Here is a 144,179-nt window from a genome sequence, read left to right on the forward strand (position 1 = left end):
TTTCTAAGACACTGCGGCCCCTGAAACAACAATTCCACTGGGCAGGCTGCAGGCAGGACACTGAGCTATTCATCCACTGTTGTGACGACTGCACTACATGCAAAGGTTCCGACCCCCTGATCACATGCACCTCTCCAACCTCTACAAGCAGGAGCCCCGATAGAGAAAGTGGCTGTGAACATCCTCTGCCACGTCCTTATCACAGACGCTGGAAATCGCTGTGCTCTTATAGCTATGGACATAGTGGCCCTAGGGATACCGGATTTCAGAGTGCAACTACCTGTGCTAAAAGTCTCCCGGAGGAGAGGATTTGCACAGTGACCACTGTTGAACCTTCGAGTCTGATCTAATGAAGGAAGTATGTCAGCTACTCTTAATCCACAAGACTTTATCCACTTCACTGCACCCTCAAAGCGACAGGCTTGTTGAAAGATTTAATCAAACCCTGGGCACACAACGCTCTGTTTTAACAGCAGAACATCAGAGAGACTGGGTTCAACATCTTCCTTTTGTGCTGTGGGATTATCATTCTGTTGTCCAGGGGTGCACTGGATTTACACCTGTCATGCTAATATTTGGGGGGAGCTGCAAACCCCTGTAATACTTGCCTTTGGTATGCCCCCTGAACCTGATATCAACACTACTTCAGGGCCTCAGTATGTGCAGGACTTGGAGGATAGTCTGGAGATTGCCCATTTGCTAGCTCAGAACCATCAGTAGGATGCTAGTAATGGCCAGAAAAGGGCATATGACAGTTGATGCCAAGGGAGCCCACTGCTCCCTAGTGACCTGGTCTGGCTGTACAACCCCTGGCAAAAATGAGGTCTCTGCTCTAAACTGGCCAACCGCTGACACAGCCCATGTACAATCCTAGCCCGGTTGTCGTAAGTAGTGTACTGGGTAAAAGCAGACAGCCTGCCAGTTGGGGGTGCACCGCAACCGGTTGGCCTCTTGACTTCACAAGGGTGAATTGAATCCACAGACTACCCGAATGACAGCACAGCACGTAACATCCTGGCTGTGCCATTCGCCAGTGCAGCACGCAATATCCCTGCTGCGCCATCTGACAACACAGCGCTTCAACACCGGCTGCACGACAGAAGCGGGAGAGAAGACCACCCTACTGTCTTAACAACTTTGCGCGCCATTGGAAGGGGTTGGAAGAGATCGCTGGGGCCAGCGACTTTGAAGGGAGAGCTATGCGACAGCGCTGGACAAGTTACATCAGTCAGGGATGAATCACTAATAGAGCTGACGTCATCATCAATACCAGGTGCGCCTGTAAAACGGCAACTCTGCACAGTCGCACATTCTTTCAATCTTTATGTGGCTTAAAACTAGTAGTTCTTTTAAGGACAGCAATCTACAAAATGAACAGAAAATGATATGAAATCCATTGGGTCAGTGCTGACAGACACCGCACAGCGTTACAATCTAATACTCGCCCTTCCTTCGCCGCTTTTGGTCAGCGGGATTGACGCGCCATCTTTTCCTTTTCTTCCATTTAACGTCAGTAATAGCAGGCACATCTCTTCTTCTATCAGCTGAGTCTTACATCCTCTCCTGTGACAATATTAGCTATGCGTCAGTGACCAAAAACTGTCACTTAATGACTAGGAGAATATCAACTCGCCAAACGAACCGGCCGCAATAAGTATAAATATATTTTGGTAACGGTCTACGCGCTGATTTTAAACGTAAACCAGGCTGAAGGGTGCAAGGCGTCAAGTACCGGGTTTGCTTCCACCATGCGACTGTTGCTCTTTCGCCCAAAGTACCTATGCCAGAAAAGGCGGCTTCATCGCATGTATTGTAACGCACCTCGAGGCACTCACTCAGCCAGGCCAGCAGAAATGGGGAACACAAACGATTGAGCAATACGCAAACGCAGTTCTTTCTTTTCCCTATTTTCTGTGGACTGCCTCAGGTGCCAAAACTAGGACGACTGAGATTTAACTTATGACAACGTGAACAAAAACTAAAGCGTCCGTAACCCTTCCGTGATTGGAGGAGACGACCAAGCCTCCGCCCACGACGTAGCCAATCAACACTTGAAACAAAGAATGTTCTCTGCGTAGCTATTGGTTCCGCCTCCTCTGTACCAGAATAAATACTGTTGCATCAGTAGCTGCGTGTGGTTCAAACTTTTTAAGGTGCTTATAGTTTGATTGTATCGTGGTCTTGCGACAATCTGGTAAGTAGTGGTAAAGAAATATACAGCTTCTCTTTCCATTTTTATTTTTAGGCACAATCTGTACGCGGCATTTCGTTCTAGGGAGTGGGCGGGTTACTGCAATGTCATACTGTCTTTGTTTTTTTTTCTTTTCTGCTAGCGTGCTTACCTTACATGTGTTCGGATATCTTAACGTGTGATGGAACCACAGATAAAACTCGACTAAACAAGCGCATTTGACATAAGAGTCGCCGTTATGCTGCAAGCATCTTGCACAGAACAAAAAAACTGACATCTTCCATACGCAAAATTATTCAGTTTTCATCAGACATGTCCGGGTGATTTAATATGTTCGTGAGGCACACCTTTCTAAACGGCGTGCTGTGCTCTTTTCTCTGCCCGCGGGGATGAACACACAAAAATTAAACTCGCAGGCTTTCAGAACCCAAAATCTCGTCACCCCTGGAAGCCTAGCAGTTGTAAATATGATTTGGAAATTGCATTTGAATCGTGGTGGCTGTTGTTGGAACTCATGATGTAAACGTGATTCTGGTTATAGTTTTGTTTACTCTGAACATTTATTTTAAAATGCTCTTTTCAGATGTGTCCGGTTATTTCCGATTCCTGTTCTCGAATTGCTGCGTACTTAAGCAAACTCTACACTTGTATTTAGAAACGTCACTGGAGGTGTGATCATGTCCAAGAGTTGGGGGTGGGGTTGCGGGATCGGATAGCAAACTTTTTTCTGACAGAGTTCGCTTCTTTTTAAGGGTTAATGCATACCAGTAAATCTGATATCCATTAACCATGGAATTCAGCCGACGTGCAGTGTATATTCACTGTTTATCTAAGTTTACAGGTCTTAAATAGGAAAGGTGCATAATTTAATAACGCGCAGCTTTTAGAAAATCAGATGTTGTATAGGCAGTTGACAGATGTGACTGATCTGATCACCGACCCAGGTCTGAGAAATGGGTCGTCTTGACGGCAGGATTTGGGTTCATATCCCTTCTATTAAATAAGTTCATAGCTGGACTATTGCGTACCAGAAGCCTGCATGTCCTCGGGGATACCCTTTTCTTTGAATTATTTCTTTTGGATACAATGAGGAGTGTCCGTGGTCGGTGCTGCTTTTCTAACCTGGTGGGTGTGGCGTTTGTCTGTATGGGTTTTTGTATCACAAATCTCGATTACGTTGATTGGCGCGTCTGAATAGTTGTCCTATTGAGGAGCTGTGCTGAACAGACCAGGCACCAATTTTCACCCATGTCCGTTGGGCTCCTTTAGTGTGTCTTGCTTTGGCCCTCCGACAATGCCCGCTGCTCACCTTTAAAACTGGAGCACAGGCGTTAGCCAGATTGTCAAGCTGAGCACTATATTAAACCACAGTAACCTCTAGCTGGCAAATTGAAGAGATTATCTTGCTGTTTTAGCCATAATATTTGAGCTATGATCTGAGGTGAGAATAACAATCTCGTAGACTGACAGTTTATTTAGTGTGTTCTTGAAAAATTCTTACACAAAAATGTTTATACTGAATTACTGAGGCCTCTGTTTGAAGTTGCCTGTTTTTGCCTCTGAAAACTTAAGTAGAATCACCCACATTTTATGTTGATTTTTAAAGATTGCACTACAATAAAAACTTAAACTGTTAAGACATTGAATAGTCCATCTTATTGAAATACGCTCTGATCCCTCATCATTATTCTAAATGTGCATTATGTAATGCTTATGCAGGTTTTTGTCTTTTTTTTTTTTTTTCCTTATGCAGTTGATGTGTAGTGCACATGAATTTCGATTCATGACAAATGATTTCTTAAGGTTGTGCCCACAGTTTTCTATTCACCCTAAAATGTTCTATTAGAAGTTTTGTGGTTATTTGTGTAGAATTTTACAAGTCACTCTTATTTGAAATAAATCTTTAAATTTCTTAATGGTGACATATAATGCTTTTGTGCCTATATTTTTCTGAGAATTTGTTACTCCGTATTGCAATGGTCACCTTTGGTTTTGTATCACAAGATGGTATTGAACGCTGCAGTGGAGGGAAGATGTAATAAATGACCATCTGCACTCAATGTCGGTATCATATACTAAACTTCAATTTATAAGTCTACCAATAAAAAAAAAAAAAAAGTTCACTGAGTAAAAAATGTGAGGTACGGTGGAGTTCTGCCAAGACCATATGGAGTCCTGCTGTTGCATGTTGGGAGCTGATGAAGTAGTTGTTGAAGTTATGGCCAGTTGTTGGATAATCTGTTAGGTGTTAAAGTGGAAAGTGAGAGGTTGTTTGTCTAATCATCTTTAATGGAGTTTTTAGGAGCCTACTTTGGGTGGAATGCTGGTCCCCTGCTGGGCGCGTTCATGCCCATGCTTGTTAAGTCTCACTGCGTTAATTTAGAGTTCACCAGGAATCTCAACATGAACAAATTTGAAAATGGAGATAGCCCAAGAGGGCATGGGGAGAACAAGCATACTTCACACATTTAGGCAATCTGTCACTGCATTATTGTATCCTCCATATTTTATCAAGTTTGAAGAAAAAGTACTAGTGGGTCTTAATATGCTGACTATAACCTAAAGGGAAAGATCAGCACTCAAATTCCGATACACATTAGACAAGTAGCAGCTTCTCTGACATGTCAATGAGAAATATGCAGATCTACCTGAATTGTATTCTGAAACATTTGCAAGCAACTTTTCCCTTTCAAGTGGCTTTAAGCCCCATACTGTAGTCCCTTTTAGCGCGGCACCAAAATCGCTTCCAGGGTTACTGCCTGCCCCTTTTTGTTTTTTTTTGAATGGTAAGCTGGTGTCCCTGCACCTTTGTGCTTTCAGTAGCCCTGATCTCTTGGACATCCTTTCTTGTGCCCATTCCCTGTGGTCTTCTGTTCCTAACCAGCTGGGTAGGAGAGTGCTGCCCTCGTGTAAGGCCTTCCTGAATTCGGTAAATAATCTGGTCCCATCTTGGGGTCATGTGCTGCTGTCTACAGTATCTTTGGTAAAGGAAAGTGTTGGCAGGAACTGGCATAGTTATCTGTATGACCATTTCAAGCTTCCACCCAGGCTGCCAGTGTGACACTCTGCCCTGTGCCCTCCTGGTGTTGCTCTTGCCCAGGCAGCCTCTTCACAGCATTTTGCAAGATGTGCTTTACAGCTTCTTTCACATTGACTTGCCAACCTAGATTCTAAAGTGCAATCGGATCCTGAAAGAGGCTACGCTTCGGTTGTTCACCCACTTTGTGTGTTGACCCAAGCAGCAGTGCAGAGCAGAAATCGCATGACTGACAATGCAAATTTTAACCAATGTATACCTTCATTTTATACATAGCTTTCAGGTACAGTTAGTCCAATAGCCATTAGATGCCAGATACCGTGAAAGCATTTTGAAAACTAGCTGACGACATCTTCATGTGTATATTAACCGTGTCCAGAATTCTTTTTGTTGGTTTAAGCATGCAGAGTCAGTGCTGTGTGCTCTTGTTACTTTGAGTGGCTTAACCCAATATTACAGTGTTGGAAGAAACTGAACACTGACCTTCACCAGTATCTACGAAAAAGATGGGGGCCATATAACTCAATTTATTCATGTTTATCAAACCACATAGCCTTTGGGTAAAGCCATTTGCAGATTTCTAGTGATTTATGTTATGCAGAATTTAATATAAACTGGTAAAACTAGCCAGAATGCTGCACAGTAATGCAAAGTTAGTAGATTACATTTTGTTTCTACTTTTAATATTTAGTATTGGAAACATGCCAGGAACTGACCCTACAATGGATGAGAGTGTGCATTAACTTGTCTCAGGCCATTTCAGCCATATTTATCCTAATCTGCATGTCTTTGGGATGTAGCCAGAAAGTGGAGAAAACCATTTGGACATTAGGAGAATGCGTAAATCCCACGCAGTGGAGAGACTCCTTTTCCAGGTAGGTGTGGGCATGCAATGTGTTGAAAAATGGGGTCAATATAATACACAAAACAGAACACAAGTAATAGATGAGCTAGAGCTAGATGGCCAGTCTGTCATTGCAACCTCAGGAGTACAACAGTACAAACTACAAGGCAAAATGCAAGAATAGATTATATCCTTCACTAAATACAATAAACTATCACATATGAGGATACAGATTTGTCCAGAGTCCTGAAGACCTTGGCCAACAAGTTGCCTCCCCACTACTGGCCGTTCCATAGCTGAGTTAGTGCCGAGTCTGCTAATCAGATGAAGTGACAGTTTTACCCAATTCCTCCTTTATCAGAGATGACCTTTTTCCATAATCAGGCAAGCAACTTGGCAGTAGAGTAGTGCCACCAAGTGCCAAATGTGAGTACCGAGATGCAGTATGCACAGCTAATCAGCAGCTCTAGTCAGGGTATGCTAAACTGAAGTTTTGAGTCTTCTGCCTGGATTTATAGGCTGAGACTGAAGGGGCACCTCTTATAGTAAGCACACCATTCCACAGCTTTGGGGACTTAAGAACTGGAGTTATGTATTCATATTTTCTTGTAATAATTCTTGCAGCAGCATTTTGAATTCACTAAAGCTCTATAAAGAACAATTTGATCAGCCAGTTAAAACCAAATTGCAGTAGTCAGTCCTACTTGAAATAAATACATAAATTAATTTCTCAGTGTTGCATTGTTGCTCAGGGTACCGTATTAAAAAAAAAAAAAAGTATTTTTTAATATTTGTCGATCAAATTGTGGCCTGAAGGGGGCATTCCAGCTGCCCTAACCAGATGCAAAACAGGCACAGGATTTTACACAGCACACAGGGTTTTGTTTTGTGGGAAACACTTCCTTAATTGTTTCCCACCATCCTTCATGGTACAACAAGCACGAAATTCTGTAGCAAAGCTTTTTCTTCCTTTCCTTCTCTCTCTCTCTCTCTCTACACTATAGAAAGCTTCGTCATATTCCTCCTGACTCTGGCTCTTGGAATTGCAGCAGCGAGCTTGTTTTATGTGACACCCAGGTGTACTTCTGGTGGCCTGGAAGCACTTTGGGGTGAGGCAGGAGCTTGACAAAGTAGGGATCCCTAGTCCCTGCAACACCCCATGGTGACACCTATGGGACCCAACAGGGTTGAGTAGCAGGACTCCATCTCCCATGAAGCCCTGAGGGAACCCGTGGGACTGCAGCCCCCAATGGGGGCTGCCATCTAGCATTCTTGGGGAGATTAATGCCCTATGCATGCTCTTCTCCCTAGTCCTTTCAGTACACAGGAATCCCAGCTGGGTAAGGGTACTGGCCATCCACCACAAAATATATTCTCACTCATTGATTCAGTTAATTGATATTGTCAGTTAAATCCTGCTTAAATTAAAGTATATGTACACTTACAGGTTTTAGTCATTTTTAATCCTCAATTACACTGCAGCTTTTTTACTTTTGGAATACAGTACACCCCGAAAATTCGCGGGGGTTACGTTCCTAGAGCACCCACGAATTGTGAAAAACGGCGAATTTTGGATGTGGTTATAAAAATGCCTATTTTTATAGTTTAAACCAGCGTTTCTCAACCTTTTAAGTATTTGCAACCCGAGCTTTCATAACAGTTTTAATCGCGCCCCCTAACGTTTTTTTGAAAGGAGCCCACTAATACCAATTTGTTCTTTTTTAATTAATGATATATCATAGATGCATATTTTATTATACCTACTTAACTTTTATCGACATTTATCTAACTATATTTATTTTTCTAGTATCAGAATGTAGTTTAAGGTAATTTGTTTTGGTTTCAATAGGTGTATTTTTCATATTTTTGATTCTTGTTTTCTTTTTTTTCACATCTTCGTGCCCCCCTTTTTGTTACTGGTTTAAACCCTAAATATGCCCCCAAAACACTAATTTAATTTCAACCTTGGCTTAATACATTACCTGAAAAAAGGAATGTAACGGTAAACCTGTATACTGTACTGCTACATCTCCCACAGTGCTAGAATGTAAAATACCGATGTTATCGCTATATGTACTGTAATTCATGCAAGCACATTTTCATTGCCAGAATCCTTAGAAGGTGCCAGGCGTTTCGACAGCATCTTGGGGCTTTAACCCTTAAACTGCCACATACTTGGGGGTTAATGTACCCCTGGACGCCAAATACTTTTTTGCTACACTTTAAGTAAACATCACAATTCACAAAGGAAAAAGTGAAATTTTAATAGAACACATTTTTTTCCATGCAAAGAACATCACAATTACTGCAGCACTAATCATTTTACATACTGCTAATGAACTATAAAAACTATTTAAAAAAAACTAAAAAAAACTACTGGAACAATATGTAGATAGATAGATAGATAGATAGATACAAGGTGTAACTGACGCCATGGATGAAATCACCGAGCCAATTGCGCGTGAACTGGCTGCACGCAAGCGCACAGAGGTAAACACAATCCTCAATCCCAGGGACAGTGAGGCTGCAGGGTGTCATGCTTGGGTCACAGAATTGCACAGAAATACAGGAGATTGTAGAGACAGGAACTTTATTCAAACACTTCAAACAAACATGTCTCTTTCAGAAGTAAAACGAGCTCAGTATGCAGTTAGTTATCGATTTAAAGAATAGATAAACATGATAGGGGAGCGTAACGTAAACGTAGCATTGTGTGAGAAGCATATCACACAACAGAGCAGCCACAAGTAAGCCCGAGAAGACAGCGGTTTATTTATTTTTATGGTGGAGATTCCAGGGACGCACTCACAGAGACAAAAACAAAGCAATCTGGTAATCAAACAGCAAATAAAGAATGTAATGAAAACAAATTAAATAAATGAATATGATACCACCCCTGTTCCCCTTACAGCGATTACACATTAAATGCAACAAAGCACCAACAAAACACAGTAAATCATTAAAAACGGCAACAGATGAAATGTAATGATGAAAAGAGTCCAGAGATCCACACATTGAATGGGAATGTAAAGATAGTCCTACCGCTAGTTCCTGAAATGGTGAAGACAGGAGGACGGGTTCAGGAGCGCTTCTTTCTTTGCAGGATGGCCATGAATCCACTTACAGTCCCCATGTACACAGGCAGACGGCAGACAATGCAGATGCTAAACACGAAACGATCCAGGACAAAACGAATAAGTACAGGTAACCCAACAGAAGGCAGGCAGAGAAACAGGAACTCGAAACACAAATTACAAAAACTTTTTTTTTTTTGCTTTTGGTCACCCGGCCCCCTTTGTAAAAGCCGCACGGACATCCTTTGATCCCAATAGCCCCAGCACCCTCAGCAGAAGACCAATGCTGGGAGTCGCAGTTTCAAATTCTGTTGGCTACTTTCACCATCCCAAGCCACATTTCTTCTACAGTTGCTTCCTGTTCTCTTTACAGTACAGTATTTCCATGAAAAAAAACATAAAAATTGTGGAGGATATTTGCGATTTCCGCTAATAATTATTAGATAGGTTCTAAGGAAAAATCCGCAAATGACTGAGGCCGCAAACTCTGAACCACGACTTCACGGGGGTCTACTGTATGTATATTTATTTTTTTACTTACAGTACTTGCCTATTTATTTATTTATGTATTTATTTATTTAAAGAGCTTCTGTAAAAAGCCAAAGTTCCAAATAAAGTTCTATCTATCTAACTCTGTAGGATCGTTTGTCATGTCTATTCCTTGAAAAGCAAATGTTTGCGGTCAGATTGTCTAATTGCTATATGATTGCAAAAACAAAAAACTTTCTATGCAATTAGATGAAGGCACAAATTGCAATGCAAAGTCGTCTCCCTGCAGCAGAATCCTGACCAGTGTGCAAACCGTTACCAAGAATTTGACTTTTTTGTGGTAAGTGAATCTCTGTAAAATGCATTTATTCAAAGCTGCGTCAGTGGCACAAGATGTAAATAACATCTTTAAGATGTTATTTAAGCTTCCCAAATGTCATAGACACAATAGACCACACCACAATATGTAAAATACAAATAATTTATAGCATCAGTGCACAGGTCAGGCCTTTTGAAGGACATTGACATCAATGTTCAGTTGTATTGTACAGTCAGACATTTTGATGAGGGCAGACTCCTTTAGCAGGAGTTACACTGGAGCACAAGCTGTAGCTTCCTTTGGTTGCTAAATGCACAGTATGTTTGCATATAAATGTATATTCTAGTAATTCTAAAAGATGTTGTGTATAATTTTCAATTGCTGTTAGATGTGCTTCATATTGTTACTGAATACTTAGCTTTTCAAATATTGCATTTATAAACAAATACTTTCACATTTTTTAATGTGAATAATGCCTTTAATACGTAATTATGCAATGCACAATTTCAGAACCATGATTTACTTACTGTAGGTGTTGGTCTGCTACAGACCACGACTTTCTCTGGTACATGTTCATCTATTTTATGAAAATTAAACTCTAAAACTTTTCCAGACTGTCACATAGTACACCATGCATTGAATCTGTTTCACGCTTTAGTCACAGGTACTCAACCTGTACATTTTGCCAGCTCCTCTGTTCTTTTTGAGCTTTGTTACAGCTGCTTGAATCGCATGAGTGTGTAGGTAATTGTGAATTGCTGGTTAAGCGAGGTTTACTGTGCTAAGTCAGCTTCATAAGAAGGCTTCATGGAATACAATTCCCCAGTTTGTTCTCTTAGTAACGGAAAGCATGAGCAGTGATTGTACCGTCTTTAGATAGGACTGCTGTGGCAACTAGTAACATGTCAATAGAGTAAAACTATCCTAAGTGCAAAAGGAACTGTAGGTTAACACACTTGGTGTATGTGCTGTAGTCTGCCATATCCAGCAGTCATGTGAGCATATACAGGTGCTGCAGATGACGCACAGTTTTATTTGCAAATGTTTTTATAACACTTCTGATTTGCATATAAAATTTAATGCTTGAAAACTTTTATATTCTTCTCACTAAAATATAAACAAGTATGAAAATCTACAGTTTCTGTTTACTCTGCTGATTTTATGTGTCAGAAGGCAATTGTGGTAACTTGCTGATGAGCGAAACTGAGCTGAATTAAACTTGTGATGTAAGTGCTGCATAAACCAGGAGCCTAGAAAGTAATATGCAAGATTATTTCTATTGACTTGGACAGATCACTAATGACTTCCATTAATTTAAAATCTGTACAGCATCACTTACTGTCTTTCTCTGACACTTGTCTAAACTGGTAAGAGATGCTGATTGCAGACATGGTGACACTTCACTGGTAAAAGTGCATTTTGGAAAATGTATGGATAGATGTAACTTTGTCAGAGTCCAGACTATGTCCAGCAAAAATGAGGCCTCTGATCAAATGCTCAAAAGTATGCCTTTGCAAAATGGAAGTTGACACGCTTTGAAAAGTCTTACCTGCATGATTAAGATAAAATGTAATGTTTATAAAGTGTAGATGGAAGTATTAACACATTGCATTGTATGGAGGAGCAGGGTTACTCAACTTTGCCCTTCGAGGCTGTAGCTTGGTTATTGTGGTCTCTGGTAGATTCTTGGTTATAGTTGTGTTACATTGTTGGTGTGACAACTTGTTCTTCTTTTGCTAGACTTGATCTGTAAATATAAAATGATTGGCTGTAATAGGTTGGCCCACAACTGTGTTTACTCTCTGCCATGTTCATTAATATTTGACCTTTTTTTAATGGCAGGTGATTTGCTTTGAACAGGAATAGGTGTGGCTCGTCTGCAGAGCTTGGTACACATGGCTATACAACTTTATTGAAAGTAAGGGCTCCATCTTTTTTTTTTTTAATTGTGCAGACTGGGCATAACTGATGCATAACAGAATGGTATTTAACTCTGGATGTAAGTTTCTGAATTCAAACTCTGTTACTAAATATTACAGAATCAAAATCATTAACTCCATTCAAAATCCTCACTCTGAATTTGACCTAAAAAGTCTTTGAGAAGAGTTTGTGAGTGACTATGCACCACTGTAACTTGAATTGGGGAGGCTTAAAATGATCCATACCAATAATCTATCCATCAGTTAATTTTCTAAACCTGCTTATTCAAAGCAGTTTCATGGAGAAAGCTGGAGCCTATCCTACAGGCATTGGGCACAAGGCCATTGTGTGTACACACACACCTTCACACACCAGAGGGGAGTTTCACATTGCCAGGCCACCTGCATGTTTTTGGACTGTGGGAGAAAAGTTATGCTGACATGGGGAGAACATGCAAACTCCATGCAGGGAACACCCAGCACTCTAATAGTCCTTTATAATACACCACTTAATAATGGAAGCCAAATATTTTATGTGTGAAGGACACTACTGCACTGTTACTCAAAAGTGGTCCTAGGCAAAATATAAGTGGTTTGTTTCCCATAAACAGAAGAGGATCTGGGTTAGGGGTGATTAGCATATGGCTGACCCTTCTCAAAGAAATCAAATGAAGACTAAACAGTAAATGCTGCTTTAAAGAATGTTACCTTTGTGTGGTGCTCTCCAACCTTTGTTAGCCAGTTTCATAAAAATCCTAGCTGGCAAATGCTGATAAAGCTTTCTTTTCCCCATCATTCATGTAACTGTGGAATTGCAGCCCTGCACTGTGCAGACTGCTGAAGCACAACATATGCCATTTGTGCCTTGGTTTGGCATCCTTATGTTTTTGAGTTGAAGATCAATGGACATGATGGTGTTAGCTGGCATTTAGGGCTGACACCTGGCTTTTGTGCTTGGCTCAATCATTCACTGACTGACTGACTGCCTGTCTGTCTGAAGGTTTGCTGTTCTTACTGTATCCAAAAAGGTTTATTATGGCTTGTACTTTGGCTTCCGCCCATATCCTAAAGAGGTAAATATTAGGTTGATTGGCAGCACCGAAATAACTCGGTATGTACGAGTGTGGTTGTTTGCTTGCAAAATGGATTAGTGGCTCACCTTGCATACTTTATAATCTACTTGGGCTGGCTTTCAGTCCCTATTGTCCTAAAATCGAAAAAGGTTAATACATTTAAGATAACTTCAACCATTTTCAAAATAACATGGGCTGTTTAAACTGCTCCCCAAAAGCAGGGTCCTGTTTATCATTTTGTTGGGATAACAGCCGTAACTTTATTTGAACTGTAAACATGGCGTGCACACATTGGCAAAGTGAGTTCAATATACTGCAGCATATCAGTCACTCTTCCTTGTGTGTGTGTGTGTGGTGTGTTTTGTTTATTTTCAAGTTACTTTGGATAAAGTTGTCTGTTACAAGAATAATAAAATATATACTGTAGTACTTTTATTTGTTCCAAGTTAAATTTAGCTTTACAGAATTTCAAGAAATATAGATGTATTTCAATAAACAGCAACAATCCCCTCAAACACACACACACAAGAACTGCAAAAAAAAAAAAAGGTGTAACTTGGCAGAAAAAGAGCATTCAAAGTGCGGCATTAAGAGCGGTATCCATATTACTAACCGAGAATGCTAAACCGGATGGACGCAGGGACATCCGGCCATGGGCCGTAGCCGCAATCCATATTATCCATATTACTAACCGAGAATGCTAAACCGGATGGACGCAGGGACATCCGGCCATGGGCCGTAGCCGCAAAAAGACGTACTGCGCAGGCGCAAAAAGAGTCCGCGAGAGGCGGATGAGGAGCCGCGAGAGGGGGACAAAAGAGGCCGCGAGAGGCGGATGAGGGGCCGCGAGAGGCGGACAAGACCACCGAAAAAAGGAGTGAGCACAGAAAAAAGAGAAAAAAGGAGTCAAAGTAATGAAGCGCAACGAGCACCGAAAAAAGGAAAAGGCACATAAAGTAGTCAAACGCAGGCAAAGCACGAAACACATTGCACACGAAACTAGACCCAAAAAAAAAAAAAAAAAAAAAAAAAAAGAGCCCCCCCCCCCCTTCAGGCACCGGACGGGACACACACCAAGAGGGGGATTCAACAAGCCCATGGAACACAAAAAAAAAGAACACAAAACCACCCCACAGACCCTACAAGCAAGGGACGGGACACACACAAAGAGGGGGATTCAACAAGACACAGGAACACAAAAAGAAAGAAGACGCTCGCGCAACAACAATCCTCACCCCCCCACACATCCATAAGAAGTGACACCCAAAGCCACATATTCTAAAGTGAACGTCAACACCTTCACACTAGACAGCATGGGTGTCCGCATAGGTGGATCTCCTTACAATAAAGCACTATTAACCGTTCAACTGCAGAAAAGGAAACATATTAACAGTGAGTGCGATCCTCCTTATTACTTATCCATATTTCGCATGCTGAGAAAGAAACAAGTCATGAATACACGGTCACGGGTACAAAACGAAAAGGAAAGGATAACAGGAACAAACACACGAACACGAAAGAAACAACAAAATAGACAGCTATGCAGCATAGGTGGATCTCATTACAATAAGGCACGATTAACCGTTCAACCGCAGAAAAGGCTCCATATTAACAGTAAGTGCAATACTCCTTATTACTTATCCATATTTCTAAAAGAAAAAATGTCTCGACTCCAAAAATGCAAAGCTCAACTAAAGCTTCTAACTAACGATGTACCTAAAAGTAAAAACTTTATGAACTGCATTAGATCCTACAATAGTTCATTTGCTTTTGCATCTACCGGAGTAAATATCAGGCCACCAAAAGGCAATGGCCCATACTGCTTTCGCATATGTGCACAAATACTGCATCGCATTGGAACAGTGCACCCTGAAACAAATCAACAACGCAAATATGCACAAATCTACATCCTAGATCCACATGACGCAATCTATCAATCAAGTGCTGCATCGCAACAGGCACGGATTCAAAACGAAACACCTCCCGTCTCGGACATACGTTAACGGCAAGGAAGGCTACAACGGGCTTCTCACACAGCACAGGCAAATCGATTACAGCTCCAAAACAACACGTCCCAAATACTACACATGCAACAACGCGCCTCTCAAACGGCACAAGCAAAACATACACCAGGAAAATTCATTCGGATTAATGAATGTCATTTGCAATCACTGTCATTCAGTTCACTTCCCTGAAGAAACAACTGGCAATACAAGTGATACATGTACACGTTGTTGTCAAAAGGGTCAAATTAGACTGCCTTCTTTACATTCATATACTGAATATCTACAGGAGCTTCTAACTAACGATGTACCTGAAAGTGAAATCTTTATCAACTGCATTAGATCCTACAAATCGGTATCCACTATGAACATTAACGGTGGCACTGCACGTGACATCCGTCTTGAAAAAATGTTAATTATTGATGAATGTACAATGGCATGAAGTCACTTACTCAACACCATTCATAAACTTCTATAAACGTTTATGAATAATAATATTCGCTTTGGAGGAAAGGTACTTTTATGAGGAGGAGATTTAAGACAGTGCTTAGCTATTCTTCCACATGCCATGCGCTCAGCTATTGTTCAGTGCACCTTAAAATACGCAGACAATTGGCATTGCTTTCAAAAGATACAGTTAGTAAAAAAGATACGATGTCCAGAACCAGATCATAACAATTGCTTATTACAACTGAGAGATGGTACACTCACCAATACAGATGGACTTCAGCCACATATTATTACAATTCCTCAAGCCTTTATCTGCGACGACTTAGTTACAGAGAGATTTGGAACAGCAATCTCATTAGACCAAATGCCCCTTTTAACACAACGCACTATATTATGTCCAAAAAATATTAATGTGGAAAACATAAATACCCAAGTCATTCCATTACTTCCTGTAAAGACACAACTCTTTCTAAGCTCTGACAAACTTGACTCTGATCACAACAATAACCATCTTAAATGACCTTACAAGTTCTGAGCTGGAATTACCTTTTACACTTAAACGGCGTGTACAAAGAAATTTTCAAATAAACCTTTACACTGTGCCACACACTTTATTGTTTGCTTTCTATTTGCATCATCTACACCGTCACACTATTCTATATCTCATTCATTCATCATTAGATACAAAGGAGTACAAGTGTCTTGACAGAGCTCTGCTGAGTAATACAGTATCATTCTTTGGCTGAACATACTCAATGCTAGTGTGCAGAGAGAAGATGTGCAGCTTTGTTCGTAATGGCCGTCAGGTCTGTCGTCTTCTCCTCTGCTATGGAGTCCAGCTCATTTCCTGTGACACTCTGCCTTTTTTTTTTTTTTTATATAAATTAGCTTGTTAAATTTGGTGGGCCTCTTTTGAATGACAAAGCATTTTAGCACTATATGTTCATTCCTGGAGGCTAGGCAGTCCTCCCTTGATGCCGCCTAGAGTGTTAAACAAGCACTTTTTGAATACTTGTTTTGAAAACCAAATGGCACCGAAGCAAATCTAGAGAAGAGATGTCTGACCTGTCTCCAGGGAAGTAGTCTAAATGTCTGTCTTAACAAATGGAGATCTAAACATTGTGGGGGTAACCATTACTTTAAAACACATAGAACAAGCCAGGTGAAGGCAGTTTTATTAGTAGTTGCCTTGTATCCAGCCCAGAGGCATTTGGTAACTCTGAAGCCTGCCACAGAAGAGCTCACTCTGGACATTAAGGCTTTTATTTTCAGCTTTCTGTTTAAAATAATATACTTGTACACTGAATCTATTCGGAAAGAAAAATGTTGAGTATTATGAGTTAGATTAAGTTGGCATGGATTTTGGACAAATGGATCCTTAAGGTAAATATATTTGAATAGCATTCACTTCATGCTGCATGTTGGACCTTAGAGGGACTTTCTAGTTTATGTGGATGTCTTCTGTAAAGTAGTGGAGAAACGGAGCCAGTCATGTACTTATAGCAGTAACTGGCAGTGCCATGCTTACCAGGGAACCTTTTCTAATATATTAGACACATTTGTTTCAGAAGCAATAAAAAAAATGTAAACCAAAGCTGCAGGTGGATTTTGGTAGTTATATGCTGGATTGTCTGTTCAGTCCTTATCTCTGGCTCACTCACACCTCAAACTACCTTCAAACAGTAGAAATATAGAAATAGCAGTACACATGTAATACATTTTATGTACATAGAAGTGAAATTAAAAGGGGTTTTTATGAAAGTATATGAGAAGCCCCATTCAGTGGCACCTCTGCACACACTCAAACTCTGGGCATCTGTAACGAACCCGAGCATTCAGTGGTGTAAATTGGAGGCACAAAAATATGTAAATCACTTGGCTACACAACCTATCGAAATGTGCTTCTGAGCATGTGCAGGATACATTTACTCCAAAACAAGTCAAAGAAATTTCTTAAATAAATAAAATTCATTAAAACAGACCCAACTAAAATTATTAAAACATATTCAGTGCCTCAATCCAAATGTTATGTTCATTTCAACGTTTCCACTTTTAAATGTAAATGCCACACAGGCTGGACGAGCATCCCAGCCAGAAGAGGGGATGGTTCCATACCCAGACTGGAGGCTCCTAGCAGGCAGACAGGCATCCCTGCTGGAGTGGAGAAGCGGTTTATACCCAGAAAAGGTGGACAGTCAGCCCACCAGATGTGGAAGATGTCGCTGGGGACTTTTTACTCCCCCGCCCCCAGTACACTAAATGAAAGTGGCCCCGGATATCGGTGCCCAGTAGAGAGCCAGCGGGGCATTCTGGAAAGTGTAGTCTGGCAACACAGCCCTGCTGGGGTCTGTGGGTGCAGCAAGGGGGCACTGCAGGGAGATGCGCACCCTAAAATGGGACTTCGGTATGACCCAGAAGTACTCCTGGGTCCTCAATAAAAGGGATCACACTCCCTTATCCAGGTGAGTTGGAGCTGGGAAGACAGGGAGCAACATTCGTCTGGAGGAGGGCAGTGTGGTGAGAAAAAGAGGTATTGTAGAGGGAGAACCTATGCTTGTGTTACTTTGAGGCTTTGTGAGGGAAAAAAATGGTTAATAAACTATCCTTTATTTGAACCCGGGGATTTTTGTGTGTTTGTTGGGGATTTGGGGCTCGTTGATTGCCCGGTTTCCATCAGAACGTGTAAATATTTGCATGTGTAGCTTATTTTGACAAGGTAGCACAAATTGATAGAACACCGAGATGTCGGCATGCCAGCACTCATGTTTTAATTTGAATGACCGGCCTTCTCACTCACGTAAAAACTGCCAACAAGGTTTCCATCTGTGGCATTCCTCAATACCACTGCCACATATGTTTGCTCCCAAAGCCTTCTCACCTACATTGCAGGTAAGTGCACTTTTTATAACTAACCTATACAAAAATTAAACTGCTTCTCTAGTCAGTTATAACCTTGTTTCTCAATGTCCAGTTATACAACCTATTATAGTATACAACTAAAATAAAATGTGCTGTGGCAGGATGCATTTAATAAATTGATAAGTGACAGTAGTCAATGAAAGCACTACATTTGAGTGATAAATAACAAAAATACTTCTATAAAATTATCCAGGTGAAGATGCCATCTGTTCCTCCCAATACTGAAGCTGATGAACCTGGCACTGAGTGCCCAGAGACTACCAAGCATTTCAGCAAATCAAAAGAGGTGCCAAATCAAAATGGAGAAACCTCTTTAGAAAGAAAGTGGATTCGCCCTGATAAACCTAGCAAGTGTACCTGGAGACTGGGTGTGCCCCAGAAAGACTCTCCACACCATCATCAGCAGCTGTGAGTTGTACTTTCAGCTTTTTGATTGCTATATTTTCTAATTGTTTAAACAAATTCAGAAAGGTAAGTGTAACATAACTTGAATAAAAAGGACTCTGCTGGCCCTGATACAAATGAATGAATTAACCTTTTAAGATCATGCAGCTTAAGAATTCACATTATGTTAGAAATTACTTAAAACTTCAATCACATTTTAAATGAATTCATTAACTTAATTTTAAGCCATTTTGAGATAAGAGGTTATCTTCCTATCACAGAATTAACACCCACTTGTGTTTAAAGTCAGAAAAAAATGCTGTTTGTTGTAATTTACTTGATACAGTGATTTCTTTCCACTGTACATTGTGCTTTTGGAATGATTTATATCTGTAATTGTTTTTCTTTCTCCTAGACCCAAAGTTCCCAGTATCATGCCAAGCATATTAAATAACGTGGGTGATACTCCAATGGTCAGAATTAATAAAATCAACAAAGTGTATAAACTGAAATGTGAAATGTGTAAGTACACTAAAATCAGTTTTTAATGTGTAAAGTTCTAGATGAGTCTTGCCGTCAACATGCAGGTGATGTTCATTTTCAGAATGTTAACTGACGTGAGATTATGTGGGGATTTTAAAGGTCTGGCTCTTGAATACATAATGTCATCAGTATGTGCCAGTCATGTTATTTATTAGACCTGCTGGTTAGCTGAGCCTGCTGACAGGAGACCAAGCATGTTAAGTGTGACCTGACTTGTTATTTCTTGTACACTCCGGGTTAGCCTCTCTGTTGGATGTTAGCCTTAACTGTCTTCTTATTTTAGAAAATAGTTTAACTCTAGTTTCCTGTAGTTTTCCTTATTTACTGATTACATTATTGACATGCTCACATATACTATGCAGCAAAATGTTCCTGATAATTTTTTCTTTTCATAATACTATGTTACTTACCCCACATACTTTGTCCAATAACATTTTGCTTTTCTTGGAGAAAGTACATGAGAGATTCTTATAAAGTAAAAAATAATCTTGCGTTAATGTCGCATAATCCTCTTGACTTTTATATGGTTGCTAGCTCAAAAGATGCAAAACAAATGCTTCTTGCTCAAATCTTGCTAAATATCTACACCCTTTATTATCAGGGCTATGTAAATGGCAAACTCGGACTCGCAGGAGAAGCTTTTTGACTTGAAGACCCGTCTCTCCCCATCATTCATTGGTCAAGTGTCCAGTTTTCAATTCAAAAAGTCCTTCCTGTGAGTCTTTTTTTGAGGTTACTGTTGACATACAGGCTGGTATTTCAAGTAAATATTTAACATTTTAGCAAAAATATGTTTTTACACATTTTGAGCTAGTAATTGTACAAAAGACATGCAGATTATGTGACGAGTAACATGAGATTTTTTTTTGTTTGTTTATTTACAATTTTCATAATGTTTACCACTGTCCAGCGTTGGTCACCTATCAAAGAGAATCTCTTTTGTACTTCATTCAAAAAAACAGAAGATTTTTTTTTTTTTTTTTTCCTCAGTCACCACTGCAAAGTTTGTGGGGTAAGGAATATAAAAAATGCACTTTTAGCTGGAGTAGTCCTTCAAGGTACAGCAGTTTGTTCATGTGTACACTGTGGTGAAAAAAATGCAATCCCTTAAGATTTTTGCCAGAAATTGTATTCTCTTGTATAATGACTACTGACACTAATTGCTTTGTATTCATTCCCCAAATCTGTCCAGGAATTTTGATTCTGATAGCATTCTACAGAAGGCAGGAACTAAAGCTAAATAGATTGACAGTTCATCACAATTTATGATAATTTATGTGTGATAAACCTAATTTTCATGTTTTTGCAATGCTAAAGAAAACCTAAGTGGACACTGAAAGTCCCGACTTAGTTACTATGACCTCCTATGTGGTTTCATTGTAGAAACTGAACTTTATTGTGATTAATTTTTATCTGTCCAAAGAACTCTTATTTTATTAAAGTTTCATTTAATTTACCCAAAAATAAGGTTTTTTTTCTAGTCTTTGTTTAACATCCTATCCCATTAATGTGCCTTTCTCCATTTTGCAGTGGTTAAATGTGAATTCTTCAATGCAGGAGGCAGTGTGAAGGACAGGATAAGTGTGAGAATGGTGGAGGATGCAGAGAGAGCTGGTATTCTGAAACCAGGAGACACCATAATTGAACCCACATCTGGTAACACTGGTATGCAAAACGTTATTGTATTTTCAAATTAGGCTGTCTACCAGTACATTGTACAAGATTAAGACTTTCTAAGTGCCTTTGTGTTTGTTGTGTTGTGTGTAAGAATTACATATGAATGCTTCGCTTTCTTTTCTTTCAACCAGTGCCATGTGACTTACTGGTATGAGAAAACCCCCACATATGAGGTGCTGTTCAACTCATCTAAATGTAAAGTTATTGCAAATGTCAAGCTTTTTGGGGATACCCCGCCCTATTTGTGGCACTCTAGATCAGACAAATCCTCATTTGTAGGCCATTTTGGGCCATGTTTCCTACATGAAATTGCACCCTTGTGGTAAAGAGTAAACCAATGGATGTCTTCATCAAAAATGATTAAAATGATGTGAAGTTGTGCGCACCACAACCAATCCTCGGGGCTCGCCCCATAATGGGATCTGAGTGGTCAAAGTTACTCCTTTTTCACAAAATGTTGTAAAAATGAGAATCCGTAATATAGGCATTTGGAGTGTCATTTTATGCTGTTTCGAGGTTGCTAATCATGAATATGACAATGTTTTTGATATTTGATTGGCCCTAGCCCTCTAAAAGCTATTCCCAGAAGATTTAAAAATGAGAAGTTTCAAACATATCCATGTGGGATATACTGTAGTTTTAGACCATTTCAAGTTCACTGATTATGGTGTTATTTTTATCCTTTTTATGTGTTATCCTTTACTAGGGATCTAACCTTCTATGGCAGGCATGTCAAACATGCGGCCCACAACAGAAATTTGTGCGGCCCGCATGACAGAACCTAGTTAGCACTGAACTTGTACAAAATGATTACTATCGTTTGTGATTGAATCATTCTGCATCTTCAGTGTTACTTATTGACTTTTCTTACTTCTGTCTTCTGACAAAAGCGTGTTTTCCCCATGGCATTACGGTACCGGAAACGTCATCTGCTAGTATAGCCATAAGCCTTGACCAAAGTTAATAGCCGCAGTGTCACAACTGAAGTGCTAGGCTGCAGCAGGGGTGTCCTTAAGCATGTGCAAACTGTGCACCTGCATAGTGCCGCCAAATCCTAGGGGCCGCCATGCCAATATATATTGAATATAAAACAAAGAGAAAATAACGACACAGCTGACGGCAATGTGGCCGAAAAACATTGTTTCTTGTTCATTAGTACGCTGTATTTACAAATGTCGCTAGAATCGTAGCAGTAAGCTATATGTAGTATTATAATGTTTTGCCGTAATGAGAATATCCTGGGTCGCCACTTGGTTTTCAAGTTACGGACACGCATATATAGAAGCGTGTCATGAGCACGAGGCGGCTATGCAGTGTCCGCAATGGATGTGGCCATCCGCCGTGCATAAGATACCGTATTGACATTGCCAGGTGAAGGGGCCACCGATTCTTTCTCTGCCCAGGGCCACCACGAGCCTAGAGCCGCCCCTGCTAAAGCTACACTACTGACTGGGCTGCTGAGACTGGGCAGAACTGACCATCACGAGTAGTAATAGCCCGCATATTTTCACGTTTGTTTGCTCTAGTTTCATGTAATTTTGTGCTAGTATTGTAACGAACAGTTAGTGCAGACTACAGCTGAAGATCTGAAGTGGACGCGAGAAGTTGGTGAGTTGTTTATTAACACATTTTTGTGATTTTGAGTTTGTAAAATTAGTGTAGGTCAGGTGGCTTTTTGCATATCGGCTTATTTTACAATATAAACTTTGAAGAAAACTTAGTAAAGTAAAATTTGGTTTTTGGAGGATTTGTTTTCCAACTTGAATTACTGAGCAATGAATTCAGTGAGCATTTTCGTGATTTCAGTTCGCACAAACATGCAGGGCATTGCGCTGTTCTCTTACAACATTGAGAATGCGCCTGAGAATATCCAAATGGAATTGATTGAAGTGCAGTCAGATTCTATTCTGAAGGCAAAATACAACGCAGTTGGTGTGCCAGGCTTGTATGCTTACCTGCCACCCTCGTATGTGCAGATCCGTAAGTTGGCATCGAGAGTACTGTCAATGTTCGGAAGCACTTACCTTTGTGAGCAATTGTTTTCATTAATGAAAGCTACCAAATCCCCACATCGCTCAAGACTTACTGTCGAGCACCTTTCATCCCTCATAAAAGTTGCAGCTGCACAAGATTTCAAGCCTGATATTGACGAACTGGTTACTAACAAGAGATGCCAAGTGTCGGGACAAAAGAAATGAATCTCACACTGTAAGGCTCCTATATAAGCAATGAATATAATATAATGAATATCAATCATCAAGACACTATATAAAAGCGGTCAGGATTGTCCTTCCGTCCCATGAGTGCAAAGCGTAGCGGTATTCCGCTTATCACAGACTTACTACTTGCGGCTTGCGGTACGAAGCGATGCGATGTGAGCAGAGTTCTGGTGCTCCCATCGTTCCCTTGCTTTTGTGCGCGATGCGCTGGAAAAATAGACAAAATTATGTCTCTGGAAATAATTAATGTTGATGGAGTACAAATGCCTCACCACGTAGTAAATATCAGGGGAGATGGTGCTTGCTTATTCTCATCTATAACTTATTTGGTGCATGAAACTCCGTCTTTAGCGGTACAGATTCGGGCTGACATTGTACGACATGTTTTAAGTAATTGGTCAAGGTTTCAGCCATTTACAATGATGCCGTCAGGAATCTCTTATACAAATGAGCTTCAGTATCTCACTGAAATGTCAAAGTCTCAAACTTATGGTACCATTTCTGAGCTAATGGCAGCGGGAGAATTGTTCCCCTATGAGTTTCAAGTATATTATTGTGGAGTCCTACACTCCAAGTTTGGACAGGCACTCCAGAGGATGTTTTCGGGAGATGTTATGAATGGGCACTTTGATGTTCTCATTCCCTACACTTACATGCCTGATGTACACACTTAAAAGGCGGGTGAGCCTAGTAATATAATAAGGACCTAGCTAAGAGGTTAAGACTCTAATTCTACACTGTTGTATGGAGACTGCATGGAAATAAATTGCTTTTCTTTAATCTTTAAGTGTTACATTTTTTTAAAGTTTTCAGTATTGGAAAGAAAGCTACAGTAACTTTGTATAATAGTATAATAGTATTTGTTACAGTACGGCCCACTGACGCACGTATGGCAGTCGAAGAGGCCCACCAATGGTAGTGAGTTTGACATGCCTGTTCTATGGGCCATTATCAGCAAGTGAAAAATGACAAATTTCTGTTACACTCTAGAATATATATACTTTAAACATTGTTTCAAATATTTAACTCAACTAATCTTCTGCAGTTACCATCTCTTGGAGGCTGTGACTATATGATCAGCCTAATGGTTGGAAAAACTGAAAATACAGTGTGTGCTTAAATAAAGACATAATTCCTATTTGTTTCTATTTATGAAAAAAATGTTAAGCTCACTTAAAAAAAACTTCTAATTTTAGTAAATAATAGAAACACTTATTACAGAATTTAATTTGCATTCTAATGTCTTTCTATTTACATGTGTGAATCAAGCTTGATTTGACTATGTCCTGTAGACTTCAATAAACAAAATTGAGAATGTTGTGTTTGTCTACAAATGGCAATAACCAGTTTATCTTGTTTTCTGCTGCTTTTCTACACAGGTATTGGCCTTGCTTTGGCCGCAGCTGTCAAAGGCTATCGCTGCATCATTGTCATGCCAGAGAAAATGAGCTCGGAGAAGGTCAGAGTCATTGTTAATGATTTTTGCTCAAATGGTGATTTTGCTAGTCTTTAGGCTATTGGTGTGGATGTTACTTTCTTGGATGTTTAAAAGTCTAATACAGAAACTAATCAGATAAGCAAGCACATGTGTTTGTTGTGGTGTTTTTTTTTTTTTTTTGTTTTTTGTTTATGAATTAAATAGATACTAGGATTTCAAAATATTTTCAGGTACCATTCTCCTGCACTCCAGCCAGAATTGACATGGGATGGTTCCAAGTAGTTTAACACAAATTCAAATATTTAACTATGGTGATAGGACTTGGACTCTGGCAGATAAATTTGTATTTGTATGAGGTAACAAGTATAAATAAAGCTAAAAGTGTAAACGCAATTGTTTACTTTTTTTCTGCTCTTTAGCAGTCTGTACATTTATTTTAGCTTAATGGCTGCACAGCAATGTACAGATTACTTTGTATCCTCAGTTTGGGACAGTGTATTCTTAGCTGCCCTGTATAGGCCTTAAGTTGTTTATGATGCTACTTTGGGGTCCTGCAAGAAGAATTTAGTTTTATTTACCAGATCAACCTCAATCCACTTTTATTTGGGTACATCTAGCTGGGGAAGGAAACAGTCCAAAAGCAGCTGTAATGTCATCACAAGACAAATCTTAAAGCTAATAACATTTAAACATGTAGAAGGAATCCTTTTTGTCGTTTTTTATGTCTAAATTCAGTTCCTGCAGTTTTCTTTATTGCAACTGTCAGATGAAAAAAGTAGCCCACCAGCTGCATGTTTGTTTCCCTCGTAATAACATTGAATTAATAATAATAATAATAATACATTTTATTTAATAGGTGCCTTTCTTATCACTCAAGGTCACCTTACAATAAAGTTAAACAATAATTAATAAAATAAAAACAAGAAAATGATAAATCACAAAGCAATAATTAGTAAACAAACAAATATGACAGGCAGTAAGAGTGTAGAATTCACAATTGATATGCCAGCTTGAAAAGATAAGTTTTGAGAGTAGTTTTAAACTGTGCTATTGAATCAAGTTGATGGATATGAGATGGAAGAGAATTCCAGAGTTGAGGAGCACTATGAGAGAATGCCCGAGCTCCCATAGAACGGAGTTTGATGTGTGGTACAGAAAGTAAAGCTGCAGAATTATAATTACTGCAGGTCGTCCCACCTCCCCCAACCCCCAAATTTAAAGGAGTATCCGTGTGATGCCTTATTTGGTGTATTGTATATTGCATGCAGCCCAGAAGTATTCATTGTTAATGTGGTGCAGGTATACTGTTTACAGAGCAGCAAGACCTAACATGATTATCTCCATCCAGTGACCATAGCATGGTAAAGAAGGACCAAAAGCAGATGTGTGTGTATGTGTGTGTGTGTGTATATAATTAATTTTTTGTGTGTGGTTTTTACATGACTCAGGAATTACTATTTTTTTTAAAGAGGCTGAATTCTGGAAAGTATGAAAACCAAAATGGTCTGGAAATCTGCAGTTGTAAAAGCAAATACTCAAAAGAGTGTTACTTTATCGGTTTACTAGCCACATTACAGTAATATCCAATATTTTAAAACTTATTCTATCTCTTGCCCTTCGTGTATCTTCAGCGGTCCTCCTATGTCTTTCATCTGTATCCTTGTGTGTCTGAACCTCTCTTGTCTGGCACTCTGTCTCAAGCACATTCCTATAAAGCTTCTTATTTCAAGGCGTCTTGCATGCCTCTTGACTGCTTTTATGCTTTGGCCTTTTAAAGACGACTGTCTTGTATGCCTTTACTCCTGTTTGTGTGTCTCACACTTCGTCTTTTGATTGCTCACCCAAAGCCAAACTATCCAATCACATTGCTCAGAGAGACTGGCCACAAACAGACCATATTGTTTTATTATATAGTAGATCTGTTTAAGCTCCGATAACCTAACCAGTATGTATATGCTGAAAGGCAATGTTAAATAGGAGCTTGGGACTTGAGACCAAGCTTGCTGTATGAACATTGATTTGAATAGTTCAGATTGTGTGTTTTCCTCTATTTTGACTTCTAGTATTTGATAAGCTTGGTTTCTCTTCAAATAAACAACAGTTTTAAAATAAAAAGGCTGGGTATCCTCTCGCTGAAGCTGCCTTCTTTACTGACATCTGCAGTTATACCCCAAATGATGAGTGTTAAAATAGCAAATTGTGCACATTCAAGTTATTCTTTGAGGTAGTGATCTGGGGTTGAGTGTGTTCTGTAAACTGTCAGAAACTGAAAGATGTAGGGTTTTGGCCTTTGCTAAGGTATTCCTAGGTAACTATTTCAAAGGTAGCGATCTGGGAGCTGAAGGATATAGGTAACCCAGCCGGAGCAGAAGAATTAAGGCTTCTGTCCCTTGTAGAGATTATTTCAATGGTTTATTGTAGGGGTGTGCCATATACTGGTAGAAATGAAACGCCAGTAGAAATTTTTGTCTTATTTTTATCATGGTTGAGAACATCTGGATACTGCCTTTATTATCAGAAGAGAGATGGGGATTGTTGGGGAATGGGAGTTCCATTACCTTCAGAACCAGTCGGTGCTTCTCATTGTGCACATCCACAACTACTGACCCTTCTTTCAGTTTATTTCTCCATCCAGGTGCTCAGAATGATTTGCGTTTGTATCAGAAATTCAACTATTTCTTTAGGGTTTTCTTGTAGTATTTTTCTTGTGGTTTATTATTCACTCTGAAAGGTATATGCACATAGATTATATTCTGATACATACTGTATTCGTGATAATCTGTAAATACTGTGTGTTTTTAATTTTTGGCCACACCACCCACCCCTAGTTGATTGTGGATTTCAGAATTAAATATTGTAGCTTATACACGTGAGACAAAGCTTATATAATTGGCATTTCCAGGAATAACTTGTCCACCAATTTAAAAATTGTCCTTTTTGGAGGTTAAAGTGCCTTTTGACTTTTTTTTACAATAAAATGGCTCAATTAATGACCTGCTAAGGTGCAGTTACTTCACCCACATACTACACAGTTGACAGACTAACTTACACTATTTTAAAATATGTATAATGTTTGCTTTACCATCTGAGGAACATGAGACATTACAACTTTTATTGAAGGCATGATCGCCATGACTTCAGTTTAGAGAATTGCTAACTGCAGTTGGTGTTGCAAGCAGGCTGTGTGGCGTAGTGGTTAAGGCTTTGGATTTACTGTAGATCCTGAGGTTGTGGGTTCAATTCCCACTACTAACATTTTGTGACCCTGTGAAAGTCTGTTCACCTGTCTGTGTCTCAATTGGAAAAACAAAAGAAATATAACCAATTGTTGCTTTTAAATGTAAGTTGACTTGGATAAAGGTGACCGCCAAATAATTGGGGCGGGGGGGGGGGGAAGCAATCCAGGCCAACCTAGAATGAAAGATGTCTTGTTCTTTGCCATTATTAAATATACAGTATAGCTGGTCAGGATCATTTAAAGGCCTGCATATTTTTATGTCCTTTTTTTGTTTAGGTTTGGTGCCTACCTTACACTTGATGTCGTCATCATCCATGGTAGGCTCAAGCCCCAGCCATCCTAAACGTTAATGTTTTAGAGGGGTGATGTATGCCTGATACTGTCTAGGAACAGTGGTGAAAGAAAATTAATTTTAGCCTTACAGATTGATGCTTTAAAAGGCAAGACTCAAGTCATATTTGTTTGTATGTTTTAATATTTATTTAATTGCCTTCACTTGATTTTGCAGGTAGATGTTCTCCGAGCCCTAGGAGCAGAAATTGTAAGAACCCCTACAAGTGCCAGGTTTGATTCTCCAGAGTCTCATGTAGGTGTAGCCTGGCGGCTGAAGCATGAAATTCCAAATTCTCATATCCTGGATCAGGTAGTGGTCAACAAATTTCAGATTTAATAGGAAGTTGTGTGTGTGTGTGTACTCATAAAATTAAATAGTTTTAGAAAAATACATGACATGGTAGTACATGAAAAGCTATCACTTCTCTTGCCTTCTGTAGAGATCTACAGTAGATTCTTATGGTTATTTTGAATAGCAGCAATAATCTGGTCTAAAGAGGCTATGAATATCGAGTTTACGCTGCCATGGACTACTATTTCAGACGGGGCAAATTTCTGCCTCTCATTCGTTTTGGCTATGTTGCCATTTCCCTGAGAATGGAAAAAATAGGATATTTGTAGTTTTAGCTGTCTGTCTGTGTACTTCAATTTTTCACCATTTGTTTTATGTTTGTTCTTTGGTATTAATAGTACCGTAACCCCAGCAACCCTCTGGCTCACTATGACACCACGGCAGAAGAGATTCTCCAACAGTGTGAGGGTAAGTCATTCCACTTTTAAAGTACCTCTTATGAGTTGCAGTGATCTATTTTCCTCCAACATGCACTAGTATTTTGTTTTTAGATAAGGCAACTTGGGGTGGGTAAGCACATTAATTCCTTGTTTGTCTTAATGCTTTTCAGAATGTAAAACTGTTATGGAGGTCCAGTAAAGTAGAGGTGACTTTTACATATGAGCATAAGTTGATTGCAGAAACACAACTCCTATCTGACCTCAAATATGGACTGTTTAGTAGTGTTGTGGATTGCTAGTTTAGAAGGTTATTTTGTAAATCCATAATTTTGTGTAATATGGAACATTGATTTACATTTCACTTTGAATAAAGGCAACATAAATAATGGTTTGTGTATTAACATTTTACTGCTGATGTCCTTGGATGAATTTCTGGGTTAGTTTTGCGTATAACTCATCCTCGGCCATCTACATCTGCAACATATGCCTTACAAGAAAGATCTGGAGTCCTAGCTGATTTCTGCCTTTACACAATCAGTGTAAAGCAGGCATGTCAAACTCACTACCATTGGTGGGCCGCTTCGACTGCCATACGTGTGTCAGCGGGCCATACTGTAACAAATACTATTATACTATTATACAAAATTACTGTAGCTTTCTTTCCAATACTGAAAACTTTAAAAAATGTAACACTTAAAGTTTAAAGAAAAGCAATTTATTTCCATGCAGTCTCCATACAACAGTGTAGAATTAGAGTCTTAACCTCTTAGCTAGGTCCTTATTATATTACTAGGCTCACCCGCCTTTTAAGTGTGTACATCAGGCATGTAAGTGTAGGGAATGAGAACATCAAAGTGCCCATTCATAACATCTCCCGAAAACATCCTCTGGAGTGCCTGTCCAAACTTGGAGTGTAGGACTCCATAATAATATACTTGAAACTCATAGGGGAACAACTCTCCCGCTGCCATTAGCTCAGAAATGGTACCATAAGTTTGAGACTTTGACATTTCTGTGAGATACTGAAGCTCATTTGTATAAGAGATTCCTGACGGCATCATTGTAAATGGCTGAAACCTTGACCAATTACTTAAAACATGTCGTACAATGTCAGCCCGAATCTGTACCGCTAAAGACGGAGTTTCATGCACTAAATAAGCTATAGATGAGAATAAGCAAGCACCATCTCCCCTGATATTTACTACGCAGTGAGGCATTTGTACTCCATCAACATTAATTATTTCCAGAGACATAATTTTATCTATTTTTCCAGCGCATCGCGCACAAAAGCAAGGGAACGATGGGATCACCACAACTCTGCTCACATCGCGTCGCTTCGTACCGCAAGCCACAAGTAGCAAGTCTGTGATAAGCGGAATACCGCTACGCTTTGCACTCACGGGACGGAAGGACAATCCTGACCGCTTTTATATAGTGTCTTGATGATTGTTATTCATTATATTATATTCATTGCTTATATAGGAGCCTTACAGTGTGAGATTCATTTCTTTTGTCCCGACACTTGGCATCTCTTGTTAGTAACCTGTTCGTCAATATCAGGCTTGAAATCTTGTGCAGCTGCAACTTTTATGAGGGATGAAAGGTGCTCGACGGTAAGTCTTGAGCAATGTGGGGTTTTGGTAGCTTTTATTAACAAAAACAATTGCTCACAAAGGTAAGTGCTTCCGAACATTGACAATACTCTCGATGCCAACTTACGGATCTGCACATACAAGGGTGGCATGTAAGCATACAAGCCTGGCACACCAACTGCGTTGTATTTTGCCTTCAGAATAGAATCTGACTGCACTTCAATCAATTCCATTTGGATATTCTCAGGCGCATTCTCAATGTTGTAAGAGAACAGCGCAATGCCCTGCATGTTTGTATGAACTGAAATCATGAAAATGCTCACTGAATTCATTGCTCAGTATTTCAAGTTGGAAAACAAATCCTCCAAAAATCAAATTTTACTTTACTAAGTTTACTTCAAAGTTTATATTGTAAAATAAGCCGATATGCAAAAAGCCACCTGACCTACAATAATTTTGCAAACTCAAAATCACAAAAATATGTTAATAAACAACTCACCAACTTCTCGCGTCCACTTCAGATCTTCAGCTGTAGTCTGCACTAACTGTTCGTTACAATACTAGCACAAAATTACATGAAACTAGAGCAAACAAACGTGAAAATATGCGGGCTATTACTACTCGTGATGGTCAGTTCTGCCCAGTGGCCAGTCTCAGCAGCCTAGTCAGTAGTGTAGCTTTAGCAGGGGCGGCTCTAGGCTCGTGGCAGCCCTGGGCAGAGAAAGAATCGGTGGCCCCTTCGCCTGGTAATGTCAATATGGTATCTTATGCACGGCGGATGGCCACATCCGTTGCGGACACTGCATAGCCGCCTCGTGCTCATGACACGCTTCTATATACGCGTGTCCGTAACTTGAAAACCAAGTGGCGGCCCATGATATTCTCATTACGGCAAAACATTATAATACTACATATAGCTTACTGCTCCGACTCTGGCGACATTTTTAAATACAGCATACTAATTAACAAGAAACAGAATGTTTTTCGGCCACATTGCCGTCAGCTGTGTCGTTGTTTTCTGTTTTTTATTCAATATATATTGGGATGGCGGCCCCTAGGATTTGCCGGCACTGTGCAGGTGTGCAGTTTGCACATGCTTAAGGGCACCCCTGTTGCAGCCTAGCAGTTCAGTTGCAACGTCGTGGCTCATTAACTTTGGACAAGGCTCGTGGCTGTACTAGCAGATGATGTTTCCAGTACAGTAATTCCATGGGAAAACGCACTTTTGTCAGAAGACAGAAGTAAGAAAAGTCAATAAGTAACACCGAAGATGCAGAATGATTCAATCACAAACGATAGTAATCATTTTGTACAAGTTCAGTGCTAACTAGGATCTGTCAAGCGGGCCGCACAGATTTCTGTTGAGGGCCGCGTGTTTGACATGCCTGGTGTAAAGGATGCTGGGTTATGGCACATTAGTTATACTTGTGTGTGGGCTGTTAAATGCACTTAACACTACTGAATATCATGAATACTGTGCAGCTTTGTCCTTTGGTTTTGTTTTTTTTTTTAAAAGGATCTAATGGTACAAGAGGGTTCAGAGAGAGGGCCGTATTGCAGAATAATTAAATCTGAGGAAAGCATAAAAACTACAGTACTTAAGCTGAAAACTTTGACCATAAACATTAAGGAGAATTAATAAGATGTTAGTTAGGAATATCTTTTTTTAAAGATATTGGAGACATGGATATTTGCTGGTTACGAATAAATTTTAAACATTTAGACTAATTTGCATGCCGAAGAACAAAATCCCAAGTAGTGTCATTGAAGAGAATACACTGGACAGCAAATTCAAATACTTTGTAGGGATGGTGTGATAATAAAGCCACTTGATTTGACATTCAAACCTTAAAATTGAACCATGTCTGATCTTCTCAATAATGAAGTGCAGCGAAACAATATGCTTTTACTAAAGGATCACTTATCCAATGGAAAAAGGCTAATTTATATGCTGCACTATAAAAAGATACTGAAACCACAGAAGAGATTGCTTTGTGCGGTCCAATATAAAGATATGTAGCTGTTTCAAAAATGTAATTTAAACCGAATTTGCCATCCAGGTGCAAATTAAAAGCAATTTGGAATGGACAAAGCCAGTTCCAGAAGCATCATTTTGAAGGCAAGAGCCAACCAAGTAGAGGCTGCTTGTCCTTTGTAATACTCCCTCATGCACATTCAGACTAGGACTATGGTAAGGCTGGTAATTTACACCTGGACCTTTTTAGTTGTGAGATCTTACCCACTGTGCTGTTAGGGCTCTAAAACATTCCAGTACCTTTTTTTTTTTTAATTAGTTCTGTTCCAGGTCAAGATGTTCAGTCTTGTGCAAGTTTGCCTTCAATAGACAAACTGAGCAAGTCGAGATTCCATGTGACAGTATCTGTTCATTACACGTGAACAGCATGCTGTTGATTGGAGAAGATCAAAAATCTAAATTTTATGATGTCTTAAAACTAGCAAGAAGATCCAGCAGATGGAAACATTAGTTATTGCATTTTTATGTGTTGCTTTGGCTTCAGCCCTTTAAGTTTTGTTGTGCTGCTTTTGAAAACGTCAAATGTATGAGATGGATATATACTGTAGACTTTTAAGTACAACTGGCAGGAGTACATTAGTTTTCTTAGTGGACAACCCTTGGTAAACGGATCCCTTTGTTGTAGTAATTCTGACCTCAACCGACCATGAGACAGTTTGGTGTTAACCCCTCAAACAAAAAGCATGGGACACCTTGGCATAGCATATCCAGTATCTAAGCATAGAGTCTCCTTTTTTCCTTCCCTTGTATTAAGACCTGTTCATTTCATGTTAAGTCTTTGCAACACGGTTTATGAAAGCTAATATTATTCCATTGCTTCATCATTTACTTACTGGTTTTGCTTTACTATAGGAAAGGTCGACATGCTGGTAGCTGGAGCTGGAACAGGTGGTACCGTTTCTGGTATTGCCAGAAAGTTGAAGGAGAAGTGCCCTCACTGCAAGGTACTGTTTCATTTAAATGTTTTGTGCTTTTTACAGTAGAATATTCACTCCCACGTTTTTAGATTAACTCCAAGAAACTATTTTCAGATATTTGTTCATTTGCTTACATATTTGCAAAGTGAGTAAACTACAATAAGATTTAATGATAACTAGCGCTATGCAAACACCAGTTTTTTTAACTAATCGAATTATAAAATGGGCATGGAGTGTTTGCAGAAATGCCACCTTACATAAAATTTGCATATACAGTAGATAAGCAAACATATGTTTAAGTTCAGGATGCTAAACATCCAGGAAGTTTAGTTCTTTATACCAAACGTTAACCAAACATGGAGATATTTACATGGAATTTGCAGCTTAATGTTAAATTAGAGCAGCTCAAAATTGGCATATTTAACTTAACATTTTTTTTTTTGCATATGCTGCTGAGCACTACAAGGTCATGTGTGCCACCTTGGAATATTTGCTTTCGTGACACATGGGCTCAACCAGTTATTGTTTACCTTATAAATATCATTCTAATGCTGATTCATAGGAAGAAACAATACATGATACAAACACATCATCCTAAAATGTACACAAGTTGTGGAACTACAAGTAAGGGGAACCATTCACTAAAACACAAGCATTGGTCACTGGGCTGTCACCCACCACTGAGCCTGTTTAAACTTGGTTAGCCTGTGTTTAAGCAAGATAAAGCTATTTCAAGCATTCTGCCAGAAAGAAGAGTAAATATCCAAATAGTTTTTAATTCAGCAAAATCTTAATTTTAATTTTTTTTTCTTTCCCTCTCTTTTGATTAGATTATTGGAGTAGATCCTGTTGGCTCTACCCTTGCAGAACCTGGTGGTTTGAATGTGACGGATAAGAGTTCATATGAGGTGGAGGGTATTGGTTATGATTTCATCCCTACTGTCCTGGACAGAGCGGTGAGCTTTGCTTTATGTACTGTTTTTATAAGTAATAATTCTCAGAAAATAGGGAAAAGCCAAGCAAAATGACACCTTTTTATTGGCTAACTAAAAAGATTACAATATGCAAGAAGGGGCCTGAGTTGCTTCGAAAGCTTGCATATTGTAATCTTTTTAGTTAGCCAATAAAAGGTGTCATTTTGGTTGGCTGTTCTCTACATTCATAATGGCTAACACGGTACAACACCCTAGTACTTCAGAAAATAGGTTGATTATGACAGACTTCAAGTGATTAGGCCATGCTGGCAGTTGCATTATTAAACATTACTGAACGGCAAGACAACTCTCCAATGACCATTGCCATTAACTTGCAAATTATGCTTTTGTAATTTTTTTTTTTTTTTTTTTTAATAGCAATGTGAAGTCGAGGAGCTGTTACTGTCATGCTCTTACATCACATAATCAGAATGCGACATTTTTCATTGAGGTTTCATGTTTTGATTTCAGGATAGCATGGAAGCACAGGATGACTCCAGAATTAGTTTGGCGTATCGCCTTACATGGCTTTACAGTGATCTGACTTCTTTATTGTATACTTGTGGGGGGTATTTATGCAGATACTGTATGTGAGTCTGAAAGCCACATAGAAATAGAACAATTTATAGATAAACTCAAACATTATACAAATATGATTTTCTGTTATATCGACATAAGAGGGCACACAAGACCGATTTGAGAAGTTTTCTTTGATTTCTTGGTTTTTACAAACACTTTCATGTATTGGTGTTGTCTTTTTGGAACTTTAGTGTGACATCGCACTTGGCTTGCCGTTGCTAGCTTGAATGCCCAGCTGTAGGTGAGGACTAAACCATCCTGCTGGACCTCAAACCTGTCTTATTTTCAAAATGGTCAAAAATTTTTATAAAAGTAGTTTTACCCAACTGTTTTTTCCTAAATCTGCCTGCAATGAACATGAAAGCAAGTGTTGATTGGCATTTTTATTAGCTACTTAAAGCTCTAATTTATAAGGGCACAGGTTCTTCAGTTTTAATGAAACCAATGTTGGATTGCTATTGCTCCAGGTTTAAGTGAAGAACTTCCTTTCTGATTAAGTGCATTAGTCCTCTTTGCCATGTAGATATTTGTGTGTGTGTGTGTGTGTGTGTGTGGCTTTGTCTTCTGATTCTTTCTAAGGGAAGGCATGACTGTGTCTGATGTAAGAGTTTTGGCACTAAGATTCCTTTCTTAAAGTTCAGGCTTCTTCTCCCAGATTGGGTGCAGTCAGTGGTTAGACTGTGAGTGTTCACTGTGACTCCAGACTGCCCCAGGGACATGGCAACTACATTAGTTTTAAGGGAGCGTGTAGCTTCTGTTTGTACTCCACCGGAAATTGGGCAATAATGGACAATTCCTACTTTGTCTCTTGGATTGGAATAAAGTCTGAATCCTTGCAAAGAAAGCAGTGCTAGATGGGGTTGCAAATCAAACCTTGGCAAATGAGGAAAATTGTGCATTTTTAAATATAAATCTATAACTCGTAACCTTTTATTTTTCCACAAACATGTTAAATTGCAACACACATTAAGCAAAAATTTCAAATGTATGCAGTGCTTTTGGGAAATATTCAGTCCCCTTCAGTTTTTTTACATTTTGCTATTTTGCAGTCTTGTGTTAAAACTGTTTAATTTTCTCTATATCAAGCAACAAATAAATATCCCAGATTTACAAAATGAAAACAGTGTTATACTATATATTTATATATCTTTTTAATTCTTCTTGAAGCACACTGAATATAAGATAGAAGTGAGAATGTCTGGGCTAAATGAAACTTTACAAAAAAAAAAAAATCTGAGTTGAGCTCCTGAATTTTTACTTTATTTCCATGAATGTGAATTATGGCCTTGGTGTATTATTTTTGTCTTAAGACAGCAGATAAGTTTTCTGACACTTAACATTTCACCTCTTGCTGCGGATGTTTTATTTTGTAAAAGTACAGTAGACCAGGCATGTCAAACACGCGGCCCACAACAGAAATCTGTGCGGCCCGCATGACAGATCCTAGTTAGCACTGAACTTGTACAAAATGATTGATTCAATCACAAACGATAGTATTCATCTTCGGTGTTACTTATTGACTTTTCTTACTTCTGCTTTCTGACAAAAGCGCGTTTTCCCATGGCATTACGGTACCGGAAACATCATCTGCTAGTATAGCCACGAGCCTTGTCCAAAGTTAATGAGCCGCGACGTCGCAACTGAAGTGCTAGGCTGCAGCAGGGGTGGCCTTAGGCATGTGCAAACTGTGCACCTGCACAGTGCCGGCAAATCCTAGGGGCCGCCACGCCAATATATATTGAATATAAAACGGAGAAAATAACGACACAGCTGACGGCAATGTGGCCGAAAAACATTCTGTTTCTTGTTAATTAGTACGCTGTATTTACAAATGTCGCCAGAGTCGGAGCAGTAAGCTATATGTAGTATTATAATGTTTTGCCGTAATGAGAATATCATGGGCCGCCACTTGGTTTTCAAGTTACGGACACGCGTATATAGAAGCGTGTCATGAGCACGAGGCGGCTATGCAGTGTCCGCAACGGATGTGGCCATCCGCCGTGCATAAGCTACCGTATTGACATTACCAGGCAAAGGGGCCACCGATTCTTTCTCTGCCCAGGACCGCCACGAGCCTAGAGCCGCCCCTGCTAAAGCTACACTACTGACTGGGCTGCTGAGACTGGCCACTGGGCAGAACTGACCATCACGAGTAGTAATAGCTCACATATTTTCACGTTTTTTTGCTCTAGTTTCATGTAATTTTGTGCTAGTATTGTAACAGTTAGTGCAGACTACAGCTGAAGATCTGAAGTGGACACGAGAAGTTGGTGAGTTGTTTATTAACATATTTTTGTGATTCTGAGTTTGTAAAATTATTGTAGGTCAGGTGGCTTTTTGCATGTCGGCTTATTTTACAATATAAACTTTGAAGTAAACTTAGTAAAGTAAAATTTGATTTTTGGAGGATTTGTTTTCCAACTTGAATTGCTGAGCAATGAATTCAGTGACCATTTTTGTGATTTCAGTTCACACAAACCGGGCATTGCGCTGTTCTCTTACAACGTTGAGAATGCGCCTGAGAATATCCAAATGGAATTGATTGAAGTGCAGTCAGATTCTATTCTGAAGGCAAAATACAACAAAGTTGGTGTGCCAGGCTTGTATGCTTACCTGCCATCCTCGTATGTGCAGATCCGTAAGTTGGCATCGAGAGTACTGTCAATGTTCGGAAGCACTTACCTTTGTGAGCAATTGTTTTTGTTAATGAAAGCTACTAAAACCCCACATCGCTCAAGACTTACCGTCGAGCACCTTTCATCCCTCATAAAAGTTGCAGCTGCACAAGATTTCAAGCCTGATATTGCCGAACTGGTTACTAACAAGAGATGCCAAGTGTCGGGACAAAAGAAATAAATCTCACACTGTAAGGCTCCTATATAAGCAATGAATATAATATAATGAATATCAATCATCAAGACACTATATAAAAGCGGTCGGGATTGTCCTTCCGTCCTGTGAGTGCAAAGCGTAGCGGTATTCCGCTTATCACAGACTTGCTACTTGCGGCTTGCAGTACGAAGCGACGCGATGTGAGCAGAGTTCTGGTGCTCCCATCGTTCCCTTGCTTTTGTGCGCGATGCGCTGGAAAAATAGATAAAATTATGTCTCTGGAAATTAATGTTGATGGAGTACAAATTCCTCACCACGTAGTAAATATCAGGGGAGATGGTGCTTGCTTATTCTCATCTATAGCTTATTTAGTGCATGAAACTCCGTCTTTAGCGGTACAGATTCGGGCTGACATTGTACGACATGTTTTAAGTAATTGGCCAAGGTTTCAGCCATTTACAATGATGCCGTCAGGAATCTCTTATACAAATGAGCTTCAGTATCTCACTGAAATGTCAAAGTCTCAAACTTTATGGTACCATTTCTGAGCTAATGGCAGCTGGAGAGTTGTTCCCCTATGAGTTTCAAGTATATTATTATGGAGTCCTACACCAAGTTTGGACAGGCACTCCAGGGGATAAAAAAACTTTTCGGGAGATGTTATGAATGGGCACTTTGATGTTCTCATTCCCTACACTTACGTGCCTGATGTACACACTTAAAAGGCGGGTGAGCCTATAATATAATAAGGTCCTAGCTAAGAGGTTAAGACTCTAATTCTACACTGTTGTATGGAGACTGCATGGAAATAAATTGCTTTTCTTTAAACTTTAAGTGTTACATTTTTTAAAGTTTTCAGTATTGAAAAGAAAGCTACAGTAATTTTGTATAATAGTATAATAGTATTTGTTACCTGCGGTGGGTTGGCACCCTGCCTGGGATTGGTTCCCTGCCTTGTGTACTGTGTTGGCTGGGATTGGCTCCAGCAGACCCCCGTGACCCTGTGTTCGGATTCAGCGGGTTGGAAAATGGATGGATGGATAGTATTTGTTACAGTACGGCCCGCTGACGCACGTATGGCAGTCGAAGCGGCCCACCAATGGTAGTGAGTTTGACATGCCTGCAGTAGACCACTCCACAACTGATGGCTAACCTACTAAGTTTTCATTAAAAGAAGTCTTTGGTTGCATTGGTACTGGCAGGCCACCTGCTATTCTCATGGCCAAGTTGTTGTGCTAAATCACTGGATGAGATTCAGGGCTTTGAAATGCCAATTCTAAATGCATTGTTGCTGGATTTGCACGTGTGTGCTTTTGTTTTTCTTATAAATTACCTTTAGTAAAGTAATTATAAATTATAATTTCACTAACAAGTGACGGGTTGGCCAAAGGTGATCCACTGCGTTTTTTACTTGAGCATTTTATTTTTCAATCTGAAAGTACCACTGACTTATATGAAAGCTGTTTAGACTAATATACAGTACTGTGTTGCTTATTGATTATATTTTTGATAATATTGTTAATTTAAAAGCTTGAATCTATTCACTGCCTTATTAAAATTGATTAGACGAAATAGCCACTTTCCCTATTCTGATTAAGTAAAATGTTCTGTTGTATTGTTTACAAAATGCCCCAGGATTGTAGTCAGTTGGGGCATCTCTCTCTCTCTCTCTCTCTCTCTCCTAATTGTACACAAATACTATTTACATCTCCTGTGCTCCCTTCAGGTAGTTGATAAGTGGTATAAGACTGACGATGAAGAATCGTTTTCAATGTCTCGATTGCTCATTAAAGAAGAAGGGCTTCTTTGTGGTAAGTGTTTTTTAATCTCTCTCTCTCTCTCTCTCTTTCTCTGTCTCTCTCTCTCTCTCTGTCTATACTGCTCAAAAAAAATTAAAGGAACGCTTTTTAATCAGAGTATAGCATCAAGTCAGTGAAACTTCTGGGATATTGATCTGGTCAGTTAAGTAGCAGAGGGGGTTGTTAATCAGTTTCAGCTGCTTTGGTGTTAATGAAATTAACAACAGTTACACTAGTGGGGCAACAATGAGATGACCCCCAAAAAAGGAATGGTTAAACGGGTGGAGGCCACTGACATTCTCCTCATCTTTACTGTTTTTTCACTAGTTTTGCATTTGTCTATGGTCAGTGTCACTACTGGTAGCATGAGGCGATACCTGGACCCTACAGAGGTTGCATAGGTAGTCCAAATTCTCCAGGATGGCACATCAATACGTGCCATTGCCAGGAAGTTTACTGTGTCTCCCAGTACAGTCTAAGGGGCATGGAGGAGATTCCAGGAGACAGGCAGTTACTCTAGGAGAGCTGTACAGGGCCGTAGAAGGTCCTTGACCAATCAGCAGGACCGGTATCTGCACCTTTGGGCAGGGAGGAACAGGAGGAGCACTGTCAGAGCCCCACAAAATGACCTCCAGCAGGCCACTGGTGTGAATGTCTGTGACCAAACAATCAGAAACAGACTTTGAGGGTGCCCTGAGGGCCCAACGTCCTCTAGTGTACCCTGTGCTCATTGCCCAGCACCGTGGAGCTCTATTGGCATTTGCCATAGAATACCAGAATTGGCAGGTCCACCACTGGCGCCCTGTGCTTTTCATATATGAGAGCAGGTGCACCCTGAGCACATGTGACAGACATGAAAGGATCTGGAGAAGCCATGGAGAACGTTATGCTGCTTGAAACATCGTTCAGCATGACCGGTTTGGTGGTGGATCCATGATAGTCTGGGGAGGCATATCCATGGAGGGACGCACCGACATCTACAGGCTAGACAACGGTACCTTGACTGCCATTAGGTATAGGGATGAAATCCTTGGACCCATTGTCAGACCCTATGCTGGTACAGTGGGTCCTGGGTTCCTCCTGGTGCATGACAATGCCCAGCCTTATGTGGTGAGAGTATGCAGGTAGTTCCTGGAGGATGAAGGAATTGATACCATTGACTGGCCCCCACGCTTGCCTGAACTAAATCCAATAGAACACCTCTGGGACATCATGTTGCGGTCCATCTGATGCCACCAGAGTGCACCTCCAGACTGTCCAGGAGCTTAGTGGTGCCCTAGTCCAGATCTGGGAGGAGATCCCCCAGGACACCATCTGTCGTCTCATTGGGTACGTGCCCTGACGTTGTCACGCATGCATACAAGCACGTGGGGACCATACAAACTACTGAGTATGATGTGGTGTTGCTGCAATGAAATTTCGGCAAAATGGACTATCCTGCCACATCATTTTTTCACTTTGATTTTCAGGATGTCTTTGAATTCAGGCCTCTGTAGGTTGTTAATTTTCATTTCCATCAAACAATGTGGCATCCTTTCATAACACATTACTCAGTCCATATCCGTATAGATACGGCAGCAGGATTTTTTTTTCCCATTGAGATCTGATGTGTTTTCAAAGTGTTCCTTTAATTTTTTTAAGCAGTTATAATATAATCTGTTTTTTGCATCCGCTTTAGTGAAGTGGATATACTTGTAAATGATTTTTTTTAATAATTCAAAATGTAGAGTCGAATTCGCATGTCATAAGGAATAAATGCTCAAGAAACTGTGCCTATAGTCCCATTTCTTCTGCGGACTGAGCCTTGCTCACAGAAGGTTTTCCTGCATTCACAAGCAGAGAAAAGGTGACTGCAGAGAAGCAATTTTAAACTGCACAGGGTTGCAGTTCATACAAATTCTTGCCAAATGCTGCCTTCACATTTGCTGAGCTAATTAAAACCAGAGACCTTGTGCACCAGACACATTCAGAAGAACTTTAGAGAGCGAACTATAAAGATAAAACCTAAAATGCTAGAATGAATTTTTTCTGTCACTGTAATTTTGTGTTTCGAACAAAAGGACTGTGATCAGTTTCATTGGGTTCTCTTGAATCTATCCAGTTTTTTCAGTCTGTGTCTGAATCTCTTGCTGTTAATAACCTAGGCTAGAAGATGCATAGACAGTAGGCTCTGGGAGTAAATGACTAATTTTATTTAAAAATTCCAGCTTGATAAAAAATTAGGTTTACTTGTCACAATTTGTATATTACTCAGAAAACAGATCATAAAACTATCCATTTTATACTTTGTGCAGCAGAATAATGCAGAAACAGTTGTGACAAGAAGAGACATGGCAAAGGTTTGGGGCAGCCACCCATATAATCTGTATCCTCGCTGCAAAAATTAAAAGTTTGAATGTAAGTCAAGTTTATAAGACAGAGTCCAAAACAGAACTGAATTCCAGAGGAAGGGAGAGAGGCTTTATAGGAAGTCTGGGGGAAATGATGTCATCCTCGGGGCCGGAAGTGATGTCGTCCCCGGGGGCCGGAAATAGCATGTCCCGAGTTGAGGCAGTGGCTCCTAGTGGGATTTCCCGGGAAAGGTCTGCAGGGAACTTAAAAAGAGTGTTAGTGCACCCCACCACCCCCTGGGCAGATGTGTTACCATTACTTTCCAAGCCCTTCAGCTGCCTCCTATTCACATGTGTGTGACACAATACATTTTAAAATTATTTTGATTAAAAAAAAATGTAAATTGGTAAAGGATCGTCTTGATCTTGCTTGTGTTTTTTCTTTCAAAGGCGGAAGCTCTGGTAGTGCGATGGCAGCAGCTGTTAAAGCAGCCCAGGAGCTAAAGGAAGACCAGCGCTGCGTTGTCATCTTACCAGATTCTGTGCGCAATTACATGTGAGTCACACAGTGGGAACTGAATAACCTGATGAACGGTTCTGTGTTCACTTTACATATTGGCTAGTTGATAAAAGGCCTAACTACTGAAGGAAACAAATCCACTTTTCATACAAGTGGTTTTGCTTCTACTGATCTTACAAAGCTGGCATGTAATTTGATGCTTTTTTCTATTATAATATTTTCTTTATCAGTATGCTGCTGCTGGAGTATGTGAATTTCCCCTTGGGGTTAATAAAGTATCTATCTTATTCCATTTTAATGACTACAACCACTAAGAATTATAGGGTAATAAAAGAATAAGCCGAGATCTAAAATACAATAGCAACAGATACCGACAAAGGAAAAAATAAATGGTAGGCTGTAATGATAAATACACTAGAACACAAAACGTGCAACATTAGCCACATTATAAGCAAGCAAAGTCACAATATGAATGTGCACTGAAGCTACTGTGCTCGCCTGGCTGCCGCTGCTCCTTTTCTGGTTTCTGGTGGTATTCTTTTGTAGCGTAGGTTGAGTTGAACTGCCTTTACTTGGATGTATTCCTTGTATTTGTTTTTAAGGATTCTTTGTGCTGTCTGCCTATTTTAGGATCAGCCCTGGATCTTCTGTAACCTGTGGTGCTGAGATCTCTGCTAAACCATTTTGCACTGTACAGGGTTCAGTTTTTAATTTTGTTTAACAATTCCTTTGTATTCAACAGTAGTTTTTGTGTGATCAGATTGGGAATTTTATATCCCCAAACAACCAGAATAGCCTTTGCCCATACCATAAACCAGCCATTCAGCCCCCTCCTTTTTTGTGCTGGTGTTTTAATGCAAAGATTTTATTGCTGGCATAACAGCAATCGATCTCCTCACAAACCTGGTAACACACCACCTTAAAGAAATACTCCACCCACAAACTATGTGCATGTGTTTTATATATATATATTTTACTTAACTTCCCTTCCATCACTAAAAAATACGAGGTTTTAATCATGTTTTCACAGAGACCAAATCCGTTATGATGGAAGAGTCTTCAATGGGACCAGAGGCCAATACTGAACAACCACAAACAATATTAAAACATGTATGAAAAAATCTCGGGCTACTCAAGTTGCATAATTCATATGTCAGTTATCCAACCATATGCTCAGTGTGCAAAATTTATTTAAAATACAAATGAAAAGTAGTGAAAATAAAATGAAAAGGTGTAAGTTTGTGATATGTATAACAAAATAAAACACTGATAGGAAGGGCATGGAATTTGAATATCAATAAAAATATTTAGCACAAAAAAATATTTTAAGGAACAGTCATTGGACATAAAAAAAAAAGTGACATGATGAGCCAACAGTGGGTCCGTCTACAAAATACACATAGAGAAAATGACAAAAGATAGATAAACCTTTTGTTCCAAGGAGGAAATTTTGGCTTTTTACAGATGCTCTTTAAAATAAATGCATAACTTGGTAAATGAAATAAGTATATGTACAAATTATAGTCTGAAAACACCAGAATTACTAAAAATTAAGAAAACTACTGTTTATTTTTTTTAAAGGACTAAGTTCTTAAGTGATAAGTGGATGTATGACAAGGGCTTTCAGAAGGAAGAGGATGTAAATATTAAAAAGCCTTGGTAAGTAACAATATTTTAAAACTGTAATAAATTGGCAAGTCACGTACTTTGCGAGACCTGCAGGATACTTAAAGGGGAGAAGCATAAGATGAAAAATAATATATGGAACCATATTTCTAGATGTTTGAGACTTCCCACTTGCAGTAACTTTGCCAGAAGCATTGTCCCTAATTTTGCCATGGCCAGATATTTTTATGGTTTATTGGTATGCTACATATTTCACCACATATTTAATCATGCTCCCAGTTAGATGAATGGCAATGTATATACTGTAGTTATGTTATTGACCAGGTGGCCATGTTCTCAGCAGTCTCAAGACAAGAAGTCCAAACTTTGGGTACAATTCTGCTATTTACAAAATGTGTTTTTTTCCTTTGTTCAGATTACGTTAGGAAAAGTGTTTTCAGAAGATGCAATGAGAGTTTATAATGTCTGTCTAAAGGTTGTAGAAAAAGAATGGGAAAGAAGCAGTTTGGACTGTGGAACACTAATAAGAGATTGGTCTGTTGTTCAAGTTGTTTTTACACCTTTAATCCACAGCCACAGACATCCCTGTATAAATGTGTGTTGTCCTTGTAAACTGGTTTAAAGATTTGTAATTGTGTGCGTTGAGGTTTGTAATGCTGTGGCCTATTCATATAGAGCTTTAAATCTCTTCCAACCTGCAGGTGGTGGAATATAAAGCTTCAAGAGCTAAACCTGTGCGCTCCACTAACTGTGCTTCCCTCTGTTACCTGCCAGACGACTATAGAGATTCTGAAAGAGAAAGGCTTTGATCAGGCGCCAGTTGTGAACGAGTCTGGGTATGATGAATTATCATGTGGCCTTTTTTTTTTTTTTTTTTTGTGCTTAAATGTGTTAAGGTAATGTTTAACTATTTTTTATTTTTTTATTTTCTGTGATGTGTTCTGCAGTATTTCCAAATCCAGTTAATCCTTATGAAAATCAAAGTTAAACGCATGACTGAAAACTTGAAAGGTTAAAAGTTCATTGCAGGCCAATGGGCATCCTTGTTTAAACTTTGTGACCTCTATGTCAGTCAAGTAACTTGAACACAAAGGCCCCCAATGTATTTTGGAATGTTAAAACCATTTGATGTGCAGTCAGCTTAGAACAAGCCGAATTCAAAGAATACATTGGCCAGCAATTTTTTTGGTTTAGAATGACTAGCATAACTGCCGGCTGAGCAAAATGGAGTGGGGGGAGGAATTGCTTGACCATAAGATGTACATTTTCATGTGCTTGAAGTGGACGCAGTGACAAATCCTACCAACAATGAAAATATTAGTGTTTTGAAAGAGGCTGAAGGATGGAATGTAAAAAAAATACATAAGAATCAATTTGCTTGGAGCAACACAAAGTATAAATTTAAAATTGATAAACTTTTTTTGTTGTACACTCACTGCATTGTCACTCTGTCTCCACAAACTGCTTGTACTTCATCTTCTTTAGGTACATTAAATGTTATGTGTTCTTCTCGGTACACAGCACACTTTGCAAAATGTACAATTTATGTGAAGAGACACTTGTGGTCTTAATTTTTAGGTGTATGCTAGGGTTAACTGTCCCTCACTTTTGTAGGGCCCAAAAATATTTGGGTGTTCATTTTTGATTGACTGAGCACATTTTATTCAGTTTCATTATGGAAGGCTAGTACTGCTAATAGTACCTGTTAAATAAGTGCCAAATGTGCACAAGACCTGGGAGGAAACCATTTCTAGTTTCGTTTTAATTTGGATAATCATAAATTTATACCAATATGAAGCTGTAAAATTGGCTCTTTTACATCTCATCTGCCATAAGTTGAGTCTCAGATTGATTAAACAAAGGAGGCGGAAGCGTCACTTGCCTCGGTATGCCAAGAATGCCAACTGGACCATGACACTATATACACAAACAAGTATCTTCATGTGTTTACTAGCAAACATGCAATTAAATGCAAGTAATCAAATTTGACCAGAAGAGCAAAGTAGAAATTTTATTTGAAAAATAGTAATTGGAGTACATTAAAGCTTGCCCAAAAAAGTGCACTTTTTTTTTTTTATTGTAGAGAGGACTGGCAACATTCAAACTAAAAGCAGGTTTTTAGCATAATTATAAAGCAGTGGTTTTCAGCCCTTTTTCGGCTGCATAATAAATCTAAATAAATGTTTCATTAAAAAGGACACTAATTGTAAAGATTACTTGTTAAACAGAAGGTAAATGTTGATATGGTAATGACATCGATATTAAATTTTAAAACACCAATGAGGAAAAAAATTGAGCAACAAGAAATTAGAGCACCTTTTTCACAATTTGTAAGAGCAAAACCAATTTGTTAAGATTAAAAACTATTCTCTACAATTGAACATTGTTCCAAATAAAATTAACTTTTCTTAACTAACAAATGCTTATATTAGTGAGCTTGTATGATGCTGTCTTATTCTGTATGGTCACACTAGTGAATGATGGCACAAAACAAGTTCATATTGTAGATTACTTTCTGTGAGACACACAACTTAATTCAGCACATTAAAAAAAAATGAGGACTGCCTTCTTAAGCAGTGATAGTAAACTGAATTCTGTCCTAGTACCGCTGACACTTAACTTTGTACACACCTCAGTTCATCTTTTAATTTTCTGACTCTCAGACGATGATTGTCATCGCCCCTGGTTTTTTGTATGCCCCAACTCCCAGTTGTCTTTCATGTCCTATTTCCTATAGAACACACAATTAGCCGCACTCGTATTAATGTTCTAATAAACAGAGGATTTCCAGCCTTTACACACAGTGCAGTGTTAAATATGTGGAGGAATAACTAATACAAATGATTTATATTGGTAACATCCAGGTGCTGGTCTGGGCCACATGTTGCTATAAAGATGCAATATCCTGATTTGCTAAATTAGGCTAGAAATATTCAAACAAGATTAACTGTTTACTGGATGCTCCTTCTATCTACAATCCATTAACATTTTGCATTGTACAGTAAACCCAAATTTTCATATTTTTACTTCCTAGTATTCCTGCCTTGTTTTGAAACATGCCTAGTTTAATATTTTTGTTACCTTGAAAATTGCATTATGAAGAGTGACTTTTGATATGGTAATTAAACCGGTACTGCATATTAAACATTTCTGATAGTTATATCATCCTTTTGTCTTTTTAGAATTATTCAAGGAATGGTTACCCTTGGAAACATGTTATCTTCTGTTCTTGCTGGAAAAATTCAACCATCTGATCCAATCAGCAAAGTCCTATATAATCAGTTCAAAAAGGTTTGCTGCTTTTTCAGAATATTTACACTGGATTTTTTAAACCACTGATTTAAAGTTAATTTTTATGGACTTTTCTCATTATTAAGGTATAGTGCAGTTTAGTAAACAAAGCAAAAGTGTGTTTATGGTTCAGAAATGTTTCGTATTTATTAACAACCTTCTGAAACCATTTAGGAATAGGCAGTTTAGTGAAGAAATACTAATTTGTTTTCTTTTGAGTGGAATGACTAACTTAAGAATACAAGATGCTTAAAGAAAAAAATATATATAATTTGTCAGTATGTCTCTGTTATGTAGTTTTTGCAATGGCTAAAGTAAAATACATAAGCACACTGGTAATATATTTCTTAAAGATGAAGCCACAAATAATGCAATAATGTCTTGCTCAGATTCAAACAGGGACATTAAAGGGCGATAATTCTTAAGTACAGTATAGTTTAAAATTGTTGAAAATTTGCATATTACTTTTTTGCAAAATATGTTAGATTGTTAGGAGGGAGCAAGTGAGTTTTTGGTGCAGTTTACATATAAAATCTAATTTCATGCCAGGAATGCTTTACAAAAGTTGTCAATGAAATCCCAATATGGCTTAGTAGACATAAGTTTGTTCTGCCAACCGTGCAAATATCTCTTTTCGGTCTAAACAAATGCTTTGTTTACAGCCCATTAAATCTTTCTGTTTAAACATACAAAAAGCCTTCTAATTTACAGTAATACAGAGGCCGGATTTGTTCATACAAAAAATGTCAGCATCAGAGAGCTGAGTGCATGAGTCAGTTGCAGTGTGCGTTAAGAGTGCCGTACCAGCACTGAATTAAAAACTTACCACGTAGTACTTTACTGTCCAGGAGTGATCCTCTAGTCAAAGTGCTGTTGCAGCAAATGGTGGAAGGAGATGACGACCACATTTATTTAACCCATCCACTGCTATTCCTGATGTGGTTGGGGGAATATTGCCTGTGTGATCAGATGCGTGTCTGATTGCTCATTAACAGCAGCACATTGGCAACTCACAACTTGTCGCCATCTATTCCCCACACATTTAAAGGGGCAAAGCAGAGGATTGGGTGTGTCGTTGGCGGAAAAACTGCATTAAATGATCTCAGAAAGATGGCTGTTGCTTAGGAATATTGTATGATTTGAGAAAAGCCTTGCAATTCTCCTGACTTCAACCTTCACTGTAAAACATCTTCAAAATACTGAATCAGATCCTTGAGTATTTGAGTAGGCTCACTGTTTATTCTGTGTAGCGTTAACTGGTAAATCCTGCGTTTTGTGATGTTGCCTCATTGAAAGAGGTACCATATATCTGCAAATATCTTCAGTAAGCACAGAACTAGTAGAAACAAATATGAATATTTGGAGAGTAATGACTTACGAAAAAATCGTAGTGTATTACATATTAGAATTGCATCTAAAGCCTCATTGCCTCCTTTTTATTTTATCCTATTTTGTAGATAGAAAAAGCTAGTGAAAGCCAGTGAATTGTCAAGTCCCTGATAATTTTCATATTTGTTAGATATTATATGCACACAGTATATTTTAATGTTAACAATGCACACTTTGCCCAAAGTCATGTAATATCTCATAAGATGTGGGACAATATTTGTAAAGAATGCCTAATCATAGTGCAAACCGCTAGTGTTGTCTATAACCCACATTGTGGAAAATTTAATATCAGACTGGAGTACAACTGCAATGATACTTCCAAAGTACTTAGAAGTAATGCAATATTGCCAATATTGAATAATTAATAAATATTAGGTGATCTCCCCTTTTTTTTTTTTTTTCCCTCCTCCCTCGCTGTGTGTGTGTGTGTGTGTGTGTGTGTGTGTGTAATATATACATACATTGCAGTTTATCAAGGCCAGAGAGGAGATGGAAATTCTACAGACTTGTGTCCTGTATCATCCATCCATCCATTATCCAACATCAGCTTCCAGAAATTACTTTATTAATAGTACTAGGGTGTTGTACCGTGTTAGCCATTATGAATGTAGAGAAAAGCCAAGCAAAATGACACCTTTTATTGGCTAACTAAAAAGATTACAATATGCAAGCTTTCAAGGCAACTCAGGCCCCTTCAGGCAAGCTTTACATCATGCCTGAAGAAGGGGCCTGAGTTGCCTCGAAAGCTTGCATATTGTAATCTTTTTAGTTAACCAATATAAGGTGTCATTTTGCTTGGCTTTTCTCTTTATTTATTAAAAAACTTTAATGTTTTTACTAGGGTATAATGGAGTTGGGGGTAGGGGAACCTCTCAAATTATTTTAAATTAAAAGAAAATGAACTCTGGGGTTGGTGCTGGCACAGAGAAACAGTTTTTTGTCAGAACAGATCGCTGCATTGCAGTGAAGAGACGCATGAGAGGCCATTGCCATTCAAAAGATGCTAATTACCAAGCATTTACATTTACTTATTTGGCTGATGCCTTCATCCAAGGCAACTTAACAGCATTTATGATGTAATTTGTTACATTTTGTTTTTGTTTTTTGCATGTGGAGCACACGCAGGTCAGGTGACTTGCTCATGGTCACAGTGTCAGTAGCAAGCAACTAGTTGACCACCTTTAACAAATGCTACAATATAACTTCAAACATTTATAATTGGAAGCAATTTCCCTCCGAATTCAGCACTGGAACCAATTGAGTTTTCTCCGTATGATGCAATCATAATTTATTTGTATTCCGAGAACCACAAACTGTGAGACCAATTAACTTCTAAATAACTACATCTGATCAGAGAAATTGGCACCATTATTACAAAAAAGCTGTATACAGATTTTATTGATTTTTGTTTTGAGGTAGATGCTTTGTGTATAATTTTAATTTGTTATTCACAAGTAGATTTACTTTGTTATCTTTGTTTAGTTTGAGGTTCTCGGAACAATAAGGCCTCTTGCAGTACCTTTTATGGAACAGACTGATGTAGGGAAAAGTGTATCCTTAAAATACAAACAATTGTTTATTGCAATTTGTGCAGTGTTTTGGTGGCATTCTCGTGTGTGTGTGTGGGGGGGTGTTCATTTTTATTTTTTTAAACGTGTAGATTTACCAGCATCCTCTTTCCCAGCTTCAGAACTTTTAAAGGAATGTGTGCAAAAATGACAGAGTTTTCAGAAGACTATTAATGGTTTTTAATATACCACTATAGATTAATTATACTGGAAGTAGTTAATTTAAAAAGATGTATCCTATTTGATTACCACTGATCCACAGGTGGTACTTCCCAGATCTAACAAATAATTACAATTGCTAATTCCTTCAGTGCTTTACCCTCCCTGACAAAATCTTCAAGTTTGAATACGGGGATTAACAATCAAGTCTTTATAAGTGAATAAAATTACAGTTGGTATATTATCTATATCACATGTTTTGTATAAGTTAATTGTGCTATGGTTTAGTCTTTCAGATATTTTTAATCCTGAACTGGAATGATTCCAACCCTTAATTTTGTAAAAACTGAAATGTCATAGAGAAATACTGAATGTGTCTGAATCTACTAATCTTGTACAATGAGGGTAACTTCAGACCACCTACTTAACCACTATCTTGGCCTTTCAGACATGTATGTCCTCAGATTAACTGGAATTCATCTGGCCGGCATTCAACAAGGTGTCAGAAGTGTAGCATAGTTGATGATGGACTTTCCTCCACTAGTTGGTGCAGCAGTTGTTTCAAATTACCCAGTGATGAATAAGAGGAGAAAATTTGAAGCACAGATTTATGTTCAATTGAATTGAAAACCAGGCTGCAACATTCAGCTGAACTCACAATCCTGTTCTTGGAATCATTCAAGGCAATTCATTTCCTACCCTTTTGCAACAGAGCAGTGTATTGCTAAAAAGCCTATTTGCCATTGGGTGCATGTCTGCAATGAAGGAATGCTTGACATGGAAAATCAAACTTGACTCCCCTCAAACAAAGCCCCACATTCACTTCTACCACCAGGCCGCATCTTCTACACCCTACAGGATGGAGCCATTGTTTGTCACATAGCATTTTTAAAGCCACATAAATTTTGACTTTCTCGGTTTCCTTCATGGTCTAACGTGTACAGATTTTGAAGCTGCCCATGAATGAGAGAGCAGTTGGTTATAGAGGAATGGGCTGGTATGCCTCATAACACCTTAGGATTATTTCTATGGTGTTAAATGTTACTTCTTTCCAAAAAATGTCCGTAACGGTAGTTGTTGTTGTTGTTCCACTTTCAAGTTTGCAGAGTCAGTCGTAAATTAAATACAGAAATAAAAATCTGAGCCTTCTGCTGTCCGGTGCTGATATAAAGCAAATGGCCAATCTGTGAACATCTAAAAAGCCACTTGGTTTTCACGCCTGCATGCAGGTCCAGCACTTTAATTGTTAACCATATTTCAAATAAATGGCTAATTATTGAACAGCAGACAAATTCCTGGTATGCTGACTCTTTATCTGAATTTCTCTCCATTATGGTAAATAGTGTGATTACAGGAAACTCACATTTTTATGTGATATTTAAAAAAAAAAAAAAAAAAAAAAAAAAAAGTGCTGTATTTTTGTTTTCTAATAAACATTTATTAACACCATTTTAATGTTATACTTAACAATTTTTGTAAAAACAGGCATGCTTTTAAAGAAAATAAACAGCAACCTGATCCAGTGCTTGAGAAACACTTCTGTAACGAGTTTCTGGATATTTGTGCCAACTTTTATTTTAGTAAAGCTTTTGACTGTGTTGAAACTGCCCTTTGAAGACTGAAAAAAATAGTTCATGGTCGCCACTTCACGGCTCTGCCGCTCGCATATGGGAAAGCGGATGTACAATTTAAACAGATCGTTATATTCATCTTAAATGTTACTTATGCATAATAAAATTTACTATTTTACATTACAGCAAGTAATCAACCATAGTAAAAAATAGTGAAACAATTTTCTTTCTATTTTATTACGTTTTATGTTGCGTTAGAGGTATTTGTTGTGTTTATGTTTTCGTTCTGTTTGGCTTTGAAATTAACATGCAAATACTTTTTAAACTTTTACATTAAAACATCAGTAAAAACAGTATTTAAAATTAACTTTTCGTCAATATTGCATTGAATTTTGATTCCGTGTTTGGAGTTACATCGTGACAACGCAACGTATCACTGCCCGTGAGTGAATATTTCTTTCTAATAAATAAACCGACTTTTTTGAATGTTTGTCCCTGTGATTTGTTAATTGTCATAGCAAAAGCAATCATAATGGGGAAACAGTAAATGTTTTAATACGAATGGCATATCAAGATCTCCTTTGGTGTCTAATGTTATCCACGGAAGATGTACTACATGACCTTTCTTGTCACCTGTTAAAATGTTACATCAGAATTGTTCAACCAATTTTGAATAAAACTAATCTTGTCCTATTACATAGCCCATCACTCATACATAAATTACGCAATAATATTACGATATATCCATCTTGCAACAGTAATTCAGCCAGTGGAAGAGCAGATGGTGTTAACGGTTATAGATATTCTATGGGATATTGTAAGTTAATGTTTTCATCTTACACACCATCACTGCCAACTGTTTCAGCATAGTCTATTGATACGCATATAAACAATTTGCCATGTAACTGATTGACAATTTTCATGTTAATTTGTTTGACTTCATCATTTCTCGGTGCTAGGATTGCCCGTGTACTCATTTCTTCTTTTGATAACCTTTCGGCATGAAATTCTTCAATAAGATTTAGACATAAGTCTTCTTTTATTGGGTAATTAAAGTGAGGAAAACATAATTTATAAGAGCTGAGAGCGCAGGAACTATCTGACAAAAGCATTCGCATGAATGAGAGGTGAGAGGACCGTGGGCATACGCCACCGTAAATGGTTGAGAGGAGAGCGGAACTTGAAAAAATCTCTTGGCAATAGTCTTGTCTCGTCTCAAGATTTTCTTTTATAATAGAGAGACTTATCTTGAGATATTCTCATTCTTGCTTTGAATACTCCCTCAGTGTTCCAGGACTTGTGTTTTTTTAGGCTTATGGAGGCAGTCAAGTGGTGCTCTTGTATCCTGCATGGAGTTCTAATTTGAGCTCCCTTGTGATTTTATTAGCAGTTTCTATACCTGTATGCCACTTAGATAATCCTTCATCTAACTACCTGTGAGGAGCTCATACCCTGTGGATGAAGTCAAGTCAACTTTATTTATAAAGCACTTTACATACAAAGTAGAAAGCCATGCCATCCTGACATGAGCATAAGGGCAACAAGGCGTTATGGTTTTATTTTGGTAAAATGCAGGATTGCTAGAGTATTATGCTACATTGAATGTGGGAGGGAAATATGATAATCCCTTGCAGATTTTCTTCACAATTTTCAGAAATTGGTCATAACACTGTTAGTGCCAGTTTACTGTATACTTCAGTCAGAATGCATATGCACATGCATTATGGCTGCCATGCATTCCCAGTGTTCATTTGAAGCATCCTCTGAGCATGTCCTCTGAAATTAATGCAACATGTGTGTAAGTTGCAGTACCAGAAAAAAATCGGGGAGCGCAGTGTGTTCAAGTTGGAGAGTGGCGTCAGTCTCTGTTTACTATCAATATGTAACAGCAAGCCGCTTTGCAGATCCTACCAGATGAATGTGTGTGCTTTGATGTTTGACAAATGGTTCCATGTGGTGAAGCAAAATGCTGGAATACAAATGTATTCATGGTGCTTTTCAAATGTCACACTTTTCCCATTGTAATGACATGATATATTTTAAAGGTCTCACATACCATCTTTTTTTTTTTTTTTTTTAAAGTGTATTTGAGCCACAAAGGGGGGAAAAAAAAAATTAGGGACAAAGTGAAAAGATCTATTTTATGATTAATGTGCAGTACTAGGGTGTTGTACCGTGTTAGCCATTATGAATGTAGAGAAAAGCCAAGCAAAATGACACCTTTTATTGGCTAACTGGAAAGATTACAATATACAAGCTTTCGAGGCAACTCAGGCCCCTTCTTCAGGCAAGATGTAATCATCTTGCCTGAAGAAGGGGCCTGAGTTGCCTCGAAAGCTTGCATATTGTAATCTTTCCAGTTAGCCAATAAAAGGTGTCATTTTGCTTGGCTTTTCTCTACATGATTAATGTGGAAATTTCAGCTTTACCTTAATTTCCACTTTAATTTTGTAGTTTTTGTCATTAAAGTAGACCATCAAATGTCCTCTTAATACTGACCCAGTTGTTAATCACTACATGCTTCTGGGGTTTCCTCCTGCGCTGACTGCAGCAGCAATTGCCACACAGAACACATTAAATGTATGATATTCCAGCTCTCTGCACATTTAGAATTCCTAGGTTTATACTTGATATCACTTTCATGATGAACTGCATGTACTGTATGTATATTACATCCATCCATCCATCCATCCATTTTCCAACCTGCTGAATCCGAACACAGGGTCGCTGGGGTTTGCTGGAGCCAATCCCAGCCAACACAGGGCACAAGGCAGGAACCAGTCCTGGGCAGGGTGCCAACCCACCACAGTGCATATTACATTTTACAGATAAATCGTTCACTTCATTTTAAATAATGAATATTGTTAATAATCACACATGTGGTGGCGGCACTGTGGTGGAGCAGTAAAGCTGCTGCCTCACAGGGTGTCACATCCCTAGTGTTCCCTGCCTGAAGTTGGCATGTTTTCCTGGTGGGTTTCCACAGTGTGCTCCAGTCTCCTTCCAAGAACATGCCAATTTGGGGATTTGGTGATGCTAAAATGACTCCAGTGTATGTGTGTGCTTGTATTCACCTTGTGATGAACTGATACCCCGACCAGGGATTGTTTCTGCCTCATACCCAATGCTTGCTGGAATGGGAGCATCCCTGGATTGATGGAAGTAATCCTTAATCATCCATCCTTTTCAGAGATATTGTGGCATGGTGTACTGAGAATTTAATGGAGGTTCTAGGCAATTCACAACACAGTGAACCCGAATGTTGTTTTCTTACCGTGATGGTATCTTGTACTGCCACCTGGCAGAATCTTCCAGATTTACATAAAGTACGCACACAAGTATAAACGGTTCACCGCATGCGTAGCAGTAGCATCCACAGGCGCACGCATCACGTTGTCGTGTAAAGTATAAACCCAGCCTTATATTTTAATGTTCTGTTAATCATGGGTGAAAGGAGATAGATAATCTTAGAAATCTATCACGTTGCTTTGGATAATGGAAAAGTATTGAAAACTAAAATTAATTGTTCTAATCTGCCTTTTTGCTTTGTTTTCTTTACATTTTGTAGATCCATTTAAATGACAACCTGGGTAAACTGTCCCGCATCCTGGAGTTGGATCACTTTGCTCTTGTGGTTCATGATCAGATTCAGTGTAAGTAAAGAAATGTGGTCAATCCAAGAGTGTCATTTGTGTAAACATATATATAACTGTATGCCTAAAAATATCAAAGAGGAGGAACGACATTTGAAACAATACAGACATTGGTTGTTGGTACTAGGTTTGTACCACCAAATTGTTGTTTTGTCATATGTAGTAATTTATTGCAGACCTCTGAAAGGCATTTATTTTCTTTATCTTTTAAAGTTGTTTGCATATGATTTTTTTTTTTTTTTTTTACTTTTTCCCCCCAGATCTTGCTGATGGCTCCTCCAGTTTAAAACAGATGGTGTTTGGTGTAGTGACAGCAATCGACCTACTCAATTTTGTTGCCAAGAAAGAGAAAAACCATACTGACTGCTGTTAAAGGGTTTAAACCACCAGAGTCTCTTTGTCAGTTTGTTTCTGCTCTTTTTAGAGTGGTCATTTTATTTTAGGCTGATTATTATTTTTTTTTAAATCTGTTTTATTCTGCAAATTCAGTGACAATGTTGGTGTAGCTAAGGACAATTTGTCAGCTTTTATGTTTTAATTAATTCTGATTAGAACTATCCTCTTGACATTTGAGTTTTAATATTCCAAGTTTGTGCTTCTTTTCATAGGATATAAATATGAATACATTCCTTTAATTTAAATTGCTGCATAACCAATTTGCATATAATGTAAAATATTTCTCTGGATGGAATATTTCAGAAAGAATTTGCTTCCATCACATAGAAATGAATGGCTTCACAACCGCATCTATTGTACCTCAATTCTTGTAAAGGCCTAACTTAAACCATTATGATCATTATGTTCGATTTGTCTTAAATCCTTTAAGACCTGAGCAAGCTCACTGCAATATTTTTTAGCTTTAGTTATGTAACTTCATGAGAAGTCATAGACACAGTAAGATTTACTACCGAACAGGCACATAAAGTATTCTTAAGGCAGTCAGGTGCTGTATAGATAAAGGTCCACTGCCCAGTTCCATGTCTGTATTTAATGCTACTGATGGCACCGCTTCAGTAGCCCACAAGGAGGTGTTTGTGTTCCGGATTTCTTCAGAGATTCTCTGGCAGGTATTATCATGCTAAACATGAGTAACTATGAATGTATCAATGATGTATTCAGTCTACAAAGATAGAAAGGATGCTGAATATTCAAAGCTCCTGTGTCACAATGCCACATGGTTGTAGCTGTCTGAAATTTGAGAAGTTAAATGGGTCATCCATTTTTATCTGTAATGTTTGAACTTTTTATTTATCTGTTTTCTTTCCATTTAATACCAGTTTGCAGGCATACAGCATTAATTTGTAAATATGAAATACTGCTTTGTGCTTATACAATGATATTGAGGAGCTATATTAGTTTACAAGTAGAATACAGTGTATTAATTTATATTGATACAGTATTCAATTACATTAAGTTCTATTAAGTCTACCTAATAATAATAATAGCATATATATTTATTTGTTTGTATGTATACTAATGGTGTTCATGACAAAGACTTTGCCCTTATACCATTGGTAGATATAACTTGATTTTTAATGCAGCATCTGGCTGCTTCAATTAATACTCCTGGCTCTGTTGCATGGTGGGGATGAGGTGTATTATAACTAACTAATACTATTTAGTACTCCCACTAACCAACAGTATTTTGAAGCAAACAGTTTGAGGAAAACAGTAGGCACAAAAAAGCCCTGTTCGTACAGTAAATATGAAACCAGTGTGTACAGACAACATATGCCATTAAGAAATATTCATAGACCGATAATATGAACATACTAGATAATATTATAAAGCATAAAATTATGGCTGGTTTGTCACTTCTTAGCCATTTCTTGTTTTATGTTTACAAACTGACTTAGCAGGAATACTAACTCTGTCTAAGAACTCCAGGACAGACCTAACTATGAAGCCATGAATAGCCCTAGAGATTTGAACACAGTGCCTTTCAAGTTATGGCTTCATGACTTGGGACTGTCAAATACACAAGTGCCAGTTTACAGCCTGAGTAAGTACTTGGTGCGTTCCTTGTGCACTTTATTCAAGGCATTTTATACTTGGGTGATGGACCTCTGAAGAATTCTCTATTTTATCACAAGACAGCTGTGGTTAGTAATATTGAGGAGTCTAGGAAATGCCAGGCTAACCTCAGATCTCCAAATATCAGCTGTGGTGTTCACCTGATGAGTTTTTTTTTTTTTTTTTTGGAGTGACTTGTACAAGAAAGAATTTTTCGACAATGATGGAGTCCTGTGCAGACCATTTATGACTGTCCATCTGCAGGTCTGTTTCAGGCATAGCCCCACAGCGACCCCTCTGACCATGTACTGTAACTGCCTCTGTTGGGCAATGTTGCCACAGCAATATCAGTGACAGTTGGACTAATATGCAGTCACAGGAGTTGTTGTATTGACTCACTGGCCTAAGCAATGTTACGTTTTGATGGGCCTGTCACATTTTGTCTGAGGTACTGAGAACCAACTAATTCCTCTCACTGTCTGCTGTGTGGTTTGTCAGGTCACAAGCTGTAAGACTATAACTAAACTTGTTTTTTCTGTTATTTTCCATGAGGCTATGATCTTTTCAAATTTGATTTAGAGGTTGAACTTATTGTGGCTTTGTCAAACTACTGTACAAATCTGTATTTTATACTTTGCCCATTTTGTCAACTGTTAATCTAAAAGTTGTTTATATCTACATTTTTGCAAATGATTTTTAAAATACAGCAATCATTCATTTTATTTTAGAACTAAAGGTTTTGCATTTTCTTTCCATTTTGGTTTTGTGCGAATTGAATTAGCAAAAAGCAAATAAACTGATTTATAGATTCAACACGTGTGTTTTTAAAATTTGTTCATGTTGCTTCTGTTTATTCCAGTGTCCATGTGGATCACATAAACGACCTTCAAATTATATTTCTGGTATCCACTTGCTACTGAAATGCCCCATATTCACCTCTTTAGCTGGTTGTTAACTCTTTAACATTGGATATTTGTATTCTACAGTTCCCTGCTGACTGGGGTGGATTTTATTGTCATGGTATCCTTGCTTCCCTAATATTCCACTGTACATGCTTGCAGGAGTGGTATGTCATGTAACACTTCAGTATACATAGCAATGCCTGTTTGTGGGACATGTGTTCTTCAGTGCTGGGTCTCCACTTACCCTCCCATAACCCAAAGCTAGGCATGTGAGATTAATTTTGCCACCTTAAATTTGGCTTAGAATGAATGTGCTGTTGCCCTGTGAAGTATGGGTACATGCCTTCCACTCCATATACCAAGGGCATCAATGCCTTTCAAACCCTTATTGGATTAAATTGAGGAAGAAGATCTGAAACTGCTCTTGGAATGAGCTATTTAAGGCATACAGGTGCTGGTCATAAAATTAGAATATCATGACAAAGTTGATTTATTTCAGTAATTCCATTCAAAAAGTGAAACTTGTATATTAGATTCATTCATTACACACAGACTGATGTATTTCAAATGTTTATTTCTTTTAATGTTGATGATTATAACTGACAACTAATGAAAGTCCCAAATTCAGTATCTCGGAAAATTAGAATATCAGTTAAGACCAATGCAAAAAAGATTTTTAGAAATGTTGGCCAACTGAAAGGTATGAACATGAAAAGTATGAGCATGTACAGCACTCAATATTTAGTTGGGGCTCCTTTGGCCTGGATTACTGCAGCAATGCGGTGTGGCATGGAGTCGATCAGTCTGTGGCACTGCTCAGGTGTTATGAGAGCCCATGTTGCTCTGATAGTGGCCTTCAGCTCTTCTGAATTGTTGGGTCTGGCGTATTGCATCTTCCTCTTCACAATACCCCATAGATTTTCTATGGGGTTAAGGTCAGGTGAGTTTGCTGGCCAATCAAGAACAGGGATACCATGGTCCTTAAACCAGGTACTGGTAGCTTTGGCACTGTGTGCAGGTGCCAGGTCCTGTTGGAAAATGAAATCTGCATCTCCATAAAGTTCGTCAGAAGCATGAAGTGCTCTAAAACTTCCTGGTAGGCAGCTGCGTTGACCTTGGACCTCAGAAAACACAATGAACCAACACCAGCAGATGACATGGCACCCCAAACCATCACTGAATGTGGAAACTTTATACTGGACCTCAAACAATGTGGATTCTGTGCCTCTCCTCTCTTCCTCCAGACTCTGGGACCTTGATTTCCAAAGGAAATGCAAAATTTACTTTCATCAGAGAACATAAATTTGGACCACTCAGCAGCAGTCCAAAGGCGAGACGCTTCTGACGCTGTCTCTTGTTCTAGAGTGGCTTGACACAAGGAATGCGACAGCTGAAACCCATGTCTTGCATACGTCTGTGTGTGGTGGTTCTTGAAGCACTGACTCCAGCTGCAGTCCACTCTTTGTGAATCTCCCCCACATTTTTGAATGGGTTTTGTTTCACAATCCTCTCCAGGGTGCGGTTATCCCTATTGCTTGTACACTTTTTTCTACCACATCTTGTCCTTCCCTTCGCCTCTCTATTAATGTGCTTGGACACAGAGCTCTGTGAACAGCCAGCCTCTTTAGCAATGACCTTTTGTGTCTTGCCCTCCTTGTGCAAGGTGTCAATGGTCATCTTTTGGACAACTGTCAAGTCAGCAGTCTTCCCCATGATTGTGTAGCCTACAGAACTAGACTGAGAGACCATTTAAAGGCTTTTGCAGGTGTTTTGAATTAATTAGCTGATTAGAGTGTGGCACCAGGTGTCTTCAATATTGAACCTTTTCACAATATTCTAATTTTCCGAGATACTGAATTTGGGACTTTCATTAGTTGTCAGTTATAATCAACAACATTAAAAGAAATAAACATTTGAAATACATCAGTCTGTGTGTAATGAATGAATCTAATATACAAGTTTCACTTTTTGAATGGAATTACTGAAATAAATCAACTTTGTCATGATATTCTAATTTTATGACCAGCACCTGTAGTATGTTGGAATGTCATACTATTGTCAGTGCCAAATACTGCCAAGATAGAGCAGTCTGGCAACAGTGTCCTAATGGTTCTGTAGACTTCAGTCACTCCACAAACAACCCCACCCTCATTTGTTCAAAGAGGAGCTGTCCACTTGATTGTCCACCATATTGTGACTACAAAATGTATTTACTACTCCAGAGAAAACAAAATTCAAAGACCAGTTCTACTGTGATTAGACACATCCTTAAATGTGGAGCTTTACATACTGTTTTAGATTCTTACTGAGGATGAGCTGATGAAGCTCTAAAGTGGAGAAGAGTGAAAGTTCAATGGAAAGGACCACTAAGCAATGAGCCAAATCGTGGTGAAGGAGGCTTCCAAACCCCAGCATGGCTTCAATACTCTTTGGAAACATGAAGGTAATGCATTAATAAACAAAATAAATTGGCCGTCCGGCCTCGAGGCCAGTTTGCACAGCATTGACACTATCGCCCAACCCACCTCGTTATCCTGAATACGATTTTGCGTTCTTAAAATGACGAACGGATATATCGTCATCTGGATTTAATTCACGTGTATCGAAAACACCAAAGCCTAGCCTCGGAAAAGTAATACAAATGCTTAAGGGGGCGCCAAAGAGCCGCGCTCAGTTCAGCCGCGACCCTTCGGGCGAACTTCCGGGGTTTCTATGGAGACGGATAAACAAGCAGTGTTGCTCTGCGAAGTGAAATCTCTGCGGCGTGCAAACCGACATTCAGAAATCCCAGTTGTACTGCACGATGTCGGACAATGGATCTGAAGATTTCGAGGAGCAGGGCATCTCTTTAGGGGTGTGTAATCACTTCGGTTCTCGGTCTGTGGCAGTTTTATGAGGGGCTTGGAGCTCGTCTGGTGGAGATTCTTCGCATACTGTTATATAATGCGTTCCGAATGTCCATTAGCATTCAGAAAGGTTTTAATTAATACAGTGACGTTATTTTTTCAGCGTGATCAATTTAGTTTTAGGGAGGAAGAGAAAGCTAAAAGACTTACTTTCAACATTTGTAATTGAATTTGTTGAAAAATATTTAATTAATTGTGTATGTAGGTTATGTATGTATCTCAATCGATTATTATCTGCAACGAATGCAATTGTTTTCATGTATATCTATAAATGGATCACGTATTAGGGACATTAGGCAAGGTGCTTAAAGAGGAGCTGGCGTCCTGCTCAGTTTTGGTTCTATCTTGGTCTGATGCCATCGGGATAGGCAATGGTGACCCCGAATCAGTTAATGGAGAGGAGATTGTACGAGCGTGCCCCCGATAACTAAATGGTGAGCATTTGAAAGCATTAGGGAGGGAGGAATCATCCCTCAGATTGAGCTACTCGCTTTCTACCGGTAACAGGGCACAACTTGCAGTTGAATTCCACATGAGGACTTTACAATCGAATACCACTGCAGTAATCGAAAATGGAAAAAAGTTTTAAAGTAATACTGTCCAGTTATTCCTGAGGAGAGGGGCCGCAGGTTACTGGTCATCTTTAAGCTTTCATTTTTGTGATTAAGGCACAAACAAGAATCAGGCCCGGCCTTAGGCATAGGCGAAGTAGGTGACCGCCTAGGGCCCCGGCGTCCGGGGGGCCCCGGATCGACTCCTTGGTCTAATTTTCACGAATTTCACAGAGCTTCCAGAGGGGCTCTGCCCCCCTCAGGGGGCCCCTGGACCCCACTTTCGCCTAGGGCCCCATAATACCTAAGACCGGGCCTGCAAGAATGATAAAGACGAAAGAAACTGGGAAACGTTAATCTACTTTACAATAAATAATGGGGTTGAAGATTACAGTTCACTGCTCGTCCTCCGAAGGATTGCAGCGCCATCAGCCGCTCTTTTATGGTTAGGGTCACGAATGAGGACTGAACCGGTGACAGTCCTCACGTGAAATCCTTCTGCCTTTAACGTCTAATATAATCAATTACATATTTTTTCTTTTTATTTTCAGTAAGTTAGTCAGGCATATTCCTTGACAAGTTGATGCCTGTGAACTGTAACGGTCAGACGCCTGTGTACCCTACGAATGTGCGCCTTTAAGGGGCTGCAGTTTGACCTGAAATTCCGGCTGAACTGTCACCTGCGTACACGTGCTAGCTCTTCCCGTCGTTTTCCCCTCTATTTTCACATTATACTGTAAATACATAATACAATTACATTATATTTTAAACCCTCTCATTACTTTGCAAAATCAACGTACTCACTTAACAGCTTAATCTGTTTTTACTTTTTAAATAATATTTCATTTTTTGTACAAATCTCATTTTGGTTCTCGCATTATTAGGTCCCCATTTGCTTTCCACTCCAGTTTTCTGCTCTTCCTTTTTTTCCCGGTTGAATGTTCACGAGACTGTGGTGGGCTGGCGCCCTGCCCGGGGTTTGTTTCCTGCCTTGCGCCCTGTGTTGGCTGGGATTGGCTCCAGCAGCCCCCCGTGATCCTGCAGTTAGGCTATAGCGGGTTGGATAATGGATGGATGGGCAGCACGGTGGCGCAGTGGTAGCGCGGTAGCAGTTAGGAGACGTGGGTTCACTTCCCGGGTCCACCCTGCGTGGAGTTTGCATGTTCTCCCCGTGTCTGCGTGGGTTTCCTCCGGGTGCTCCGGTTTCCTCCCACAGTCCAAAGACATGCAGGTTAGGTGGATTGGCGATTCTAAATTGGCCCTAGTGTTTGCTTGGTGTGTGGGTGTGTTTGTGTGTGTCCTGCGGTGGGTTGGCGCCCTGCCCAGGATTGGTTCCTGCCTTTTGCCCTGTGTTGGCTGGGATTGGCTCCAGCAGACCCCCGTGACCCTGTGTTCGGATTCAGCGGGTTGGAGAATGGATGGATGAATAATGGATGGATGGATGTTCAGGAGGTCTTCATGTATTTTTCTTAAACTACTCACCACTTTAAACTTCACTTTATTCTAGGAGTATGATGGAGATCGAAACGAAGAAGGAGAGAGGCACGGCCATGGAAAGGCAGTTCTCCCGAATGGTGACACATATGAAGGACACTACGAAAGAGGAAAGCGGGCAGGAGAGGTGACGATCACATTTATGCAGCTGTTCTGTTCTGATGACAATTTCATATATTTGTCAAACATTTTTTTTCTTAAGCTTTTACTAAGTGGTCGGGAGGAATGGGTGGAATATTTGGGCAGCATTGTAGAACAAGACAGGAACTGTTTCTGGATGTGCTGCCAGTCCGTAGTCGTGCACTCCCACCGGACCAATTCACATTTAGCTATCCGTTAAATAGCCGTTATTAGTCAGCATGGTGGCAATTTGGGACAAATAATGCTGTAGTATATTTAAGTATATATGACAATTGCTCACTCGGACAATTTGTTTTGGGGGTCCCCAAGAAGGCGGGGGCCCTAAGCTATAGCTTGTGTAGTTTATACGTAAATCCTGCACTGGTGGCACAGTGGTTAGAGATGCGCAATCACAGCTACAGGTTCCCCTCATTTTGCCAGAAAGCATTCTTACTCATGGGGCAACGCAGCACTGTATATTACAACTTAAAACTATAAGTGTCTCATCATAAAATGGATATCATGTCTACCGCCAAGAAACAGTAAAATCTGCTATCGTCGTCCTCGTCGTTTCCACCTTATTCTAAACGAGTCGCGATTCATTTTATTTCATCGTAGTTGAATTCTTTTACTAAAGACATGCACTTCTACAGCAGCGTTTTTTGTCAAAAATGTAATGTTTTGCTTTAATAAAAAAATAAAGAATCATTGCTTCATATCAGGTTTATCCTCACGTATACTGAGTGCAATGAAATTCCCATCTGCCCGTTTGGCCAACACGCACCACGCCGCCACTGCCCCTACTCTGAACGTAATGTAAAATATAAACATACAGACGTACAGTGGAGTGGGGTGTCCAGACGTACAGTTTTTATGTCCGGTTTGTCCCGTTTTTAGACTGCCGAAACGCGAAGAGGTGGCCCCGGATTTCGAATATTTTAAACGCATTGCACACATGGCCGATTAATGCGTTATTTGTGTCCCATTATGGAACCCGCCGGTACTTCTGGACCCGTACATTTCTCAGAAAAGGATCCATGTGAAAATAAACTGCAGAAAATAGGTCTTTTGGTAATTTAACATGGCTAAACAGAAACCAAGATGAGACAAAATGCTTACTTTGAGACAATCGGTATAATCTTGCTAGGCAACACGATTGTTATCCAAAGTACTCGAGAAAAAACACTGCAGCTGAGGTGGGCAGTGAGCGTGACCACCAGAACTGTCCTCCCATCAGCCCCCTCGTACTGCTACCTGAAGGTAATTGTAGTCCCTGTTTCGGCACCGACACATGGTTTCGGATTAGACAAAAATGTTGTGGAGAAAGGAGTTATAACTATACTAAGCACCTTTCTTCCTTTGTTAATAACACAAATTTCACTGGTTTTGAATTAACCGAGTTTTGATTTTTTTTTGTGTGTGTATGAAGTGAAATTCGAATCACTGGCTCTGGTTCCATGGGCTTTATTTGTATGGGGTTTCCTCCCTAATCCCAAAAATGTACAAGGTTACTCAAAATTGGACTAGTAAGAATGACTGCTGGCATGTGTAAGTGAGCATGCCTGGCCTTGGGCCATTGCACCATCCAGAGCTGTTTGCCAACTTCTGCTCAGTGTTGTGAGAATAGGCACCAGGGTTCCATGAATTTGATGTATGTTAGAAAAAAGATGAATAGATATTCCAATAGACTATTTTATAAATAGCTTTAGTAGTGTAATAATGTTTGTCTTTACTCCAGGATGCGATTAATAGTTAACAGTGTTATAAAATTACAGCATAAAAGATTGCACAAAGGTTTTCTGTATACTAATATTCCTCATGTGTGGAAGTCTAGTGGGTTGGAAAATGCCCATTTCCCAGCATTATATTAGGAAATAACACTCAAAAACAGGTTGTAAATAATTGGTGGACCAAGCCAAGACATCTCCATCTTAGAAATGAATAGAATGATAGATAGATAGATAGATAGATAGATACTGTAGATAGATAGAGGGAGGCACGGTGGCGCAGTGGGTAGTGCTGCCGCCTCACAGCTAGGAGACCCAGATTTGCTTCCCAGGTTCTCCCTGCGTGGAGTTTGCATGTTCTCCCCGTGTCTGCGTGGGTTTCCTCCGGGTACTCCGGTTTCTTCCCACACTCCAAAGGCATGCAGTTTAGGTGCACTGGCGATTCTAAATTGTCCCTAGTGTGTGCTTGGTGTGTGTGTGTGCATGCCTTGTGGTGGGCTGGTGCCCTGCCCGGGGTTTGTTTCCTGCCTTGCGCCCTGTGTTGTCTGGAATTGGCTCCAGCAGACCCATGTGACCCTGTAGTTAGGATATACAGTAGTGGGTTGGATAATGGATGGATGGATAGATAGATAGATAGATAGATAGATAGATAGAACTTGGTCCAAGGGGAAATTTAGCTGTTACAAAAACTCAATAAATCTTCTTTCTTCTTCTTTCAGCTGCTCCTGTTAGGGGCTGCCACAGTGGATCATCTTCTTCCATATCTTTCTGTCCTCTGCATTTTGTTCTGTTACACCCATCACCTGCATGTCCTCTCTCACCACATCCATAAACCTTCTCTTAGGCCTTCCTCTTTTTCTCTTGCCTGGCAGCTCTGTCCTTAGCATCCTTCTCCCAATATACTCAGCATCTCTCCTCTGCACATGTCCAAACCAACGCAATCTCGCCTCTCTGACTTTGTCTCCCAACTGTACAACTTAAGTTGACCCTCTAATGTACTCATTTCTAATCCTGTCCATCCTTGTCACACGCAGTGCAAATCTTTAACTCTGCTACCTCCAGCTCTGTCTCCTGCTTTCTGGTCAGTGCCACCATCTCCAACCCATATAACTTAGCTGGTCTCACTACTGTCCTGTAGACCTTCCCTTTCACTCTTGTTGATATCCGTCTGTCACAAATCACTCCTGACACTCTTCTCCACCCATTCCACCCTGCACACACTCTCTTTTTCACCTCTCTTCCACAATCCCCATTACTCTGTACTGTTGCTTCCAAGTATTTAAACTCATCCACCTTTGCCAACTCTACTCCCAGCATCCTCACCATTCCACTGACCTCCCTCTCATTTACACACATGTATTCTGTTTTGTTCCTACTGACCTTCATTCCTCTTCTCTCTAGAGCATATCTCCACCTCTCCAGGGTCTCCTCAACCTGCTCCCTACTATCGCTACAGATCACAATGTCATCAGCAAACATCATAGTCCACGGGGACTCCTGTCTAATCTCATCTGTCAACCTGTCCATCACCATTGCAAATAAGAAAGGGCTCAGAGCCGATCCCTGATGTAATCCCACCTCCACTTTGAATGCATCCGTCACTCCAACCACAGACCTCACCACTGTCACACTTCCCTCATACATATCCTGTACAACTCTTACTTCTCTGCCACTCCCAACTTCCTCATACAATACTACAACTCCTCTTGAGGCACCCTGTCATATGCTTTCTCCAGGTCCACAAAAATGCAATGCAACTCCTTCTGGCCTTCTGTATACTTCTCCATCAACATCCTCAGAGCAAACATCGCATCTGTTGTGCTCTTTCTTGACATGAAACCATACTGTTGCTCACTAATCATCATCTCACTTCTTAACCTAGTTTCCACTACTGTTTCCCATAACTTCATGCTGTGGCTCATCAATTTTATCCCCCTGTAGATACTACAGTCCTGCACATCCCCCTTATTCTTAAATATCGGCACCAGTACACTTCTTCTCCACTCCTCAGACATCCAATCACTTTCCAAGATTCGATTAAACAATCTGGTTAAAAACTCCACTGCCATCTCTTCTAAACACCTCCATGCTTCCATAGGTATGTCATCTGGACCAACGGCTTTTCCATTCTTCATCCTCTTTATAGCTGTCCTTACTTCCTCCTTGCTAATCCGTTGCACTTCCTGATTCACTATCTCCACATCATCCAACCTCTTCTCTTTCTCATTCTCTTCATTCATAAGCCTCTCAAAGTACTCTTTCCATCTGCTCAACACACTCTCCTCGCTTGTGAGTACGTTTCCATCTTTATCCTTTATCACCCTAACCTGCTGCACATCTTTCCCAGCTCAGTCCCTCTGTCCACCCAATCGGTACAGGTCCTTTTCTCCCTCCTTAGTGTGCAACCTCTCATACAACTCATCATATGCCTTTTCTTTAGCCTTCGCCACCTCTCTCTTCACCTTGCTCCTTATCTCCTTGTACTCTTGTCTACTTTCTGCATCTCTCTGACTATCCCACTTGTTCTTTGCCATCCTCTTCCTCTGTATACTCCCCTGTACTCCCCCATTCTACCACCAGGTTTCCTTTTCCTCCTTCCTCTTTTCAGATGTCACGCCAAGCACCCTTCTTGCTGTCACCCTTACTACATCTGCTGTAGTTTCCCAACTGTCTGGTAATTCTTCATTGCCACCCAGTGCCTGTCTCACTTTCTCCCTAAACTCAACCTTGCAGTCTTCCTTTTTCAACTTCCACCATTTGATCCTTGGCTCTGCCCTCACTCTCTTCCTCTTCTTGATCTCCAACATCATCCTACAGACTACCATCCTATGCTGCTTAACTACACTTTCCCCTGCCATTACTTTGCAGTCTTCAATCTCCTTCAGATTGACTCTTCTACATAGGATATAATCTACCTGTGTGCATCTTCCTCCACTCTTGTACACAACCCTATGTTCCTCCCTCTCCTTAAAATACGTATTCACCACAGCCATTTCCATCCTTTTGGCAAAATCCATTATCCTCTGACCTTCTTCATTCCTCTCCTTGACACCATACCTACCCATCACCTCCTCTTCTCCTCTGTTCCCTTCACCAACATGTCCATTGAAATCGGCTCCAATCACCACTTTCTGTCCCTTGGGTACACTGTTCATCACTTCATCCAACTCACTCCATAAATCTTCTTTCTCAACCATCACACACCCAACTTGTGGTGCATATGCACTAACAACATTCATCATCACACCTTCAATTTCCAGCTTCATTATCATTACTCTGTCTGACACTATTTTCACCTCCAGAACACTCTTGACATACTGTTCCTTCAGAATAACTCCTACTCCATTTCTCCTCCCATCCACACCATGATAGAACAATTTGAATCCACCTCCGATCCACCTGGCCTTACTCCCCTTCCATTTAGTCTCTTGCACGCACAATATATCAACCTTCCTTCTCTCCATCATATCTGCTAACTCTCTCCCCTTACCAGTCATACTACCAACATTCAAAGTTCCTACCCTCAGTTACACTCTCTTTACCTTCCTCCTCTCCTCCTGCCTCCAGACCCGTCTCCCCCCATCTTCTTCTTCTTCTTCTTCAGCCATCAGTAGCCCAATTTCTGTCAGCACCCTATTGACTAACAGTACTGGTGGTGGTCGTTGTTAACCCGGGGCATGACCAATCCAGTATGGAAATTTGTATTGTTGTCTGCATATTGATTTGGCAAAATTTTGCACCGGATGCCCTTCCTGACGTAGCCCTCCCCATTTATCTGGGCTTGGGACCAGCACGAAGAAACACACTGGTTTGTGCATCCCCTGTGGCTGGGTTTACAAAAGCTCATTAAATAAAAATAAAAATAATAAAAACATGATAACAAACCACAACAACTCCCCTCAAATACACACCAGAATGATAAAAAAAAAGAAAGAAAACTTCTGACTTGGCAGTCACCATTGCTGTTGGTATGAAGGAGCCCCCGTAGCATTTCTTGACACACTTCTACTGAATAATTTGTTGGCTAAAAGTCCTCAGTGTTAGTGTGTTAGAGAGAGGATGGGCAGCATTTATCATAACGACACTCAGTTTTGTTTTAATTCTCTCCTTTGCTACAACCTCCAGGGGGTCCAGAGTGCATCCCATAACTGAACCTGCCCTTTTAATTACCTTGTTGATTCTGTGGGACTCTCCTGATGTAATGCTACCTGCCTGGCACACCACAGCGTAGAAAATCACACTGTAGAAGATGTTAAGGATGTCACAACCCACATTAATGATGCTAACTGAATATGTGATGGGCATGCATTCACAGGTTGGCTTTGGACTGGTAGTTTAGCAGTTTTAAGACATGGAGACAAAGAGAACTGCTGTATGAAACATAACAGTGTCCACAAAAAATACTTGAAATAACTTCTGCCACAGCTGCGACGTGCAGGGCTGCCCACTGAGTTGTTCTGCCCATCTCTGCTCCTTTAGTAATGTACATCTCTTATGAGTCTGCACCCTGCCATGCACCTCATTTTGTCTGTATGGCACTAGAATTTATCAGGCGTGTGTAGATATTAATTTGAACAAGCTAATGCTAGTCTTTCACAGAGCTTACTCACATATACCTTTTGAATCACTATATAACCTAACCTTCACATCTAATTAATTTTAAAAAATGCTGTTGCAAAGCACTATTTTCACCTTCACTTTGATTGTCTTTTCAGCTCAATGTCCTCTTTGTTACCTGAGAGGCACGTATTAAACCTGCAATGTAATGGAGTATTTGTTAGGCTCGTTTCCTGGGGCACCTAGTCTGATGTAAGTCCAAAGATGCATTGTGAGTATAGATGTACAAATACCACAAAGCATCGGTGTCTAGCTCAGAATCAGCACCCTGGCCTAATGTGTACTGTAATGCAGGAAACTGGGTAGGCGTTTTCAAGAAAGTAATTCATTTCTACATTAGGGACAGATGGGGAGCACGGGGCACTGCAGGTAGTTGTCACGGCTCTGAAGGCTTGAGCTACTGATGATGCATTCTGTGAAGTGTTTGTGTGGATCTCAGCTGAAAACACTGGTTTCATGTAAAAGTCAAAAGACATGCTGTTAGGCTTACTATCCTGATGAGCGTGAGTGTGCCCTGTGATAGACTGGCATCCTGTTCAGGGTTAGCACTTTTGTCTAGGCTTTAAACATCAGTCCGCCACATTCCAGTATTGAACAGCCATTTGGATGGATAAATCTGTTCTGATTTTCATTTAGGGCAGAGTAAAGTGACTATATTAAAAATAATGACAGATGAGTTTTGGGTGACATTTGGTGGTACAGTGGTTAGGGCTGTTACCTGTGGCATGAAGATGTAGAGATTCGATCTACTGCTACCTCATTGGTTCATTTTTACATTGCCTGTGCAGAATTCACCTGTTCTGCCCTTTTCTGAGAGTGGTTTTTCAATATGCTCGGGTTTTCTCTCATATTCAGATCACTCTAAGTTGGTCCCATGTGAATGTGTGGGGTGGGCTTTATGATGGACTGACAACCTGCTCAGTGCTTCTCATAATCATGAACTGGATTAAATGAGTGAGAAAAGGAACAGAGGAGATGTGTTTGACTGCCATCTATCTTAAAGAATGCTTTTCCTGTCTGACTGTCTGTTTGTCTGTCTATCTAAGGTAGATAAAGTATCTATCTATCTATCTATGATCAACATAACTTTTCTTTGTTATCCTCTCAACAATATACTTGTCTATATACTGTTTATACTTTATATATATATATATATATATATATATATATATATATATATATATATATATATATATATATATATATACACAGTATATATACTATATATATATATATATATATATATATATATATATATATATATATATATATATATATATATATATATATATATATATATATAGTATATCTGTTTATACTTGTCTGCTTAAAGACTGTTTAGGAAAAAAATTCTGCAGCAAACCAATAAGACTCAATATGCTTAATCCAGTTTGTGGGGGATCAATGGCTTTCCTATAGTAGTCTATAGTAGACATTAGTAAATGAAAAATAAGACAATGAGTTCACACCAAAAACCATTTTAGACATTAATGTCTCTTTTAAATGTATGGCTGGCATGGCAGACCCATCCAAAGTAAAAGTAAAGCTCATTCACACACTAGCACCTTTGCTTTTTAAATAAATTAATTCTCTAAATGGATGGATGGACACAAATTCACTCAAAAGCAGGAGATGGCTTGTTATTTTGAAGCAAGATTGAAAAACAAGCAGCAACCTTTGTGGCTCCACAGTGTTGCATCTTTAAAGCATATTAAGTTGATTGTGTTTTTATTATATTATGCCCTGTACTGTAGGCTCCCACTGTTTCCTTCTAATTGTCTTCTTTATAAGAACCACAACATGAATCTCTGTGCATCTTTTCCAGGGGACATACAGATTCAAAAATGGAGCACGTTACATTGGAGAATACCAGTTGAATAAGAAACATGGTCAAGGCATATTTTACTATCCAGATGGATCCATATACGATGGTAAAATATTTTAGCTTTTATTCTCTTTTAAGGTTACTCACTTGAATTCCCTCTGGAACTCTTATTTTTAGATAAATTGTATCCGTACGACAGGTAAAAATCTGTAATGGATACTGTTATTAGGAGAACCACTCATAAGTGCTCTAATATTTTCAGTTCTTAGCCACCATTACACAATCAAAACCTAAAAAGTTCTTTGACTTTTTTCCATCTTTTCTCAACTTTTGACTCATCAGATTAAGACTGTGGCCAACATAAGAACATGGGTTAGGATGCTGGTGCTGTACAGTATAACCCTTCTGAGATTTTTTGGTTTCCTCCTGTACTGAAAAAAAGACAAACCATCTGGATTAATGTGCTGTAAGGTCCCACTGGGGGTTCGGGTGTGTTTGAGTATATCTTGATCTAGATGAGACTCTGCTTTGCTTTGAACATTTTGGTGTAGGCTCTGGATGTCAAAAACAGAGGTGTGAAGATGACCTAGGAAACTGAGGGCTGGATGTTATCTCGAACACTGGTCATCAATACATTGGTGCTCCAAAAATATTATTCACTTATGTAATATGATGTTGACTAGATTCTCTCTAAACCAGTGCAGGACCGTGCTGGTTTGGGGCATTTTGGTGTTTGCTCAGGTGGCTAGGGTCCATTGAGCTGCTTATAATAATTCTTAGGTGTCATTACCTTTTTTTGAATTCTCTAACATAGTCATATGAAAAAGTCTGGGAACCCCTCTCAGCCTGCATAATAATTTACTCTACTTTCAACAAAAAAGATAACAGAGGTATGTCTTTCATTTCCTCGGAACATCTGAGGGTGTTTTCCAAACAAAGATTTTTAGTAAAGCAGTATTTAGTTGTATGAAATTAAATCAAATGTGAAAAACTGGCTGGGCAAAAATGTGGGTCCCCTTGTAATTTTGCTGATTTGAATGCATGTAACTGCTCAATACTGATTACTTGCAACACTAAATTGGTTGGATTAGCTCATTGAGCCTTGAACTTCATAGACAGGTGTGTCCAATCATGAGAAAAGGTATTTAAGGTGGTGAATTGCAAGTTGTGTTTCCCTTTGACTCTCCTCTGAAGAGTGACAGCATGGGATCCTCAAAGCAACTCTCTGAAAACTAAGATTGTTCAGTCTCATGGTTTAGGGGAAGGCTACAAAAATCTCAGAGGTTTAAACGGTCAGTTTCAACTGTAAGGAATGTAATCAGGAAATGGAAGGCCACAGGCACAGGAGCGGTATATGCGCAGGATTGTGAGAATGGTTACAGACAACCCACAGATCACCTCCAAAGACCTGCAAGAACATCTTGCTACAGATGGTGTACAGTATCTATACATCGTTCTACAATTCAGCTAAATTTGCACAAAGAACATCTGTATGGCAGGGTGATGAGAAAGAAGCCCTTTCTGCACTCACACCACAAACAGAGTCGCTTGTTGTATGCAAATGCTCATTTAGACAAGCCGGCGTCATTTTGGAACAAAGTGCTTTGGACTGATTTTTGACTGAAAATTGAGTTATTTGGTTATAACAAAAAGCGCTTTGCATGGCAGATGAACAACACCGCATTCCAAGAAAAACACCTGCTACCTACTGTCAAATTTGGTGGAGGATCCATCATGCTGTGGGGCTGTGTGGCTACATCAGGGACTGGGGCCCTTGTTAAAGTCAAGGGTCAGATGAACTCAACCCAATATCAACAAATTCTTCAGGATAATGTTCAAGCATCAGTCACAAAGTTGAAGTTACGCAGGGGTAAGATATTCCAACAAGACAATGACCCAAAACACAGTTCGAAATCTACAAAGGCATTCATGCAGAGGGAGAAGTACAATGTTCTGGAATGGCCGTCACAGTCCCCTGACTTGGATATCATCGAAAATCTATGGGATGATTTGAAGCAGGCTGCCCATGCTCAGCAGCCATCAAATTTAACTGAAGTGGAGAGATTTTGTATGGAAAAATGGTCAAAAATACCTCCATCCAGAATCCAGACACTCATCAAAGGCTATAGGAGGTGTCTAGAGGCTGTTATATTTGCAAAGGGAGGTTCAACTAAGTATCGATGTAATATCTCTGTTGGGGTGCCCACATTTATGCACCTGTCTAATTTTGTTATGATGAATATTGCATATTTTCTATTAATCCAATAAACTTAATGTCACTGCTGAAATACTGCTGTTTTCATAAGGCATGCCATAGATTAAAAGGAGCTCATCCAATGATAAACAAAAATCCAAAGAATTAAGAGGGGTTCCCAAACTTTTTCATATGACTGTTATGCCAGTGTTAGGGAGCACACCCATATTATTAATCTATGTTAACACTTTTTGTAGATATGACACCTCAACACAGCCACTCAAACATGGACAAATTAATTGGTACCACTCAGCAAAAAAAAAAAGAACTCACAATTGTCTCTGAAATATCTTGAAATGGATAAAAATAATTATCATCCATCATTGTTTATCCCATATTTAACAAATATCAGACTTTACTTTAGACAGTGTCACTCAAAAGAACAAGCCTGATATTCAAATGCTGGACTAAGAGAAAACACTTTGTCTTGAACAGGTGGCTGGGTGGACGATCAGAGACAAGGACATGGAGTTTACACATACGCTAATGGAGATACCTATGATGGAGAATGGCTAAACCATCAGAGGTAATTCCCACAATTCAAAATAAGTCCAACTTATTTTTAAAAGTGTATTAGTTTATTACTGTGTAATTGAATAGACGTGTGGCTGTTCAGCACACCTGTAAATAAATAGCAGTATTATATTTATCTCTTACTGTTTCATAGTTGTAAATCTATTTAAGCACCCTTAGTCTGCAGAAGTGCACTGTTTAAGAAGGAGTTGATTTTTTTCTTCAAAGTCAGTCATTGAAGTTTTTCTGTTGTATTTACATCACTTTCGTGGACTACACTGTTCTGTAGGTTGTTCCCCTTTACCTCATACAGTGTCCCAAATGTCAGAGATCATCCCAAAGAGTTGCCCCTCACTGCTGCTCCTCTACTGGTGGTCCACAATCCCAGATTTTTATATTCAAATTCTGTAGTTCTTCATTGTTTATGTGGAGCTTACACATTCTCTGCCTTTTTTGGGGGTACAGTATTCCAGTTTTCTGCTCACAGTGAAATAGGTTACTTCGCACCTGAAAACTGGCCTGGTTTAGGTGAATGTGTCCTGCTGTTTTCCCATTGTTTCCTGTCTTGCAACTGATGCTGTCAGGATACGCACTGCTTTCCAGTGGATTTTTATACTAAGGAAACCTAACTTGCCAGCTGTAGGTCATCCATCCATCTCTAGGACTCAAACCCATAACTTCTCAATTGCTAGGCCAGAGTGTCTTTCTGGACTAAGTCTTGTCTCCATTAACTTAGCAGGTACTTTTTTCTTAAGTGCAGTGGAGGAGGCATTGTTGTTCTCTCCTTGACTTGGTCACAATTCTATATGGTATATTTATATTTTATACGACATGAAGTACTTTGACAATCAGTGGACAGAGATAATCCTGTCGATCCATTTGTTTTATGACCCTGCTTGTTCACAGGGTCTGTCCTGCCAGCATCGTAAGCAAAGCTAACTGATCTGCGTTCTTTCAGAACATCTCCTGAATCTGACCTTCTCTCACCGATCAAACATTTCTTCATGCTTTTGTCACTTCTCGCCATGATTACTGAAATGTTCTACTCCTTGGTGCTTCAGGCAAAATGCTAAATAGATTATAACTTGTACAGAGTTCTGCATCCAGAATTTTAATACTTGCTAAACCCTGGGAACATATAACCACTTCACTGATTTTCTTGCACTGGCTGCCTGTTATATATCAGATCTTTAATACATTTCTTTTGTTAACATATAAAGCTCTTCAAAGCAATGGTACTGTCTATATTCCCAACATGTTACAATGCTATGTATACACCTTGTTGTTTGTTGTCCCGCACACTAAATGCAAGCTTTTAATTCTGCAGTGTCCAGAATATGGAACTTAAATGAGAGACTTCTTCAATTGCTGTTTTTATCTAAAAGTATAACTTTTTTAACAATCTTTTATGTGCTGACTGTATTTTGTAATTTTTCACTGTCTTACTAATCTGTTTTTAATTCTGACTGTGTTTATTTTTTCTATGATTTTTGTTTTAACTTATTTATGTAGTGTTCTTGAGTGTCATGGAAGGCATTTATAAATAAAATGTATTATTATTATTAGTTAGTTATTGCATTTCACACTGGTCCAAGCACAGAACTTTCACTGAAAGTTTACATCTCTCTCTATCTTGGGGTTTCTGCTTCGCATCTCCAAAGGATAAACAGATGGTTTTGAGTTCTAACTGTAGGGTTTGTCTCCATGCCAAGACTGGTCTTCCTTTTTCCCTGGGGGTCCCATTTCAAGGCATGACTTGGAATGTTTGTCTACTCCTTCCATAGGGTGAGCTTGATTCACTTCCATTTCCTTGCCTGGATGATATTGACAGTGGGCTGTTGCCATGTTCTCTGCCAGAGCTCCTGGACGTAAATCCACTTTGGCCACCAAATGCGCAGGATCTGTCATTGGCAGGTGTTAATGTAGACTTGTAACTAGTGGTCAAGTTGCTTAATACTTCCCCAGGTTTCTGCCCCAGACAGTAGGACAGACTTAACATTTGTATTAAACACCCTCAACTTGGTATGAAGACTAAGGTTCTTATTTCTCCATACTGGTTTCACAGCAACAAAAGTCTGGTGTGCGCTAGTGATCTGGGTGTTCACATCTTTGTCTGTTCTTACTGTTAACTATATTTCCCAAGTATATGAAGCAATCAACATCTGAGGTGAGTGGAGCTTTCTGGATGGAGTTCACTCACAAGCTCTTGGTCTTTGTGGTGTTGATCCCTAGACCTGTGGTCCTGGTAACACTGTGGAGTCTGTTGGTCTTTGCCTGGGTGTGCTGGTGGGTATGCGATGATAGTCCGATGTCATCACCAAAGTCCAGGTCCTCCAGCTTCCGGGTCAGGATCCACTGTATGCCCCTAGGCTGATCCATTGTTGTCCTCCTCAACCAATCAGTCATGAGTAAGAAGATAATCATAATTCAGTCTTGCCTAACTCCAGTGTTTATACTGAATAATAATAATTCTTTACATTTGTATATAAACATTATTATTATTATTATTTATTGTTATTATTATTATTATAACAACCTAACTAGTTTGTCCAGCAATCATATAGCTCAGTTACTGTCATTCTTCCTGATACAATTCAGGTTTAGTCAAATGTAATAATAATCAGTTATGCAGGTTTTAAGGAGCCACTAGGGGACAGCAGGTTCAAATGCATTTCTGGAGTCTGGTATTAGCATTTGCAGAGATTTGTCAATATATTCCTCTATTGCAGACATGGCCAAGGTGTTTATACCTATGCTGAAACTGGATCCAAGTATGTGGGCACCTGGAAAAATGGGAGGCAAGAAGGATCTGGAGAAATGATCCATCTGAACCACAGATATCTGGGAAACTACCAAAACAATAATGTAAGTTTCATCTTTGTAGAAGTTTTCACTTTTGCTCATAAGCAAAGAGGTGATGACTGCCCAATCTTTCTCTCCAGCTTTTGTATTTTAACTCTGAGGTTTTATTTTGTCCCTTCTTACTGTTTTCTCACTCACTTGTGTGATGACTGCTGTCTGTCTCAAATACGGCTGTCAGTATTCCTCATCTGCATGTACCCTTCAATTTGTATTCTAGTATTACTATTGGCCACTTTTGTGTTCTCCTTTGTGCCCAACTGCTGCTGTAATCTCAACTAAAGGTAAAGCAAAGGCAAAGAAATAGGTTAGAGGGAGACCTGATACAAGGGAATGTTATTGAGTGGACATATAGTAAATCTAATGGAGCAAAGAAAACCGTAGAAGCACCTGGCTGACCACACTGACTCCTGGAAATGGCCTTCACTCACTGAAATATGTCCACTGCTAGATATTTTTCGCAAAAGATATGCAACTTACCACCCTGGCAATCATAACTATAATATTTTTAAATTCATTAGAAAAATTAATTAATGGAGAAAATATTTTATGGGCAATGGCTATCTGTGTGGTGAAAAGTATAAAGAAACTTAGAAATGCCATATTAAGCTTGTTTAGTCCTTCTTCAAGCAACTGCGAAAATATTGTATGACCCATACAACCTGAAAGACTAATGTCTGTTTTTTTATCTTCAATTTAAAAGCCTTCAGGTCCAGGGAAATATGTCTTTGATATTGGTTGTGAACAGCATGGACTCTATGAACAAAAAGAACAGGTGAGTAATAAATACAACAAGATTTAATACCAGACATTTTTTTTAAACTGGCTGCTGTAACAATCATATTTGTAGTCTGGGCAGTGTTTAGAAACTGGATAGTAAATAACAGTACTCGGTATTCTTCAAAACCGGCCTGTGGAATATTGGCTGACTAGCATAGTTCCTCATTAAATGGGATCTACTGGACAAGGTGCTAACTACAGGAAGGGAGACAGAGATACAGTTATTCATTTTGTGATTACCAGATCTTTTTTGTGATCAGCTATTTATTAAAAGGGGTAATACAACCAAATGCATACAGTGTGCACAAATAAATGATATTATAAAATAACTGATGATTAGTTATTCTGAGCTAAATTATAACAGTATTTTCCTTTTGCGGACACAACAAGCTGTGCATTTAAATGTACATCTGCACAGGTCTAGGCATCTAAGCCTGTTATTGACAGAAGAAGATCTTCAGTATCCAAGTCATAGGTTCCTATATGTGTTTGCCATGTTGTTGTTTGTTTGTTATATTAATTATACATTACATGATCTTTCCTCACTCTTTCTCTAGCTTCTATAAAATATTAATTTCCCCTTGGTAACAAAATCTATCTATCTATCTATCTATCTATCTATCTATCTATCTATCTATCTATCTATCTATCTATCTATCTATCTATCTATCTATCTATCTATCTATCTATCTATCTATCTATCTATCTATCTATCTATCTATCTATCTATCTATCTATCACAAACTGAGGCAGTCAAGCTAACTTGTACCCAGAGCTCTAAAAATATTTTCTTGATCATTGGCAACAATCACTTGAGACCTGGTTTTCAATGATTTTGACCCAGTGCTGGCACTTGCTACCATTAGTCCTTGCTGCTGATAGATCCAATAGTGTTAAATTAAGAGAAGAGGCTTTCCAGGCTGAAATTGACGAGTCTGTGGATTTCGACTAGGTTATTAAAGCAGATTTAGCAGGAAAAGAGCTAAGGGAAAAATAACATCTGTTGGAAAAGATCTGGTGACAGAAAAGAAATATTAAGCAGAAGAAAATGATGAGACCAGAGAGGGCTATTAAAAGAAGACTGAAGGACCTAAAAGAGGCAATCTTGGACCAAAAAGTAACTATTTTGGGACATTCACAAAACATTTGAAGAAAAGTGCTAACTGCCCCAGATTGACATAAATGGCATAAAAGGTTGGAGGTAAAGTCCATAATAAATCAATTTCATAGAGTATAATCTATGTACAAACTTAAATTGAATATTTTGGTAATTAGGGTTTCTAGCAGATATAGTAATGTTTCTAAAATAAATTACCTTTGGAGAGGAAAGGCCAGAGGTAGTGCATGTTGCCAAACAGATTAAATGTGCAAAGTATGGTGTAAGGAATCTCACATATATGGCTGATATGGGTTATACTAATACTGTATAATTGGATTAAGGGGTAAAAGATAAAGACCAATCTAAGATGGAAATTAAAAAAAAAAGTAATGATGAAGCAGGAATGTCATAGATGGACCCTAATGACTGAAATGTGAGAAGACCAGAGTTGTCAAAAATGTCTCCAAATGTGGAGATGCCTTGCTTGGGCCACAGTAGAATGACACTGGGCTGCCTCCAATATATTGTGCTGGACTATGAAAAACAGGAATTTGAAGTTGCCAGGATGGACGTGATTCCAGCTGTCTTTCCACCTTATGCCAAATACTTGAGGCATAGGAAATTATTAGGCCAAGGTGTCATTTCTGAGATTTTAATTTATGATTACAGGATAATGGCACTGGATAACACCTGCATTTCCCAGTTGTATCACATTCAGCCCCATCATTCTAGGATCCAATTTATGCAGAATTATAGCCAGGGGTCTCAAGTATTGCCTCCACCATTAAAAATTAAGGCCCATGTTATGACTTAATTTTTTCCTTCCATGAGTCACAGTCTAGCTAGCTCATATCTGAAAATATTCAGAGTTCATTAAGGTTACTCATTCAAACTACAGCACATGCATCAATGATCAGACCTATCAAATGGCTGTCTTGCCTTTTCAATATAATTAAAAAATAGATCACTTAATCAATTTAACCTTATCTGATAATATTGGAAATGTTATGATTTTTTTTAAAATTAGTACTGCTGTCAGGTGTTTTGATAAACAAGTATCAGTTGTTACTGGGATATATGGTAGTACTTTGCAGTCCCATTGTTATTAGGTGCTTTTGAGTCAGTTCCAACTCATAGCGACCATGTGTTCAACATAGCGAAGCATTGTCCAGTTCTGGGCCCTCATCGCCATTTCTTCTATATTCCACAGTGTCAATTCACCTTGTGCAGGGCCTTCCTCTCTTCCACTTTCCTTCTACTTTACCAAACATGATGTTCTTTTCCAGAGATTTCTCCCTCATGAAAACATGTCCAAAGAATGTGAGCCATAGTTTCGCCATCCTTGCCTCTAACAAACATTCTGGTTGAACTTCCTCCAACACAGACCTGTTTGTTCTTTTGGCAGTCCATGGTATGTTCAACATTCTTTGCCAGCATCATAACTTGAAAGTGTCAATTCTTCGGTGATCTTCCTCGAGGTGATTGAAAATACCATTGCTTAAATCAGATACACTGAAGTCCTTAAAGACACATCTTTACTTTTTAACACTTTGGAGAGGTCGTTCACAACAGATTTTCCCAGTGCAATACATCATCTTATTTCCTGACTGCTGTTTCCATGGACATTGATTGTGGATCCAAGTAGAATAAAATCATTCTCAAATTCAATCTGTTCTCCATGTATCGTGATGTTGCATGCTGATCCAGTTGTGAGGATTTTGTCTTCTTTATGTTCAGATGTAATCCATACTGCAGACTGTGGTCTTTGATCTTCATCAGTAGACGCTTCAAATCCTTTTTGTTTTCAGCAAGCAAAGTTGTATCATCTGATTATCTCAGGTTGTTGATCAGTCTTCCTCCAATCCTAACACCATATTCTTCTTCATATAGTCCGGCTTCTCGATTGATTTGTTCAGCATACAAATTGAACAGGTATGGCAAGTGAATACAACCTTGATGCACACCCTTCCCAACTCCACACCATTTAGTATTCCCTTGTTCTGTGTGAACAACTGCCTCTTGGTTCGCATACAGGTTCTGCATGAGGATGGTTAGATGTTCTGGGATACCTATTCTTCAAAGTTATCCATAATTTGTTGTGATCCACTAAGTTGAATGCCAAACTGACAGATGTATGGTGGCTGCAGCTCCCATAGAGCTTGTTTATTTCATTACTTTTAAATTCCACTGAATAGCATTCTTCATGTAGCTTTTTTCTGACATTTTTCAAAGTTTTGGCAGTAACTGTGGATGGGATGCCCAGGGCACAATCCTCCATACACAGACCTACACTCACTCGAATCAGTGAGAGGAAACTCGCTGCATACAGAAAAAACCCTTAAAGACACAGGGGGAATGGGCAATCTCCACACAGACCTTGGTTTGAAACAGAACCCAGGACTCCAAAGCTGTGAGGTAGCAGCACCGATCTCTGAATCAGCATGCTACGCTTTATGAAATAAAAATATTTTAATACACAGTCCCAATAACCACCATTTGTGCACTCTTTTATAGGAAAAAAATGATGGTGAAGAAGAGGAAACGATAAGTATAATTTCAGTAAAATGGAGAGCAGATAAAGTTACAAGCTTGGCAGTGTGGACGCCCCCAGAAAATATACCTTTGGAAGAAAAACCAGGTTAGTATATTTCATACACTCTGAACAAAGAGTATGTGTATTGTAAATGACCATTACTGCAAGTTCAGGTGAAAAAATGTGCCTGGTACAGAAATAAACTTTGAGCTACTGTATAGTGAAATATGTATACATATTGGGTGCCTTTACACATTTTGCACAATTTTCACATCCCGCCACATATTACATGTGTTAAAAGGGAGTTATTTTAATCTACATTATTTCCACTGCACTTACAGACCCAAAACATTAAGAATTAGGTAACAGAATGTCACAAATAAAATGTATTCCCACCACTATAGCATATACAGTACTTGGTTAAAGAACTTCTAAAGAAATGGCAGTCTTGGGTTATTGTAGATAAATAGACTAACCTGGTGTAGTTTTTGCCATTCTTTTGGACAGAATATCTCAAGGTGGAGGTCTTGGCCTGCAGTGTGCAAGGTTTGACATACAATTTCCATTGGATTTAGATCAGTCTTTGTTTGGGCCGCATAAGGTCATTTATTTTCTTTTTGCTGAGCTTCTCCCATTGTTGATTTTTGCTTTGTGCTTAAGGTCACTGAGCTCATGAAAGGCAAATCTTCTCCCCAAACAGAGATTTCTAGTGGACTACACTGCAAGCTTTCTTCATGTACAGTATATGCCTATAGTAAACACCGTCCACCTTCCCCTTAATCAACAAGTCTTGTTGTCCTAGCTTCTGTGAAGCATCCCCCCAGAACAGAATTAGCTACAAGCATACTTTACTGTAGGGATAGTTAGGGCATATCGTGGTGCTTTCTCTCTTGTTTCTCTGTAATAAAAGACACATTTGTGGAGTAGTTCTGAAACTGTTGATGATGTGGTCTTCAATCTTAAATGCCTGTTAGCTCTATCAGAAAATAATCTTTCACCTCAGAATGACCTCCTTCAGCAGTTTCCATACCCCACAACTACTTATTTTTCACATATGATCTCATCAAGATGCCTATACTGATAAAATTTTGTTGTTTATTCTTAAGAATACAAATATATGCAGTATATAAGAAATGGTCTCCTCTTGTTTGTCAAATTCAGTACATCAAGCTTGTTGGTTTAGTTAACAGCTGAGCTGTCCTAATATCTTACCAACAATTCTTCTTAAAGGTTGTCAAGGTTTCTGCATCAATTACATTATTGGGTAGTTTGTTCCATGGGTGGGACACTTGAACAAGGATAATCTGAAGACCCTAAAATTTTCTTCAAGGCAGTTTAATGTTTTCAGTATCTTCATCCCAGTGTTCTTTCAGCATCTCTACATTGTGGCCTTTTTTTTTGCTTTAATTCACTATACGAGAAACAGACTAAGTCTTCACCCAATAGTTGAACAACTGGGAATGGTCACAGATGGGATTGGTTCAACTGTTAAAATGAACTTGGTTTGCTGCCAAAATAGGCAAAAAAACATATCCAATCAAGATTAATTTTTGAAGACTTCCATAAATGTTATTTCACTTAGGTTGTTGCAGTGGTTAGTACTGATCCAGTGTCCTGGTTTTGAATCCACAGCCTATCAGTGTCTGTATAGAGTTTGTAAATCTTCCCTTATCTGCTTCACTTTCTTTTCCACATCTAACAGATGTGTGTGTTAGGTTTAGTGGTAAATTTAAACTGTCTGGTATAAGTAAATGTGACTATATGATAAACTGTTACCCCGTCCAAGATCCTTGTGCATGATGCTTCACTGATTGGCTATGACCACTGTACTCCTGAATCGTAAATTTTCTACATTCATCAGAAAATGAATCTGTGGTTTGTTACCTCACACTGAAATGAATCTGTTGTTTAAGATGTCACAGGTTAATATTAAAGCTGATTCAAGAAACAAAAGATAACTGACAATATCAAATTGAACCTCTTCACTTAACTTATTTTACAGATATGTCTGATGTTTGTAGATTCGGCATAATTTTAACATCTCTCTATTATATAAAGAGATTTTTTCAAGTCCCGCGAGACTTTGGCCATGAGAGTTTTTCAAGTCATGCCTTCCTCTCAATCATATTCAACCACGTTCACAGTACTCTCACCTCTCATTTGTGTGAATGCTTTTGTCAGACACAGTTCCTGCTCTCTCAGCTCATATAAATTTTAACGTTTTCCTCACTTTAAGTTCCCAATTAAAGAAGACGTATTATGTCCAAATCTTATTGAAGAATTTAATCACAAAGGGTTATCAACAGAAAAAATGAGTACACAGGCAATCCTAGCACTGAGAAACGATGAAGTCAAATGAATTAACGGCAAAAATGTTGATCAGTTACACAACAAATTGGTTAAATGCGTATCAATAGACTATGCTGAAACAGCTGGTGGTGATCATGCGGAACATGAAATCATCAACTTACAATATCCTGTAGAATATCTAAAATTGTTAACACCGTCCAGTCTTCCACCACACAAATTACTGTAGAAAGAAGGATGTATCCAAGAAACATAATGTAGTAAATCTTCCGTGGATAACATTAGACAACAAAGGAGATCTTGATATGCCATTCGTATTAAAATGGTAACAGTTTCCTGTTAGAATAACTTTGGCAAAGACAATTAACAAATTTCAGAGCTGAACATTCAAAAAAGTCATTTTATTTAATAGAGAGACAGAAACAAAATTCAATCATGGACAGTTATACGTTGTGTTGTCACTGTGAAAGTCCAAACACAGAATCAAAATTCAATGCGATATTGACGAAAATTTAATTCAAAAAGTTGTTTTTACTGAAGTTTTACAGTAAAAGTGCAAGTTTAAAAAGTATTTGCATGTTAATTTCAAAGCCAAACAGAACTAAATCATATTTCTCAATGAATAACTCTAACGCAACATGAAACTTAATTTACTTTCAAATTATTACGTTTTACTATTTTTTAATATGGTTAATTACTTGCTGTAATGTAAAATAGTTACTTCTATTATGCATATGTGACAATTCCCATGAAGATAAAAATCTGTTTAAATTGTACATCTGCATCCCCATACCCGAGGGGCAGAATCACAAAGAGGCTAGCGCGTAGCACAAGCCCGGGAGTTGGCGAGTGAAGTGAGCAGGGGGCAAAGCCCCCTAGTCATTTTAAAAAAAATGTTTTGGAGAACGGCTTGGTGCCTGAGAAAACTTGCAGGCAGGCCACCATTTGCTACAGCATACAACTAGGACAAACTCAAAAGGCCCTAACTGCTTTCTGTTTCAAACCATCTGACTAACTTGACAGCTTTTGAATTTTTGTGAGCGTTGTCTTTTTTTTTTTTTTTTGGAAAAAACAGTAGTTTGGAAAATATTTCAGCTTATTCATTTATCTATGCTTAGAAAATCTGTGCCACTGTACTCTGCCATACTGACTTAAGATATTTTTCCAGTTGTTCAGGAGCCAGAGGTTGAAGAAACAATTGAAGAACCAGTTGGAGAAGCAGTAACTGCAGAAGAAGAGGTCAGCCAACTGCAAGAAGAGACAACTGAAGAAGTGGCTGAGGCAGCAGAGCCTGAGGCAGCAGAACCTGAGGCGGCAGAACCTGATGCGGCAGAACCTGAAGCAGCAGGACCTGAAGAAGCGGCTCCTGCAGAGGCAGAAGAATAGTTGAATAAATCCATAATCCAACATTGCATTTTTTGAATTGTAAATAATTTCATCTTAACTGTCTTTAACTTAATTATTTTTACAGCTTCTTTCTACTTTCCAATACCTATTAACAGGCAATGCTAAAAATACAGAGCAGCTCAATAAAATCAAATTAAATGCAAATTTTAAACTGACTTGATTTATGTGCAACACTGGACTCGCACTATGGATTGTAAAATTCTATTAAAGTGTTGGTGATGTGTAGTATCTCCATCTAAAGGCTCTAATCAGTGGCAAGAAGAATAGAATCTTTGTTAATGTACCCTTATTGTGGTAATGATCTGCCTTTAATGCTCATGTACATACAGTATGTGGGCATCTGTATAAAAGCTGTGCTGAGTGTATGCTAAAATTGTAATTTGATTGCTCCTGTTATGCACAGAAAGCAATTAATAATACAGTTGGCCCAAAATATTTAAACAAATCTGGAAATTTGGAAAAACATAGTTCATACCCATCAGATTCCACAAGTTAAGGTTTGAGTGGGATGCACCATAATTTGCACACATTGTGTATACAAATTGCTTATGAAATACTAGCTGTGTGTGGTCTTCAGGATAAAAAACAACCTGGAGACTCCCTAGCAGTTTCACTATATTCGTGAACCTGGAGAGTGGACCCAACTGTGCTTGCTGCCCCACTGGCTTCCGTAAAAAGACACTGGCAATACCATATCTTAGCTGTATTGCCGGCATATGAGTCCTATTAATCTTTGTCTCTAAAAAATACCTCCAGATAGACAATGTTGTTAGTGAAAACTTCAAGCTTTGTACCCATTGCTGAGGTGTTTCACTTTCATGTTGTTGAGCTGCGGTGTTTGCTTCCTTTCAACGTTGTGTTTCTTCATCTGTGTCATCAGCACCAGTAGCATCCACTTGCAGAGCCACAGCGCCATACGTCACTGCAGTTGTTGGGGTCTTTCATAGTGAGGTGCGTGCAAGTGCTGAAAAAATTTTAAAGTGCATGCATGCCCCATCTAGTGGTTGTGGTTGAGCGTGAGCAGAGCAGACTGCTCCATACACACACAGGTCTTCCACTTACATACTGTATGTCTAATCATTTTTTCATATACAATTTACTGTATGTTGTATTTTTGCTTATTGCTATTATAATATTACTTTGCTAGCATATCTATTTTTATACATTCTTTGTTTGACTACTATGCTTTATCAGTCATGGAGAAAAGTATTTTGGATTCTGCCCAGGGAAATACTGAGAAAGATCTCATTTGCAGAGATTTCTTAGCTAAAGGCAGGTAAGCTTACAGTTAAACACTAATTGATTTACTGTAAGAAAAAATACATTATCTTAAAGCCATAAAAAGTGTTACCACATTCTGGCAGTTAACAACAACAACATTTATTTCTATAGCATGTTTTCATACAAGTGTATCTTAAGGTGCTTTACAAGATGAAGAAAGAAAAATATAAAAAAGAAATTTGGCAATACTAAGTAACAAAGAATAAAGTAAGGTCTGATGACCAGGAGGACAGAAACCCCCCCCAAAAAAACAATTTGCAGGGTTTCAGAGACTTTGAGACCACCCAGCCCCAGCTGGGCATTCTACCTAACATAAATGATCTAAATCAGTCCTCATGGTTTTCAGGCTTCACATGGAAGAATTAGTTAAGAACTCCATAACCACTGGACACGCTGGGGCATCACAGTCACTGACCTGCCCAACCCTAGCATCTTCCACCTTCCAAACATCTACATACTTTGCAAGCACCTAGAGAAGACAACAGCCGGAGAACCGAGAGCATCTCAGCTAGCAGCAAGTGGAAAGAGAGCAAGACAGAGCATCCTAACTCCTGCAGCTTCAATCCATTCTTCTGATTGTTCTAGTGTGGTATTCCTGGCAGAGGCTGACATTGATTATATGCTGAATGATTCTTGTTGTGGTTATTTGGTCACTTTAGTGGCTTTTTAGCAGTATGGTAATTGGAATGACCTTTTCACTGTGTACTTCACAGCGCTGAAACTGCTCCCTTCCCTGCTAGACACACACCAGTCAAGCAAGTCCAGCCAAATTAGACAACCTTCTCATTTGAACAAATCTCTTTATATTTACCTGGAAAGGCACTTAGCTATTTTAATATATTGATAATTTTTTATGAATTTTTAGAATGTATTAAATTCAAAAACAATTTACAGACTGGGACAGGTATAGACACAGAATCAAAAAAACAGTAATTATTTTGAGGACCACCTTCCAAATAAGGCGATACCCAGTTAGGAGCCCTAAGCAACATTTGTGAACATCTACAGAAAGTTAAAAATCTAGCTAAGACATTGCTTATAGATCTGAATAGTGTTCACCACTATACACTCACATTTCCTAAATAAGAAGCTGGAAATAGTTGGGATTAATTCAAAACTAATTCTGTAGTTGATACAGTTTTCTTGTGGATTTCAGCCAGCTAATGAAATTTAATACTGATTTTCATCCTTGAAAACAATTAACACAGCAATATTGTGTTGTCTCTCCAGTATTATACATTTTGTGCATAAATGAGTGATGATTCAAGAGGTTGATTTTTCAAATATCTTGATTATATGGTACTAGAGTGGCTTATAAAATGTGACTTTCCCTCCCAGGAATGCTTTAATGCTGAGACCTCACATTGCATTAAATGCTAGTGTAATAACTTTCTGAAGGAAACCAAGTCCTTTCCCACATGAAACTAAGTAACATACATGTTTTATTAACACAATCTATACTAATAACTATTAAATGTACATTTTTAATACAAATATTAAGCAAACCTTTTGACCAGTGGGTGAAGCAAATGGAGACTATGAGATGATATGATTGAATTTATTAAATTATTAAAAGAGTTAGTGCAGTGGATCCAGTCTCTTATTTTAAAATGAGTTCAAGAAAAACATGGGATACAGATGGAAACTTGTTAAGTGTAAATTTCTCACAAACATTAGGATGTTTTCCTCACAAAGAGAACCATTGACATGTGAAAGAAGTTACCAAAATGTGTGATAGACAGTAGAACATTAGGGACCTTCAAAACTTGACTTGATGTTATTTTGGAAGAATGAAGTGGATGGACCTGGCAAGCTTTGTTGGGCTGAATGGCCTATTCTCGTCTACATTTTTCTAAGGTTCTAATTAAAGAGTAGCATTTTATGGTACTGCTTTTCACAGATGGAAAAAAGTACAGCCCAATGCAATATTTGAAAGAAGATGCAGCACAGTGGAAATATGAGGGACCCATTTTAAACATTTAAAAAGAACACATCCTCACCAACAGAAAGAAGTGGATAAACATTAAAAAGATGCAAACCAGAAGCACAGCAATCTAATCCAGTGCCAAACAAGGGACTTACCTGGAAATTATACAAAAAGGCTCAAGGTGTAATCCACGTACGTCTGCTGCTGGCAGAATTATTTAGCCTGGGATTTACTGGAGACTTTTTAGCTGAGTTTAGCATTTTGCTGTTTACCACCGATCAATAATTATGAAACACATAGCCCATTGATAGCATAATGGAAGAGTAGGAATAATAATGTAAAGTATTACTGTCAGAGCCTTTTATTACAGGTTTTGTCCCAGGTCATAGTTTGAGGAGTTTTTTTCTTCTAATTAAAATGCAGTGGAAATTATAACCAATATCCATAAATTAGCATGATAGATAGATAGATAGATAGATAGATAGATAGATAGATAGATAGATAGATAGATAGATAGATAGATAGATAGATAGATAGATAGATAGATAGATAGATAGATAGATAGATTTTGTCACCAAGGGGAAATTAAAATTTTATAGATGCTAGAGAAAGAGTGAGGAAAAAACATGTAATGTATAAACAATATAACAAACAACCAACAACATGGCAAACACAAGTAGGAATCTATGACTTGGATACTGCAGATCTGCTTCTGTCAATAACAGGCTTAGATGCCTAGACCTGTCCAGATGTACATTTAAAGGCACAGCTTGTTGTATCCGCAAAAGGAAAATGCTGTTATAATTTAGCTCAGAATAACTAATCATTAAGAGTCTTGAAATCGGAGTGAATCATTTCTGATGCCAAGTTTAAAAAGAAACATCATTATGTAGCCCCCTTGTATGCAGTAACATGGACAAACAGTCAGTACCTCAAAGTCTCGCTCACATTTATTAGCTTTAATTGTAATGTGCTTGATTCATATGCTTTTCATTCACATAAGTTTATCAACCTTCTCCTGCTTTTTCCACGAAACCTATCCAGCATTCAAATAGCATCTGAAATAGGAGTTTCAGTTGGTTAGCCACAGTAAACAAAATACTGTAACTCGCCATGAGATATAACAATTCCTTCAAAAGTAAAATATATAAAATAGTATAGTATAGTATATCAAATAGTTTAACACTATGCAAAATACGTTAACATTGCATACTTTGAAGATCAAACCTTTCTCTGAAACTAGATTTTCTTTCTGAAAAATAAGTGCCAAAGTAAATGTAAATAAAAATAATACCAATTATTTTGCAAACTAAGGGGGTTTAATGGTATTTTAATACAATTAGTAACAACCTCTTATGTACTAAAAAGTAATTTTCATACTCAGATTTGTACCAGATCGGTTGAGGCCCAGGTTAACAACAGCGACCACCAGTAATTTTAGCCAACATGTGGAGATAGTGAATCCACAAGTGAAATGGATTAGCAAGGAGGAATTAAAGACAGCTATGAAGAGGATGAAGAATGGACAGGCCATTGGTTCCTGTGGAAGCATGGAAGTGTTTAAGAGAGATGACAGTGGATTTTTCACTAGATTGTTTAATGGAACCTTGGAAAATGAAAGGATGCCAGAGGAGTGGAGAAGAAGTGTACTGGTACCAATTTTTAAGAATTTTAAGAAGAAGAAATCAGGGGGTTAAAATTGATGAGCCACAGCATGAAGTTATGGGAGAGAGTTGTGGAAGCTAGGTTAAGAAAGGAGGTGATGATTAATGAGCAGCAGTATGGTTTCATGCTAGGAAAGAGCACCACAGATGTAATGTTTTCTGAGAATGTTGATGGAGAAGTATAGAGAAGGCCAGAAGGAGCTGCATTGCATCTTTGTGGACTTGGAGAAAGCATATGACAGGGTGCCTCGAGAGGAGTTGTGGTATTGTATGAGGAAGTCAAGAGTGGCAGAGAAGTATGTAAGAGTGGTACAGGATATGTACAAGGGAAGTATGACAGTGGTGAAGTCTGTGGTAGGAGTGACGGATGCATTCATTGTGGTGGTGGGATTACATGAGGGATCAGCTCTGAGCCCTTTCCTATTTGCAATGGTGATGGACAAGTTGACAGATGAGATTAGACAGGAGTCCCCGTGGACTTTGATGTTTGCTGATAACATTGTAATCTGCAGCGAGAGTAGGGAGCAGGTTAAGGAAACCCTGGAGTGATGGAGATATGCTCTGGAGAGGAAAGGAATTAAGGTCACTAGGAATAAGACAGAATACATGTGTGTAAATGAGAGGGAGGTCAGTGGAATGGTGAGGATGCGGGGAATAGAGTGGGCAAAGGTGGATGAGTTTAAATACTTGGGATTAACAGTACAGAGTAACAGGGATTGTAGAAGAGAAGTGAAAAAGAGGCTGGGTGGAATGGGAGAAAAAGAGTGTGTGGAGTAATTTGTGACATAAGGGTATCAGCAAGAGAGAAGGGGAAGGTCTACAGGATCGTAATGAGACCAGCTATGTTATATGGACTAGAGATGGTGGCACTGACCAAGAAAACAGGAGACAGTGCTGGAGGTGGCAGAGTTAAAGATGTTAAGATTTGAATTAGGTGTGACAAGGATGGACAGGATTAGAAATTAGTACATTAGAGGGTCAGCTCAGGTTGAACAATTTGGAGACAAAGTTAGAGGGGTGAGATTGCGTTGGTTTGGACATGTGCAGAGGAGAGATGCTGAGTATATTGGGAGAAGGATGTTAAGGATAGAGCTGCCCGGCAAGAGGAAGAGAGGAAGGCCTAAGAGAAGGTTTATGGATGTGGTGAGAAAAGATATGCAGGTGATGGTGTAACAGAACAAGATGCAGAAGACAGGAAAATATGGAAAAAGATGATCCGCTGTGCCAACCCCTAACGGGAGCAGCTGAAAGAAGAAGAAGAAGACCTTTGCCAAACGTCCAGGCTTTCAGGAGCTGCTTATATAGTTTATTCAGCTATGTCAACCCCCTCTGACATGTGCTCGGCCACCCAAGGAATGTGTCCCCCTCAGGTCCGAACCCTGGGACGCTACAATATTTTGAGCTCTTTAATGAACAAATTAGAAATTTTATGTTTCTGACTTTTTATTATTTAGTATGCATGTAAATTTCACATTCTTCCGTTTCCTGATACACATATGACACAGAAGTCTTTTCTTTCCTGACCCAAACAGCGTTCAATAATAGTATACGTTCCAACCCATAGACATAGAATTACTAGACGGCACATGACCAGCAACATCGTACGTCACCGTCGCCGCCATATTGCGAGTGGCACTGCTGTGGAGTGAAGTAATGGATAAAGATGCCTCACGCATGTGCTGCTTGTGATTGTACAAACCACTGTACCTCTAAACCAGATCCCGGGGGATTACATTTCATAGGTAAGGATGAACAATTGTTTTGGTTATATTTGGCCATTAGAAAATCCCGTTTTATAATCTTAACTATAGCTACGCCAGGCTAAGATAGCAAAGCTATGCATTTATGTACTCAAGTGAGCCTCCAAACAACGTTTTGGCTAAACGTATTTAGTCACTAACTATGTAGATTGTTGTTAGCTGTTAATTTTTCTCAAACTTTTAAGGTTTCCCAAAGAAATCCACCTCAGGAAGCAGTGGGAGGTAGTCCTTGGACAGGATTTTGAGAAAGCTGTCCTGTGATGTGTGCCGTGCTAGTTTGGTAACAGATGCCGTACCGGCATCATATGATCAAAGCTACCACTTGCTCACATTAAAAAACAAAGGAGGTTTGATGATTCCTTCTGAGGGTACAGTCAAGGTGGTCAAAGTAGCTGAGCGTGTTTTTCGACAGTCGACATTTGGGCAAGCTGTCAGTGTATCTTTGATCAATCAGTTTGTTTGGGCTGAGATTGGTCAGATGATGTGTTTCTTCTCAAGGAGAACATGGAGGAAACACAGATTGAAATTGACAACCATCATTTTATGCTCATGTCTTTAGTTGTGTCTGTCTTCCACAAACTAAGGCTGCACCATATTGCCAGACTGAATACTCTCAAATTACAGAGTGGCAACACACGGAAAAGGCTATGTAAGACAGTTCTGTTTCATGGATTTTAGATCCTATTCTGTATATATTTAAGTAACCACATTGTGTGTGTGTGTGTGCATGTGTGAGAGAGATTGAGAGAGGAATGAATGAAATGTTTTCATAAATTATTAAGCTAGTTTGTATAAAATAAAATTGTTTATTTTTGTCATTGAGTGTATCATTTCACTGTTGAAAGAAAGACAAACAAAGTTAACTGGCAGTAACAGTGCAAAATTCACAATTGGTATGTCAGTTTGAAAAGATAAGTTTTTAGGGGAGTTTTAAAATGTGTTATTGAATTGAGTTGACGTATATCACAGGGAAGAGAATTCCCGAGTTGAGGAGCACTATGAGAGATGCTCGAGCTCCCATAGCACTGAGTTTGATGTGTGGTACAGAAAGTAGAGGTGCAGATGAGGATCTGAGTGAGCGGGAGGGAGTGTAAGTCTGCGGGAGATCAGTGAGGTTGTGGAGAGCTTTAAATGTTAAGAGCAGTACAGTATTTAGTATTGTATTCTGTAGTTAAGAGGGAGCCAGTGAAGTTGAGAGAGAATACAGGTAGGTGTAACATGTTCAGTGGATTTAGAACAGCAGGTTATTATCCTGGCAGCAGAATTTTGAAGAAGTTGTAAGCGATGGATAAGTTTTTGTGGGATGCAAGATAGAATACAATTACAGTAATCTATACGTGAGGTGACTCGGGCATTAACCAATACTTCAGTGTTGTGTTGTGTAACAACAGGACAAAGTCTGGAAATGTTTTGGAGATGGAAGAAGGCAGTCCGAGAAATGTTACTGATATGGGAGGAATTATTTAATAATAATAATAACATTAATAATAATAATAAGAAGAAGAAGAAGAAGAATTATTATTATTATTATTTAATAATTGCCATTATTAATGTATGTAGAGAAAAGCCAAGCAAAATAACACCTTTTATTGGCTAACTAGAAAGATTACAATATGCAAGCTTTCGAGGCAACTCAGGCCCCTTCTTCAGGCAAGATGTAATACAGAAACTGAAGTGTCCTATGTTTATATACACACTCTAGGACAAGAAACAACATTGGTAAATATTTAAATGAGAGATTTTGAATGTAAAAAATTAATAGATTCATTCAGGCTAGGGTTAATTTAGCAAGAGAGAAAAGAACAATGTATTGTCAAGATCTCTGGATAAGATAACTGTCCAACAAAGTCTTTTGAAGTTTGTAATGAGTTTTTTCAAAACAATGTGGGTCTGTAGACAGGTTGTCTGTCATTCTGAGAGATGTAAACAATCCTCATATCTGGCCATAAAACTCTTGTCTTTATTCTATCCATGTTGTAAAGTATTAAATTTTAGCATGAGTTTAACTTCCCATTCTTTTCTCTCTTGCTGTGTTTTGAAGTTGCCCATAAGCACTGTGACCTTAAAGTCCTTCTCACAGTGTCCATGGCTGTTGAAGTGGGCCGCCACAGGAACATCTGTGTGGCCATGTTTAATGTGGAACCTGTGTAAGTTCATTCTCTGGCGGAGTGTTTGTCCAGTTTCTCCCACATAGAATGCAGTGTCAGGACATTTCATGCAGAAAATTAGGTAGACTACATTAGATGATCTGCAGGAAAATGATCCCTTGATGTGATGTTCAAGTCGGCAGTGTGGAATAACTATACGGTCTGTATCATAGATGTGGGCACATGTTTTGCATCTTTTCTGTAGGCATGGAGATGTGCCATTTTCTGTTAGTTCACTTAGGGAGCCTCGGACAATTAATTGTTGAAGGTTTGGTGGTTGTCTGTATGCCAGGAGGGGAGGTTCAGGAAATACATTTTTCAGTGTTTGGTCATTGTTTAGTATTGGCTGAAGTTCTTTTATAATTTTAATTTTTAGTGTTTCAAGATGTGGGTTGTAGGTGACAACAAGGGGGATGCGATCCTTGTTGTCTTTGTTTTTATATTCAAGAAGGTTGTCTCTGGGTATGGCAGTAGCTCTTCTTATTTGAGTGTCTGTTGTTTTCGGGGTGTAACCTTGTTTGATGAAATCTTGTCTGAGCTCCTGCAGTTGTTGATCCCGGTCTGTTGGGTCTGAGCAAATACGATTGTACCGTATTGCTTGGCTGAAAATAATGGAGCGCCTTATATGCTTGGGGTGGAAGCTATCATTTTTCAGGTAGGTCCGTCTGTCTGTCGGTTTGTGAAAAATAGAAGTTACAAGGGTGTTGTCTTTCAGTTGAACGGTGGTGTCAAGGAAGCTGACTTCTGTTTTTGAGTAATTCAGCTTCAGCTTTATGTTGGGGTGAAAACAATCATATTCATTACCTGAAAAATGATAGCTTCCACCCCAAGCATATAAGGCGCTCCATTATTTTCAGCCAAGCAATACGGTACAATCACATCAAGGGATCATTTTCCTGCAGATCATCTAATGTAGTCTACCTAATTTTCTGCATGAAATGTCCTGACACTGCACTCTATGTGGGAGAAACTGGACAAACACTCCGCCAGAGAATGAACTTACACAGGTTCCACATTAAACATGGCAACACAGATGTTCCTGTGGCGGCCCACTTCAACAGCCATGGACACTGTGAGAAGGACTTTAAAGTCACAGTGCTTATAGGCAACTTCAAAACACAGCAAGAGAGAAAAGAATGGGAAGTTAAACTCATGCTAAAATTTAATACTTTACAACATGGATTGAATAAAGACAAGAGTTTTATGGCCAGATATGAGGATTGTTTACATCTCTCAGAATAACAGACAACCTGTCTACAGACCCACATTGTTTTGAAAAAACTCATTACAAACTTCAAAAGACTTTGTTGGACAGTTATGTTATCCAGAGATCTTGACAATACATTGTTCTTTTCTCTCTTGCTAAATTAACCCTAGCCTGAATGAATCTATTAATTTTTTACATTCAAAATCTCTCATTTAAATATTTACCAATGTTGTTTCTTGTCCTAGAGTGTGTATATAAACATAGGAAACTTCAGTTTCTGTATTACATCTTGCCTGAAGAAGGGGCCTGAGTTGCCTCGAAAGCTTGCATATTGTAATCTTTCTAGTTAGCCAATAAAAGGTGTCATTTTGCTTGGCTTTTCTCTACATTCATAATGGCTAACACGGTACAACACCCTAGTACCGGTACTACCATTATTAATGAATAAATGGATATAAATAATTGCATTTAAACGATTCGCCAAAATCTGTTGTATGTATACGATTCTGTTTTAAACATTATTGTTTTTTCATCAGAAAATCCGTTTTCCACCTTTACCCGTATTAGTTTAAATGGCACTTTTGCCCCTCGCAGTATGACGGACGCGCTGACATATCGTGTCGACTGGGCAACACAGTGAATGCGGCGTCTATCTATATACTGTATGTCTATGTTCCGACCTGTCACGAGGAACTTGGTGACGTAAACTAGTCTTTTACGTCATCAGACTGCGCAAGGCACCCTAGCATTCCACGTGAGTAGTTAAGCACACGCTATAGCTGAAAATGGCGTCCAGTAAGCTGCCGCCTGAAATTCAATTTGCCCAAAAACTTGCTTCTAACGAAACGGATGTAAGGAAACGAGCAATAACGAAGCTGAGAAAGTATATGAAGATGAGATCCCAAAAATCATCCGGTAATTTAATGATCAATAAGTAGTAAGCAGTGTTGTTTTATTAGTATACTGCACGATGCGCGAGATATGTATCGCATATTATTGATGAAAAGTGTAACATTTTTGTAAGTTTTTTTTTTTTCAGACTCGGTAGTACTATTAGCAATTGATATAATCAGAGGAGAATATTTTTTTTGTACTAATACGGAACTAAAGTTTTATAAATGACAGTCCGAAAGAGTTTATGTACTTGCTGGGTACATTTTTTCTGTCGTAGAAGACAATCTGTGAATGTTACCTATATGACGCATTTATCAAATTATAACGAGCTGTTGCTTTAAACTGAGCTATGCACAGTGGTGAAATACAGTTCCAGAACGAAAGGTAAATGATTAGGGGTCAAGTACTGGTGTGTGTTGATGGCGTGTAAATGAACTGTGTTATGAGATTGGTGAAATCAGTTGAAACGAAATTGGTGTAACGATGAATTCGCCCGGCGAAATACAAACTGTATAGGTAATTGAAAGAATACAGGGACAGCAGAAGGGTATTTACTCGCATTACCTTTTTACAACACTTTTATCTAGTATTGCTATTTAGAATAATCGCTTGTGGTCAACTCCTCACATATGGATCATGCGATTTTCAATTTTACTTTTATATTTTGTTCCGTTGCATTGAGGCAGAAGTATTCTGTGGAAAATGTAATGAACAGTGAGTTGCAAATCTGAATATTTTCTATGACCTAAACCAAACTAATCAGATTTTTTCCCCTATGTTAATGTCCAACACTGTGACAGAGGACTGAAACTATTTATTAGATCTTTGCAGCTCAAATCACTCTCAGTCCCTACACTGTAAGGAGAGTAACTGAGGCTAAGTTGCTTGTTGCTCCATCAATAGTGTGGTTTTAATGGACAGGTCAATAAAATCAAGTCAACTTTGTGTGCTAATCTGAGGTGAGTGTGGACCAAGCATTTTCTTAAAATACCAACTTTTTAAGAATATTCCAGTGGTGCTGGATGTTATTTTTAGTTGAGTAGAGTCCCCTCCTCGAGCTAACTGAAATTTCCAACCCCCAGGTCAACAAGATAGGTAGAGTTGGATGTGCTCTTTATAAGAATATTTGCATAAGGATGACAAATAATACTTAATTCAGCATGTCTATTAATTAATTCAGCATTTTCGTGGAACTTAATAAAGAGATTAAAATATCTTATGTTCTGTGTTTTAAATAATTAACTTTTGTTAAACAATTTAACAGTAACTTAGAAAATCAGCTATCTAGTTGAGAACATCTTTTATGTCACCACCATTAGTTTCTTTGACATGTTTTATTCGCATCAGCAGTAAAGCATGACTGTTGTGAGGTGTTATGGCCTTGACTTTTTTCTTTGCTCTTATCTACGTAAGCACATTCGGGTAGTTCCCAGTTTGAATTTCCGTGGAAGCTTGACTCTGGCTATGTTCCCATTTGCCTCTGATGCAGTTTATGATTGAATCCCTTATATAGCTTGCATTTGTGTAAATGTAGGAAGGGTGAGTCTCATAAAGTAATCCTTTCCATCAATTTACTGTACCATTGTTTGTTGCTAATGTATTATCTCATAGGACCATAATGTTTACAAAATAAACCCTTGAGTCAGTAGTGTGTATAGATTATTTGTTTAATATAGTTTCTGTACTTATTTAATGAATTCCTTTTGTGATGTACAAAATTGAGCCATGCGTAACATTTCCACATCATGTAAATGTAAACATTTGCAATGCTTATGACTTAAGCTAAATTTATGTTCCTAAACATCAATGTATACACAGATTTTATGGAGAATTTGGGTTAGTTACCATTTTTGGAACAACATCTGCATTTACTGCAGAGTTTCTCTTTAGTAAGGATGAAATATGACAGTTCTCACCAGAATCTCATAGGCAAAAGAGTTGTTTTTGTTGGTGATTACATTTGCAGTAGTGAAAGACCAAAATATTGCTAAGGCTTAAGAGTTATGCTTTGGGGGCAATTATCTTTCAGAATTACAGTGCATCCGGAAAGTATTCACAGCGCATCACTTTTTCCACATTTTATGATGTTCCAGCCTTATTCCAAAATGGATTAAATTCATTTTTTTCCTCAGAATTCTACACACAACACCCCATAATGACAACGTGAAATAAGTTTACTTGCGATTTTTGCAAATTTATTAAAAATAAAAAAATTGAGAAAGCACATGTACATACTGTAAGTATTCACATCCTTTGCCATGAAGCTCAAAATTGAGCTCAGATGCATCCTGTTTCCCCTGATCATCCTTGAGATGTTTCTGCAGCTTAATTGGAGTCCATCTGTGGTAAATTCAGTTGATTGGACATGATTTGGAAAGGCACACATCTGTCTATATAAGGTCTCACAGTTGACAGTTCAGTTCGGAGCACAAACCAAGCATGAAGTCAAAGGAATTGTCTGTAGACCTCCGAGACATGATTGTCTCTAGGCACAAATCTGGGGAAGGTTACAGAAAAATTTCTGCTGCTTTAAAGGTCCCAATGAGCACAGTGGCCTCCATCATCCGTAAGTGGAAGAAGTTCGAAACCACCAGGACTCTCCCTAAAGCTGGCCGGCCATCTAAATTGAGCGATCGGGGGAGAAGGGCCTTAGTCAGGGAGGTGACCAAGAACCCGATGGTCACTCTGTCAGAGCTCCAGAGGTGGAGAGAGGAGAACCTTCCAGAAGGACCACCATCTCTGCAGCAATCCACCAATCAGGCCTGTATGGTAGAGTGGCCAGTCGGAAGCCACTCCTTAGTAAAAGGCACATGGCAGCCCGCCTGGAGTTTGCTGAAAGGCACCTGAAGGACTCTCAGACCATGAGAAAGAAAATTCTCTGGTCTGATGAGACAAAGATTGAACTCTTTGGTGTGAATGCCAGGCCTCACGTTTGGAAGAAACCAGGCACCGCTCATCACCAGGCCAATACCATCCCTACAGTGAAGCATGATGGTGGCAGCATCATGCTGTGGAGATGGTTTTTAGCGGCAGGAACTGGGAGACTAGTCAGGATAAAGGGAAAGATGACTGCAGCAATGTACAGAGACATCCTGGATGAAAACCTGCTCCAGAGCGCTCTTGACCTCAGACTGGGGTGACGGTTCATCTTTCAGCAGGACAACGACCCTAAGCACACAGCCAAGATATCAAAGAAATGGCTTCAGGACAACTCTGTGAATGTCCTTGAGTGGCCCAGCCAGAGCCCAGACTTGAATCCGATTGAACATCTCTGGAGAGATCTTAAAATGACTGTGCACCGATGCTTCCCATCCAACCTGATGGAGCTTGAGAGGTGCTGCAAAGAGGAATGGGCGAAACTGGCCAAGGATAGGTGTGCCAAGCTTGTGGCATCGTATTCAAAAAGACTCGAGGCTGTAATTGCTGTCAGAGGTGCATCGACAAAGTATTGAGCAAAGGCTGTGAATACTTACGTACATGTGATTTCTCAGTTTTTTTATTTTTAATAAATTTGCAAAAACCTCAAGTAAACCTTTTTCACGTTGTCATTATGGGGTGTTGTGTGTAGAATTCTGAGGGAAAAAATGAATTTAATCCATTTTGGAATAAGGCTGCAACATAACAAAATGTGGAAAAAGTGATGCGCTGTGAATACTTTCCGGATGCACTGTAGGTCTTCATTTCTTACAATGACAGTAATAATGTTAAGATAAATTGTTGCAGATTTAGAAATATGACTGCATTCCCACATTGTCACAGTGAAAACTGGGCAAAGCTTCATAACATCTATCTAAGAACTTCTGTTCTGTGGAATAAGTGAGTTAACATCATCAACTTTCCATTTGTTTGATTAGCTTGAGGGAGCAGAGTTAGGTAAATGAAGGGGTAAGGCATGCAAATTTGATCAAAGTTTGTAATCTATATTTGACCCCCTCTAATTGATTAATAATTGTTAAAGAGATACTCTGCCTAATCCTAATAAAAAATGCAAGAACAATTTTATCTCAACATATTTTACTTGTACATTATGCATCTAAGGATTTGATGTAAAGTTAAATGATAATAGTGTCACAAAATCTGTATGCATTACTGGAAAGTGTTTTATGCATTTTTGTTTGGGAATCGCATCTTATTGATTGATTGTGATTGGGAGTCTGTCATTTGTGCAGTCTGTTCACTGTGAAGCTAACAGCTGAATAACACCTGCTGTTATACTATTACTGTTATGGATATGCTCAAGTCACCGCTCACCAATTTTGCCAGGTTTAAGAGCACTACTTTTGTCACAAACCAACATGGTCACTTTGTTGCTGTGGAGACTCACAAACGGATACTATCCAATCTTGCCGATTAGCTACATGCCTTGTTGGAAAATTTTGTCTGATTATACCTGGTAGTATTTCACCATGTAATTGTGTTTTATTGTTATTCAGCTCTAAGTTGTTTGTGCAATGATAATCAGTTTTGATTTCTAGATTTTTGACTCTGGATAGCTGGGTGTTTGATTCTTGCATCTTGTCACTAAGATGTTGTGCACAGTTGGTGACTGCACTTTTTCACCTGATAAAATCAGACAGAATGGAAAAGGCACTAGGGTGTCAGTGAATGAGTTATGGTTAAAAAAAAACCATTACAATTAAAGCTAAAATATGTTATTCAATTACTGAAACACTGACTGAATTTGTCCATGTTACTTTCTAGGGAGATAACTGATTTATGATTATTAAATTCTGGAACAGAAATGATTCACTGTGTACTAATATTCTAATGAGTGAATCATTCTGACCTTTGAATGCTGCTGATTTGACCAGGAGGACACCAGAACGAATAAAAAGCATGTTGGGTTTGTGGACAAATGTGATTAATTGCCAAACGCCTTGCAGTCAGTCATGTTAATTAGTAACATGGTGTCTTCTATCACAATATACTCACTGTTGGTTATTTTCCACTACTACTCAATTCCTTCTTGCTGTTCTTGCTTCAGTTGTTGAAGCATTATTATGAATTTATGCTGTTTTTTTGTTTTTTTTTTGCATTATAATACAGCTGTTTGCAGCAAATCTAGTCACCTTTTTGTTGAAAATGCCTCCAAACCAAGCTAAATTCAACAGACTTCAATTTACCAAAACTGTCCGTTGATTTCCATGATGTAAAATGATAATACCGTACAGTATATTTAGTTTAAACACCATGTCATGCATCACTTTAATTGACCATGTCTTTCAGTAAGTCTACATCAGAGTTTTCAAACCAACATGGCAATTTGTTTTTTAATACAAATTATAATGAATCATATAATCTGCTATTTTGGTTTAAACAATCAAAAAGTTATTCAAGCATTGGTTAATTAGTGAAATCCCTAGCTTATATTCAAGTCAAAAGAATTTTAAAGTTTTGCTTCTAAGAAATTGAATGTAGGAGGGGTTAAATTACCTACATATCAACAAAACAAATCTTAAAGAATTGGAAGTCAAGTGTGTGGCACAATTTATCTGTGTTTGAAATGATTTTCTGACTTTGATTATTTTAATTTTGTAAAGGTGGCTTTAATTACAATGAACTTCTAAAGATATGGAAAGGCCTCTTCTATTGTATGTGGATGCAAGATAAACCTCTTTTGCAGGTTAGTACTTCTGCTTCTTTTTTCATTGATATATGCTTGAAAAAAACCTAGAAATAGAAACATCTATTTCATTTTTTTTGCTTGATAATCTGTTACAACTACAATTATTTGTGGTCTATTGGGATAATGGTGCTTAAAATATTTTTGAATAGTCTGCAGACCACTGCCTTTAACATAAATTGCTAAGCTGAAATTAAATTTTTGGAAGTAAGAATATCGTATATGTGAAAATTGTTTCAGTGCTTATTTGTATGAATTGTTCATTATGAAATAATAAAATAAATAGGGTTAATGTGGATTTCTATTTAGTCCACAGTATCACTGAGCATTTGTTGCAGTCGTTTTGGATGGAGCACATTATTGTGTTGATGAAGTGGAGGTGGTTGATAGCTTTCCTTTCTGCTTTTCCTGTGACTGACCACCACAAACACCAAAGCAACTCACAGTAAAACTGTCGGGTTATGCCATTTGAGGCTTGTTATCAATGTGGACTACTGTATAATTTTTAACATTATATTAAAAAAAATCTTCACATGGTTTTGTGGGTGTGAGCTTAGACTGAGAATTTCTTTGGTATTGTAAAAATCACTATGCTTCTGTTAGAGCATTACAACAGCCTAGATGAGAACAGACCATTCAGCTCAACAAAGTTTGCTAGTCTTATCCACTTAATTTTTCTAAAATAACATTAAGTGTAGTTTTAAGTCCCTAAAGTCCTGCTGTCCACCAGACTACTTGGTAGCTTATTTCAAGCGTCTGTGCTCCTCTGTGTAAAGAAAAACTTCCTAAAGTTTGTGGGAAATTTACCTTTAACTCTGTCCCCATGTTCTTGCTGAACTCATTTTAAAATAATCTCGATCCACTGTACTAATTCCCTCATAATTTTAAACACTTCTCCTCTTAATCTTACTTTTCTTAAACTGAAAAGACACAGCTGTTTTAATCTTTCCTCATAGCTCATTTCCTGTAGCCCTGGAATTGGCCTAGTCACTCTTCTGTGTACTTTTTCTAGCACTGATTTGTCATTTTTGTAGCCTGGAGAGCAACACTGTGCACAGTTCTCCAGAGGAGGCGTAACCAGTGCATTATAAAGCTTGAACATAACCTCCTTGGATTTGTACTCCACACATTGTGCTATATAACCTAACATTCTGTTAGCCTTATTAATGGCTTCTGAACACTGTCTGGAAGTTGATATTGTAGAATCCACTATGACTCCTAATACCTTCTCATAAGGTGTACTTTCGATTTTCAGACCTCATTGTGCATTCAAACCTAACATTTTTATTTCCTATGTGTAATACTTTACATTTACTGACATTAAATGTCATCTGCCACAAATCCTCCCAAACCTTTATGCTGTTCAATTCCTTCTGTAATGATTTAAAAGATTCCAAATTATCTACCAGTCCACCTACAGTATCTTGGTATCATCTGCAAACTTAACCAGCTTATTACTTATATCTAGAGGTGGGCGGTATGACCAAAATTCTATATCACGGTATTTTTCTAAATTCTGCCGGTTTCACGGTATTAGACGGTGGATGTTAACCACATTTTCCACTGCAATTACTGCAGTAGACTGGCTAAGAATAACCTATTCGACTGTTATGAGAATTGTACATCGTACAAAAACACATTTTAATGTGCACACAAGTATTAATCCAGGTTTGCATGGCCCCATAAAGTGATAGTTTTCAAGGGGGTGGCCCTAAAGAGAAGGAATCACATTGCATGACAGATGCAGTCAAAATATAGAACCTTTTAATTGAACAAATTTTGCAAAAGCTTAAACTATGATTTTGACAACATATTTTCAACCATCCAAAGAGGCATTTAGACTTAGTAAAATATCCAGAGGTGTTTGTCAAAAGTTGGATTGCACCGAACACGTCTTAGAAAAGGAATAAATAGTAAATATGTTTTGTAAACCAACTACACTTTCTGTTAATGTTAACAATCTCTGTCCACTGACACGTTAAAGTGACTTTTTAAACAATTTTACTATCATTAAACTGCATAATATTTAAACTGATAAATAATAACAATAAAATACATAATAGTATTACTGATAGCTGCACCATTACTTCAAGGCTTCAAGCCCAGGTGCATTACACGGTATTCACCAAATTAAATTAAAATAAAATAAAACAAGTGCAACTTGGTGATGACATCTTACCGACTGTACCATCATTTAGGCAAACTGCATTAATATGGACCTTGCTTCAAGCTAAGCTATATACATAAATAATAAAACTGCAATTTGCATTTATAATGCTGTTTGTGGTATAGCCCTATGGAAGCGCATTATGGCCACTGTGAAAAAAAAAATATGGACACAGAAGAAAAAAACAAACTATATGTCGAGAATAAATTCGACATGTTGACTTTATTCTCGACATTTCCACTTTAATGTTGACGCTTATGTCAAGATTAAAGTCGACATTTCCACTTTATTCTCATAGTTTATTTTATAATTAAAGTAGAATGTTGTAAACTAAACTTCATCCTAAAATCAATGTTTAATTTACTAGATTTTCTCAAACCCCGTCATAACTTAATGCAGCACATCAAATACTTTGTGTTAAGTGTTCCCCGACCCAGTCGTTAATCACTACGCTTCTTAAACTGACTTCCTCCGCACTAAGAGCAGGCGCCTGCAGCAATCACCGCACAGAATCCATTCACTTCATGATATTCCTGCTCTCTACCAAAACCCCAGTTCCTGTCTTTCCTTTTTCTTTCTCCACATTACCAATCACCACATGATAAACGTCTTTGTGAAATTAAAACTAGTTATTAACTTAGCCGACGGAGTGTTCAGAACTTTAAAAATATCTTCGTTATACATGTTTAATTATGCCATCCATTCAGAGTTGCGCCCATCTCTGAATGAGTCGCCAGCACATCGCAGGATGAATACAAGCAAAACATACACTAGCAAGTACAAAAACAAGTACAACTGGGCTTGCAGTATTATCCAGTAGTATAGAAACAGTATTTACACATCTGACCTTTTAAAACTAAAGTATCTCCAGGCGACGGACGTGACTCCTTTTTTTCGGCAAAAGTTCTTCTGTTCATCATGTTCAACTTTATTGTCGGCTTCAGTTTCGGAATGCTCTCTGTCCATTTTTCACATTTCACAGAACTTTAATTTATTTGCGCATTTATTTATTTATTTATTTTTGTCCGAAATAGTCCTCCATATACCTATGCTACCGCCCACTATTTGGTGGTGTAGCAGTGAAAAAGAGCCCTAGTGCAACAAATCTGTGTTTAGCGGTGTAGCAGTGAAAAGGTCCCCACTTGAACAGTTTCCCGCTCCACCACGTTCCGAATGTCATTTAGGCAATTTAAACCGGTGTTGCGGTATAAGAAAAATCCATATCATAAAAAAAAATAAACGGTTTTCGGTATGAACCGGTATACCGCCCAGCACTACTTTTATCCCTATCTAAATCATTTACATATGTTTAATTATTTGTTTTTATATATATAATATTAAAAACAGCAGTAGCCCTAGCACTGATCCCTGTGGAACAACACTCTTAACATCAGCCAATTCTGATAAGGTTCTTTGCACCATCATCCTCTGCTTCCTATTTCTTAGCCAATTCTGTACCCATCTAAAAACATCACCCTGAACTCCAACTTCTTTTAGTTTGATGCCCATCTTCCCATGTGGCACCTTATCAATTCTTATGCTCCACTTTGATCATATCCTTTTGTTGCTTATTCATAGAATTCCAGCATATTGGTAAAACACAACATCCCTCTTCTGAACCCATGCTAAATATTCAGAAAAACTCCTGTACTTGCCACGTGCTGCACAATCTTATCTTTAATAAATTCTTTCATTCATTTTCCTGTGGTGCATGTTAAGCTTATTGTCCTATAGCTGCTTGGATCTGCCCAGTCACCCTTTTTCCAGTCCTTCAGAATCTCCCCAATGCGCAGTGACTTCCTAAAAATATGTGTCAAGGGTTTGTATATGTACTCGCTAGCCTTCTTAAGAACTCGAGGGTAAATATTATCTGGTCCTGGTAATTTGTTTGATTTCAGCCTATTTAATTTGAGCATCACTTTTTCCTGTACAATTTCCAAATAACTCAGAACCTCCTTAGCAGTCCCATTAACCTCTGTAAGGTATTCTACTTCCGCACATGCAAAGACCTCAGAAAAATGGGAGTTCAGAGCATCTGCTCTTTCACTGTTTGTGTTTTGCATTCCTCCTTTACTATTCCTGATGTACTTCACCTCCTCCTTGACTGTTCCTTTACTACTAAAATCCTGAAAGAATCGCTTTGGGTTGTCTTAGCTGTTATGTTCCTTTCTGTCTTTTATCCTCCCTAATATTCTTCTTAATGGTTGCCCTCATGTTCTCATATGATTCACATTGGAGTTATTAGTCCTGTATGCCTTATTCCCATGTTTTTTCTTTTCAGTTTGTTTTTAATCTCTTTACTAACCCACTGCAGTCTTTTTAAATTTCCTACTAATTCCAAATTTAGGTATGTACCTATCCTGCATTACATGTAAAATATTTTTAAACCTATTTCACTGCTGGCTGTCTCCATACTTATACTTAGGTTTATCCTAGTAAGTATCTTCAGCTTACCCGTAACTAAAGCCTGTAAGTGTCTGCTAAACACTGTCAATCATTGACTCTTCAGATGATTTTTGCAGTTTTAACTTTTCAGCAGGCAACATACAGTATACTATAAACAAGAAAATAATTGCAGTTAACATATTTTAATACACAAAACTCAACTTTGGCCACTTGCTCAGTTGACACAGTGCAACACTGCTGTCTGCTTCAGTATCAAAACATTTTGATTACCACTGTTTTTTTTCCAATTTTAGTGGCACATCACTCAACTTATATTGCTAACATAATTGATATTTAAAAGATTGTTGATTGTTTTGTTTTGCCACTCTTATGTAAAAGGGTACTGTATAAAAACAGATTTGTTTTTCTTTTAGTAACAAGCAGTTTGCTAGTGGTAAAGTGGCAAATAAAGTTAATAAAAATAATTAATCCGTTCACATTTGTTTAAGCAATAGTTTACAAATGCCTGAGACATTACTAGTTTTTTGTGCACAGATGTTTTTTCTTTTTATTTCAGGAGGAATTGTCACATGTTATTTCACGGCTAATGCATTCTTTACAGAATATTGATGCACGTAAGTGATTGCTTTTAGTTTTTCTTGGAATTCTTTATGTCTTAATTTTACAGAACTTTGCTCTGGTTGGGGTTAGACTCTTGTTTTTTCAGGATAGTGTTCTTTATAGATTGATTGTAAAATACGTTACACAAGTTACGCCAATTTTTTGTGTTTGGTTGTACACTATATTACTTTCTTGAAAGCAAATAAAAAAAAATACATAACTTTGCTGCAACTATCTTTAAAGACTAGTTTTACTCTGTAACACTTTTTATATTTTAAGTACCAATTTTGTTTTGTTGTTTTTCTTCTGACCATAAAGTATATATTAAAAAAAAAAAAAAAAAATTATCTGTCTTGCTTTGGAATGTTCCTTATTTATTTGGTTATTTTCCTTGTTGGATATCATTACTAATTACTTCATGGTGAAACCTGCACAGCATAGATGTCCTAGAACTGCAATGAAAATCTATCGGCATTACTCAGAGTCCAGAGTGAGAGAGAGAATGGCATTTTATGAGGAAGCAGAAATACATTTATTCAAGCTCGCATATTACAGTTTATATATAAAAAGTACAAAGTGATAGAGTATGCATACATCTTTAAAAATGAAGTCTTTGAATATATGTCAGTAAGTAGTTATAAAGTAGTCTAAGCTTTTGTTTACAGTTATCTGATATGTGCTTCACACATTGCTGTTTTCACTATAAAATGTTTATTAGAAAACACTAAAACCAGTACCCAAAGAGAAGTAGTACCAAGATTATATTGGAGTAAATGCAGGTATTTCACACAGTGATATATTTCTGTAATGGTTAAGTAGTAGAAGTATTCATTTTTGTTATTTCCTGTGGCAGTTAAATAAACATATTTAAAGCAATGTGATTTTGTGGCTTTTCTTAATTTCACTGATTGAAATCATGAGCATGATAAAGGCGACATTATGTTTACTCGAGATTGTATCGATGTAGTGGCTTTATGTACACAGTACCATATATACTCACATATAAGGCTTATACGCCTGTTCAAAAATGTGACACTTAATATTTTTTTTCTTATTTACTAGGGGGCTCCGCCCCCCTGCTCGCTTCGCTCGCCAACCCCTGTGTTTGGTTTACCAGTGTGGGGAACAGCACGGACACAGACAGGCAGACACGTTCATGTCACCCAACACACGTTTATTTACAACTATTACTATTTACATTTGTGCCACACAACCCACAGACTTCCCCAAAGTCCAGGCCAAACCACGATGCCTCACTCTTCAGGCCGCCTCCTGTCTCTCCTTCTAAGACTCGTCCTCTTCCACCCGACTCCAGCCTCAAATGAAGGGAGGTGGCCACTTTTATTCATACCCGGATGTGCTCCAGGCGTGCACCAGCAATCTTCCATCCGACACGCCCCAGTGTGGCGGAAGTGCTGGCTGTCTCCCCGGATGCACTCCGGGTGTTCCCTCTCTTCTTCCCCCCAGCACTTCCTGGTGTGGCAGAAGTGCTTGGGTCCAGGGTCCATCAGGCACAGCCATGGGCCCCTACAGGGTTGGGCTTCCAAGCCCTGTACCCGTGGCCCCCATCACAACCAGGGCGGACGCCCCCTCACGGTCTGGAGGAGGAATGAACCCTCCTCCTGTCTTCCTGGGCGTCCCGGCCTCGCATGAGCCCCGTCCGGGTGCCACACCAGATGTACAATACAATTTATTTTTTGTATAGCCCAAAATCACACAAGAAGTGCCGCAATGAGCTTTAACAGGCCCTGCCTCTTGACAGCCCCCCAGCCTTGACCCTCTAAGAAGACCAGAAAAAACTCCAAAAAAAAACCCTTGTAGGGAAAAAATGGAAGAAACCTTGGGAAAGGCAGTTGAAAAAGAGAACCCTTTCCAGGTAGGTTTGGGGTGGGCAATGGGTGTCAAAAAGAAGGGGGTCAATACAATCTATATTACTAAACGAAGGTTGTATATATGCATGGATGCCAGAGGCCAGACGCACCGAAGCGCACGCACACTGCGCCTCGGCACCCCAGAGTCAGTAAGTGGCGCCCAAACAACACAACACAACCTGTAAACTAAACTTGAGGTAAAGCGTGCATGCCAACAAGTTGCCATGGTGACCTATTTAAACATAGGCATAGAATAACTAGACACCTCATGACCAGCAGAATCGTATGACAACGTCGCCGCCATATTGTGAGTGGCACTGCTGTGGAGTGAAGTAATGAATAATGTGCTGCTTGGGATTGTACAAACCGCTGTACGCTCCAAACCAGATCCCGGGGGATTACATTTCATAGGTACAATGAAACAATTGTTTTGGTTATATTTGGCCATTAGAAAATCCCGTTTTATAATCTTCAGCTAAGCCAGGCTAAGCTAGCAAAAGCTATGTATTTATGTGCTCAAGTGAGCCTCCAATGTTTTGCCTAAACGTATTTAGTCACTAACTATGTAGATTGTTGTTAGCTGTTAACATTTCTCAAACTTGATGATGTTTTTTTTTAAGGAGCACATTGAGGAAACACAGTTTGAAATTGACAACCATCATTTTATGCTCATGTCTTTAGTTGTGTCTGTCTTCCACAAACTAAGGTTGCACCATATTGCCAGACTGAATACTCTCAAATTACAGGATCTGAGTGAGCGAGACGGACTGTAAGTCTGTAGGAGAACAGTGAGGTTGTGGAGAGCTTTAAATGTTAAGAGCGGTATTTAGTATTGTATTCTGTAGTTAACAGGGAGCCAGTGAAGTTGAGAGAAAGTAGGTGTAATATGTTCAGTGGATTTAGAACAGCAGTATATTATCCTGGCAGCAGAATTTTGAAGAAGTTGTAAGTGATGCAGAAGTTTTTGTGGGATGTCAGATAGAATAGCATTACAGTAATCCCTCGCTATATCGCGCTTCGCCTTTCGCGCCTTCACTCCATCGCGGATTTTATATGTAAGCATATTTAAATATATATCGCGGATTTTTTGCTGGTTCGCGGATTTCTGCGGACAATAGGTCTTTTAATTTCTCGTACATGCTTCCTCAGTTGGTTTGCCCAGTTGATTTCATACAAGGGACGCTATTGGCAGATGGCTGAGAAGCTACCCAGCTTACTTTTCTCTGTGTCTCTTGCGCTGACTTTCTCTGATCCTGACGTAGGGGGATTGAGCAGTGGGGCTGTTCGCACACCTAGACGATACGGATGCTCGTCTAAAAATGCTGAAAGATTATCTTCACGTTGCTATCTTTTGTGCAGCTGCTTCCTGAAACGACATGCTGCACAGTGCTTCGCATACTTAAAACCTCAAAGGGCACGTATTGATTTTTGCTTGAAAAACAAACTCTGTCTCTCTATCTCTCTCTCTCTCTCTCTCTCTCTCTCTCTCTCTCTCTCTGTCTGCTCCTGACGGAGGGGGTGTGAGCTGCCGCCTTCAACAGCTTTGTGCCGCGGTGCTTCGCATACTTAAGCCAAACAGCCCTATTGATTTGTTTGCTTTTCTCTCTCTGTGACTTTATATGCTGCTGACGGGCACTCCTTTGAAGAGGAAGATATGTTTGCATTCTTTTAATTGTGAGACGGAACTGTCATCTCTGTCTTGTCATGGAGCACAGTTTAAACTTTTGAAAAAGAGACAAATGTTTGTTTGCAGTGTTTGAATAACGTTCCTGTCTCTCTACAACCTCGTGTGTTTCTGCGCAAATCTGTGACCCAAGCATGACAATATAAAAATAACCATATAAACATATGGTTTCTACTTCGCGGATTTTCTTATTTCACGGGTGGCTCTGGAACGCAACCCCCGCGATGGAGGAGGGATTACTGTATAGTAATCTATACGTGAGGTGACTCGGGCATTAAACAATACTTCAGTACTGTGTTGCGTAAGAACAGGACAAAGTCTGGAAATGTTTCGAAGATAGAAGAAGGCAGTCCCCGAAATGTTACTTATATGGGAGGAAATATTTAATAATAATAATTATAATTATCATTATTCAATAATTGCCATTATTAGTGTATAAATGGATATAAATAATTGCAGTTAAACAATTCACCAAAATCTGTTGTATGTAAACGATACTGTTTTAAACGTTATTGTTTTTTCATCAGAAAACCCGGTTTCCACGTCTACCTGTATTAGTTTAAATGCCACTTTTGCCACTTGCAAAAAGGCTGACGTATCGTGTCGACTGGGAAACACAGTGAATGCGCCGTCTATCTATATATGTCTATGTATTTAAACTTGAGGTAGTGGTGACTACTGACAGTGCTAGCAGTCAGCTACTCCAAATTGCCAGCGGACAGTGTTCTTCACTCCACAGTACCAGCAGCTACTCCACTACACAGTGCCACCAGTCAGTGTGCTCAAATCCACTGTGCCAGCACTCAGTGTGGCAGCTGTCAGTGTGGCTTATTTAAATCACATTTAGGTAATTCAGTATTAAATGTAAGTTCAATTATGATTCCTAACAGCAAACGACTTCTAGCTAACATACCCATAGAAAAATAAAAGCGAGACTGCATAGATAAAAACAGTGAATGAAGGCGCCTACAACGTGCTTCTGAAACACCAGAACCAAAGGAGTCATGGCTCCAAAAAGAAACAGCTTTAGTACAAATATATTTATTTAATTAAATGAAAACTTTCCCAGGACGCTCCCACCCTCCATGGTTTTTCATCCCTACAAAGATTGGAGGGAACAGAAAGTAATTGCCATTCTTGGATTTGCGATTCTCTAGAGAATCGGGGGTTTACTGGTACAGTACAATACATAGAACAGAATAAATCCTCAATACAGTATAAAAATAAAAGTTCTAGAAGTACGGAATAGAATTTCACATTATATGATATCACATAATATGATTTGGATTTGTTTTAAGTCCTGGAGACCTCATTCATCAACCTACCTCCCCCATTTTGCCATTCCACATCTGAAATAGCGCTAATCCGATGAAAGGACCCCTCATTCCCACGTCACCATTCATCAGGGATGACTTTACCTTAGGCAGGCAATCTACAATTTAAAGAGATTATTTTCTTGGGAATTGTTACATATGCATTATTTTCACTTTTACTTTAAAAACTTTTATAAAAACAATACTTGTTTCTTTATTTCCTGCCCCGCATGTGGTTACATCTCTTTCTTGCCAGACATATAATACTGCTCGTGTTGCGAAGGGTGTTGCGGCTGAACGTACGCTAAGGATATGCCTTTGGATCATTTGCTGTCTTTTTGCTGCTTGCAAGCTGCCTCTTCTGCCTGTCGCATGTTGTTGTTTTAAGAGCTGGGAGCACATGATGCTTGACTGCCAAAAGCAATCCAGCAACTGCTACCTTAGAGGTCTGTTGACTTGTTTTAAATGGTGGCTCACTGCCTGGTCTCACGTGACGTTGTAAAAGCAATACCTGTCTTATTTCTGGCCCCGGGCCCGGTTGAATTCTTTCTTGCAGGACGTATAACGCTGCTCGCGTTTGAAGGGCAGTCCCCCCCCCCCTCCCTCCTCCCGATCTTCTTTAAAGCCTGTACAGCCACTGTCCTTTTTGCTACGGCCCTGGGACAATCTCTTGGCACCAAGTCTCATGTTTACGGTCTCCTTGGTCTCGCAGGTCTTTAAAATGTCTTCCAAGATGATCACGTATCGTAGCCTTGCATTTGCTTTCCAGGACAGGAGTTCTTTTTATAATAGAGAGATTTATTTCATCTTCTTGCCTTATCCAATCTTACATCAGTTTTTCAGATGCATTCAATTTTGTTGCAGCAGCACAGTTACCAATTTCTTTCACTATTTCAACGATGTTTAAAACCAGCTTCATACTTTCTTCTGATCGAACGCTCCATCGTAGATAATGGATGCTCTTACGATAAAGGTGTATGAGGGTGTGAAATACAAAAAACACACATCAGTGCAAACTTTGCTTTGGAATAATTCGGGTATTACCGGTGGTCACGTAGGTACAATAGAGTGTGAGAGAGGTTAGGAGCATGTGCTGATACAGCGCACTGCCGCACCCAAATAGAAAAAAAAAAGGCAGCGTGTTCCGTGCTTACTCTCTCAGGTGGGCGTTAGCATATCATAATCACATGTACAAATAGTGTGAGTTTTCTGCATTTGACTTATACGACCAACATGAGTATATACAGTAATTCAAATAACAGACTGGTTTCTTTCATCTAGTATTTAGTGAATAATTCATTGAGAATTGATACAAGTGTAGTTTCATAGTTGCTATTAAGCAGAGTGAGATAAGCAGACCAAGCAGACACTGCTACTCCTATCCCTTGCACTGAACAGATTCAGTTGAGCATGATGTTGTAAGACCTAACAAGTTTTGTGTACTATGTAAACGTGAATGTTAGATCAACTAATTTTCTGTATGAGGACTGCAGTTAGAGACTAAACCGCTTTATAAAGCCCAGTCTCATCTGTTATACTCTATCAGACATCATACCAAGTCATGTTCTTAAAGCAATTAACTGAACATTTGTCCATTTATTTTCCTTAATCTGTTTTTCTTGGAAGCTGGAGTCTATTATAAAAAAAATAAAGTACTTGCCTAAGACACAGGACAATCTTGAGTTAGTTGGACTTGAATACCTTGTATACTTTCATATTTGCATAGAGTCATTACATTATTTGTTGTAACTTTCACAACCCTTTCATTTATCTTTCCAGAATATTTATTTTTAGAGACCTTTCTGCAAACGATGAATTGTGAATGGAATGGCATTGATAGACTTCGTGTGGATAAATTTTACATGGTATGTATAGTGTTTTCTTGCTAAATAAAGAAAAAAGAGAAAATTTTGCAAATGATTTTCTTACGACAAAATTTATTTTGGTATATATATTTTTTTTAGCACTATGCACCAGCCACTTCGTGTCTCTGCCTCTTGCGTTGTGAAGAGGGGGGCTGAACGCCGCTAAAGAAATGTAGCTGCTCCTCCGAAACCTCCTCTTAAACGATGATACAATGGGAAACATACATTTTATTTTTTTTTTTTTTTTTACCTCCTCTGTGCTCGATCAACTGGCTTGCTGCTGCTTTTGCTGTGCTGCGTGATCTGCATGTCTCGCAGTGCTTCAAACATTTAAAAGCCTGTACAGCAGCTGTACTCTTTGTCTCGCGGGACATTAAAGTGTCTCCGAGAAAATCATGTCTCCACCCAAGATTTTTTTTTATATAATAGAGAGATATGTTTTAATCCAGTTCTATAAAATAATGGCCATTGACTATATAATCAAACTACCTTATTGGCAATCTTAATTTCTGCATTTAATTTACAGATTTACATTTAATTGTGAACAGATTCACAGCCTTTATAGAACAAAACTTTAACCCAATCAACACTGGCCATCTGGTTTCAGGTTATCACTTTTTAATACTGGAAATTATTTAGTGATTAAAGACATGTTCAAAGTAGCTATCTCAATGGGGTTTAATTGTGTTTTTTATTTGATATTATTGTAGTTTCACCGAAAATAAGCACTTTACATTTGCAGAATAAAACTAACCAAAAAAAAATTCAGTTAAGCCTTGTGATGCTTTTGAGATGTATGTCTTAAATGTTATATTCAAGCTTTAAAAGAGTTATTGGAATGTTCTAAAACTGTGAACAGTAAATGAAGTACAGTTTATCTTTTTATTTATTTTTTTTCTTCTTCTTCGAAGCTTGTCCGTCACATTCTAAGACGGACTTTTGAAGTTTTACAGAATCACAACTGGGAAGACAGGTATGTTTTTTGTGATCTGAATGTGCATCTTATTTTAATGGCTCTAAAACAAATCCAGATCCATATAATATCAGTGGTGTTGCTTGTTCCGGTAAGTCTTGAAAATGGTGAAAACGCAGACAGTCACACTTGCAGGTGCTATTTTGTTACTTAACACAATGTGGAGAAGAAAGTGTGTTTCTTTCCCCATGGTAGCATGACAGAAAAGTTTGATCAAATTTATTACAACACATATAGGCAAAACTTAAGTCTTTGTTGTATTAACTGCTTGGTGTAGCATCCTTAACATTATGTTTACCCCAGGAAACACAAGCCAAAAATGTTTATTAAGTACAGAAACTTGTAAATACCAACATGTCAACATAAATGCAGTAGAAAAGGTATATCTGGTGTCCACTGCTGGACTGATGCCTTTTGTAGTGTTGTAGACTACCACAGCAGAACCCCTGACAAGAACATTGACAGGTGGTGCACTGTGAACAGTGCTTAGGGGACTAAGGTCTTGCACATGGTTGCAATTATTTTGCCTTTTTGTCACACAGCACTGTTATGCCACTCTGAAGCGTCATGCAACTGATTTCACCAGGTACATCATGACGGTTTTCTCCTACAGTACCGTATCATGTGGTAACGTCTGTGTCAACGTCTGACCAATTCAAATCATAAATATCGCTTGATTTGAGCAATTCATTCATTCTTTAACTGCCTTTTTGGTTTTTCCTTTGTGTTTATAGTTGGTGGCTCTGCTTCATCCTTATATATTGGCGAGTTTTCTAAGTGTAGCAAAACATGTTGAAATATTCATGTTACTTCTTCCACTAGATAAGGCAGCAGAGTACTGTCCCACGTGTTATTCAGGCTTAAAAATGTAAAGCAGATAATTACACATCAACCCGAGTGTGACTTGTGGTTAACCATAATTGCATAGAATCCTGAGCCAGAGCCACGCATTAACGGGGTTAATGCCAAGGAGGTTGATTTAGATATACAGCGGAACCTCGGTTCACGAATGTCTCGGTACATGTACAAATCGGTTTACGACCAAAAAGTTCACCAAACTTTTGCCTCGGTTCACGACCACACACTCGGTATACGAACAAGCCAGGTTCCCTTTCGGTTTGTACATATTCAGTCTCTCCCTGTGCAGCGAGCAAGAGAGAGAGTGAGAGAGCACGACACACACACACACACACACACACACAGACACAGGCAGTGCAAGAGAGACAGATGCACACACACACAGGAGTGTGCTAGAGAGACACACACACAGGCGCTCCAGGCTCGCAAAAGAGACACACACATACACAGGCGCCCGCAAGAGAGGGAGGGAGGCATAAGGTAGAGAAGGCTTGTTTTTGTTTTCAGTTCTGTTTACAGTGATCGGTTTGTAGCCTGCATTGTTGCAATGTTACTTTTCTTGGTGGTTTATTAAATTACGGATTTTTCAAATGTTCATTTTTTTCCCCCTGTGCTTAAAACTCATTAAAAAAAAAAGGTGTTTTTAGCGAGCGGTTCCTAGCACTATAGTGCAAACTATTGCAGTGTTAGTTTTCTCTGTTGTTCAAGGTTTTCTCAGTGTTACTCAATGTTTTTACATTTAGTTTACGATTACACTGTGCATTCTATGGTATAATTAACTATATTTGTCCTTAAAAATTTAAAAAAATATATATTTACAGTACATACAGTTTGTACAGTCTGGAACGGATTAATTGTATTTACATACAATCCTATGGGGGAAATTGCTTTGGTTCACGACCAAATCGGTTTACGACCAGAGTTTTGGACGAATTATGGTCGTGAACTGAGGTTCCACTGCGATTATTGCCTCTAATTAAGCAGAGTTCCTGCTGTGGTAATTATGCTGCTCAACTACTAAATTATAAGTGCATTGTATCCTTTGCAATCAGTCATTTCATTTTAAATGTGGAGTTCTTTGCTTATTGGCAGTTTTTTAGTTTCCTTAAAATGTACGCCACACCAGATAGCAGAAACTGGAATATTGGTCTATGAGAAACCGGGTTAACACACACACAATTTTCTTGCAAGTATCCTGTGTTATGTGGCCATGTTAAACAATAACCAGGTTACACATAAGGATTCTGAAATTTGTGCACGTGTTAGATTTGCACACAATTCCAGCATCCACAGGTAGAAAAGGGTGGAAGCGGACACAAAGATATATTTCATGAGGCAAATGCTCATGCGATTACATTATTCCTTCCCCTGGTTGAAATAATCTATCTTGATATTTTGGAAATCATAAAATTTTTGTTGATGAAATTAATGTACAGTGCTAAGCCTGGTTTGAGAACATGACTTAAGACAATATAGTAATAATAAAAAGTATCCACTTTATTTTGCCTTTCACAGTCACATTGTAGTGTTTGCAGAATTTATTAAAATGTATTAATGGATGAAAAATAAGTACAGTGTGCGTTGTGGATATAGTTAAACTATATTTAAAATTCAATAGTTTATCTTAACAGAATTATTTTCTCTAAACTTTCAGTATTGTATGTATGTTTTTTTCCCTTTCTCACTTTACTTAGTCTCATGAAGAGGTTTTTGAATATGCTGAATAATAAAGTTTTGGATGTGTCAAGTGGTGCACCTCAAGGAATACGATTTCACATACTTGATATCTACATGCAAGAATTGGCTACTATAGGAGCAGATGAGGTAATAACGAAAAATGTTTAGTATGTGTAGTAATGTTCTGCTTTTCATATGTGTTTTAATTCTATTTTTTTTTATATAGGTGTCCCTGTATTAACTGATTTTTCTATTTAGAACTGGTTCCTGTATGCCATATATCGTTAATAAAAGTGTTTGATTTTCTTAGAATTACAGTCCTGATCTAGAGCAAATGTCCAAAAAAAAAATCTCAAACTCTTTAAAGTCAGTTCATGGGTGCTTGTAAACAGAAGTTATCATGGCACCATAAATGGATAGGACTCAACCCTGGGTCGGGCATCACTTTACTGCAAGGCCTACATACATAGACACACAAACACATTCACACTTTCACAAGATCAGTTTAGGATAGCCAAGCAGCACTTCTTTGAAATATGAAGGAAAACCTGTGTACCCAGAATAAAAGCCATGTAAAGCTCCAGCTTCACTAGGCCTCATGTTTTGGGCATGTACCAAATTAACATCATTCTGGACAAAAAATTTTAAATGCCTATCAGACAGCCTTGGTGTCACAATAACTCCTAAACCGTTGACAGCTGTGTTTGGTGTACTCCCAGATGGGCTTAAAGTGGAGAAAGACAAACAAACTAATTGCCTTTACTACACTATTGGCTTGTGGACTCTGTTAAGTCAGTGGGTATCTGTTATATACTATTTCAAATTGGAAAAAATCAGAATCTCACTTGGAGGATCTGTTCAAAACTCTTTTTTTTTAAAAAAATCTGGCAGGATCTAATAAATCTTATTTTAGAATAAGCACTTATATTGGGGAGAAAGACTCCTTTCCCTCTATACTAATCTCAAAACATTTTACTCTGGCTGTTTGCCTTTCTCTCTTTCTCATGGGTGGGGGTTGAATTGAATTTAGTTTTGTTACGTTTGACTTGATTGTATGGAATGTTACATGCTTTAAATAAATTCAGTAAAAGTTATAAAAAAAATTTTTTTTAAAAAGCAATATGGAAATAGGTTTACTGTACAGACTCTAGAGACAGAGTCTTGAATCCAGCATATTAATTCACCAAGGAGTTAACACTATCACCACTACACTTTTGTGCATTAGTATTGTTTTTTTTTTTTTTTTATAAATCACCATTTAATTCATCTATGTTAAAGGCATAAATTCTGTAGTATGTCATGTTCTCTACTAGTGTTGATCAGCGAATTCCGCCAAAGCGCAACTCGCAGCGAATTTGCTATGTTTGCCCTTGTCATCAAATTATTTATTTACAGATAATTTGGCTGCTTTAGGAGAACTTTTTTTTTCATCATCCAGTTCATCACTGTGAGTTTTTGTTTTGAGGCAATGGGAGTATCTTAAAGAAATAATCAGTCTGGTGATCTGCTGTCTTGGGGATTCAGTGTCAATTGAAATTATAAGTGTAACAGGATCCAATCAACTGAATTTACCACAGGTGGACTCCAATTAAGCTGCAGAAACATCTTAAGGATGATCAGGGGAAACAGGATGCACCTGAGCTCAATTTTGAGCTTCATGGCAAAGGCTGTGAATACTTATGTACATGTGCTTTCTCAATTTTTTTATTTTTAATAAATTTGCAAAAATCTCAAGTAAACTTTTTTCACGTTGTCATTATGGGGTGTTGTGTGTAGAATTCTGAGGAAAAAAATGAATTTAATCCATTTTGGAATAAGGCTGTAACATAACAAAATGTGGAGAAAGTGATGCATTGTGAATACTTTCCGGATGCACTGTACACATTCATTTCACTGTGAGCAGGCTTTAATCTGTACTTGGAGGTGAACTCCAATCCAGTCAGCAGTCTCATCCAAACAACTGTAGGTATGTGTATCTCTCAATGTCTTGGAGGTTTTGAAATATACTGCTATTGGAATTCCTGTCCACAGCCTAAAGTATTACAAGCACTAAGATCAGCTCTTGTAAATTCCTGCTGTGTCATCAACTGAATCTAATCTGAGATAAAATGGCTTATTTCAGTACAGGAATCTCTTTTACCACAGAGTCTGATTTTCCCTATGAGGTTTCTGAGAACTTTGCAAAGAGACTACCATATTGGGTGCTTGAAAAATTATACTTAGGATAAGGGATAGTAAAACTGGAAGTTCACATAGAGCACACAGACATCCTCAGACCACTTTAGTTATTTAAAGGAAAAGAAATGTTTATTGACATAGTTATATGAAATGCTTTGGAAGATTTTAGATTTTTAGAAGATTTTTTTTCAAGTAAGAAAAGAGCAAAAACAGATTACAGATTACTACAACAGTTACTTACTGAAATAGTGAATAACATTCCAGGCATGTGGTAGGGTTTTAGACCTACAGATTTTTTTCACAGTTGCACGTTTTACCTGGAAGAAAAACGTGAATACTTTTATTTTCCACCTGTTGGCTTCTTTTACTCAAACGTCTCCAATCTTTATTAGTCACCCCATATCACAGCTCTACACATAGGGATCAGTCAGGTTATGGGTCTTAAAACTTCATTTCTTGTAAAGTATAATCAGATAATTCACATTGATGCATGTTAAGGAATGCACGTAAATTGTTGAAGTTCTTTGTTCTTTTTTAAACAATGTAACTTAATTTTGTTTTATTTTTAAGAGACCGTTTTTTGTTCCTCATCCCAATTTGTCTAAATTACATTTCTGTTTGGAAAAATTAATGTAAAATGTTGACAGATTTAAGTAGTTCTTTGAGTTAATGCTTATTAGAACATAATCACTTAAATTAATGACTTAACTGTAATATTATTTCCTTTAAGAGTGACTTTTGATTACTTTTTTCATTGAGAAGTACTCCACAAATTTATTGATAGTGATAATTGTTGAAATCGATATGTGTCTGACATTCTTTGGTAGCATTAGCTAAATTAATGTTTGACCACTTGTTTGAATTTTGTTTTTTAGATTTGTATTTTCTAACTGTTGACTGTATTAAGCTGTAAAATTATTATAAGAGAAACAAATGTGTAGATGTATTCATGAGAATTTTAAATTAGTTGTACTCTATACACGAAAAGGCAAACAGTAAACACATTAAGAGAAAAAGGTGGTAAACTGACTTATAATACTATCTGTAACAATATGTATTTGCCCTTTCTAATACTTACACCTCTAATATAATTAATTGTAATATTTGTATTATTTAGTAAGTGCTCCTTCAGAATTTAAGATTGTTCTGAAAATAATCCTCCCAGTAAACCATGCAAACATTAAAATATAACATTATAAAAAATATAAATTCTTAGGTAAACCATCTTGTAACAATATTCTAACAAGTTAAATGGAGATATTGCCTTTAACATTTCTTTTTTATTTATCATTTTTAATGACCTTAAACTGCATGAAAATGTGCACACAACCATTGGGAATTATCTAGTTTTTAACTTTTTTTTTTTGTAACTGAAAATGCAATTTCAGTTACTTTCTAAAACCGCAAATTAATTTTCTTTTTTGTTTTTTATCTGTTGAAATTGTGGAACTCATCAAAATTAATCTGATTTGATTTCAGCTAACTGCAGAAAAGAATTTGCAGTTCATCAAACCATTTTGTCAGATTGCTGCTACGACAGAAGAGTGAGTACCATGTCTTTGTTTGCAATTTTCTTTTATGTAATTATTTTAATTTATGATTTTAAATAATCAATGTTAAACTCATTGCTCTTCACGTGTCTTCGTAAATGTTAATTTACATAAATATGTGTTAGAGGGAAATATTTAACAATGTTTATCCCTTCAGCATAAGGACATTTTAGAATATAATAATCAGTTCAGTAAAGCTTCAATGATTCCTTATCCCCAAAGATTACCATAAGAACTTTGAATCAAGTGCTATGTTCATTTCCGGTACGTTTCTTCAAACTTACATGAGAATAAATACTTTTGAATTTTTTGCTTAAGAATGTTTTGCTTAAGAATTTATTAACAAAATAACCTGATATCCACTTTATTTCTTCAATTTTGTTTCCATGTTGCACTAACTCAAATATTTCAGGTCCAGTGTTCCTGTACTAACCATACCTTGCTGCCTGGAAATAGCCAAGTTTCTTTGGTTTTGAACTTCTGATGTTGTTCTATTCTCTTCTTGTAATCCAAAACCAAAAAGTAATACTATGAATGTCTAAAACAAACAATTCATCTGTTCACAAGGGTTGTTGTATTTATTTTTAAAAATGTTTATTATTCCAGAAGTAATCTAAGGAAATGATTGGGGTTTTTTCACATTGATGCATTTAACATTTTTGTGTCCCTGTCTGGTTCAGTGAAGCACAATCTCTATTACTGGAATTAGCACCTGTATCATATAATTGTAACTCCTAACATCAACAAGTTTTTAAATAGATATATTGATACTTGTTGTCTAGATATAACATTCTAAATTGTTTTTTTTATGTTTAATTATTTTCAGCCAATCATTATTGTATGCCATTAAAGAAAACATCTTTAAAGATATCATAGACAAATCTGCTTTTGCAATTGAGGATTTAATGAAGGAGGTCCTGGAGAATAATCAAGATTGTGATAATACGTCTACTACAACTAATTCACATTTTGATTCACACAGACTAAATGGTATTCATCTTTCTATTTTTATTTATTTGTTTACTGCATTTATTTTTAATAGATAGTTTCAATTAATCAGTATTTCTTCAGTCTTTCATTTGGGCTTTACTTTATATCACAGTTTTCAAAGCAAGTACAATATGTTGTTGGTAAAGCTTTAAAAAACACAAGCCAGACAGGGTTCTTACAAGAAGGTGAAGTATAACACAAGACCAGTGGATAGAGTTGTACCCAGTTTATTTTATAGATTCACTGAGAAAGGAAGAAAATTTGCACTGTATATTTTAATGTTTTTGAATGATTAAGAAAAGTGGACAATATCTTTTTCTTCTTTAGTGCTTTTTCCCTCAGAAAACATAGTCCTTGGTGTAACAAGTAAATTCGAAACACTTGACACATGCAAATGTGGCCATTTTAAAAGATTACAGCACACCCACAACGATAATAAAAAAAATCTTTATTAAAAACAAAAAAAACTATTCAACTTTCATACATCACTAAGTGTATTGTCTCAGAACAAGACTGGTACCTTTCAAGATCTTATGTGGCCGAGGGGTCCAGTCATTTTTTTTTTTGTAAACCTTGAGACAGCAGTGACAGGAAGTTCAGTTTGGGACCAGCTTTTTCGAATCCGTTTTCTTTCCTCTTTTTCAGTTGACTTGTGCCCATCTCTTCAGAGAATCAGTCTATCTCAGTATTAGTGTGTTTTGTTAAGTAGGCGTTGAGGACAACTTTGTAGAACTTCATGTACCCACCTCTAGTTCTCTAACCTGTGCCCAGCTTATCCTCAGAAACTAGGGTAAAGCTGATGTCGCATAGCGTAAGCTCTAATCGGAGAAGGTGTCGGACTTGCTAAGTTCAGTTGCTGTTCACTATGCTGGAACTTCTCAACTTACATGACTAAAATTCTCTTGGCAAGTAAAATTACATTAACTGTATAATGACTTTCCATCTGTAGTACTCGCTACTTTTTCTGTAAGCCCATAACATGCTGTCTGATGGAGCAGTACAAAGAGGTAACAAGTGCAGTGACTTCAGTCGCAAATACCAGCTTTTTGCATAAAACACAAGTCATCAGATAGATTAGCCTCTTTTCTTCATTTTGAGGTCAAAACCAGTGTTCCTTATTCCTCATCCCTGCATTATATGCATTGTATTTCCAAATGACTGCTAATGCACACACAGCCCTTCCCTAAGATTTTAGACAAAATAAAATCTGTTTTATTTTTGTCAAGGTGAGTCATGGACTAGTTGGAATAAGTTGCTGGATATGTCAGACTATGTGACTGAAAGTTATGAGAGTATGCTGGCTACTCACAAAGATATGTAAATGAAGATTGTGACTGAAAATCAGTGGAAAAGTGATTTAATGGATCATGACCGTAAGCCATTCTAGCCCCTCCAAATGAGTTTTTCTTTCATGATTTTGGCTTTAGTGCTGGTCATTGTAGTTAATGGGCACACTGGGATTGGCATAAAGAAAAATGGCAAACGTAAGTTGCAGTCTTATTGTCCCAGATAGGCTAATATATTCAAGGTATAGCTTTCCAAATGCAGAAAAAGGAACCAGTTTGAGCTAGAAGACAACAGGATATTATTAATGCTATTGACATGATAAATAGAAGGGATATTTTAGATGTTGCAAATTAAAGTCCTGCAGTTAAAAAGCGAGAGGACATGGATAGCCCCTTTAATTTGGATTTGAAGTTCAAAAAAGGTGCACCCTCACAGATATGCTAACAGAATGTATTGTGTAGAAAGGAAATCACTAGAGTATAATCCAAAACTGGCAGGTCTGAGCTTTCATATCAGGTTTGTACAATGTAAGCAGTATACAAAGATATTTTTTGCTTTAATTACAAAACAAATGCTTACATAATACCTGTTTTCTGTGTGAACAAACATTTGTAAAACATGCCCTCAGAAGAGCATTGAGTCTAAGTCTAAACAGCTCACATTATATATCGGACAATCAAAGCTTGCCTAACACATGACCCATATATTAGTGCTTTCCTCTGTCATAGTTTGCAGAACTGGCTGTTGTTCACAAATTTGATAGAAGTCAATATTTCCAATTAACCGTGTCTCCCAAAGGTTTCAAAAGCAGTTACATAGGTTCAGTGTCGTGTAGTGTAATTCAGGTGTACCATACCGGCCTACTTCAAGCAAAACAAGCCTGGAGTGACTGCATACCTTGGTCAGTTTAAACATTTACCCATCTCAGTAAATGGGTCCTCCATAGCCACAACACAGTAGAACACAGACATTGTACAAAGTTTACCATATTATTTCTATTCACCTGTTCTTTTCTATACAAATCTTGTAACGTTGAATTCTTTCCATATGCCCCTTAAATGTGCAGCGTGTAAATGTCAAAGCTGTATGTAATAAGTTAAAGTTAACCACGGTTCACTGTATGTTGTTTTTCATCTAAATCCTCTGAATACGATTTCATGTGAAATTGTGTTTTCTAGTGACTATCAACAAAGGCCAAGGTATGTCACTAGGAAAGTCATGAATTGATCCATGCCATGAATGGTTTACTCATGAGCAATTTTATTAGCATGTTCAAGAGTAACCAGCTCCAATGAACTAATAATATTAGCTCCTAGTTTAAAAACTGTTTTAGGTGTTATGCCACGAATGCATCAGTGTCAGTGTTTTCTATGTGATCAGCTAGCAAACATTCATTAATTGACACAAGTGTTGTGAATTTTCAAGGTAAGAAACATAATGAAGAAGCAGATAATGAAAATGTTTCTACGATATCAGAAGAAAGTGATGATATTGGCCCTGTTCTTCAGGTACTTTTTACTTGTTACAGTTCATTTTTTCATTTCTTTTGAAAATGTATCTAATCAAAGTAAATAACCTGGTTAGCATGTTTTATGCAGATTAAATTTTTAAAGTTCAAGGGACTCATGTATAATGCAGTGTGAGTGTGCACAAAAAAATCCAGATGCATAAAACTGTGTACGCCAAGTTCCATGCACTTCTCCTTTATAAATCCCAATGAATATGAAATTTAACGCACATGCACGCGCCTGCAGTCCCACCCCTACTCCTTCCAGATTTTTGCATATTTGAATATGTAACTCAATATAAATAGCCCTTTCAGTTGAATGTTTTGTTAAAAGACTGGTAAAAGCACACATAAAAAAACAATTTCACCAAATGCGAAGTGGAGGTCCTAGTCAGTGGAGTGGAGGCAATGAAAAACTTACTTTTTGATGGCTTAGGCAGTGATATGAGCAACAAAAGGAAATTGATGAAATGACACTCAAAAGTTCAAGTTCAGAAAGTCACACGTGTCCAAAAAAAAAAAAAAAAAAAAAAATTGCCAAATGTCAAAGTCAACATGAAAAGGTGAGTCGTAGCCCACCGTCTGAGTGTCATACGGAAGCGTATTAGGGCACAGTGAAAAGGAAAAAAAATAGGGAGACTCTGAAGAAACAAACGATCGAAATGTTAACTTTAATCTCATTGTTTATTTTGTCATTAAAGTAGAACGTCGTAAATTTTATCTTAAAATCAAATGTTTAATTTACTAAGAGTTTTTCAAATCTCATCATAATTAAAGTAGAACATTAAATGTTTCGTGTTCTATGTGTTTGAATCACTATGTGCTCCTTAAACCGGCTTTCTCTTTCGCAGGCAGTGATCATCACACAGAATACATTGCATTCATTATATTACAGCTATCTGAACATTTTAGAATACAAAGATGTATACTTGATGTTATTTTCGTGATGTATTAAACAGGAGGGCATGGTGACGCAGCAGTAGTGATGAGCTGGCACCTCATCCAGGGATTGTTATTGCCTCCCCCAAGATGCTTGCTGGAACGCCCACAACCCTAGATAAAATAATTTGTTGCAGCAGTACTGTGTCTGTCAAATGTACCAACCTCCAGTTCATGTCATTCTTTTTTTCTTTTCATGTAACCAATTGGTACAATATTAGCTCTGTAATAAATGTAAAATGAGCTGTAAGCTTAGAACAGCAATTCTTCAAAACTTTTGAAGAACATTAAAAAAATCTCTGTAATATTGAAGAGCATTTAAAAAGCTTCATAATTTGTTTAATTATTCCATCCATCTATCCATCAAGGATTTTTCGCCAGTCCCAGTAAACATACGGCAAAATGGAGGAACAATCCCTGAACAGAGCGCAAGGTCATTGCTACCGCTGCACCACTGTGCCTCTATGTTTAATAGTTGCTTGAATGCATTTCATCATAAAAATATCAAGTATACATCCTAGTATTCTGACAGCACACAGCTCCAAGGGGATAGCTCTTGTAAATCTAAATTGACTTAGAAGCCAGTTATCATCATCTGTAAATGCACAAACTCTTCTATTGAATTGAATTCCTTTATTGTCATTTTATGATATAATGAGATTCAATATGCACATCCCCCATAAACATATTTTCCTATAAAATGGTAAAACAATAATAATATGATAAAAAAATGAAAAATGTATATTGTACTTATGCTTCATATTATACAAGTACATATAGTGTAGATAGTGCAAATGGTCATAAAGTGACTCAGGTTGTGCAATATTACAGTTGTAGTGCAAGTTTACAGTGAGGTAATGATAATTTATAAATAAAAACAGTTCTACCAGGAGCATTTGATGGACTGATTGAGTTAGTTTATAGCTCTTGGGATGAAACTGTTTGTAAGCCTTGAGGTCTGTGCAGGAAAGGCTCTGAAGTGTTTTTCAGATGGGAAAAGTTCAAATAGATTGTGTGCATGGCCGAGTGGAATCCATGCAGATGCTGGTGGCTTTCCTGACGCATCGTGTGCTATAAATGACCTCCAGGGCTTTCTGATCAGCTGCTGAACCAACAGAACACATACTGTGAGTTATGCTTGATGTTGGCAGGGATAGGTAATTGTGCATTGATGTAACTGAAAATGCTCTTTTGGATGTGATTTTTGTAATCGTTATAATAACAAGATGATTAGAAGTTTAAAAATATTTTCCATTGTAATTAATAAAAAAAGAAAAACAGATTTTGTTTGCTGTTGTGAATGCCCAACAGTTTTGGCATAAAACTATAGTATATCGGAGAAGTCTGGTTTAAGAGTGTATCAGAATCATGAGCAGAACAATAATGTTTAGAGTAACACAAGTACAGTGGAACCTCGGTTTGCAAGCATAATTCGTTCCGGAAACGTGCTTGCAGTATCAAAGTGAATTTCCCCATAAGAAATAATGGAAACTCAGATGATTTGTTCCACAACCCAAAACTATTAATATAAAAATGATTAATACAAAATATAAAGTAAAAATACATAAAACAAATTAACCTGCACTTTACCCTTGAAAAGAATCATGGCTGGTGTGAGTGAGTTTCTAAACTCTTGTAGGATTCCAACCAATGGGACGACACGCGGAAGAGCGTCCCAAAGCAATCGCAGTCTCCCAGTGCTGTAGCAGTTCGCCGTAAAAGCGAATCGAAAAAGATCATGGACATGCTATAAGCGCCTGCTGGCGATGGGTGATACAAGGAACATTACAAATGCACAGGGCCCAGTACTTCTTGGCCACGACCCTGCCTGACTGCTGTGTCTTTGTATAGGAGAGTGGCAGATCCTGTTACAATCAATAACCGCGCTGTTGCTGTTTCAAGCTGAATAAAGCTGGTGTTGCTAAAGTACTGAGACTCAGCTTCGTGTTTTGGGGTGCAAGACGGGGACTCGCACGTCACAGCACACACATGCTCACACACACACAGAGTCACAATGCTGTAGTAAACAGTATATGCTCGTACGGATGTTGACTATATGAGTGAGGCACGCCAACTCAGACGGAGAATAGGAGACGATTGCCCACAATCCCACAGCGAGAGAGAGAGAAGAACCATCAGCTCAGTTGTGATCACATGACACTCAGCAGACAAAGCGTATACATACTACTCATATTGCAAGACCTCTCTCGTTTATCAAGTCAAAATTTATTAAAAATTTAGCTCGTCTTGCAAAACACTCGTAAACCAACTTACTTGCAAACCGAGGTTCCACTGTATTTAGCATTCTCTTCTTAGTACAAATATAGGTTAAAAAGCAAAACGAGGTTAGAAAAATCAAACTACATTACTGTTCATTTTACTAATTAGAGTTAGGGGTGGGCGGTATGACTAAAATTCTATATCACGGTATTTTTCTAAATTATCCCGGTTTCACGGTATTCGACGGTATTTTTTTCCCCATGCATGAGTGGATGTTAACCACATTTTCCACTGCAATTACTGGCTAAGAATAACCTATTCCGCTGTCAAGAGTATTGTACATTGTACAAAAAAAACATTTTAATGTGCATACAAGTATTAATACAGGTTTGCATTGCCCCATAAAGTGATAGTTTTCAAGGGGGTGGCACTAATGGAGAAGGTATCACATTGCATAACAGATGCAGTCAAAATATAGAACCTTTTTATTGAACAACTTTTGCAAAAACTTAAACTATAATTTTGACAACATATTTTCAACCATACAAAGAGGCATTTAGACTTAGTAAAATATCCAGAAGTGCTTGTCAAAAGTTGTATTGCACTGAATATGTCTTAGAAAAGGAATAAATAGTAAATATTTTTTGTAAACCAACTACACTTTCTGTTAATGTTAACAATCTCTGTCCACTGACACGTTAAAGTGACTTTTTAAACAACTTTATCATCATTAAACTGCGTAATATTTGTACTAATAAATAATAACAATAAAATAAGTAATAGTATTATTACTGATAGTTGCACTATTACTTCAAGACTTTAAGCCCAGGTGCATTACACAATATTCACCAAATTAAAATAAAATAAAACAAGTGCAACTTGGTGATGACATCTTTACCAGCTGAACCATCATTTAGGCAAACTGCATTAATATGGACCTTGCTTCAAGCTAAGCTATTTGCATAAATAATAAACCTGCAACTTGCATTTATAATGCTATTTGTGGTATAGCCCTACGGAATCGTATTAGGGCCACGGTGAAGAAAAAAACAATACGGACACAGGGAACAAAAAAAACAATCTATATGTCGAGAATAAAGTCAACATTTCCACTTTATTCTCGCCATTTATGTTGAGATTAAAGTCAACATTTCCATTTTATTCTCGCCGTTTATGTTGAGATTAAAGTCGACATTTCCACTTTATTCTCGCTGTTTATGTTGAGATTAAAGTCGACATTTCTACTTTATTCTCGCCGTTTATGTTGAGATTAAAGTCGACATTTCCACTTTATTCTCGCCGTTTATGTTGAGATTAAAGTCGACATTTCCAATTTATTCTCATAGTTTACTTCATAAATAAAGTAGACTGTCGTAAACTAAACTTCTTCCTAAAATCAATGTTTAATTTACTAGATTTTGTCAAACCCCGTCATAAATTAATGCAGCACACCATACAGAATACATTCACTTCATGATATTCCTGCTTTCTGAAAATTTAGAATGCTAAGATAAATACTTGATATCATTTTCATGATGAAATGCATTAAAGCAGGTGTTAAACATGCACGGTAGTGAGGCGGTAGTGCTGCTCCCTCGCAGTAAGGGGTCCCCAGGTGTATGTTCAGTGTAGAGAACTTTATGGCAGGTGTGACGAGGCTCCAAAAGACTGGATGTATGAATGGGTATCGCACAGGTTTAACTTAAATATCGTGTAAATGTTGGGTTTGTGGTCTGGTGGTCGGAGACACAAACACAGAATTCAATGCATGTTCTTCTGAGCGGGCTATCTTTATTGCACGCGTGCTGTCTCTATCTGACGTACCAAAACCCCAGTTCCTATCCTTCCTTTTTCTTTCTCCACATAACCAATCACCACACGATAAACGTCTTTGTGAAATTAAAACTAGTTATAAACTTAGCCCACGGAGTATCTTCGTTAATATCTTCGTTAAAAATATCTTCGTTATACGTGTTTAATTATGCCATCCATTCAGAGTTGCGCCCATCCCTGAACGAGTCGCCAGTACATCGCAGGGTGAACACAAGCAAAACATACACTAGCAGGGTCAATATAGCATAACAAACCCCACATCCTATATGACTTTGAAAGGAAACTGAAGCACGCCGAGTAAACCCACCAGAAAAACATGCAAATGCAAGGCAGGGTACATCCGAGACACCCCTTGCTGTGAGGCAGCAGTGCAACCTCCACGCCGCTGTGCCCCCACATGATTAATGCATGCTTTAATGCATTTCACCATGAAAATTATATCAAGTGTTTATCTTAGCATTCTAAATGTTCAGAGAGCAGGAATGTCATGAAGTGAATGTATTCTGTGTGGCGATCGCTGCCGGCGCCTCCTCTTAGTGCAAGAGGAAGTCAGTTTAAGAAGCTTGGGGAACACTTAACACAAAGCATTTAATGTGCTATATAACTTATGACAGTGTTTGAGAAAATCTAGTAAATTAAATATTCATTTTATGATGAAGTTTAGTTTACGACAGGGGTGTGCAAAGTCATTCCTGGAGGGCCGCAGTGGCCGCGGGTTTTTGTTGCAACCCAGTTGTTTAATTAGAAAACAATCCTTGCCAATAATTACATTTCATGGCTTGTTAGTGCTTTAACTCTGCTAAGTCAAGTCATTCTCATATCCTAGATTTTTTTTTTCCATTCTAAAGATATCATCCAAATATTTTGAAGTGTAAAACGGATGGGTAATTCTCAATCCTTCACTTTTTTCTCTTCTCTTTCCTTCCAAGTATTTAATTAAACCAAATAGTGCCTGATAAATACACACAGGCGTAAAGGGTAACAAGCAAAATGGATAACTGCTGGTTTCTTTTGTCATTTGCATCTTATTGCTAATAAGGAGCAATTACAAACCAAGAATGCAGCTGTTTAAGACTTAAATAAGCAATAAGGGTTCAAAATCTTAACGAGGGAGATAACTAAAATGAAGCAGAAGTGTTTCTAGAGCAATTAGTGCTTCTTATTAAGCAATTGGGTTGGAACAAAAACCTGCAGCCACTGCGGCCCTCCAGGAATGAGTTTGCACACCCCTGGTTTACGATGTTCTACTTTAATGACAAATTTCGAAAATAAAGTCAACATGTCGACTTTAATCTTGACATAAACGGCAAGAATAAAATAGAAATGTCAAGAATAAAGTCAACATGTCATCACACTATTATACAGTACCCAGGTAAATTACACTGTATTGAAAACAAATAAAACAAGTACAAATTGGCTTGCAGTATTATCCAGTAGTATAGAAACAGTATTTACACATTTGAACATAATGGTCCACATCCGACCTTTTAAAACCAAAGTATCTCCAGGAAACGGACATGATTTCTTTTTTTCAGCAAAAGTTCTTCTGTGTCATTATGTTCAACTTTATCGTCAGCTTCAGTTTCGGAATGTTCTCTGTCCATTTTCACCGCGCAATACCTACACTACCACTACCTATTTAATGGAGTAGCAGTGAAAAAGAGCCCCTGTGCAACAAATCTGTGTTTAGCGGTGTAGCAGTGAAAAAGGTCCCCACTTGAACAGTTTCCCGCTGCGCCACGTTCCGAATGTTGTTTAGGCAATTTAAACCGGTGTTGCAGTATAAGAAAAATCCATATCATAAAAAAAATAAAAAACGGTTTTCGGTATGAACCGGTATACTGCCCAGCACTAATTAGAGTACAAGCCAACAATTCAAAATTATAAAAAAGTCTGATTTTTTTGAATTGATGTGCCAAAACAGTTCTGAAAAATACCCTAGTACGTGTGACCCCCAGATCCTGAATGTTTATTCATATTGTGTAATTTTTGTGTGCAAGTCAGAACTTGCACTGAAAATGTCCATTAATGAAAATATCTGCAAAAATTCATAATACTTTATTGCTTATTTTTCAGAAAAACATTTCAAGCTTATTAATAAAATGACAGTGAAGCAATATTACTGTACTTAAAATCACAAAACACAAATAATTTAAACCGAGGGTAAGCAGAGTACGTTGACCTTACGTTTTCAGCAGTTTGAGTAGTCAGAACAATGACACAAAAACCCACTACTAACTGACAATTGATCTGTCAGCAGAGAGATGGCCGTTAAAATGTCACCTCTTCCTCCTAGTAGGTATGCTCCCCGATATGATATGGCTGGGATGTGTACTTGGGACACTGGAAATTACAAGCAGCATATTTCACTGCTTAGATAAATGAACACCTGTGCCTTACTAAGCTTACTCCTCATGCTGCCAGTTACATTCAGTGACACGAGGGCACAAAATGATTGAAAATGGTGACAAAGTATATAGTGTGCAGTATTATTCCTCTTTGTTAGTGTCGGCTGCTACGTATTCATCTGTGTCAAAACTACTTTGCTTGGTTCCCTGGATTTTGCTAAATTAATATTGAAATTTGGGTGAAAAGAAAAATGTTTGGGTGTTGTATTTTTTAATTTGACTTCTGTAAGCAGATTCTCAGCTTTATTGCATACCATGTACACAGTGACTTAGTGCTAAAATTAATGTGAGGTAAGCAACCAACTGTTGCTTTACAACTGAGTGTCGATTTTTGCATTTCAATAGGAATGTTTTGAAATAATATTTGAAAAATGACTTTCTATTTGATGGCTCTAATATTTATTGCAGTGTCTTCTAGGATTACATTTTGTTTAAGTATATTCTTCTTTGCCTCTTTTAGTATCACAGGATGTTAACCTCCTTAACATTATTTACCCCTGGAAAAATGAGCCAAAAACTTAGATTTTATTTAAACTTCTCAGATTTTGACTAAAATTCATGTCTTTTTTTTCCTCTTGTTAATTTTTTACAAATGTGTAAAAATATATGTTTCCATGCATCTTACAATTTAATGTGTCAATATCAAACTACACAATTCAGGCCTATCGCTCTCTCTCTGCCTGGAGTTTAGGAGGGTGGAATGATTGTGAACTTCAGTTTTTTTTTGATTTGCACTTCCTTTCTTAACTTCAGCTGAATTTATTTTATATATTGTAGCATATTGCCTCTTACAGGCCCAGAGCACTGCATATATTTAAGGATAAAGTTACCTTCAAAACTTGCAAAAAATAAACCCACACAGCTTATTCTGGTGGTGCTGAGCAGAAGACAGCAACCAGTACTGGAATACATTGAAAAGTATAAATACATTGAGTTGGATAGCAGTAGAAAATGGAAACAAATTTCCGCTCTATACATATTGTATCTGATATTGACAAGTTAGATGCTTGGCATCAACTTTAGCCATTCCTTAACACTGTTTATCCTCCTTTTGGTAATGTCATATTCTAAACTCCAGTGCTAAAACTGCCACTACCACTTATTGTGTGCATTACATGTGCTAGTACATTATATAATCATCTGGATGAGTATGGGAATTACAAATGTTTTGACATTGTAATGTAATATTGCCATTCTTTAACACCATTTAACATTCACAAATCACTTTCAGCAACAGCTTATTGCTGTTTGGCTGTGGTTGGATTGTTATTCCTGTCATCAAATAAATTGGTAGCCTTCTGTTCAGTTGGGAAAAACGAACCTCCTGTTCTAATGTGTGCAGCTTTACAAATCTTACTGTTTATTTGGATGAGATAGAGCTTCAAGAGCTACACACACATCATACTGGTGGAAACACTTGAGAGCAATTCACTTAATAAAGAAAGTAACTTTGGATTTTCTGAATACGCAAACTGGTATGATTTAAAAAGAAAACTATAACTTTCAGCTGGGTGTGTCATCTATCTAGCTGTAGAAATTTTGGTCTAATATGTCTTGAATAGCCATTGATTTGTGGGTTTTTTTTTTGTGTTGCCTTTTCATACAAACTTTTGCCACCATGATCAAACATCCCCTGTGGTTAATTAACATGGGCTTTGTATTTGGATTGAGAACTAGGTAGTGCCAGTATGAAAGTTTATTAAATGTATTGTATGTTTAAAAATAATATTGATGTTAAAATCTGCAGTTGCCATAAGAATACATGTTGTCCCGCCTATATCTGAATATATTTGAAACATACTGCACATAATGGTTAATTTGAATCTCAAATTCTGTTCAGATTGACAGCCTGAATGTGTGATTGGTTGCCAGCATGGAAAGTGCATCACAGGATATGGAATGTTGAGAGTAAGCCCCTTAGAGAAAGAAGAGAGTGAGCAAGTGAGTTTGAGTTCAGCCTTGGTCAGTGGTGTTTGTCCAGCCTTTTTGGTGACAGCAGATTGTATCAGATTAGAAGGATAGAACCATTTTTGTTGTCCTTTTTAAATAAGGTCCTTTTAAGTGAGCCTGACCAGAATGGAATTTGATAAGTTAAATGGCAGAGCTGAATTAGGGCAAGAGTTCGCTGGAAGGAAGAAAGGAATCCAGAATTCTGAAAGACAGATTTGGAGAAAAGAGAAGTGGGTGCACTTTTGCACAGGAATCTGAATCATGCAAGTGATCAAACCCCTCCAGTGTGTGGAGATGTAAATTGGCACTAATTGACATACCTGCATATCCTTAGAAGTTAGATAGCTTTTTTTCTTTTGCTTTACATTCTGCTTTGCATTCAACCCTTTTTAAAGCTCTATTATGTGTTTATACATGCACATTTTAGATAATTTTATGTCCTGTGATGATTCTGGATTTGGAGTTTATGTATGTGAGTACCCTATTCTGTTACAGTAATGTATGTGCTTTATTTCACAATGGAGAATTGTATGTGGATTTAAAGGTAAGAATGATGAAATCTTATTAAAATTCATCTGTCTTATGTTGAAAGTGTGATGGATTGTAAAAGTTTTTTTTGATTTCATCATCATAATAATAATGTTTTAAAGAGTGTTTTTTTAACTGTGATGTGTAATTCTTTTTTGTCATTTTGCCCTAGTTTGATTACAAGGCAATTGCAGATCATCTCTTTGATTTGGCCAGAAGGGGCAGTACACCACTTCAGAACAGAAAGATGATTTACAAATTAGTTAAAAAGTAGGTGTGTTTGTAGAAATATGTATATTTTTATGGCCTTATTCTGTGTTTAATAAAATATTGAAACTGTAATTTCTTGCTTTGTACTTTTAAAGTCAGTGCTTTACCTTTCTGTATCTGTTATGTTATATTAAGTAAATACCTGCAAATTAATAACAGCTTTGTTTATTCATTATACTAAAAAGGTGATTTTTAAGGAACCTAATGATGATCTGTACTCACATGTTTTTGTTTATTTCTTTGTCTTACCTTAATTTACATTATATTTTGCATGAACAGTACACAAGTGTAACTATATTTACCTTAATCTTCAGTAGCTTGTATTTTTCCAACCATTTGCTCTCAAGATAACAAAATATAATGGAATAAACATAAAAGGGCACAAAAGGAAATAGAAAGTACATAATAAACCGTATATTGGTACCCAAGATCCTATTGTATTACAGTAGTTTAAGAATACTGGTGAATGAACTCTGTAAAATTGGCTTTGCTGTAAGTTCGGCAAAATTACATAAATATTTGGGAACTTCGGTAAACTCCATGAAATGCATTGAAGTCACTCAACTAGTTTTGAGTGGATTGTAATGGTGCAGTGGTGTTTTAATTGTCCTTAAAGGCTAGAGAAAACAATGCCATCAACACTAGACCAATTGTTGTAGCCAGAACTGTAATTTGAGAAGTGAGGCAGCCATGCTAACCACTGTGCCCCCCGTGCCTCAAACAACAGAAGATGCAGACAGAATGATAACCACAAACACAGTACAACAAATGGCCCCAACCAAGCAATAAATTAAAAAATATATAACATTGCACTTGGAGAGTTCCAAACTTAGGTCAAATATTAGCCGTGTGTTAAAACAGCATGAAGATGGCTCTTTCCATTATCTGAGGTTGTGACTTCGGAAGCGGCTGCACATCTTTTTTGCATCCAATCAAAACTTTACATTTTCTATATTCCTAATGGAAGAATAAAGTGCCGTGTAAACAGTAATAAATCATTCGTTATTATTATTATTTCACAGGGTCGTGTGTATTTTCTCTGAGGGGGAGGGCTCCTTTAAGGCTTTTTTGGATGTATCTCCAGCACATCACTAATTATGTATGCATATTTGCCTTGTTGTGCTGCGCTGCCTACTCAGAGAGATCAGAGTGTTATATATCTAGTAGCAAAGCTTTTCATTATCTTCAGCTAATCTACCCCTCGAGTGAAAACCCTACAATTTATTTATTTATTTTATTTGTATTAGGGCTGGGAATCGATTTAAAAAAAAAAATTGCCTAATTATATGGAATTAGTGACATCTAACATTAAAACATGCAATAATAAAATAAATCGTGAAGTAAATACACACTGAATCACAAAATGAATGTAGAATCAATACAAAGGAATTTTAAAAAATTTAACGGCATAGTTTAAACTTGAACAATGACCCGAAACCTGACCTTTAACAAAGTACTATCCTGAGCAAGTGCAACCTGAATATGAAAGCCTTCCTAAAAGTGAAGTTGAAAAGAAGGCAATAAGAAAATGAGGCAAATGTATTAATTCTCCAATTGGTATGGCATATGAGAAACAGACTTATCAAAATTAAAAGATTGAAATTACTGTATACTTTGAATGCACTGCTAAAGACTGATTTAATTTAAATCATAAGCATCTCTTAAATAGGTATACAGTAATCCCTCCTCCATCGCGGGGGTTGAGTTCCAGAGCCACCCGCGAAATAAGAAAATCAGCGAAGTAGAAACCATATGTTTATATGATTATTTTTATATTGTCATGCTTGGGTCACAGATTTGCGCAGAAACACAGGAGGTTGTAGAGAGACAGGAACGTTATTCAAACACTGTAAACAAACATTTGTCTCTTTTTCAAAAGTTTAAACTGTGCTCCATGACAAGACAGAGATGACAGTTCTGTCTCACAATTAAAAGAATGCAAACATATCTTCCTCTTCAAAGGAGTGCACGTCAGGAGCACAGACTGTCAGAAAGACAGAGGAAAGCAAACAAATCAATATGGCTGTTTGGCTTTTAAGTATGCGAAGCACCGCCGGTACAAAGCTGTTGAAGGCGGCAGCTCACACCCCCTCCGTCAGGAGCAGGGAGAGAGAGAGAGAGAGACAGAGAAAAACAAACAGTCAAAAATCAATACGTGCCCTTCAAGCTTTTAAGTATGTGAAGCACCGTGCAGCATGTCGCTTCAGGAAGCAGCTGCACAGAAGATAGCAACGTGAAGATAATCTTTCAGCATTTTTAGACGAGCGTCCGTATCGTCTAGGTGTGCGAACAGCCCCCCTGCTCACACCCCCTACGTCAGGATCAGAGAAAGTCAGCGCAAGAGAGAGAGAAAGAAAAGTAAGTTGGGTAGCTTCTCAGCCATCTGCCAGTAGCGTCGCTTGTATGAAATCAACTGGGCAAACCAACTGAGGAAGCATGTACCAGAAATTAAAAGACCCATTGTCCTCAGAAATCCGCGAACCAGCAAAAAATCCGAGATATATATTTAAATATGCTTACGTATAAAATCCACGATGAAGTGAAACCGCGAAAGGCGAAGCGCAATATAGCGAGGGATCACTGTACATTAAAACTTGTTTTAAGTGTTTTTCACATGGTGCGCAATGAGAGCTACCCAGGTGCTCCATATAGGACTGCCTGTTTGATCGGGCAAAGGGTTGAAACAGCTGGGAAAAGTAGAACAATCTAGACGACAATGGGCCATTCAGCCCAACAAAGCTCACCAGTCCTATCCACTTAATTTTTCTAAAAAAACCTCCGGTTTAGTTTTGAAAGTCCCTAAAGTCTTACTGTTTACCACACTACTTGGTAGCTTATTCCAAGTGTCTGTGGTTCTTTGTGTAAGAAAAACTTACTGATGATTATGTGAAATTTACCCTTACTGAGTTTCCAACTGTGTCACCATGTTCTTGATGAACACATTTTAAAATAACAGTCTCGATCCACTGTATTAATTCCCTTCATAATTTGAAACGCTTCAATCATGTCACCTCTTAATCATCTTTTGCTTAAACTGAAAAGGCTCAGCTCTTTTAATCTTTCTTCATAATTCATCCTCTGTAACCCTGGAATGAGCCTAGTCACTCTTCTCTTTTCTAGCGCTGCTATGTTCTTTTTGTAGCCTGGATACCAAAACTGCACACAGTACTCCAAATGAGGCCTCACCAGTGCATTATAAAGGCAGAGCAAAACCTCCTTGGACTTGTACTCCACACAGCATGCTACAACAAAGTGAACTCACTTTGTTGTTAAAGCCATTTGTCTCTCTTGGGGTCACTGAGAACTTCATGCATTGTATTTGGCTTGGATCCATGCTAATTGCTAACGGTGTTTTTAAGTGTGCCACTATGTAAAGTTCATTTTCTTCTGGTTAAGGGTATAGATTGTTGTTACATATAAAGAATGTTTCTTGCCAGTTTAATATGATGTATTACTGACATCTTATTGGTTTCTTGTCTGTCATGGTTTTTGTTATATATGCATGCACTTCCATGATTATATTTTTACATTTTTTTCATTCTGTAGATTTGAAGATCTGAGCGAAGGTAGGAATTTTCATTTTTACTAATTTTACCATTATTATTTTAGCAATTCATTGATTTATATTCCAAAAGGTTTTGGATTGTACCAATCCTAACAGCAGCTGGTACAGGACAGGAACCATCTGTGGATAGGATACCAGTCCAATGCAGGAACTTCTCACTGATATACCAGTATTCACTTATGCATGATCATTTTCTAATTGGTTTTATTGAGCATATACCACATTGCAATAAGTAAAACATTAAGCTAAATAAAACAAAAGTAATACTAAAAGTAATAAATAATTGGGACATGCAGAAGAATAAGGAATGTTTGCAGATAACAATTGTAATCCTAATTCTTCTTTTTATGACATTTTATTTTTCTGTTCTTGTTTATTGTTTTGATCAGTATAGATGTTGCCTTATTATACTGTTTTTTTCATCATTGTTTCATGTATCATATTCATAAGTATGCAACTTATATACTTTTGTCCTCGAATTATATTGTTCTTTTTCTCACCATTGTTTTGCATAAATAACGTATTTTTTCTTTATATGCCTGCACATTCTTTTATGTTTTTTTATTTGTGAAAATAAGAAATTGACGTTTCTAACCTTAGATGGGTTATAAAGTCATCAGGAATATAATATTAATGTTTAGAATTAGGTTACTTTAAGTCAAACTCAACATCCTTACCTGCAAAGTTCAGAAAATTATTTGCACAAAGAGCAGTTATGAGGTATTGAAGTGTATGTTTTTTATTTTTCCCTACTGTGTTTTTATTGATATCAAGCAACTATAAAACATAAGCTATTATGTCTACTACTGCTTTTTTACAACGTTAGAGTAATATTGCCTGTGTGGTGATGTAAAATGTGCCACAGTGGTAATAACAAAATTGGCAACATGTTGCTTTAATCCCAATTATTAAAAGGGGTGTGGGGGGGTAGGGGCAAGGAACCTAAGCGCCATATTGCAGTGGAATAGATGCTCCAACCAGAGTTTCTCCAGGTTTTGTTCCTTGTGTTTCTTCACTCATGGAGTTGTATTACATGGATTTGGTAGCTGTTATGAGGGCCAAAAGAGGAGAAAATAATTAAATAATTTTTGAGTGTGAATCTTGTATAACCTCTGATAAATTGTTTTAAATTAATTTGAAACCGTCCCCCCATCTAATTGTGTATATATTCATTAAACATTTTTTATTTTTCTCCAAGGAAATTTTCCCAATGATGATTACCCAGAGGAAGTTTCCACAGATGAAGACGATGACTATTTTGGAAGTAGACATAGACTGAAAAAAAGGAGAAAAAACGAAACCACATTGAATGAAGAAAGTTGTAAAAAAATGAAGAATCCAAGTTAGTTGTCTTTTGGGTTTCCATTTTATCTATGACTGGTTATCAATTGTTTAAAAAGTTGAGTAAATAAACACTAACTTTCAAGCTTTTTAATAAAGAAGAGAGCATACATTTATCCTGACTCTCTACAAGATATGATGCATTCATCTGTTCTTAGTGTATGCAGTCTTCAGTGGAGTACACAACAATGCTCCGAACTTGTTACTTTTGTTATGAAATTGCAAACAATTAACTGTTATCCTGTTTATAGATGTGTATGCATAAACAAAATATAGTTGTTAAATAATGAGAAGGCTTCTGTGGATCAAACCACACCACATAGGCCAAAACTGGGTGGGGAACACTGACCCTAGACAAACATAAACAAGCTTTATAAGTTTCAGTTATGTGTTGTTAATTGTTCACAGTTACGTATTGTTTGAATTTAACATGTTTTTTCTTATGTCAGGAAAATTATCATTATCAGTTTAAAGTTTTTAGAGAAATTGAGCAGAACAGCTACCACACCTTTCTGAATACTAATGAAGGTTTATGGTGAAGAATGTATGGCATGTGCTTCTGTGTTCAAGTGGCACAAAATCATTTAGTGAATCAAAGTTGAAGAAGATAAACATCATAGAGGCCTATGCATGTGAAAAACTGATCAGAATGTGCAAAAGGTTGAATTGTTGGAAAATGATGAACTATGCATCAGAATGATTACAAAATAAAGACACCAATAGAAAAGAAAATTGCAAGCAAATGTCTGCCATCATTTTGGTGCAAATTGAAGCAAACCTGAACTTAAAAATAAAAAAATCTTCCCGTATAAGAGAAAATGACAGTGATCCTTAATCAAGGCGACACCCTAGCCCACTCAGTTATCAGAATTTGGCAGAGAAACTCATTGCATTGCTTGCACACTACTCACTAGACCTAGCTCTGTATGATGACTTCCACCACTAAAGTCAAGTCTGCACTCATAGGAACGTAGTTCAAGTCCATTAATGTGCCTGTCTCTACAGGGTGAGAAAAATTATATTGCCATAACTAGGTGTGACTTAGGTATCTTGGAGATACTCATTCTGTTCAGAATATATTAAGTGTAGGGCTCTAGACTGCGACTGAAATGGTCGCAAATGCAACCAAAATATGCTTTGCTGATTTCTACTTGGTTCACCAGTGGCAAATGAAATCATTGAACCTTTAAACTAAATATATTACAACAGATGCAAAAGGCCATTTTGTTATTGATTGGATGTGCTTTTAACATATGTGTTGGTACAGGCTTCCAATTGGATATCCGTGAGCCACATAAAGGCTGGGTTATACACTTCATGCATCTGTAGTACAGCGTGGTCCAGATCTAATTATGCAATTATTGCATTGCATTAAAAGTTGCATAGTTAGATCTGGACCACCCTATAGGTGCGAGGGATGCGTGGCGAAAATAATGTTAGACTTGGAGAAAATATTTCTAAGTACATGTGGCTAATGTGGCAGCCGTGTATTCCAAATGGTGAATTTCAATGGGAGGCTGGTTACGCTTGTGCCAAAATAATGAATGAAGTGCTGAATATGATGCAACCAGTTATCAAAATGCTAGGGAGGCATGCAAAACATTTGAAATTCATCTCCCCATTATGTACTGTAGATCCCTTGTTATGAAGATATTTGTACCCTGTAGAATTCAGTTGTTCTTTCTTATTTGGTACAGGCACACTAAGGCGTGATTGTCCCGAATCTCCTCATGTTAGTGCATCTTTGCATGCTGTTTCTCTTATGATTTAATAAATGCTTCGTGCAAAATGCCATCCTGTCTGTCAGTAAGCCTGCATGTGCAGCTGCCTGCCTGCTGTTTCCTCGTGCGCAATGATGTCATGCAGTCTGCATTCTAAGGTTGCAGGTGTATTACATGTTATTGTGATTTTATTGGGGTGCTCTGTGATTGACAGGGGACAGTAAACTTTGTTAAAATGGTATTGAAAAATGCCACCTTGTTAGCTGTTTCTTCAGTTGTTTTGGCTTGCACATTACATGTTCTGTTACCAATACATTCTTCAACAGGAGCTCATCAACAAAGAAACATAGAAAATAAGATTTAGTAAAACATTTAACAGTAATAATTATAATAATTTGTTACTTGACACCCAAGAAATTTTTACAAAGATATTTTAAAGAAAAATCATTAAAGTAAATATACTAAACCACTTTCACGGCTTACGTGGTGTCTCGCTGTTAAACATTTACTCAGGTAGTTTTTTTCCTGGGGATGAAAGAGGGGAAAAAACATTTCCATTGGAAAGGCTTTATTCTGGAACTCAAAATTTCACCTGTGTCATATGAGTGATTAAAACTGTGTGAATGAAATAATGTAAGCTCTATCAAAAAAAAAATTCCTTGCTTATCATGAGCACATCTTTAAATTGAGTCTCAAATGCTGTACTCAAGTCTAAGAGAACAAGAATAGATATATGGCCACTGTCCACATTAACCTGTAAATTATCCATCCATTCTCTTCCGCTTATCCGAGATCGGACTTCCCTCTCCTTGGCCACTTCTACTAGCTCTTTCAGGGGAATTGTGAGGCGTTCCCAGGCCAGCCGAGAGACATAGTCCCTCCAACGTGTCCTGGGTCTTCCCCGGGGCCTCCTCCTGGTTAGACATGCCCGGAACACCTCACCAGGGAGGCGTCCAGGAGGCATCCTGATCAGATGCCCAAGCCACCTCATCTGACTCCTCTCAATGTGGAGGAGCAGTGGCTCTACTCTGAGCTCCTCCCAGATGATGAGCTTCTCACCCTATCTTTAAGGGAAAGCCCAGGCACCCTGCGGAGGAAACTCATTTCAGCCGCTTGTATTCATAATCTCGTTCTTTCAGTCACTACCCATAGCTCATGACCAAAGGTGAGGGTAGGAACGTAGATCGACTGATAAATTGAGAGCTTTGCCTTTCGGCTCAGCTCCTTTTTCACCACGACAGACCTATGTAGAGCCCGCATCACTGTGGATGCCACACCGATCCACCTGTTGATCTCCCGCTCTATTCTTCCCTCACGAATGAACAAGACCCCTAGATACTTGAACTCCTCCACTTGGGGCAGGATCTCGCTCCCAATCCTGAGAGGGCACTCCACCCTTTTCCGGCTGAGGACCATGGTCTCGGATTTGGAGGTGCTGATTCCCATCCCAGCCGCTTCACACTCAGCTGCGAACCGATCCAGAGAGAGCTGAAGGTCACGGCCTGATGAAGCAAACAGGACAACATCATCTGCAAGAAGCAGTGACCCAATCCTGAGCCCACCAGACCGCACCCCCTCAACGCCCTGGCTGTGCCTAGAAATTCTGTCCATAAAAGTTATGAACAGAATCGGTGACAAAGGGCAGCCCTGGCGGAGTCCAACTCTCACCAGAAACATACTGCCGACAATGTGGACCAAGCTCTGACACCGGTTGTACAGGGACCGAACAGCCCTTATCAGGGAGTCCAGTACCCCATACTCCCGGAGCACCCCCCACAGGATTCCCTGAGGGACACAGTCGAATGCCTTTTCCAGGTCCACAAAACACATGTAGACTGGTTGGGCAAACTCCAATGCACCCTCCAGGACTCTGCCAAGGGTGTAGAGCTGGTCCACTGTTCCACGACTAGGACAAAAACCACACTGTTCCTCCTGAATCCGAGATTTGACTGTCTGACAGACCCTCCTCTCCAGGACACCCGAATAGATTTTTCCAGGGAGGTTGAGGAGTGTAATCCCTCTGTAGTTGGAACACACCCTCCGGTCCCCCTTCTTAAAGAGGGGGACCACCACCCCGGTCTGCCAATCCAGAGGCACTGTCCCCGATGTCCATGCGATGTTGCAGAGGCGTGTCAACCAAGACAGTCCTACATCATCCAGAGCCTTGAGGAATTCTGGGCGTATCTCATCCACCCCCGGGGCCCTGCCACCAAGGAGTTTTTTGACCACCTCGGTGACCTCAGTCCCAGAGATGGGAGAGCCCACCTCTGAGTCCCCAGGCTGTAAATCATTTACTACTGTAATCAGTTCAGTTTCTGTATTTTGATTTGCTCTAAAACCTGACTGAAACT

General features: G+C 38.3%; 3 protein-coding genes across 5 annotated transcripts in view; all 3 read left to right on the forward strand.

Annotated features, from left to right (window-relative positions):
* Nucleotides 1-2,062: 2,062 nt before the first annotated feature.
* LOC114650719 (cystathionine beta-synthase-like protein) lies at nt 2,063-56,437 on the forward strand. Of its 2 annotated transcripts, none has more exons than XM_028800526.2 (16): nt 2,063-2,194; nt 18,512-18,726; nt 19,118-19,224; nt 20,776-20,910; nt 24,521-24,600; nt 28,326-28,460; nt 28,841-28,910; nt 33,362-33,453; nt 34,257-34,382; nt 39,538-39,622; nt 42,391-42,496; nt 44,042-44,119; nt 44,788-44,922; nt 47,269-47,377; nt 55,633-55,717; nt 55,978-56,437. In XM_028800526.2, the coding sequence occupies exons 2-16, from the start codon at nt 18,518-18,520 to the stop codon at nt 56,088-56,090; spliced, it is 1,665 nt and encodes a 554-aa protein (XP_028656359.1). In that variant the 5' UTR covers nt 2,063-2,194; nt 18,512-18,517; the 3' UTR covers nt 56,091-56,437. The 2 variants fall into 2 exon arrangements, with proteins under 2 accessions (XP_028656359.1, XP_051782713.1); XM_051926753.1 differs by lacking the exon at nt 2,063-2,194 and adding an exon at nt 6,050-6,103.
* A 4,895-nt stretch (nt 56,438-61,332) lies between these two features.
* rsph1 (radial spoke head component 1) lies at nt 61,333-85,775 on the forward strand. The gene is made up of 8 exons (XM_028800527.2): nt 61,333-61,486; nt 63,597-63,710; nt 71,873-71,978; nt 74,562-74,652; nt 77,369-77,504; nt 78,202-78,273; nt 81,892-82,015; nt 85,386-85,775. The coding sequence occupies exons 1-8, from the start codon at nt 61,436-61,438 to the stop codon at nt 85,601-85,603; spliced, it is 912 nt and encodes a 303-aa protein (XP_028656360.1). The 5' UTR covers nt 61,333-61,435; the 3' UTR covers nt 85,604-85,775.
* A 10,583-nt stretch (nt 85,776-96,358) lies between these two features.
* Nucleotides 96,359-144,179, forward strand: part of LOC114650721 (ribosomal RNA processing protein 1 homolog A-like) — a 61,937-nt gene continuing 14,116 nt past the window's right edge. The window contains exons 1-12 of one of the 2 annotated variants that reach the window (XM_028800528.2): nt 96,359-96,525; nt 102,045-102,127; nt 107,257-107,314; nt 113,948-114,033; nt 114,945-115,006; nt 117,559-117,688; nt 121,199-121,263; nt 122,096-122,259; nt 124,972-125,054; nt 135,104-135,201; nt 138,748-138,767; nt 139,965-140,108. In XM_028800528.2, the coding sequence (XP_028656361.1) occupies nt 96,396-96,525; nt 102,045-102,127; nt 107,257-107,314; nt 113,948-114,033; nt 114,945-115,006; nt 117,559-117,688; nt 121,199-121,263; nt 122,096-122,259; nt 124,972-125,054; nt 135,104-135,201; nt 138,748-138,767; nt 139,965-140,108 (1,123 nt within the window). In that variant the 5' untranslated portion in view covers nt 96,359-96,395. Of the gene's footprint in view, nt 96,548-102,044; nt 102,128-107,256; nt 107,315-113,947; nt 114,034-114,944; nt 115,007-117,558; nt 117,689-121,198; nt 121,264-122,095; nt 122,260-124,971; nt 125,055-135,103; nt 135,202-138,747; nt 138,768-139,964; nt 140,109-144,179 lie in introns of both variants that reach the window. The other variant, XM_028800529.2, reaches the window with a different exon arrangement.

The sequence above is a fragment of the Erpetoichthys calabaricus genome, chromosome 4 (genome assembly GCF_900747795.2).
Source record: "Erpetoichthys calabaricus chromosome 4, fErpCal1.3, whole genome shotgun sequence".
NCBI lineage: Eukaryota > Metazoa > Chordata > Cladistia > Polypteriformes > Polypteridae > Erpetoichthys > Erpetoichthys calabaricus.

Excerpts from the sequence above, each read along its gene's own strand:
- LOC114650719 (XM_051926753.1), top strand. The coding sequence starts at position 6,065 with ATGCGTAAATCCCACGCAGTGGAGAGACTCCTTTTCCAG. Across the intron at positions 18,727-19,117 it reads CCACACCATCATCAGCAGCT|ACCCAAAGTTCCCAGTATCA; the intron begins GTGAGTTGTACT and ends TCTTTCTCCTAG. Across the intron at positions 39,623-42,390 it reads AGAAGAAGGGCTTCTTTGTG|GCGGAAGCTCTGGTAGTGCG; the intron begins GTAAGTGTTTTT and ends TTTCTTTCAAAG.
- rsph1 (XM_028800527.2), top strand. The coding sequence starts at position 61,436 with ATGTCGGACAATGGATCTGAAGATTTCGAGGAGCAGGGCATCTCTTTA. Across the intron at positions 61,487-63,596 it reads AGCAGGGCATCTCTTTAGGG|GAGTATGATGGAGATCGAAA; the intron begins GTGTGTAATCAC and ends ACTTTATTCTAG. Across the intron at positions 71,979-74,561 it reads AGATGGATCCATATACGATG|GTGGCTGGGTGGACGATCAG; the intron begins GTAAAATATTTT and ends TGTCTTGAACAG.